This window comes from Sceloporus occidentalis, unplaced genomic scaffold, assembly GCF_023333645.1.
Source record: "Sceloporus occidentalis isolate IW3139 unplaced genomic scaffold, rSceOcc1.0.p SCAF_1, whole genome shotgun sequence".
In the NCBI taxonomy this organism is placed as follows: Eukaryota; Metazoa; Chordata; class Lepidosauria; order Squamata; family Phrynosomatidae; genus Sceloporus; species Sceloporus occidentalis.
This window is the reverse complement of record NW_028316981.1, coordinates 214,758,983-214,903,161: the sequence shown is the minus strand read 5'-3', so window position 1 is coordinate 214,903,161 and position 144,179 is coordinate 214,758,983. Positions and strand designations below refer to the sequence as shown.

At 40.8% G+C, this 144,179-nt stretch overlaps 4 protein-coding genes across 10 annotated transcripts; 2 read left to right on the top strand and 2 right to left on the bottom strand.

Annotated features, from left to right (window-relative positions):
- Window positions 1-77,902: 77,902 nt before the first annotated feature.
- Window positions 77,903-88,775, top strand: CLEC5A (C-type lectin domain containing 5A). Its single transcript, XM_089511045.1, has 5 exons — window positions 77,903-77,981; window positions 84,373-84,423; window positions 84,521-84,657; window positions 85,805-85,914; window positions 88,164-88,775. The coding sequence occupies exons 1-5, from the start codon at window positions 77,903-77,905 to the stop codon at window positions 88,273-88,275; spliced, it is 489 nt and encodes a 162-aa protein (XP_089367171.1). The 3' UTR covers window positions 88,276-88,775.
- Window positions 88,776-90,136: 1,361 nt separating this feature from the next.
- Window positions 90,137-102,172, bottom strand: LOC149323379 (C-type lectin domain family 5 member A-like). The gene is made up of 6 exons (XM_089488872.1): window positions 102,090-102,172; window positions 100,038-100,094; window positions 97,922-97,999; window positions 93,169-93,317; window positions 92,038-92,147; window positions 90,137-90,328 (listed from the first exon to the last, which is right to left on the bottom strand). Exons 1-6 carry the CDS (start codon window positions 102,166-102,168, stop codon window positions 90,217-90,219), a joined length of 585 nt encoding a protein of 194 aa, XP_089344998.1. The 5' UTR covers window positions 102,169-102,172; the 3' UTR covers window positions 90,137-90,216.
- A 6,139-nt stretch (window positions 102,173-108,311) lies between these two features.
- On the bottom strand, window positions 108,312-129,541 carry LOC149323378 (uncharacterized). Of its 5 annotated transcripts, XM_089488867.1 has the most exons (7): window positions 129,275-129,541; window positions 128,109-128,180; window positions 126,341-126,412; window positions 124,288-124,335; window positions 121,838-122,244; window positions 120,096-120,245; window positions 118,710-118,860 (listed from the first exon to the last, which is right to left on the bottom strand). In XM_089488867.1, the coding sequence occupies exons 1-5, from the start codon at window positions 129,509-129,511 to the stop codon at window positions 121,963-121,965; spliced, it is 711 nt and encodes a 236-aa protein (XP_089344993.1). In that variant the 5' UTR covers window positions 129,512-129,541; the 3' UTR covers window positions 118,710-118,860; window positions 120,096-120,245; window positions 121,838-121,962. The 5 variants fall into 5 exon arrangements, with proteins under 5 accessions (XP_089344995.1, XP_089344993.1, XP_089344992.1 ...); XM_089488869.1 differs by lacking the exons at window positions 118,710-118,860; window positions 120,096-120,245 and adding an exon at window positions 108,312-110,826; XM_089488866.1 differs by lacking the exon at window positions 120,096-120,245.
- A 783-nt stretch (window positions 129,542-130,324) lies between these two features.
- Window positions 130,325-141,045, top strand: LOC149323377 (uncharacterized). Of its 3 annotated transcripts, none has more exons than XM_089488865.1 (2): window positions 130,325-130,407; window positions 139,159-141,045. In XM_089488865.1, the coding sequence occupies exon 2, from the start codon at window positions 139,169-139,171 to the stop codon at window positions 140,864-140,866; it is 1,698 nt and encodes a 565-aa protein (XP_089344991.1). In that variant the 5' UTR covers window positions 130,325-130,407; window positions 139,159-139,168; the 3' UTR covers window positions 140,867-141,045. The 3 variants fall into 3 exon arrangements, with proteins under 3 accessions (XP_089344991.1, XP_089344990.1, XP_089344989.1); XM_089488864.1 differs by lacking the exon at window positions 130,325-130,407 and adding an exon at window positions 136,437-136,945; XM_089488863.1 differs by lacking the exon at window positions 130,325-130,407 and adding an exon at window positions 136,437-136,978.
- Window positions 141,046-144,179: the final 3,134 nt, after the last annotated feature.

Here is a 144,179-nt window from a genome sequence, read left to right as displayed (position 1 = left end):
ATTGTTTTTCTGAACCTTGATCTGAATCCTTGGTGTTAACATTATTTGAATCCTTCTAATGAACCTTCATCTGAATCCGTCTAATGAACCTTGATCTGAATCCTGGGTCTGCACCTTGATCTGAATCCTAGGTCTGAACCTTTATATGAATCCTTTGAATGAAACTTGATTTGAATCCTTGTTCTGAAACGTGATCTGAATCCTAGGTCTGCACGATTTCAATCCTAGGTCTGAACCTTTATATGAACCCTTTGTATGAAACTTGATCTGATTTCTAGGTCTGGATCTTGATCTGAATCTTTGGAATGAACCTTGATCTGAATCGTGCATATGGACGTTGATCTGAATCCTTATTCTGAAGCTTGAATTGTTTTTCTGAACCTTGATCTGAATCCTTGATTTGAACATTCTCTGAATCCTTGGAATGAACCTTGATTTGCATTGTTTTTCTGAACCTTGATCTGAATCCTTGGTGTTAACATTATCTGAATCCTTCCAATGAACCTTGATCTGAATCCATCTAATGAACCTTGATCTGAATCCTTGTGCTGAACCTGGATCTGAATCCTAGGTCTGAACCTTTATATGAATCCTTTTTATGAAACTTGATCTGAATGCTAGTTGTTAAATATGTTCTGAATCCTAGGTCTGCACGATATGAATCCTAGGTCTGAACCTTTATATGAATCCTTTCTATGAAACTTGATCTGAATCCTTGGCATGAACCTTGATCTGAATCCTGCGTCTGGACGTTGATCTGAATCCTTATTCTGAAGCTTGAATTGTTTTTCTGAACCTTGATCTGAATCCTTGATTTGAACATTTTCTGAATCCTTGGAATGAAACTTGATCTGAATTGTTTTTCTGAACCTTGATCTGAATCCTTGGTGTTAAGATTATCTGAATCCTTCTAATGAACCTTCATCTGCATCCGTCTAATGAACCTTGATCTGAATCCTGGGTTTGCACCTTGATCTGAATCCTAGGTCTGAACCTTTATATGAATCCTTTGTATGAATCTTGATTTGAATCCTTGTTCTGAAACATGACCTGAATCCTAGTTGTGCATGATATGAACCCGTGGTCTGAACCTTTATATGAATCCTTGGTATGAAACTTGTTCTGAATCCTTGTTATGAAACGTGTTCTGAATCCTAGGTCTGGACCTTGATCTGAATCCTAGGTCTGAACCTTTATATGAATCCTTTGTATGAATCTTGATTTGAATCCTTGTTCTGAAATGTGATCTGAATCCTAGTTCTGCACGATATGAACCCTTGGTCTGAACGTTTATATGAATCCTTTGTATGAAAATTGATCTGAATCCTTGTTGTGAAATGTGATCTGAATCCTAGGTCTGGACCTTAATCTGAATCCTGGGTATGGACGTTGATCTGTATTCTGAAGGTTGAATTGTTTATGTGAACCTTGATCTGAATCCTTGTTTTGAACATTATCTGAATTCTTGGAATGAAACTTGATCTGAATTGTTTTTCTGAACCTTGATCTGTATCCTTGATGTTAACATTATCTGAATCCTTCTAATGAACCTTGATCTGAATCCTTCTAATGAACCTTCATCTGAATCCTTGGTCTGCACCTTGATCTGAATGCTTGCTCTGAACCTTTATATGAATCCTTTGTATGAAACTTGATTTGAATCCTTGTTCTGAAACGTGATCTGAATCCTAGGTCTGCACGATTTCAATCCTAGGTCTGAACCTTTATATGAACCCTTTGTATGAAACTTGATCTGATTTCTAGGTCTGGATCTTGATCTGAATCTTTGGAATGAACCTTGATCTGAATCGTGCATATGGACGTTGATCTGAATCCTTATTCTGAAGCTTGAATTGTTTTTCTGAACCTTGATCTGAATCCTTGATTTGAACATTCTCTGAATCCTTGGAATGAACCTTGATTTGCATTGTTTTTCTGAACCTTGATCTGAATCCTTGGTGTTAACATTATCTGAATCCTTCCAATGAACCTTGATCTGAATCCATCTAATGAACCTTGATCTGAATCCTTGTGCTGAACCTGGATCTGAATCCTAGGTCTGAACCTTTATATGAATCCTTTTTATGAAACTTGATCTAAATGCTAGTTGTTAAATATGTTCTGAATCCTAGGTCTGCACGATATGAATCCTAGGTCTGAACCTTTATATGAATCCTTTCTATGAAACTTGATCTGAATCCTTGGCATGAACCTTGATCTGAATCCTGCGTCTGGACGTTGATCTGAATCCTTATTCTGAAGCTTGAATTGTTTTTCTGAACCTTGATCTGAATCCTTGCTGTAAACGTTATCTGAATCCTTCTAATGAACCTTGATTGAATCCGTCTAATGAACCTTGATCTGCAACCTGGGTCTGCACCTTGATCTGAATACGAGGTCTGAACCTTTATATGAATCCTTTGTATGAAACTTGATCTGAATGCTTGTTCTGAAACGTGATTTGAATCCTAGGTCTGCACGATATGAATCCTAGGTCTGAACCTTTATATGAATCCTTTCTATGAAATTTGATCTGAATCCTTGGAATGAACCTTGATCTGAATCCTGCATCTGGACATTGATCTGAATCCTTATTCTGAACCTTGAATTGTTTTTCTTAACCTTGATCTAAATCGTTGGTGTTAACATTATCTGAATCCATCTAATGAACCTTGATCTGAATCCCTCTATTGATACTTGATCTGAATCCTTGTGCTGAGCCTTGATCTGAATCATAGCTCTGAACCTTTATATGAATCCTTTGTATGAAACTTGATTTGAATCCTTGTTCTGAAACGTGATCTGAATCCTAGGTGTGCACGATATGAACCCTTGGTCTGAACCTTTCAATGAATGCTTTGTATGAAACTGGATCTGAATCCTTGTTGTGAAATGTGATCTGAATCCTTGGTCTGGCCCTTGATCGGAATGCTTGGTCTGCACCTTGATCTGAATCCTGGGTCTGGACGTTGATCTGAATCCTTGTGCTGAACCTTGATCTGAATCATAGCTCTGAACCTTTATATGAATCCTTTGTATGAAACTTGATTTGAATCCTTGTTCTGAAACGTGATCTGAATCCTAGGTGTGCACGATATGAACCCTTGGTCTGAACCTTTATATGAATCCTTTGTATGAAACTTGATTTGAATCCTTGTGCTGAACCTTGATCTGAATCATAGCTCTGAACCTTTATATGAATCCTTTGTATGAAACTTGATTTGAATCCTTGTTCTGAAACGTGATCTGAATCCTAGGTGTGCACGATATGAACCCTTGGTCTGAACCTTTATATGAATCCTTTGTATGAAACTTGATCTGAATCCTTGGAATGAACCTTGATCTGAATCCTTGGAATGAACCTTGATCTGAATCCTGCATCTGGACATTGATCTGAATCCTTATTCTGAACCTTGAATTGTTTTTCTGAACGTTCATCTGAATCCTTGGTGTTAACTTTATCTGAATCCATCTAATGAACCTTGATCTGAATCCCTCTAATGAAACTTGATCTGAATCCTTGTGCTGAACCTTGATCTGAATCATAGGTCTGAACATTTCTATGAATCCTTTGTATGAAACTTGATTTGAATCCTTGTTCTGAAACGTGATCTGAATCCTAGTTGTGCACGATATGAACCCTTGGTCTGAACCTTTCAATGAATCCTTTGTATGAAATTGGATCTGAATCCTTGTTGTGAAATGTGATCTGAATCCTTGGTCTGGCCCTTGATCGGAATGCTTGGTCTGCACCTTGATCTGAATCCTGGGTCAGGACGTTGTGCTGAACCTTGATCTGAATCATAGATCTGAACCTTTATATGAATCCTTTGTATGAAACTTGATTTGAATCCTTGTTCTGAAACGTGATCTGAATCCTAGGTGTGCACGATATGAACCCTTGGTCTGAACCTTTATATGAATCCTTTGTATGAAACTTGATCTAATTCCTTGGAATGAACCTTGATCTAAATCCTGCATCTGGACGTTGATCTGAATCCTTATTCTGAACCTTGAATTGTTTTTCTTAACGTTCATCTGAATCCTTGGTGTTAACTTTATCTGAATCCTTCTAATGAACCTTGATCTGAATCCCTCTAATGAAACTTGATCTGAATCCTTGTGCTGAACCTTGATCTGAATCCTAGGTCTGAACCGTTCTATGAATCCTTTGTATGAAACTTGATTTGAATCCTTGTTCTGAAACGTGATCTGAATCCTAGTTGTGCACGATATGAACCCGTGGTCTGAACCTTTATATGAATCCATGGTATGAAACTTGATCTGAATCCTTGTTATGAAACGTGTTCTGAATCCTAGGTCTGGACCTTGATCTGAATCCTTATTCTGAAGCTTGAATTGGTTTTCTGAACCTTGATCTGAATCCTTGCTGTAAAAGTTATCTGAATCCTTCTAATGAACCTTGATTGAATCCGTCTAATGAACCTTGATCTGCAACCTGGGTCTGCACCTTGATCTGAATCCTAGGTCTGAACCTTTATATGAATCCTTTGTATGAAACTTGTTCTGAATGCTTGTTCTGAAACGTGATTTGAATCCTAGGTCTGCACGATGTGAATCCTAGGTCTGAACCTTTATATGAATCCTTTCTATGAAATTTGATCTGAATCCTTGGAATGAACCTTGATCTGAATCCTGCATCTAGACGTTGATCTGAATCCTTATTCTGAATCTTGAATTGTTTTTCTGAACCCTGATCTAAATCGTTGGTGAATCCATCTAATGAACCTTGATCTGAATACCTCTAATGATACTTGATCTGATTCCTGTGTCTGGATGTTGATCTGAATCCTAGGTCTGAACCTTTATATGAATCCTTTGTATGAAACTTGATTTGAATCCTTGTTCTGAAACGTGATCTGAATCCTAGTTGTGCACGATATGAACCCGTGGTCTGAACCTTTATATGAATCCTTGGTATGAAACTTGATCTGAATCCTTGTTATGAAACGTGTTCTGAATCCTAGGTCTGGACCTTGATCTCAATCCTTATTCTGAAGCTTGAATTGTTTTTCTGAACCTTGATCTGAATCCTTGTGTAAACGTTATCTGAATCCTTCTAATGAACCTTGATCTGCAACCTGGGTCTGCACCTTGATCTGAATCCTAGGACTGAACCTTTATATGAATCCTTTGTATGAAACTTGATCTGAATGCTTGTTCTGAAACGTGATTTGAATCCTAGGTCTGCATGATATGAATCCTAGGTCTGAACCTTTATATGAATCCTTTCTATGAAATTTGATCTGAATCCTTGGAATGAACCTTGATCTGAATCCTGCATCTGGACGTTGATCTGAATCCTTATTCTGAACCTTGAATTGTTTTTCTTAACCTTGATCTAAATCGTTGGTGTTAACATTATCTGAATCCATCTAATGAACCTTGATCTGAATCCCTCTAATGAAACTTGATCTGAATCCTTGTGCTGAACCTTGATCTGAATCATAGGTCTGAACATTTCTATGAATCCTTTGTATGAAACTTGATTTGAATCCTTGTTCTGAAACGTGATCTGAATCCTAGTTGTGCACGATATGAACGCTTCGTCTGAACCTTTCAATGAATCCTTTGTATGAAACTGGATCTGAATCCTTGTTGTGAAATGTGATCTGAATCCTTGGTCTGGCCCTTGATCGGAATGCTTGGTCTGCACCTTGATCTGAATCCTGGTTCTGGACGTTGATCTGAATCCTTGTGCTGAACCTTGATCTGAATCATAGCTCTGAACCTTTATATGAATCCTTTTTATGAAACTTGATATGAACCCTTGGTCTGAACCTTTATATGAATCCTTTGTATGAAACTTGATCTGAATATTTGTTGTGAAATGTGATCTGAATCCTTGGTCTGCACCTTGATCTGAATCCTGGGTCTGGACGTTGATCTGAATCCTTATTCTGAAGCATGAATTTTTTTTCTGAACCTTCATCTGAATCCTTGTTTTGAACATTATCTGAATTCTTGGAATGAAACTTGATCTGAATTGTTTTTCTGAACCTTGATCTGAATCCTTGGTGTTAACATTATTTGAATCCTTCTAATGAACCTTCATCTGAATCCGTCTAATGAACCTTGATCTGAATCCTGGGTCTGCACCTTGATCTGAATCCTAGGTCTGAACCTTTATATGAATCCTTTGAATGAAACTTGATTTGAATCCTTGTTCTGAAACGTGATCTGAATCCTAGGTCTGCACGATTTCAATCCTAGGTCTGAACCTTTATATGAACCCTTTGTATGAAACTTGATCTGATTTCTAGGTCTGGATCTTGATCTGAATCTTTGGAATGAACCTTGATCTGAATCGTGCATATGGACGTTGATCTGAATCCTTATTCTGAAGCTTGAATTGTTTTTCTGAACCTTGATCTGAATCCTTGATTTGAACATTCTCTGAATCCTTGGAATGAACCTTGATTTGCATTGTTTTTCTGAACCTTGATCTGAATCCTTGGTGTTAACATTATCTGAATCCTTCCAATGAACCTTGATCTGAATCCATCTAATGAACCTTGATCTGAATCCTTGTGCTGAACCTGGATCTGAATCCTAGGTCTGAACCTTTATATGAATCCTTTTTATGAAACTTGATCTGAATGCTAGTTGTTAAATATGTTCTGAATCCTAGGTCTGCACGATATGAATCCTAGGTCTGAACCTTTATATGAATCCTTTCTATGAAACTTGATCTGAATCCTTGGCATGAACCTTGATCTGAATCCTGCGTCTGGACGTTGATCTGAATCCTTATTCTGAAGCTTGAATTGTTTTTCTGAACCTTGATCTGAATCCTTGATTTGAACATTTTCTGAATCCTTGGAATGAAACTTGATCTGAATTGTTTTTCTGAACCTTGATCTGAATCCTTGGTGTTAAGATTATCTGAATCCTTCTAATGAACCTTCATCTGCATCCGTCTAATGAACCTTGATCTGAATCCTGGGTTTGCACCTTGATCTGAATCCTAGGTCTGAACCTTTATATGAATCCTTTGTATGAATCTTGATTTGAATCCTTGTTCTGAAACATGACCTGAATCCTAGTTGTGCATGATATGAACCCGTGGTCTGAACCTTTATATGAATCCTTGGTATGAAACTTGTTCTGAATCCTTGTTATGAAACGTGTTCTGAATCCTAGGTCTGGACCTTGATCTGAATCCTAGGTCTGAACCTTTATATGAATCCTTTGTATGAATCTTGATTTGAATCCTTGTTCTGAAATGTGATCTGAATCCTAGTTCTGCACGATATGAACCCTTGGTCTGAACGTTTATATGAATCCTTTGTATGAAAATTGATCTGAATCCTTGTTGTGAAATGTGATCTGAATCCTAGGTCTGGACCTTAATCTTAATCCTGGGTATGGACGTTGATCTGTATTCTGAAGGTTGAATTGTTTATGTGAACCTTGATCTGAATCCTTGTTTTGAACATTATCTGAATTCTTGGAATGAAACTTGATCTGAATTGTTTTTCTGAACCTTGATCTGTATCCTTGATGTTAACATTATCTGAATCCTTCTAATGAACCTTGATCTGAATCCTTCTAATGAACCTTCATCTGAATCCTTGGTCTGCACCTTGATCTGAATCCTTGCTCTGAACCTTTATATGAATCCTTTGTATGAAACTTGATTTGAATCCTTGTTCTGAAACGTGATCTGAATCCTACTTGTGCACGATATGAACCCTTGGTCTGAACCTTTCAATGAATCCTTTGTATGAAACTGGATCTGAATCCTTGTTGTGAAATGTGATTTGAATCCTTGGTCTGGCCCTTGATCGGAATGCTTGGTCTGCACCTTGATCTGAATCCTGGTTCTGGACGTTGATCTGAATCCTTGTGCTGAGCCTTGATCTGAATCATAGCTCTGAACCTTTATATGAATCCTTTGTATGAAACTTGATTTGAATCCTTGTTCTGAAACGTGATCTGAATCCTAGGTGTGCACGATATGAACCCTTGGTCTGAACCTTTATATGAATCCTTTGTATGAAACTTGATCTGAATGCTAGTTGTTAAATATGTTCTGAATCCTAGGTCTGAACCTTGATCTGAATCCTTGCTGTAAACGTTATCTGAATCCTTCTAATGAACCTTGATCTGCAACCTGGGTCTGCACCTTGATCTGAATACGAGGTCTGAACCTTTATATGAATCCTTTGTATGAAACTTGATCTGAATGCTTGTTCTGAAACGTGATTTGAATCCTAGGTTGCACGATATGAATCCTAGGTCTGAACCTTTATATGAATCCTTTCTATGAAATTTGATCTGAATCCTTGGAATGAACCTTGATCTGAATCCTGCATCTGGACATTGATCTGAATCCTTATTCTGAACCTTGAATTGTTTTTCTGAACCTTGATCTAAATCGTTGGTGTTAACATTATCTGAATCCATCTAATGAACCTTGATCTGAATCCCTCTAATGAAACTTGATCTGAATCCTTGTGCTGAACCTTGATCTGAATCATAGGTCTGAACATTTCTATGAATCCTTTGTATGAAACTTGATTTGAATCCTTGTTCTGAAACGTGATCTGAATCCTAGTTGTGCATGATATGAACCCTTGGTCTGAACCTTTCAATGAATGCTTTGTATGAAACTGGATCTGAATCCTTGTTGTGAAATGTGATCTGAATCCTTGGTCTGGCCCTTGATCGGAATGCTTGGTCTGCACCTTGATCTGAATCCTGGGTCTGGACGTTGATCTGAATCCTTGTGCTGAACCTTGATCTGAATCATAGCTCTGAACCTTTATATGAATCCTTTGTATGAAACTTGATTTGAATCCTTGTTCTGAAACGTGATCTGAATCCTAGGTGTGCACGATATGAACCCTTGGTCTGAACCTTTATATGAATCCTTTGTATGAAACTTGATTTGAATCCTTGTTCTGAAACGTGATCTGAATCCTAGGTGTGCACGATATGAACCCTTGGTCTGAACCTTTATATGAATTCTTTGTATGAAATTTGATCTGAATCCTTGTTGTGAAATGTGATCTGAATACTAGGTCGGGACCTTGATCTCAATCCTTCGTCTGCACCTTCATCTGAATCCTGGGTCTGAAACTTATTCTGAATCCTTGTTCTGAACCTTGATCTGAATCTTTCGAATGAACTTTGATCTGAATACTGCGTCTGGACGTTGATCTGAATCTTTATTCTGAAGCTTGAATTGTTTTTCTGAACCTTGATCTGAATCCTTGCTGTAAACGTTATCTGAATCCTTCTAATGAACCTTGATTGAATCCGTCTAATGAAACTTGATCTGAATCCTTGTGCTGAACCTTGATCTGAATCATAGCTCTGAACCTTTATATGAATCCTTTGTATGAAACTTGATTTGAATCCTTGTTCTGAAACGTGATCTGTATCCTAGGTGTGCACGATATGAACCCTTGGTCTGAACCTTTATATGAATCCTTTGTATGAAACTTGATCTGAATCCTTGGAATGAACCTTGATCTGAATCCTTGGAATGAACCTTGATCTGAATCCTGCATCTGGACATTGATCTGAATCCTTATTCTGAACCTTGAATTGTTTTTCTGAACGTTCATCTGAATCCTTGGTGTTAACTTTATCTGAATCCATCTAATGAACCTTGATCTGAATCCCTCTAATGAAACTTGATCTGAATCCTTGTGCTGAACCTTGATCTGAATCATAGGTCTGAACATTTCTATGAATCCTTTGTATGAAACTTGATTTGAATCCTTGTTCTGAAACGTGATCTGAATCCTAGTTGTGCACGATATGAACCCTTGGTCTGAACCTTTCAATGAATCCTTTGTATGAAATTGGATCTGAATCCTTGTTGTGAAATGTGATCTGAATCCTTGGTCTGGCCCTTGATCGGAATGCTTGGTCTGCACCTTGATCTGAATCCTGGGTCAGGACGTTGTGCTGAACCTTGATCTGAATCATAGATCTGAACCTTTATATGAATCCTTTGTATGAAACTTGATTTGAATCCTTGTTCTGAAACGTGATCTGAATCCTAGGTGTGCACGATATGAACCCTTGGTCTGAACCTTTATATGAATCCTTTGTATGAAACTTGATCTAATTCCTTGGAATGAACCTTGATCTGAATCCTGCATCTGGACGTTGATCTGAATCCTTATTCTGAACCTTGAATTGTTTTTCTTAATGTTCATCTGAATCCTTGGTGTTAACTTTATCTGAATCCTTCTAATGAACCTTGATCTGAATCCCTCTAATGAAACTTGATCTGAATCCTTGTGCTGAACCTTGATCTGAATCCTAGGTCTGAACCTTTCTATGAATCCTTTGTATGAAACTTGATTTGAATCCTTGTTCTGAAACGTGATCTGAATCCTAGTTGTGCACGATATGAACCCGTGGTCTGAACCTTTATATGAATCCTTGGTATGAAACTTGATCTGAATCCTTGTTATGAAACGTGTTCTGAATCCTAGGTCTGGACCTTGATCTGAATCCTTATTCTGAAGCTTGAATTGGTTTTCTGAACCTTGATCTGAATCCTTGCTGTAAAAGTTATCTGAATCCTTCTAATGAACCTTGATTGAATCCGTCTAATGAACCTTGATCTGCAACCTGGGTCTGCACCTTGATCTGAATCCTAGGTCTGAACCTTTATATGAATCCATTGTATGAAACTTGTTCTGAATGCTTGTTCTGAAACGTGATTTGAATCCTAGGTCTGCACGATGTGAATCCTAGGTCTGAACCTTTATATGAATCCTTTCTATGAAATTTGATCTGAATCCTTGGAATGAACCTTGATCTGAATCCTGCATCTAGACGTTGATCTGAATCCTTATTCTGAATCTTGAATTGTTTTTCTGAACCCTGATCTAAATCGTTGGTGAATCCATCTAATGAACCTTGATCTGAATACCTCTAATGATACTTGATCTGATTCCTGTGTCTGGATGTTGATCTGAATCCTAGGTCTGAACCTTTATATGAATCCTTTGTATGAAACTTGATTTGAATCCTTGTTCTGAAACGTGATCTGAATCCTAGTTGTGCACGATATGAACCCGTGGTCTGAACCTTTATATGAATCCTTGGTATGAAACTTGATCTGAATCCTTGTTATGAAACGTGTTCTGAATCCTAGGTCTGGACCTTGATCTCAATCCTTATTCTGAAGCTTGAATTGTTTTTCTGAACCTTGATCTGAATCCTTGTGTAAACGTTATCTGAATCCTTCTAATGAACCTTGATCTGCAACCTGGGTCTGCACCTTGATCTGAATACGAGGTCTGAACCTTTATATGAATCCTTTGTATGAAACTTGATCTGAATGCTTGTTCTGAAACGTGATTTGAATCCTAGGTTGCACGATATGAATCCTAGGTCTGAACCTTTATATGAATCCTTTCTATGAAATTTGATCTGAATCCTTGGAATGAACCTTGATCTGAATCCTGCATCTGGACATTGATCTGAATCCTTATTCTGAACCTTGAATTGTTTTTCTGAACCTTGATCTAAATCGTTGGTGTTAACATTATCTGAATCCATCTAATGAACCTTGATCTGAATCCCTCTAATGAAACTTGATCTGAATCCTTGTGCTGAACCTTGATCTGAATCATAGGTCTGAACATTTCTATGAATCCTTTGTATGAAACTTGATTTGAATCCTTGTTCTGAAACGTGATCTGAATCCTAGTTGTGCACGATATGAACCCTTGGTCTGAACCTTTCAATGAATGCTTTGTATGAAACTGGATCTGAATCCTTGTTGTGAAATGTGATCTGAATCCTTGGTCTGGCCCTTGATCGGAATGCTTGGTCTGCACCTTGATCTGAATCCTGGGTCTGGACGTTGATCTGAATCCTTGTGCTGAACCTTGATCTGAATCATAGCTCTGAACCTTTATATGAATCCTTTGTATGAAACTTGATTTGAATCCTTGTTCTGAAACGTGATCTGAATCCTAGGTGTGCACGATATGAACCCTTGGTCTGAACCTTTATATGAATCCTTTGTATGAAACTTGATTTGAATCCTTGTTCTGAAACGTGATCTGAATCCTAGGTGTGCACGATATGAACCCTTGGTCTGAACCTTTATATGAATTCTTTGTATGAAATTTGATCTGAATCCTTGTTGTGAAATGTGATCTGAATACTAGGTCGGGACCTTGATCTCAATCCTTCCTCTGCACCTTCATCTGAATCCTGGGTCTGAAACTTATTCTGAATCCTTGTTCTGAACCTTGATCTGAATCTTTCGAATGAACTTTGATCTGAATACTGCGTCTGGACGTTGATCTGAATCTTTATTCTGAAGCTTGAATTGTTTTTCTGAACCTTGATCTGAATCCTTGCTGTAAACGTTATCTGAATCCTTCTAATGAACCTTGATTGAATCCGTCTAATGAAACTTGATCTGAATCCTTGTGCTGAACCTTGATCTGAATCATAGCTCTGAACCTTTATATGAATCCTTTGTATGAAACTTGATTTGAATCCTTGTTCTGAAACGTGATCTGAATCCTAGGTGTGCACGATATGAACCCTTGGTCTGAACCTTTATATGAATCCTTTGTATGAAACTTGATCTGAATCCTTGGAATGAACCTTGATCTGAATCCTTGGAATGAACCTTGATCTGAATCCTGCATCTGGACATTGATCTGAATTATTATTCTGAACCTTGAATTGTTTTTCTGAACGTTCATCTGAATCCTTGGTGTTAACTTTATCTGAATCCATCTAATGAACCTTGATCTGAATCCCTCTAATGAAACTTGATCTGAATCCTTATGCTGAACCTTGATCTGAATCATAGGTCTGAACATTTCTATGAATCCTTTGTATGAAACTTGATTTGAATCCTTGTTCTGAAACGTGATCTGAATCCTAGTTGTGCACGATATGAACCCTTGGTCTGAACCTTTCAATGAATCCTTTGTATGAAATTGGATCTGAATCCTTGTTGTGAAATGTGATCTGAATCCTTGGTCTGGCCCTTGATCGGAATGCTTGGTCTGCACCTTGATCTGAATCCTGGGTCAGGACGTTGTGCTGAACCTTGATCTGAATCATAGATCTGAACCTTTATATGAATCCTTTGTATGAAACTTGATTTGAATCCTTGTTCTGAAACGTGATCTGAATCCTAGGTGTGCACGATATGAACCCTTGGTCTGAACCTTTATATGAATCCTTTGTATGAAACTTGATCTAATTCCTTGGAATGAACCTTGATCTGAATCCTGCATCTGGACGTTGATCTGAATCCTTATTCTGAACCTTGAATTGTTTTTCTTAATGTTCATCTGAATCCTTGGTGTTAACTTTATCTGAATCCTTCTAATGAACCTTGATCTGAATCCCTCTAATGAAACTTGATCTGAATCCTTGTGCTGAACCTTGATCTGAATCCTAGGTCTGAACCTTTCTATGAATCCTTTGTATGAAACTTGATTTGAATCCTTGTTCTGAAACGTGATCTGAATCCTAGTTGTGCACGATATGAACCCGTGGTCTGAACCTTTATATGAATCCTTGGTATGAAACTTGATCTGAATCCTTGTTATGAAACGTGTTCTGAATCCTAGGTCTGGACCTTGATCTGAATCCTTATTCTGAAGCTTGAATTGGTTTTCTGAACCTTGATCTGAATCCTTGCTGTAAAAGTTATCTGAATCCTTCTAATGAACCTTGATTGAATCCGTCTAATGAACCTTGATCTGCAACCTGGGTCTGCACCTTGATCTGAATCCTAGGTCTGAACCTTTATATGAATCCTTTGTATGAAACTTGTTCTGAATGCTTGTTCTGAAACGTGATTTGAATCCTAGGTCTGCACGATGTGAATCCTAGGTCTGAACCTTTATATGAATCCTTTCTATGAAATTTGATCTGAATCCTTGGAATGAACCTTGATCTGAATCCTGCATCTAGACGTTGATCTGAATCCTTATTCTGAATCTTGAATTGTTTTTCTGAACCCTGATCTAAATCGTTGGTGAATCCATCTAATGAACCTTGATCTGAATACCTCTAATGATACTTGATCTGATTCCTGTGTCTGGATGTTGATCTGAATCCTAGGTCTGAACCTTTATATGAATCCTTTGTATGAAACTTGATTTGAATCCTTGTTCTGAAACGTGATCTGAATCCTAGTGGTGCACGATATGAACCCGTGGTCTGAACCTTTATATGAATCCTTGGTATGAAACTTGATCTGAATCCTTGTTATGAAACGTGTTCTGAATCCTAGGTCTGGACCTTGATCTCAATCCTTATTCTGAAGCTTGAATTGTTTTTCTGAACCTTGATCTGAATCCTTGTGTAAACGTTATCTGAATCCTTCTAATGAACCTTGATCTGCAACCTGGGTCTGCACCTTGATCTGAATCCTAGGTCTGAACCTTTATATGAATCCTTTGTATGAAACTTGATCTGAATGCTTGTTCTGAAACGTGATTTGAATCCTAGGTCTGCACGATATGAATCCTAGGTCTGAACCTTTATATGAATCCTTTCTATGAAATTTGATCTGAATCCTTGGAATGAACCTTGATCTGAATCCTGCATCTGGACGTTGATCTGAATCCTTATTCTGAACCTTGAATTGTTTTTCTTAACCTTGATCTAAATCGTTGGTGTTAACATTATCTGAATCCATCTAATGAACCTTGATCTGAATCCCTCTAATGAAACTTGATCTGAATCCTTGTGCTGAACCTTGATCTGAATCATAGGTCTGAACATTTCTATGAATCCTTTGTATGAAACTTGATTTGAATCCTTGTTCTGAAACGTGATCTGAATCCTAGTTGTGCACGATATGAACGCTTGGTCTGAACCTTTCAATGAATCCTTTGTATGAAACTGGATCTGAATCCTTGTTGTGAAATGTGATCTGAATCCTTGGTCTGGCCCTTGATCGGAATGCTTGGTCTGCACCTTGATCTGAATCCTGGTTCTGGACGTTGATCTGAATCCTTGTGCTGAACCTTGATCTGAATCATAGCTCTGAACCTTTATATGAATCCTTTTTATGAAACTTGATATGAACCCTTGGTCTGAACCTTTATATGAATCCTTTGTATGAAACTTGATCTGAATATTTGTTGTGAAATGTGATCTGAATCCTTGGTCTGCACCTTGATCTGAATCCTGGGTCTGGACGTTGATCTGAATCCTTATTCTGAAGCATGAATTTTTTTTCTGAACCTTGATCTGAATCCTTGTTTTGAACATTATCTGAATTCTTGGAATGAAACTTGATCTGAATTGTTTTTCTGAACCTTGATCTGAATCCTTGGTGTTAACATTATTTGAATCCTTCTAATGAACCTTCATCTGAATCCGTCTAATGAACCTTGATCTGAATCCTGGGTCTGCACCTTGATCTGAATCCTAGGTCTGAACCTTTATATGAATCCTTTGAATGAAACTTGATTTGAATCCTTGTTCTGAAACGTGATCTGAATCCTAGGTCTGCACGATTTCAATCCTAGGTCTGAACCTTTATATGAACCCTTTGTATGAAACTTGATCTGATTTCTAGGTCTGGATCTTGATCTGAATCTTTGGAATGAACCTTGATCTGAATCGTGCATATGGACGTTGATCTGAATCCTTATTCTGAAGCTTGAATTGTTTTTCTGAACCTTGATCTGAATCCTTGATTTGAACATTCTCTGAATCCTTGGAATGAACTTTGATTTGCATTGTTTTTCTGAACCTTGATCTGAATCCTTGGTGTTAACATTATCTGAATCCTTCCAATGAACCTTGATCTGAATCCATCTAATGAACCTTGATCTGAATACTTGTGCTGAACATGGATCTGAATCCTAGGTCTGAACCTTTATATGAATCCTTTTTATGAAACTTGATCTGAATGCTAGTTGTTAAATATGTTCTGAATCCTAGGTCTGCACGATATGAATCCTAGGTCTGAACCTTTATATGAATCCTTTCTATGAAACTTGATCTGAATCCTTGGCATGAACCTTGATCTGAATCCTGCGTCTGGAGGTTGATCTGAATCCTTATTCTGAAGCTTGAATTGTTTTTCTGAACCTTGATCTGAATCCTTGATTTGAACATTTTCTGAATCCTTGGAATGAAACTTGATCTGAATTGTTTTTCTGAACCTTGATCTGAATCCTTGGTGTTAAGATTATCTGAATCCTTCTAATGAACCTTCATCTGCATCCGTCTAATGAACCTTGATCTGAATCCTGGGTTTGCACCTTGATCTGAATCCTAGGTCTGAACCTTTATATGAATCCTTTGTATGAATCTTGATTTGAATCCTTGTTCTGAAACATGACCTGAATCCTAGTTGTGCATGATATGAACCCGTGGTCTGAACCTTTATATGAATCCTTGGTATGAAACTTGTTCTGAATCCTTGTTATGAAACGTGTTCTGAATCCTAGGTCTGGACCTTGATCTGAATCCTAGGTCTGAACCTTTATATGAATCCTTTGTATGAATCTTGATTTGAATCCTTGTTCTGAAATGTGATCTGAATCCTAGTTCTGCACGATATGAACCCTTGGTCTGAACGTTTATATGAATCCTTTGTATGAAAATTGATCTGAATCCTTGTTGTGAAATGTGATCTGAATCCTAGGTCTGGACCTTAATCTGAATCCTGGGTATGGACGTTGATCTGTATTCTGAAGGTTGAATTGTTTTTCTGAACCTTGATCTGAATCCTTGTTTTGAACATTATCTGAATTCTTGGAATGAACCTTGATCTGAATCCTTCTAATGAACCTTCATCTGAATCCTTGGTCTGCACCTTGATCTGAATCCTTGCTCTGAACCTTTATATGAATCCTTTGTATGAAACTTGATTTGAATCCTTGTTCTGAAACGTGATCTGAATCCTAGTTGTGCACGATATGAACCCTTGGTCTGAACCTTTCAATGAATCCTTTGTATGAAACTGGATCTGAATCCTTGTTGTGAAATGTGATTTGAATCCTTGGTCTGGCCCTTGATCGGAATGCTTGGTCTGCACCTTGATCTGAATCCTGGGTCTGGACGTTGATCTGAATCCTTCTGCTGAGCCTTGATCTGAATCATAGCTCTGAACCTTTATATGAATACTTTGTATGAAACTTGATTTGAATCCTTGTTCTGAAACGTGATCTGAATCCTAGGTGTGCACGATATGAACCCTTGGTCTTAACCTTTATATGAATCCTTTGTATGAAACTTGATCTGAAGCCTTGGAATGAACCTTGATCTGAATCCTGCATCTGGACATTGATCTGAATCCTTATTCTGAACCTTGAATTGTTTTTCTGAACGTTCATCTGAATCCTTGGTGTTAACTTTATCTGAATCCATCTAATGAACCTTGATCTGAATCCCTCTAATGAAACTTGATCTGAATCCTTGTGCTGAACCTTGATCTGAATCATAGGTCTGAACATTTCTATGAATCCTTTGTATGAAACTTGATTTGAATCTTTGTTCTGAAACGTGATCTGAATCCTAGTTGTGCACGTTATGAACCCTTGGTCTGAACCTTTCAATGAATCCTTTGTATGAAACTGGATCTGAATCCTTGTTGTGAAATGTGATCTGAATCCTTGGTCTGGCCCTTGATCAGAATGCTTGGTCTGCACCTTGATCTGAATCCTGGGTCTGGACGTTGATCTGAATCCTTGTGCTGAGCCTTGATCTGAATCATAGCTCTGAACCTTTATATGAATCCTTTGTATGAAACTTGATTTGAATCCTTGTTCTGAAACGTGATCTGAATCCTAGGTGTGCACGATATGAACCCTTGGTCTGAACCTTTATATGAATCCTTTGTATGAAACTTGATCTGAATGCTAGTTGTTAAATATGTTCTGAATCCTAGGTCTGAACCTTGATCTGAATCCTTGCTGTAAACGTTATCTGAATCCTTCTAATGAACCTTGATCTGCAACCTGGGTCTGCACCTTGATCTGAATACGAGGTCTGAACCTTTATATGAATCCTTTGTATGAAACTTGATCTGAATGCTTGTTCTGAAACGTGATTTGAATCCTAGGTTGCACGATATGAATCCTAGGTCTGAACCTTTATATGAATCCTTTCTATGAAATTTGATCTGAATCCTTGGAATGAACCTTGATCTGAATCCTGCATCTGGACATTGATCTGAATCCTTATTCTGAACCTTGAATTGTTTTTCTGAACCTTGATCTAAATCGTTGGTGTTAACATTATCTGAATCCATCTAATGAACCTTGATCTGAATCCCTCTATTGATACTTGATCTGAATCCTTGTGCTGAACCTTGATCTGAATCATAGGTCTGAACATTTCTATGAATCCTTTGTATGAAACTTGATTTGAATCCTTGTTCTGAAACGTGATCTGAATCCTAGTTGTGCACGATATGAACCCTTGGTCTGAACCTTTCAATGAATGCTTTGTATGAAACTGGATCTGAATCCTTGTTGTGAAATGTGATCTGAATCCTTGGTCTGGCCCTTGATCGGAATGCTTGGTCTGCACCTTGATCTGAATCCTGGGTCTGGACGTTGATCTGAATCCTTGTGCTGAACCTTGATCTGAATCATAGCTCTGAACCTTTACATGAATCCTTTGTATGAAACTTGATTTGAATCCTTGTTCTGAAACGTGATCTGAATCCTAGGTGTGCACGATATGAACCCTTGGTCTGAACCTTTATATGAATCCTTTGTATGAAACTTGATTTGAATCCTTGTTCTGAAACGTGATCTGAATCCTAGGTGTGCACGATATGAACCCTTGGTCTGAACCTTTATATGAATCCTTGGTATGAAACTTGATCTGAATCCTTGTTATGAAACGTGTTCTGAATCCTAGGTCTGGACCTTGATCTGAATCCTTATTCTGAAGCTTGAATTGTTTTTCTGAACCTTGATCTGAATCCTTGCTGTAAACGTTATCTGAATCCTTCTAATGAACCTTGATTGAATCCGTCTAATGAACCTTGATCTGCAACCTGGGTCTGCACTTTGATCTGAATCCTAGGTCTGAACCTTTATATGAATCCTTTGTATGAAACTTGATCTGAATGCTTGTTCTGAAACGTGATCTGAATCCTAGGTGTGCACGATATGAACCCTTGGTCTGAACCTTTATATGAATCCTTTGTATGAAACTTGATCTGAATCCTTGGAATGAACCTTGATCTGAATCCTGCATCTGGACGTTGATCTGAATCCCTATTCTGAACTTTGAATTGTTTTTCTGAACCTTGATCTGAATCCTTGGTGTTAACCTTATCTGAATCCTTCTAATGAACCTTGATCTGAATCCGTCTAATGAACCTTGATCTGAATCCTTGTTCTGTAACGTGATCTGAATCCTAGGTGTGCACGATATGAACCCTTGGTCTGAACCTTTATATGAATCCTTTGTATGAAACTTGATTTGAATCCTTGTTCTGAAACGTGATCTGAATCCTAGGTGTGCACGATATGAACCCTTGGTCTGAACCTTTATATGAATCCTTTGTATGAAACTTGATCTGAATCCTTGGAATGAACCTTGATCTGAATCCTGCATCTGGACGTTGATCTGAATCCTTATTCTGAACTTTGAATTGTTTTTCTGAACCTTGATCTGAATCCTTGGTGTTAACTTTATCTGAATCCTTCTAATGAACCTTGATCTGAATCCGTCTAATGAACCTTGATCTGAATCCTTGTTCTGTAACGTGATCTGAATCCTAGGTGTGCACGATATGAACCCTTGGTCTGAACCTTTATATGAATCCTTTGTATGAATCTTGATTTGAATCCTTGTTCTGAAACGTGATCTGAATCCTAGTTCTGCACGATATGAACCCTTGGTCTGAACGTTTATATGAATCCTTTGTATGAAACTTGATCTGAATGCTAGTTGTTAAATATGTTCTGAATCCTAGGTCTGCACCTTGATCTGAATCCTGGGTCTGGACGTTGATCTGAATCCTTATTCTGAAGCTTGAATTGTTTTTCTGAACCTTGATCTGAATCCTTGGTGTTAACATTATCTGAATCCTTCTAATGAACCTTCATCTGTATCCGTCTAATGAACCTTGATCTGAATCCTGGGTCTGCACCTTGATCTGAATCCTAGGTCTGAACCTTTATATGAATCCTTTGAATGAAACTTGATCTGAATGCTTGTTCTGAAATGTGATTTGAATCCTAGGTCTGCACGATATGAATCCTAGGTCTGAACCTTTATATGAACCCTTTGTATGAAACTTGATCTGAATTCTAGGTCTGGATCTTGATCTGAATCTTTGGAATGAACCTTGATCTGAATCGTGCATATGGACGTTGATCTGAATCCTTATTCTGAAGCTTGAATTGTTTTTCTGAACCTTGATCTGAATCCTTGTTTTGAACATTATCTGAATTCTTGGAATGAACCTTGATTTGCATTGTTTTTCTGAACCTTGATCTGCATCCTTGGTGTTAACATGATCTGAATCCTTGTAATGAACCTTCATCTGAATCCGTCTAATGAACCTTGATCTGATTCGTGTGTCTGGATGTTGATCTGAATCCTAGGTCTGAACCTTTATATGAATCCTTTGTATGAAACTTGATTTGAATCCTTGTTCTGAAACGTGATCTGAATCCTAGTTGTGCACGATATGAACCCGTGGTCTGAACCTTTATATGAATCCTTGGTATGAAAATTGATCTGAATCCTTATTCTGAAGCTTGAATTGGTTTTCTGAACCTTGATCTGACTCCTTGCTGTAAGCGTTATCTGAATCCTTCTAATGAACCTTGATTGAATCCGTCTAATGAACCTTGATCTGCAACCTGGGTCTGCACCTTGATCTGAATCCTAGGTCTGAACCTTTATATGAATCCTTTGTATGAAACTTGATCTGAATGCTTGTTCTGAAACGTGATTTGAATACTAGGTCTGCACGATATGAATCCTAGGTCTGAACCTTTATATGAATCCTTTCTATGAAATTTGATCTGAATCCTTGGAATGAACCTTGATCTGAATCCTGCATCTGGACGTTGATCTGAATCCTTATTCTGAACATTGAATTGTTTTTCTGAACCTTGATCTAAATCGTTGGTGTTAACATTATCTGAATCCATCTAATGAACCTTGATCTGAATCCCTCTAATGATACTTGATCTGAATCCTTGTGCTGAACCTTGATCTGAATCATAGGTCTGAACATTTCTATGAATCCTTTGTATGAAACTTGATTTGAATCCTTGTTCTGAAACGTGATCTGAATCCTAGTTGTGCACGATATGAACCCTTGGTCTGAACCTTTCAATGAATGCTTTGTATGAAACTGGATCTGAATCCTTGTTGTGAAATGTGATCTGAATCCTTGGTCTGGCCCTTGATCGGAATGCTTGGTCTGCACCTTGATCTGAATCCTGGGTCTGGACGTTGATCTGAATCCTTGTGCTGAACCTTGATCTGAATCATAGCTCTGAACCTTTATATGAATCCTTTGTATGAAACTTGATTTGAATCCTTGTTCTGAAACGTGATCTGAATCCTAGGTGTGCACGATATGAACCCTTGGTCTGAACCTTTATATGAATCCTTGGTATGAAACTTGATCTGAATCCTTGTTATGAAACGTGTTCTGAATCCTAGGTCTGGACCTTGATCTGAATCCTTATTCTGAAGCTTGAATTGTTTTTCTGAACCTTGATCTGAATCCTTGCTGTAAACGTTATCTGAATCCTTCTAATGAACCTTGATTGAATCCGTCTAATGAACCTTGATCTGCAACCTGGGTCTGCACTTTGATCTGAATCCTAGGTCTGAACCTTTATATGAATCCTTTGTATGAAACTTGATCTGAATGCTTGTTCTGAAACGTGATCTGAATCCAAGTGTGCACGATATGAACCCTTGGTCTGAACCTTTATATGAATCCTTTGTATGAAACTTAATCTGAATCCTTGGAATGAACCTTGATCTGAATCCTGCATCTGGACGTTGATCTGAATCCCTATTCTGAACTTTGAATTGTTTTTCTGAACCTTGATCTGAATCCTTGGTGTTAACCTTATCTGAATCCTTCTAATGAACCTTGATCTGAATCCGTCTAATGAACCTTGATCTGAATCCTTGTTCTGTAACGTGATCTGAATCCTAGGTGTGCACGATATGAACCCTTGGTCTGAACCTTTATATGAATCCTTTGTATGAAACTTGATTTGAATCCTTGTTCTGAAACGTGATCTGAATCCTAGGTGTGCACGATATGAACCCTTGGTCTGAACCTTTATATGAATCCTTTGTATGAAACTTGATCTGAATCCTTGGAATGAACCTTGATCTGAATCCTGCATCTGGACGTTGATCTGAATCCTTATTCTGAACTTTGAATTGTTTTTCTGAACCTTGATCTGAATCCTTGGTGTTAACTTTATCTGAATCCTTCTAATGAACCTTGATCTGAATCCGTCTAATGAACCTTGATCTGAATCCTTGTTCTGTAACGTGATCTGAATCCTAGGTGTGCACGATATGAACCCTTGGTCTGAACCTTTATATGAATCCTTTGTATGAATCTTGATTTGAATCCTTGTTCTGAAACGTGATCTGAATCCTAGTTCTGCACGATATGAACCCTTGGTCTGAACGTTTATATGAATCCTTTGTATGAAACTTGATCTGAATGCTAGTTGTTAAATATGTTCTGAATCCTAGGTCTGCACCTTGATCTGAATCCTGGGTCTGGACGTTGATCTGAATCCTTATTCTGAAGCTTGAATTGTTTTTCTGAACCTTGATCTGAATCCTTGGTGTTAACATTATCTGAATCCTTCTAATGAACCTTCATCTGTATCCGTCTAATGAACCTTGATCTGAATCCTGGGTCTGCACCTTGATCTGAATCCTAGGTCTGAACCTTTATATGAATCCTTTGAATGAAACTTGATCTGAATGCTTGTTCTGAAATGTGATTTGAATCCTAGGTCTGCACGATATGAATCCTAGGTCTGAACCTTTATATGAACCCTTTGTATGAAACTTGATCTGAATTCTAGGTCTGGATCTTGATCTGAATCTTTGGAATGAACCTTGATCTGAATCGTGCATATGGACGTTGATCTGAATCCTTATTCTGAAGCTTGAATTGTTTTTCTGAACCTTGATCTGAATCCTTGTTTTGAACATTATCTGAATTCTTGGAATGAACCTTGATTTGCATTGTTTTTCTGAACCTTGATCTGCATCCTTGGTGTTAACATGATCTGAATCCTTGTAATGAACCTTCATCTGAATCCGTCTAATGAACCTTGATCTGATTCGTGTGTCTGGATGTTGATCTGAATCCTAGGTCTGAACCTTTATATGAATCCTTTGTATGAAACTTGATTTGAATCCTTGTTCTGAAACGTGATCTGAATCCTAGTTGTGCACGATATGAACCCGTGGTCTGAACCTTTATATGAATCCTTGGTATGAAAATTGATCTGAATCCTTATTCTGAAGCTTGAATTGGTTTTCTGAACCTTGATCTGACTCCTTGCTGTAAGCGTTATCTGAATCCTTCTAATGAACCTTGATTGAATCCGTCTAATGAACCTTGATCTGCAACCTGGGTCTGCACCTTGATCTGAATCCTAGGTCTGAACCTTTATATGAATCCTTTGTATGAAACTTGATCTGAATGCTTGTTCTGAAACGTGATTTGAATACTAGGTCTGCACGATATGAATCCTAGGTCTGAACCTTTATATGAATCCTTTCTATGAAATTTGATCTGAATCCTTGGAATGAACCTTGATCTGAATCCTGCATCTGGACGTTGATCTGAATCCTTATTCTGAACATTGAATTGTTTTTCTGAACCTTGATCTAAATCGTTGGTGTTAACATTATCTGAATCCATCTAATGAACCTTGATCTGAATCCCTCTAATGATACTTGATCTGAATCCTTGTGCTGAACCTTGATCTGAATCATAGGTCTGAACATTTCTATGAATCCTTTGTATGAAACTTGATTTGAATCCTTGTTCTGAAACGTGATCTGAATCCTAGTTGTGCACGATATGAACCCTTGGTCTGAACCTTTCAATGAATGCTTTGTATGAAACTGGATCTGAATCCTTGTTGTGAAATGTGATCTGAATCCTTGGTCTGGCCCTTGATCGGAATGCTTGGTCTGCACCTTGATCTGAATCCTGGGTCTGGACGTTGATCTGAATCCTTGTGCTGAACCTTGATCTGAATCATAGCTCTGAACCTTTATATGAATCCTTTGTATGAAACTTGATTTGAATCCTTGTTCTGAAACGTGATCTGAATCCTAGGTGTGCACGATATGAACCCTTGGTCTGAACCTTTATATGAATCCTTTGTATGAAACTTGATTTGAATCCTTGTTCTGAAACGTGATCTGAATCCTAGGTGTGCACGATATGAACCCTTGGTCTGAACCTTTATATGAATCCTTGGTATGAAACTTGATCTGAATCCTTGTTATGAAACGTGTTCTGAATCCTAGGTCTGGACCTTGATCTGAATCCTTATTCTGAAGCTTGAATTGTTTTTCTGAACCTTGATCTGAATCCTTGCTGTAAACGTTATCTGAATCCTTCTAATGAACCTTGATTGAATCCGTCTAATGAACCTTGATCTGCAACCTGGGTCTGCACTTTGATCTGAATCCTAGGTCTGAACCTTTATATGAATCCTTTGTATGAAACTTGATCTGAATGCTTGTTCTGAAACGTGATCTGAATCCTAGGTGTGCACGATATGAACCCTTGGTCTGAACCTTTATATGAATCCTTTGTATGAAACTTAATCTGAATCCTTGGAATGAACCTTGATCTGAATCCTGCATCTGGACGTTGATCTGAATCCCTATTCTGAACTTTGAATTGTTTTTCTGAACCTTGATCTGAATCCTTGGTGTTAACCTTATCTGAATCCTTCTAATGAACCTTGATCTGAATCCGTCTAATGAACCTTGATCTGAATCCTTGTTCTGTAACGTGATCTGAATCCTAGGTGTGCACGATATGAACCCTTGGTCTGAACCTTTATATGAATCCTTTGTATGAAACTTGATTTGAATCCTTGTTCTGAAACGTGATCTGAATCCTAGGTGTGCACGATATGAACCCTTGGTCTGAACCTTTATATGAATCCTTTGTATGAAACTTGATCTGAATCCTTGGAATGAACCTTGATCTGAATCCTGCATCTGGACGTTGATCTGAATCCTTATTCTGAACTTTGAATTGTTTTTCTGAACCTTGATCTGAATCCTTGGTGTTAACTTTATCTGAATCCTTCTAATGAACCTTGATCTGAATCCGTCTAATGAACCTTGATCTGAATCCTTGTTCTGTAACGTGATCTGAATCCTAGGTGTGCACGATATGAACCCTTGGTCTGAACCTTTATATGAATCCTTTGTATGAATCTTGATTTGAATCCTTGTTCTGAAACGTGATCTGAATCCTAGTTCTGCACGATATGAACCCTTGGTCTGAACGTTTATATGAATCCTTTGTATGAAACTTGATCTGAATGCTAGTTGTTAAATATGTTCTGAATCCTAGGTCTGCACCTTGATCTGAATCCTGGGTCTGGACGTTGATCTGAATCCTTATTCTGAAGCTTGAATTGTTTTTCTGAACCTTGATCTGAATCCTTGGTGTTAACATTATATGAATCCTTCTAATGAACCTTCATCTGTATCCGTCTAATGAACCTTGATCTGAATCCTGGGTCTGCACCTTGATCTGAATCCTAGGTCTGAACCTTTATATGAATCCTTTGAATGAAACTTGATCTGAATGCTTCTTCTGAAATGTGATTTGAATCCTAGGTCTGCACGATATGAATCCTAGGTCTGAAACTTTATATGAACCCTTTGTATGAAACTTGATCTGAATTCTAGGTCTGGATCTTGATCTGAATCTTAGGAATGAACCTTGATCTGAATCGTGCATATGGACGTTGATCTGAATCCTTATTCTGAAGCTTGAATTGTTTTTCTGAACCTTGATCTGAATCCTTGTTTTGAACATTATCTGAATTCTTGGAATGAACCTTGATTTGCATTGTTTTTCTGAACCTTGATCTGCATCCTTGGTGTTAACATGATCTGAATCCTTGTAATGAACCTTCATCTGAATCCGTCTAATGAACCTTGATCTGATTCGTGTGTCTGGATGTTGATCTGAATCCTAGGTCTGAACCTTTATATGAATCCTTTGTATGAAACTTGATTTGAATCCTTGTTCTGAAACGTGATCTGAATCCTAGTTGTGCACGATATGAACCCGTGGTCTGAACCTTTATATGAATCCTTGGTATGAAAATTGATCTGAATCCTTATTCTGAAGCTTGAATTGGTTTTCTGAACCTTGATCTGACTCCTTGCTGTAAGCGTTATCTGAATCCTTCTAATGAACCTTGATTGAATCCGTCTAATGAACCTTGATCTGCAACCTGGGTCTGCACCTTCATCTGAATCCTAGGTCTGAACCTTTATATGAATCCTTTGTATGAAACTTGATCTGAATGCTTGTTCTGAAACGTGATTTGAATACTAGGTCTGCACGATATGAATCCTAGGTCTGAACCTTTATATGAATCCTTTCTATGAAATTTGATCTGAATCCTTGGAATGAACCTTGATCTGAATCCTGCATCTGGACGTTGATCTGAATCCTTATTCTGAACATTGAATTGTTTTTCTGAACCTTGATCTAAATCGTTGGTGTTAACATTATCTGAATCCATCTAATGAACCTTGATCTGAATCCCTCTAATGATACTTGATCTGAATCCTTGTGCTGAACCTTGATCTGAATCATAGGTCTGAACATTTCTATGAATCCTTTGTATGAAACTTGATTTGAATCCTTGTTCTGAAACGTGATCTGAATCCTAGTTGTGCACGATATGAACCCTTGGTCTGAACCTTTCAATGAATGCTTTGTATGAAACTGGATCTGAATCCTTGTTGTGAAATGTGATCTGAATCCTTGGTCTGGCCCTTGATCGGAATGCTTGGTCTGCACCTTGATCTGAATCCTGGGTCTGGACGTTGATCTGAATCCTTGTGCTGAACCTTGATCTGAATCATAGCTCTGAACCTTTATATGAATCCTTTGTATGAAACTTGATTTGAATCCTTGTTCTGAAACGTGATCTGAATCCTAGGTGTGCACGATATGAACCCTTGGTCTGAACCTTTATATGAATTCTTTGTATGAAATTTGATCTGAATCCTTGTTGTGAAATGTGATCTGAATACTAGGTCGGGACCTTGATCTCAATCCTTCGTCTGCACCTTCGTCTGAATCCTGGGTCTGAAACTTATTCTGAATCCTTGTTCTGAACCTTGATCTGAATCTTTGGAATGAACTTTGATCTGAATACTGCGTCTGGACGTTGATCTGAATCTTTATTCTGAAGCTTGAATTGTTTTTCTGAACCTTGATCTGAATCCTTGCTGTAAACCTTATCTGAATCCTTCTAATGAACCTTGATTGAATCCGTCTAATGAACCTTGATCTGCAACCTGGGTCTGCACCTTGATTTGAATACTAGGTCTGAACCTTTATATGAATCCTTTGTATGAAACTTTATCTGAATGCTTGTTCTGGAACGTGATTTGAATCCTAGGTCTGCACGATATGAATCCTAGGTCTGAACCTTTATATGAATCCTTTCTATGAAATTTGATCTGAATCCTTGGAATGAACCTTGATCTGAATCCTGCATCTGGACATTGATCTGAATCCTTATTCTGAACCTTGAATTGTTTTTCTGAACCTTGATCTAAATCGTTGGTGTTAACATTATCTGAATCCATCTAATGAACCTTGATCTGAATCCCTCTAATGAAACTTGATCTGAATCCTTGTGCTGAACCTTGATCTGAATCATAGGTCTGAACATTTCTATGAATCCTTTGTATGAAACTTGATTTGAATCCTTGTTCTGAAATGTGATCTGAATCCTAGTTGTGCACGATATGAACCCTTGGTCTGAACATTTCAATGAATCCTTTGTATGAAACTGGATCTGAATCCTTGTTGTGAAATGTGATCTGAATCCTTGGTCTGGCCCTTGATCGGAATGCTTGGTCTGCACCTTGATCTGAATCCTGGGTCTGGACGTTGATCTGAATCCTTGTGCTGAACCTTGATCTGAATCATAGCTCTGAACCTTTATATGAATCCTTTGTATGAAACTTGATTTGAATCCTTGTTCTGAAACGTGATCTGAATCCTAGGTGTGCACAATATGAACCCTTGGTCTGAACCTTTATATGAATCCTTTGTATGAAACTTGATCTGAATCCTTGGAATGAACCTTGATCTGAATCCTTGGAATGAACCTTGATCTGAATCCTGCATCTGGACATTGATCTGAATCCTTATTCTGAACCTTGAATTGTTTTTCTGAACGTTCATCTGAATCCTTGGTGTTAACTTTATCTGAATCCATCTAATGAACCTTGATCTGAATCCCTCTAATTAAACTTGATCTGAATCCTTGTGCTGAACCTTGATCTGAATCATAGGTCTGAACATTTCTAGGAATCCTTTGTATGAAACTTGATTTGAATCCTTGTTCTGAAACGTGATCTGAATCCTAGTTGTGCACGATATGAACCCTTGGTCTGAACCTTTCAATGAATCCTTTGTATGAAACTGGATCTGAATCCTTGTTGTGAAATGTGATCTGAATCCTTGGTCTGGCCCTTGATCGGAATGCTTGGTCTGCACCTTGATCTGAATCCTGGGTCAGGACGTTGATCTGAATCCTTGTGCTGAACCTTGATCTGAATCATAGATCTGAACCTTTATATGAATCCTTTGTATGAAACTTGATTTGAATCCTTGTTCTGAAACGTGATCTGAATCCTAGGTGTGCACGATATGAACCCTTGGTCTGAACCTTTATATGAATCCTTTGTATGAAATGTGATCTAAATCCTTGGAATGAACCTTGATCTGAATCCTGCATCTGGACGTTGATCTGAATCCTTATTCTGAACCTTGAATTGTTTTTCTGAACGTTCATCTGAATCCTTGGTGTTAACTTTATCTGAATCCTTCTAATGAACCTTGATCTGAATCCCTCTAATGAAACTTGATCTGAATCCTTGTGCTGAACCTTGATCTGAATCATAGGTCTGAACATTTCTATGAATCCTTTGTATGAAACTTGATTTGAATCCTTGTTCTGAAATGTGATCTGAATCCTAGTTGTGCACGATATGAACCCTTGGTCTGAACCTTTCAATGAATCCTTTGTATGAAACTGGATCTGAATCCTTGTTGTGAAATGTGATCTGAATCCTTGGTCTGGCCCTTGATCGGAATGCTTGGTCTGCACCTTGATCTGAATCCTGGTTCTGGACGTTGATCTGAATCCTTGTGCTGAACCTTGATCTGAATCATAGCTCTGAACCTTTATATGAATCCTTTGTATGAAACTTGATTTGAATCCTTGTTCTGAAACGTGATCTGAATCCTAGGTGTGCACGATATGAACCCTTGGTCTGAACGTTTATATGAATCCTTTGTATGAAAATTGATCTGAATCCTTGTTGTGAAATGTGATCTGAATCCTAGGTCTGGACCTTAATCTGAATCCTGGGTATGGACGTTGATCTGTATTCTGAAGGTTGAATTGTTTATGTGAACCTTGATCTGAATCCTTGTTTTGAACATTATCTGAATTCTTGGAATGAAACTTGATCTGAATTGTTTTTCTGAACCTTGATCTGTATCCTTGATGTTAACATTATCTGAATCCTTCTAATGAACCTTGATCTGAATCCTTCTAATGAACCTTCATCTGAATCCTTGGTCTGCACCTTGATCTGAATCCTTGCTCTGAACCTTTATATGAATCCTTTGTATGAAACTTGATTTGAATCCTTGTTCTGAAACGTGATCTGAATCCTAGTTGTGCACGATATGAACCCTTGGTCTGAACCTTTCAATGAATCCTTTGTATGAAACTGGATCTGAATCCTTGTTGTGAAATGTGATTTGAATCCTTGGTCTGGCCCTTGATCGGAATGCTTGGTCTGCACCTTGATCTGAATCCTGGGTCTGGACGTTGATCTGAATCCTTGTGCTGAGCCTTGATCTGAATCATAGCTCTGAACCTTTATATGAATCCTTTGTATGAAACTTGATTTGAATCCTTGTTCTGAAACGTGATCTGAATCCTAGGTGTGCACGATATGAACCCTTGGTCTGAACCTTTATATGAATCCTTTGTATGAAACTTGATCTGAATGCTAGTTGTTAAATATGTTCTGAATCCTAGGTCTGAACCTTGATCTGAATCCTTGCTGTAAACGTTATCTGAATCCTTCGAATGAACCTTGATCTGCAACCTGGGTCTGCACCTTGATCTGAATACGAGGTCTGAACCTTTATATGAATCCTTTGTATGAAACTTGATCTGAATGCTTGTTCTGAAACGTGATTTGAATCCTAGGTTGCACGATATGAATCCTAGGTCTGAACCTTTATATGAATCCTTTCTATGAAATTTGATCTGAATCCTTGGAATGAACCTTGATCTGAATCCTGCATCTGGACATTGATCTGAATCCTTATTCTGAACCTTGAATTGTTTTTCTGAACCTTGATCTAAATCATTGGTGTTAACATTATCTGAATCCATCTAATGAACCTTGATCTGAATCCCTCTATTGATACTTGATCTGAATCCTTGTGCTGAACCTTGATCTGAATCATAGGTCTGAACATTTCTATGAATCCTTTGTATGAAACTTGATTTGAATCCTTGTTCTGAAACGTGATCTGAATCCTAGTTGTGCACGATATGAACCCTTGGTCTGAACCTTTCAATGAATGCTTTGTATGAAACTGGATCTGAATCCTTGTTGTGAAATGTGATCTGAATCCTTGGTCTGGCCCTTGATCGGAATGCTTGGTCTGCACCTTGATCTGAATCCTGGGTCTGGACGTTGATCTGAATCCTTGTGCTGAACCTTGATCTGAATCATAGCTCTGAACCTTTATATGAATCCTTTGTATGAAACTTGATTTGAATCCTTGTTCTGAAACGTGATCTGAATCCTAGGTGTGCACGATATGAACCCTTGGTCTGAACCTTTATATGAATCCTTTGTATGAAACTTGATTTGAATCCTTGTTCTGAAACGTGATCTGAATCCTAGGTGTGCACGATATGAACCCTTGGTCTGAACCTTTATATGAATCCTTGGTATGAAACTTGATCTGAATCCTTGTTATGAAACGTGTTCTGAATCCTAGGTCTTGACCTTGATCTGAATCCTTATTCTGAAGCTTGAATTGTTTTTCTGAACCTTGATCTGAATCCTTGCTGTAAACGTTATCTGAATCCTTCTAATGAACCTTGATTGAATCCGTCTAATGAACCTTGATCTGCAACCTGGGTCTGCACTTTGATCTGAATCCTAGGTCTGAACCTTTATATGAATCCTTTGTATGAAACTTGATCTGAATGCTTGTTCTGAAACGTGATCTGAATCCTAGGTGTGCACGATATGAACCCTTGGTCTGAACCTTTATATGAATCCTTTGTATGAAACTTGATCTGAATCCTTGGAATGAACCTTGATCTGAATCCTGCATCTGGACGTTGATCTGAATCCCTATTCTGAACTTTGAATTGTTTTTCTGAACCTTGATCTGAATCCTTGGTGTTAACCTTATCTGCATCCTTCTAATGAACCTTGATCTGAATCCGTCTAATGAACCTTGATCTGAATCCTTGTTCTGTAACGTGATCTGAATCCTAGGTGTGCACGATATGAACCCTTGGTCTGAACCTTTATATGAATCCTTTGTATGAAACTTGATTTGAATCCTTGTTCTGAAACGTGATCTGAATCCTAGGTGTGCACGATATGAACCCTTGGTCTGAACCTTTATATGAATCCTTTGTATGAAACTTGATCTGAATCCTTGGAATGAACCTTGATCTGAATCCTGCATCTGGACGTTGATCTGAATCCTTATTCTGAACTTTGAATTGTTTTTCTGAACCTTGATCTGAATCCTTGGTGTTAACTTTATCTGAATCCTTCTAATGAACCTTGATGTGAATCCGTCTAATGAACCTTGATCTGAATCCTTGTTCTGTAACGTGATCTGAATCCTAGGTGTGCACGATATGAACCCTTGGTCTGAACCTTTATATGAATCCTTTGTATGAATCTTGATTTGAATCCTTGTTCTGAAACGTGATCTGAATCCTAGTTCTGCACGATATGAACCCTTGGTCTGAACGTTTATATGAATCCTTTGTATGAAACTTGATCTGAATGCTAGTTGTTAAATATGTTCTGAATCCTAGGTCTGCACCTTGATCTGAATCCTGGGTCTGGACGTTGATCTGAATCCTTATTCTGAAGCTTGAATTGTTTTTCTGAACCTTGATCTGAATCCTTGGTGTTAACATTATCTGAATCCTTCTAATGAACCTTCATCTGTATCCGTCTAATGAACCTTGATCTGAATCCTGGGTCTGCACCTTGATCTGAATCCTAGGTCTGAACCTTTATATGAATCCTTTGAATGAAACTTGATCTGAATGCTTGTTCTGAAATGTGATTTGAATCCTAGGTCTGCACGATATGAATCCTAGGTCTGAACCTTTATATGAACCCTTTGTATGAAACTTGATCTGAATTCTAGGTCTGGATCTTGATCTGAATCTTTGGAATGAACCTTGATCTGAATCGTGCATATGGACGTTGATCTGAATCCTTATTCTGAAGCTTGAATTGTTTTTCTGAACCTTGATCTGAATCCTTGTTTTGAACATTATCTGAATTCTTGGAATGAACCTTGATTTGCATTGTTTTTCTGAACCTTGATCTGCATCCTTGGTGTTAACATGATCTGAATCCTTGTAATGAACCTTCATCTGAATCCGTCTAATGAACCTTGATCTGATTCGTGTGTCTGGATGTTGATCTGAATCCTAGGTCTGAACCTTTATATGAATCCTTTGTATGAAACTTGATTTGAATCCTTGTTCTGAAACGTGATCTGAATCCTAGTTGTGCACGATATGAACCCGTGGTCTGAACCTTTATATGAATCCTTGGTATGAAAATTGATCTGAATCCTTATTCTGAAGCTTGAATTGGTTTTCTGAACCTTGATCTGACTCCTTGCTGTAAGCGTTATCTGAATCCTTCTAATGAACCTTGATTGAATCCGTCTAATGAACCTTGATCTGCAACCTGGGTCTGCACCTTGATCTGAATCCTAGGTCTGAACCTTTATATGAATCCTTTGTATGAAACTTGATCTGAATGCTTGTTCTGAAACGTGATTTGAATACTAGGTCTGCACGATATGAATCCTAGGTCTGAACCTTTATATGAATCCTTTCTATGAAATTTGATCTGAATCCTTGGAATGAACCTTGATCTGAATCCTGCATCTGGACGTTGATCTGAATCCTTATTCTGAACATTGAATTGTTTTTCTGAACCTTGATCTAAATCGTTGGTGTTAACATTATCTGAATCCATCTAATGAACCTTGATCTGAATCCCTCTAATGATACTTGATCTGAATCCTTGTGCTGAACCTTGATCTGAATCATAGGTCTGAACATTTCTATGAATCCTTTGTATGAAACTTGATTTGAATCCTTGTTCTGAAACGTGATCTGAATCCTAGTTGTGCACGATATGAACCCTTGGTCTGAACCTTTCAATGAATGCTTTGTATGAAACTGGATCTGAATCCTTGTTGTGAAATGTGATCTGAATCCTTGGTCTGGCCCTTGATCGGAATGCTTGGTCTGCACCTTGATCTGAATCCTGGGTCTGGACGTTGATCTGAATCCTTGTGCTGAACCTTGATCTGAATCATAGCTCTGAACCTTTATATGAATCCTTTGTATGAAACTTGATTTGAATCCTTGTTCTGAAACGTGATCTGAATCCTAGGTGTGCACGATATGAACCCTTGGTCTGAAACTTTATATGAATTCTTTGTATGAAATTTGATCTGAATCCTTGTTGTGAAATGTGATCTGAATACTAGGTCGGGACCTTGATCTCAATCCTTCGTCTGCACCTTCATCTGAATCCTGGGTCTGAAACTTATTCTGAATCCTTGTTCTGAACCTTGATCTGAATCTTTGGAAAGAACTTTGATCTGAATACTGCGTCTGGACGTTGATCTGAATCTTTATTCTGAAGCTTGAATTGTTTTTCTGAACCTTGATCTGAATCCTTGCTGTAAACCTTATCTGAATCCTTCTAATGAACCTTGATTGAATCCGTCTAATGAACCTTGATCTGCAACCTGGGTCTGCACCTTGATTTGAATACTAGGTCTGAACCTTTATATGAATCCTTTGTATGAAACTTTATCTGAATGCTTGTTCTGGAACGTGATTTGAATCCTAGGTCTGCACGATATGAATCCTAGGTCTGAACCTTTATATGAATCCTTTCTATGAAATTTGATCTGAATCCTTGGAATGAACCTTGATCTGAATCCTGCATCTGGACATTGATCTGAATCCTTATTCTGAACCTTGAATTGTTTTTCTGAACCTTGATCTAAATCGTTGGTGTTAACATTATCTGAATCCATCTAATGAACCTTGATCTGAATCCCTCTAATGAAACTTGATCTGAATCCTTGTGCTGAACCTTGATCTGAATCATAGGTCTGAACATTTCTATGAATCCTTTGTATGAAACTTGATTTGAATCCTTGTTCTGAAATGTGATCTGAATCCTAGTTGTGCACGATATGAACCCTTGGTCTGAACATTTCAATGAATGCTTTGTATGAAACTGGATCTGAATCCTTGTTGTGAAATGTGATCTGAATCCTTGGTCTGGCCCTTGATCGGAATGCTTGGTCTGCACCTTGATCTGAATCCTGGGTCTGGACGTTGATCTGAATCCTTGTGCTGAACCTTGATCTGAATCATAGCTCTGAACCTTTATATGAATCCTTTGTATGAAACTTGATTTGAATCCTTGTTCTGAAACGTGATCTGAATCCTAGGTGTGCACAATATGAACCCTTGGTCTGAACCTTTATATGAATCCTTTGTATGAAACTTGATCTGAATCCTTGGAATGAACCTTGATCTGAATCCTTGGAATGAACCTTGATCTGAATCCTGCATCTGGACATTGATCTGAATCCTTATTCTGAACCTTGAATTGTTTTTCTGAACGTTCATCTGAATCCTTGGTGTTAACTTTATCTGAATCCATCTAATGAACCTTGATCTGAATCCCTCTAATGAAACTTGATCTGAATCCTTGTGCTGAACCTTGATCTGAATCATAGGTCTGAACATTTCTATGAATCCTTTGTATGAAACTTGATTTGAATCCTTGTTCTGAAACGTGATCTGAATCCTAGTTGTGCACGATATGAACCCTTGGTCTGAACCTTTCAATGAATCCTTTGTATGAAACTGGATCTGAATCCTTGTTGTGAAATGTGATCTGAATCCTTGGTCTGGCCCTTGATCGGAATGCTTGGTCTGCACCTTGATCTGAATCCTGGGTCAGGACGTTGATCTGAATCCTTGTGCTGAACCTTGATCTGAATCATAGATCTGAACCTTTATATGAATCCTTTGTATGAAACTTGATTTGAATCCTTGTTCTGAAACGTGATCTGAATCCTAGGTGTGCACGATATGAACCCTTGGTCTGAACCTTTATATGAATCCTTTGTATGAAATGTGATCTAAATCCTTGGAATGAACCTTGATCTGAATCCTGCATCTGGACATTGATCTGAATCCTTATTCTGAACCTTGAATTGTTTTTCTGAACGTTCATCTGAATCCTTGGTGTTAACTTTATCTGAATCCTTCTAATGAACCTTGATCTGAATCCCTCTAATGAAACTTGATCTGAATCCTTGTGCTGAACCTTGATCTGAATCATAGGTCTGAACATTTCTATGAATCCTTTGTATGAAACTTGATTTGAATCCTTGTTCTGAAATGTGATCTGAATCCTAGTTGTGCACGATATGAACCCTTGGTCTGAACCTTTCAATGAATCCTTTGTATGAAACTGGATCTGAATCCTTGTTGTGAAATGTGATCTGAATCCTTGGTCTGGCCCTTGATCGGAATGCTTGGTCTGCACCTTGATCTGAATCCTGGGTCTGGACGTTGATCTGAATCCTTGTGCTGAGCCTTGATCTGAATCATAGCTCTGAACCTTTATATGAATCCTTTGTATGAAACTTGATTTGAATCCTTGTTCTGAAACGTGATCTCAATCCTAGGTGTGCACGATATGAACCCTTGGTCTGAACCTTTATATGAATCCTTTGTATGAAACTTGATCTGAATCCTTGGAATGAACCTTGATCTGAATCCTGCATCTGGACGTTGATCTGAATCCTTATTCTGAACCTTGAATTGTTTTTCTGAACGTTCATCTGAATCCTTGGTATTAGCATTATCTGAATCCTTCTAATGAACCTTGATCTGAATCCGTCTAATGAACCTTGATCTGAATCCTTGTTCTGTAACGTGATCTGAATCCTAGGTGTGCACGATATGAACCCTTGGTCTGAACCTTTATATGAATCCTTTGTATGAATCTTGATTTGAATCCTTGTTCTGAAACGTGATCTGAATCCTAGTTCTGCACGATATGAACCCTTAGTCTGAACGTTTATATGAATCCTTTGTATGAAACTTGATCTGAATGCTAGTTGTTAAATATGTTCTGAATCCTAAGTCTGCACCTTGATCTGAATCCTGGGTCTGGACGTTGATCTGAATCCTTATTCTGAAGCTTGAATTGTTTTTCTGAACCTTGATCTGAATCCTTGTTTTGAACATTATCTGAATTCTTGGAATGAACCTTGATTTGCATTGTTTTTCTGAACCTTGATCTGCATCCTTGGTGTTAACATGATCTGAATCCTTGTAATGAACCTGCATCTGAATCCGTGTAATGAACCTTGATCTGATTCGTGTGTCTGGATGTTGATCTGAATCCTAGGTCTGAACCTTTATATGAATCCTTTGTATGAAACTTGATTTGAATCCTTGTTCTGAAACGTGATCTGAATCCTAGTTGTGCACGATATGAACCCGTGGTCTGAACCTTTATATGAATCCTTGGTATGAAAATTGATCTGAATCCTTATTCTGAAGCTTGAATTGGTTTTCTGAACCTTGATCTGACTCCTTGCTGTAAGCGTTATCTGAATCCTTCTAATGAACCTTGATTGAATCCGTCTAATGAACCTTGATCTGCAACCTGGGTCTGCACCTTGATCTGAATCCTAGGTCTGAACCTTTATATGAATCCTTTGTATGAAACTTGATCTGAATGCTTGTTCTGAAACGTGATTTGAATACTAGGTCTGCACGATATGAATCCTAGGTCTGAACCTTTATATGAATCCTTTCTATGAAATTTGATCTGAATCCTTGGTATGACCCTTGATCTGAATCCTGCATCTGGACGTTGATCTGAATCCTTATTCTGAACATTGAATTGTTTTTCTGAACCTTGATCTAAATCGTTGGTGTTAACATTATCTGAATCCATCTAATGAACCTTGATCTGAATCCCTCTAATGATACTTGATCTGAATCCTTGTGCTGAACCTTGATCTGAATCATAGGTCTGAACATTTCTATGAATCCTTTGTATGAAACTTGATTTGAATCCTTGTTCTGAAATGTGATCTGAATCCTAGTTGTGCACGATATGAACCCTTGGTCTGAACCTTTCAATGAATCCTTTGTATGAAACTGGATCTGAATCCTTGTTGTGAAATGTGATCTGAATCCTTGGTCTGGCCCTTGATCGGAATGCTTGGTCTGCACCTTGATCTGAATCCTGGGTCTGGACGTTGATCTGAATCTTTGTGCTGAGCCTTGATCTGAATCATAGCTCTGAACCTTTATATGAATCCTTTGTATGAAACTTGATTTGAATCCTTGTTCTGAAACGTGATCTCAATCCTAGGTGTGCACGATATGAACCCTTGGTCTGAACCTTTATATGAATCCTTTGTATGAAACTTGATCTGAATCCTTGGAATGAACCTTGATCTGAATCCTGCATCTGGACGTTGATCTGAATCCTTATTCTGAACCTTGAATTGTTTTTCTGAACGTTCATCTGAATCCTTGGTGTTAGCATTATCCGAATCCTTCTAATGAACCTTGATCTGAATCCGTCTAATGAACCTTGATCTGAATCCTTGTTCTGTAACGTGATCTGAATCCTAGTTCTGCACGATATGAACCCTTGGTCTGAACGTTTATATGAATCCTTTGTATGAAACTTGATCTGAATGCTAGTTGTTAAATATGTTCTGAATCCTAGGTCTGCACCTTGATCTGAATCCTGGGTCTGGACGTTGATCTGAATCCTTATTCTGAAGCTTGAATTGTTTTTCTGAACCTTGATCTGAATCCTTGGTGTTAACATTATCTGAATCCTTCTAATGAACCTTCATCTGAATCCGTCTAATGAACCTTGATCTGAATCCTGGGTCTGCACCTTGATCTGAATCCTAGGTCTGAACCTTTATATGAATCCTTTGAATGAAACTTGATCTGAATGCTTGTTCTGAAACGTGATTTGAATCCTAGGTCTGCACGATATGAATCCTAGGTCTGAACCTTTATATGAACCCTTTGTATGAAACTTGATCTGAATTCTAGGTCTGGATCTTGATCTGAATCTTTGGAATGAACCTTGATCTGAATCGTGCATATGGACGTTGATCTGAATCCTTATTCTGAAGCTTGAATTGTTTTTCTGAACCTTGATCTGAATCCTTGTTTTGAACATTATCTGAATTCTTGGAATGAACCTTGATTTGCATTGTTTTTCTGAACCTTGATCTGCATCCTTGGTGTTAACATTATCTGAATCGTTCTAATGAACCTTCATCTGAATCCGTCTAATGAACCTTGATCTGATTCCTGCATCTGTATGTTGATCTCAATCCTAGGTCTGAACCTTTATATGAATCCTTTGTATGAAACTTGATTTGAATCCTTGTTCTGAAACGTGATCTGAATACTAGTTGTGCACGATATGAACCTGTGGTCTGAACCTTTATATGAATCCTTGGTATGAAACTTGATCTGAATCCTTGTTATGAAACGTGTTCGGAATCCTAGGTCTGGACCTTGATCTGAATCCTTATTCTGAAGCTTGAATTGGTTTTCTGAACCTTGATCTGAATCCTTGCTGTAAACGTTATCTGAATCCTTCTAATGAACCTTGATTGAATCCGTCTAATGAACCTTGATCTGCAACCTGGGTCTGCACCTTGATCTGAATCCTAGGTCTGAACCTTTATATGAATCCTTTGTATGAAACTTGATCTGAATGCTTGTTCTGAAACGTGATTTGAATCCTAGGTCTGCACGATATGAATCCTAGGTCTGGACCTTTATATGAATCCTTTCTATGAAATTTGATCTGAATCCTTGGAATGAACCTTGATCTGAATCCTGCATCTGGACGTTGATCTGAATCCTTATTCTGAACCTTGAATTGTTTTTCTGAACCTTGATCTAAATCGTTGGTGTTAACATTATCTGAATCCATCTAATGAACCTTGATCTGAATCCCTCTAATGATACTTGATCTGAATCCTTGTGCTGAACCTTGATCTGAATCATAGGTCTGAACATTTCTATGAATCCTTTGTATGAAACTTGATTTGAATCCTTTTTCTGAAACGTGATCTGAATCCTAGTTGTGCACGATATGAACCCTTGGTCTGAACCTTTCAATGAATGCTTTGTATGAAACTGGATCTGAATCCTTGTTGTGAAATGTGATCTGAATCCTTGGTCTGGCCCTTGATCGGAATGCTTGGTCTGCACCTTGATCTGAATCCTGAGTCTGGATGTTGATCTGAATCCTTGTGCTGAACCTTGATATGAATCATAGCTCTGAACCTTTATATGAATCCTTTGTATGAAACTTGATTTGAATCCTTGTTCTGAAATGTGATCTGAATCCTAGGTGTGCACGATATGAACCCTTGGTCTGAACCTTTATATGAATCCTTTGTATGAAACTTGATTTGAATCCTTGTTCTGAAACGTGATCTGAATCCTAGGTGTGCACGATATGAACCCTTGGTCTGAACCTTTATATGAATTCTTTGTATGAAATTTGATCTGAATCCTTGTTGTGAAATGTGATCTGAATACTAGGTCGGGACCTTGATCTCAATCCTTCGTCTGCACCTTCATCTGAATCCTGGGTCTAAAACTTATTCTGAATCCTTGTTCTGAACCTTGATCTGAATCTTTCGAATGAACTTTGATCTGAATACTGCGTCTGGACGTTGATCTGAATCTTTATTCTGAAGCTTGAATTGTTTTTCTGAACCTTGATCTGAATCCTTGCTGTAAACGTTATCTGAATCCTTCTAATGAACCTTGATTGAATCCGTCTAATGAACCTTGATCTGCAACCTGGGTCTGCACCTTGATCTGAATACGAGGTCTGAAGCTTTATATGAATCCTTTGTGTGAAACTTGATCTGAATGCTTCTTCTGAAACCTGATTTGAATCCTAGGTCTGCACGATAGGAATCCTAGGTCTGAACCTTTATATGAATCCTTTCTATGAAACTTGATCTGAATCCTTGGAATGAATCTTGATCTGAATCGTGCATATGGACGTTGATCTGAATCCTTATTCTGAAGCTTGAATTGTTTTTCTGAACCTTGATCTGAATCCTTGTTTTGAACATTATCTGAATTCTTGGAATGAACCTTGATTTGCATTGTTTTTCTGAACCTTGATCTGCATCCTTGGTGTTAACATTATCTGAATCCTTCTAATGAACCTTCAGCTGAATCCGTCTAATGAACCTTGATCTGATTCCTGCGTCTGGATGTTGATCTGAATCCTAGGTCTGAACCTTTATATGAATCCTTTGTATGAAACTTGATTTGAATCCTTGTTCTGAAACGTGATCTGAATCCTAGTTGTGCACGATATGAACCCGTGGTCTGAACCTTTATATGAATCCTTGGTATGAGACTTGATCTGAATCCTTGTTATGAAACGTGTTCTGAATCCTAGGTCTGGACCTTGATCTGAATCCTTATTCTGAAGCTTGAATTGTTTTTCTGAACCTTGATCTGAATCCTTGCTGTAAACGTTATCTGAATCCTTCTAATGAACCTTGATTGAATCCGTCTAATGAACCTTAATCTGCAACCTGGGTCTGCACCTTGATCTGAATCCTAGGTCTGAACCTTTATATGAATCCTTTGTATGAAACTTGATCTGAATGCTTGTTCTGAAACGTGATCTGAATCCTAGGTGTGCACGATATGAACCCTTGGTCTGAACCTTTATATGAATCCTTTGTATGAAACTTGATCTGAATCCTTGGAATGAACCTTGATCTGAATCCTGCATCTGGACGTTGATCTGAATCCCTATTCTGAACTTTGAATTGTTTTTCTGAACCTTGATCTGAATCCTTGGTGTTAACTTTATCTGAATCCTTCTAATGAACCTTGATCTGAATCCGTCTAATGAACCTTGATCTGAATCCTTGTTCTGTAACGTGATCTGAATCCTAGGTGTGCACGATATGAACCCTTGGTCTGAACCTTTATATGAATCCTTTGTATGAATCTTGATTTGAATCCTTGTTCTGAAACGTGATCTGAATACTAGTTCTGCACGATATGAACCCTTGGTCTGAATGTTTATATGAATCCTTTGTATGAAACTTGATCTGAATGCTAGTTGTTAAATATGTTCTGGATCCTAGGTCTGCACCTTGATCTGAATCCTGGGTCTGGACGTTGATCTGAATCCTTATTCTGAAGCTTGAATTGTTTTTCTGAACCTTGATCTGAATCCTTGGTGTTAACATTATCTGAATCCTTCTAATGAACCTTCATCTGAATCCGTCTAATGAACCTTGATCTGAATCCTGGGTCTGCACCTTGATCTGAATCCTAGGTCTGAACCTTTATATGAATCCTTTGAATGAAACTTGATCTGAATGCTTGTTCTGAAACGTGATTTGAATCCTAGGTCTGCACGATATGAATCCTAGGTCTGAACCTTTATATGAACCCTTTGTATGAAACTTGATCTGAATTCCAGGTCTGGATCTTGATCTGAATCTTTGGAATGAACCTTGATCTGAATCGTGCATATGGACGTTGATCTGAATCCTTATTCTGAAGCTTGAATTGTTTTTCTGAACCTTGATCTGAATCCTTGTTTTGAACATTATCTGAATTCTTGGAATGAACCTTGATTTGCATTGTTTTTCTGAACCTTGATCTGCATCCTTGGTGTTAACATTATCTGAATCCTTCTAATGAACCTTCATCTGAATCCGTCTAATGAACCTTGATCTGATTCCTGCGTCTGGATGTTGATCTGAATCCTAGGTCTGAACCTTTATATGAATCCTTTGTATGAAACTTGATTTGAATCCTTGTTCTGAAACGTGATCTGAATCCTAGTTGTGCACGATATGAACCCGTGGTCTGAACCTTTATATGAATCCTTGGTATGAAACTTGATCTGAATCCTTGTTATGAAACGTGTTCTGAATCCTAGGTCTGGACCTTGATCTGAATCCTTATTCTGAAGCTTGAATTGGTTTTCTGAACCTTGATCTGAATCCTTGCTGTAAACGTTATCTGAATCCTTCTAATGAACCTTGATTGAATCCGTCTAATGAACCTTGATCTGCAACCTGGGTCTGCACCTTGATCTGAATCCTAGGTCTGAACTTTTATATGAATCCTTTGTATGAAACTTGTTCTGAATGCTTGTTCTGAAACGTGATTTGAATCCTAGGTCTGCACGATATGAATCCTAGGTCTGAACCTTTATATGAATCCTTTCTATGAAATTTGATCTGAATCCTTGGAATGAACCTTGATCTGAATCCTGCATCTGGACGTTGATCTGAATCCTTATTCTGAACCTTGAATTGTTTTTCTGAACCTTGATCTAAATCTTTGGTGTTAACATTATCTGAATCCATCTAATGAACCTTGATCTGAATCCCTCTAATGAAACTTGATCTGAATCCTTGTGCTGAACCTTGATCTGAATCATAGGTCTGAACATTTCTATGAATCCTTTGTATGAAACTTGATTTGAATCCTAGTTCTGAAACATGATCTGAATCCTAGTTGTGCACGATATGAACCCTTGGTCTGAACCTTTCAATGAATCCTTTATATGAAACTGGATCTGAATCCTTGTTGTGAAATGTGATCTGAATCCTTGGTCTGGCCCTTGATCGGAATGCTTGGTCTGCACCTTGATCTGAATCCTGGGTCTGGACGTTGATCTGAATCCTTGTGCTGAACCTTGATCTGAATCATAGCTCTGAACCTTTATATGAATCCTTTGTATGAAACTTGATTTGAATCCTTGTTCTGAAACGTGATCTGAATCCTAGGTGTACACGATATGAACCCTTGGTCTGAACCTTTATATGAATCCTTTGTATGAAACTTGATTTGAATCCTTGTTGTGAAATGTGATCTGAATCCTAGCTCGGGACCTTGATCTCAATCCTTGGTCTGCACCTTGATCTGAATCCTGGGTCTGAAACTTGTTCTGAATCCTTGTTCTGAACCTTGATCTGAATCTTTGGAATGAACTTTGATCTGAATACTGCGTCTGGACGTTGATCTGAATCTTTATTCTGAAGCTTGAATTGTTTTTCTGAACCTTGATCTGAATCCTTGCTGTAAACGTTATCTGAATCCTTCTAATGAACCTTGATTGAATCCGTCTAATGAACCTTGATCTGCAACCTGGGTCTGCACCTTGATCTGAGTACTAGGTCTGAAGCTTTATATGAATCCTTTGTATGAGACTTGATCTGAATGCTTGTTCTGAAACGTGATTTGAATCCTAGGTCTGCACGATATGAATCCTAGGTCTGAAACTTTATATGAATCCTTTCTATGAAACTTGATCTGAATCCTTGGAATGAACCTTGATCTTAATCCTGCATCTGGATGTTGATCTGAATCCTAATTCTGAACCTTGAATTGTTTTTCTAACCGTTGATCTGAATCCTTGGTGTTAACATTATCTGAATCCTTCTAATGAACCTTGATCTGAATCCGTCTAATGAACCTTGATCTAAATCCTTGCGCTGAACCTTGATCTGAATCCTAGGTCTGAACCTTTATATGAATCCATTGAATGAAACTTGATCTGAATCCTTGTTCTGAAACGTGATCTGAATCCTAGTTCTGCACGATATGAACCCTTGGTCTGAATCTTTATATGAATCCTTTGTATGAAACTTGATCTGAATACTTTTTCTGAAACTTGATCTGAATCCTAGTTCTGCACGATATGAACCCTTGGTCTGAACGTTTATATGAATCGTTTGTATGAAACATGATCTGAATGCTAGTTGTTAAACATGTTCTGAATCCTAGGTCTGCACCTTGATCTGAATCCTGGGTCTGGACGTTGATCTGAAGCCTTATTCTGAAGCTTGAATTGTTTTTCTGAACCTTGATCTGAATCCTTGTTTTGAACATTATCTGAATTCTTGGAATGAAACTTGATCTGAATTGTTTTTCTGAACCTTGATCTGAATCCTTCGTGTTAACATTATCTGAATCCTTCTAATGAACCTTCATCTGAATCCGTCTAATGAACCTTGATCTGAATCCTGGGTCTGCACCTTGATCTGAATCCTAGGTCTGAACCTTTATATGAATCCTTTGAATGAAACTTGATCTGAATGCTTGTTCTGAAACGTGATTTGACTCCTAGGTCTGCACGATATGAATCCTAGGTCTGAACCTTTATATGATTCCTTTCTTTGAAACTTGATCTGAATTCTCGGTCTGGATCTTGATCTGAATCTTTGGAATGAACCTTGATCTGAATCCTGCATCTGGACGTTGATCTGAATCCTTATTCTGAAGCTTGAATTGTTTTTCTGAACCTTGATCTGAATCCTTGATTTGAACATTTTCTGAATCCTTGGAATGAACCTTGATTTGCATTGTTTTTCTGAACCTTGATCTGAATCCTTGGTGTTAACATTATCTGAATCCTTCTAATGAACCTTGATCTGAATCCATCTAATGAACCTTGATCTGAATCCTTGTGCTGAACCTTGATCTGAATCCTAGGTCTGAACCTTTATATGAATTCTTTTTATGAAACTTGATCTGAATGCTTGTTCTGAAACGTGATTTGAATCCAAGGTCTGCACGATATGAATCCTAGGTCTGAACCTTTATATGAATCCTTTCTATGAAACTTGATCTGAATCCTTGGCATGAACCTTGATCTGAATCCTGCGTCTGGACGTTGATCTGAATCCTTATTCTGAAGCTTGAATTGTTTTTCTGAACCTTGATCTGAATCCTTGATTTGAACATTTTCTGAATCCTTGGAATGAAACTTGATCTGAATTGTTTTTCTGAACCTTGATCTGAATCCTTGGTGTTAAGATTATCTGAATCCTTCTAATGAACCTTCATCTGAATCCGTCTAATGAACCTTGATCTGAATCCTGGGTTTGCACCTTGATCTGAATCCTAGGTCTGAACCTTTATATGAATCCTTTGTATGAATCTTGATTTGAATCCTTGTTCTGAAACATGATCTGAATCCTAGTTGTGCATGATATGAACCCGTGGTCTGAACCTTTATATGAATCCTTGGTATGAAACTTGTTCTGAATCCTTGTTATGAAACGTGTTCTGAATCCTAGGTCTGGACCTTGATCTGAATCCTAGGTCTGAACCTTTATATGAATCCTTTGTATGAATCTTGATTTGAATCCTTGTTCTGAAACGTGATCTGAATCCTAGTTCTGCACGATATGAACCCTTGGTCTGAACGTTTATATGAATCCTTTGTATGAAAATTGATCTGAATCCTTGTTGTGAAATGTGATCTGAATCCTAGGTCTGGACCTTAATCTGAATCCTGGGTATGGACGTTGATCTGAATCCTTATTCTGAAGGTTGAATTGTTTATGTGAACCTTGATCTGAATCCTTGTTTTGAACATTATCTGAATTCTTGGAATGAAACTTGATCTGAATTGTTTTTCTGAACCTTGATCTGTATCCTTGATGTTAACATTATCTGAATCCTTCTAATGAACCTTGATCTGAATCCTTCTAATGAACCTTCATCTGAATCCTTGGTCTGCACCTTGATCTGAATCCTTGCTCTGAACCTTTATATGAATCCTTTGTATGAACCTTGATCTGAATCCTGCGTCTGGACGTTGATCTGAATGCTTGTGCTGAACCTTGATCTGAATCATAGCTCTGAACCTTTATATGAATCCTTTGTATGAAACTTGATTTGAATCCTTCTTCTGAAACGTCATCTGAATCCTAGGTGTGCACGATATGAACCCTTGGTCTGAACCTTTATATGAATCCTTTGTATGAAACTTGATCTGAATCCTTGGAATGAACCTTGATCTGAATCCTGCATCTGGACATTGATCTGAATCCTTATTCTGAACCTTGAATTGTTTTTCTGAACGTTGATCTGAATCCTTGGTGTTAACTTTATCTGAATCCTTCTAATGAACCTTGATCTGAATCCGTCTAATGAACCTTGATCTGAATCCTAGGTCTGAACCTTTATATGAATACTTTGTATGAATCTTGGTTTGAATCCTTGTTCTGAAACGTGATCTCAATCCTAGTTCTGCACGATATGAACCCTTGGTCTGAACGTTTATATGAATCCTTTGTATGAAACTTGATCTGAATCCTTGTTGTGAAATGTGATCTGAATCCTAGGTCTGGACCTTGATCTGAATCCTTGGTCTGCACCTTGATCTGAATCCTGGGTCTGGACGTTGATCTGAATCCTTATTCTGAAGCTTGAATTGTTTTTCTGAACCTTGATCTGAATCCTTGTTTTGAACATTATCTGAATTCTTGGAATGAAACTTGATCTGAATTGTTTTTCTGAACCTTGATCTGAATCCTTGGTGTTAAGATTATCTGAATCCTTCTAATGAACCTTCATCTGAATCCATCTAATCAACCTTGATCTGAATCCTGGGTCTGCACCTTGATCTGAATCCTAGGTCTGAACCTTTATATGAATCCTTTGTATGAATCTTGATTTGAATCCTTGTTCTGAAACGTGATCTGAATCCTTGTTGTGCACGATATGAACCCTTGGTCTGAACCTTTATATGAATCCTTTCTATGAAACTTGATCTGAATCCTTGTTATGAAACGTGTTCCAATCCTAGGTCTGGACCTTGATTTGAATCCTAGGTCTGAACCTTTATATGAATCCTTTGTATGAATCTTGATTTGAATCCTTGTTCTGAAACGTGATCTGAATTCTAGTTCTGCACGATATGAACCCTTGGTCTGAACGTTTGTATGAATCCTTTGTATGAAACTTGATCTGAATCCTTGTTGTGAAATGTGATCTGAATCCTAGGTCCGGACCTTAATCTGAATCCTTGGTCTGCACCTTGATCTGAATCCTGGGTATGGACGTTGATCTGAATCCTTATTCTGAAGCTTGAATTGTTTTTCTGAACCTTGATCTGAATCCTTGTTTTGAACAATATCTTATTCCTTGGAATGAACCTTGATCTGAATTGTTTTTCTGAACCTTGATCTGAATCCTTGGTGTTAACATTATCTGATTCCTTCTAATGAACCTTGATCTGAATCCTTCTAATGAAACTTCATCTGAATACTTGGTCTGCACCTTGATCTGAATCCTTGGTCTGCACCTTGATCTGAATCCTAGGTCTGAACCTTTTTATGAATTCTTTCTATGAAACTTGATATGATTCCTTGGAATGAACCTTGATCTGAATTCTGCGTCTGGACGTTGATCTGAATCCTTATTCTGAACCTTGAATTGTTTTTCTGAACCTTGATCTGAATCTTTGAACATTATCTGAATCCTTTGGATGAACCTTGATCTGAATTGTTTTTTTGAACTTGATCTGATTCCTTGGTGTTAACATTATCTGAATCCTTCTAATGAACCTTGATCTGAATCTGTCTAATGAACCTTGATGTGCATCCTTGTGCTGAACCTTGATCTGAATCCTAGGTCTGAACCTTTATATGAATCCTTTCTATGAAACTTGATCTGAATCCTAGGTCTGGACCTTGATCTGAATCTTTGGAATGAACCTTGATCTGAATTGACCAAGGATTCACATCACCGTTGAGATGAAGGATTCATATCAATATTCACACACAGATTTCAGATCAAAATTCAGACCAAGGATTCAGTTCAAGGTTTCTAGCAAGGAATCAGATCCAGTTTCAGACCAAGGATTCAGATCTATGTACAGACCAAGGATTCTGAAAAAGATTCAGACCAAGGATTCAGATTAAGGATTCAGACAAAGATTCAGTCCAAAGCTGCAGATCAAGTTTCAGACGAGGGATTCAGATCAAGGTCAAGACCAAGGTTTCAGATCAAGATTCACACCAAGGATTCATTCAAAGATTCAGACCAAGGATTCATATTAAGGTTCAGATCAAGGATCATATAAGTGTAAGATTTCCTATAAGTGTAAGATTCAGACCACACATTCAGATCAAGGTTCATACCAATATCAAGTGTCCTACCAAGGATTCAGATCAAGGTTCAGACCAAGGATTCACATAACGGTTCAGACAAAGGATTCATATCAAGATTCAGACAAGGGATTCAGATCAAGTTTGAGACCAAGGATTCAGATCATGGTTTGTACCTAGGAATCAGATCAAGTTTCAGACCAAGGATTCAGATCAAGGTACAGACCAAGGATTCAGACACAGATTCAGACCAAAGATTCAGATCACGGTTCAGAACGAGGATTCACACAAAGATGAATTCAGTTGAAGTATTCAGATCAAGGATCAGACCAAGGATTCATACAAATGATGAGAACAAGCATTCTGACAAAGGTTCAGACAATTCAGATCAAGTTTCCAACCAAGGATTCAGATCAAGGTTCAGACCAAGGATCATATAAGTGTAAGATTTCCTATAAGTGTGAGATTGAGACGAAGCATTCAGATCAAGGTTCATAGCAAGATCAAGTTTCCTACCAAGAATTCAGATCAGGGTTGAGACCAAGGATTTGCATCACGGTTCAGACGAAGGATTCATATCAAGATTCAGACACATGTTTCAGATCAAGGTTCAGGCGAAGGATTCATATCAAGGTTTGTACCAAGGAATCAGATCAAGTTTTAGACAAGGGATTCAGATCAAGTTTCAGGCCAAGGATTCAGATCAAGGTACATACCAAGGATTTATATCAAGGTTCAGAGCAAGGATTCAGATCACGGTCAAGACCAAGGATTCAGATCAAGGTTTGTACCAAGGAATCAGGTCAAGTTTCAGACCAAGGATTCAGATCAAGGTTCAGACCAAGGATCATATAAGTGTAAGATTTCCTATAAGTGTAAGATTCAGACCAAGGATTCAGATCAAGGTTCATACCAAGATCAAGGTTCAGACCAAGGATTCAGATTGCGGTTCATACCAAGGATACAGATCAAGGTTTAGACCAAGGATCATATAAGTGTAAGATTTCCTATAAGTGTAAGATTCAGACGAAGCATTCAGATCAAGGTTCATACCAAGATCAAGTTTCCTACCAAGGATTCAGATCAAGGTTCAGACCAAGGATTCATATCAAGGTTTGTACCAAGGAATCAGATCAAGTTTTAGACAAGGGATTCAGATCAAGTTTCAGACCAAGGATTCAGATCAAGGTACAGATCAAGGATTCAGACAAAGATTCAGACCAAGGGTTCAGATCAAGGTTCAGACCCAGTTTCATATAAGTGTAAGATTTCCTATAAGTGTAAGATTCAGTCCAAGCATTCAGATCAAGGTTCATACCAAGATCAAGGTTCAGACCAAGGATTCAGATCAACACTTGTACCAAGCAAGCCTTCAAATCAAGGCACAGACCAAAGATTCTGATCACGGTTCAGAACGAGGATTCACACAAATGATGAGAACAAGCATTCTGACAAAGGTTCAGACAATTCAGATCAAGTTTCCGACCAAGGATTCACATCACGGTTGAGACGAAGGATACATATCAAGATTCAGACACAGGTTTCAGATCAAAGTTCAGACCAAGGATTCAGATCAAGATTTGTACCAAGGAATCAGATCAAAAGATTCAGACCAAGGAGTCAGATCAAGGTTCAGACCCATGATTCAGATCAAGGTTCAGACCAAGGGCATGGAAGCGGGTCCTACGACGGCTAGAGCATCTCTGGCGGAAACACCTACGCTTAGCCGACAAGACTCTCCTAGACCGCCTCTTGGAGGACTACAGAGAGGCGATACGGGCAGCTAAGAATTCGTTCTATGGTGCTCGTATCACGTCCGCGGAGTCGCGTCCAGCAGAGTTGTTCAGGGTAGTCAGGGAGCTAACCCAGCTCCCTCCTGCCCCGAACCAGATCCTTGAACCTTCTAAGGCCTGCTGTGACCAATTTAACAACTTCTTCGCGGATAAAACCTCTCGGATAAGCGAAGGTCTTGAAGCCAGCATTAGAGCAGAACCTAGAGCAGAGGTATCCAGAGCTTCCGTGGACTCAGTTATACTGGATCAGTTCGAGCCTGTTAGTACCGAGGATGTGGACAGGATCCTTCGGAGTGTTAGGAAGACAACATGCTCTCTCGATCCCTGTCCCTCATGGCTAGCGGCACAGGGGGGGGCGGTTGTGACGTCATTGTTACACCGGATTATTAATACATCTTTGAGGGATGGGCAATTTCCATCTAATTTGAAATTGGCCATAGTAAAACCTTTGTTAAAAAAGCCCTCCCTTGACCCCCTGTTGCATAACAATTATCGGCCAGTCTCGCTATTGCCATTTTTGGGGAAGGTGATCGAGAGGGCGGTTGCTCTCCAGCTTCAATCGATCTTGGATGAAACGGATTATCTAGACCCATTTCAAACCGGCTTTCGGGCGGGTTACGGGGTTGAGACTGCCATGGTCGCCTTGGTCGATGATCTCCGTCTGGGCATTGACAGGGGTAGCGTGTCCCTGTTGGTGCTCTTGGACATCTCAGCGGCTTTCGATACCATAGACCATGGTATCCTTCTGGAGCGCCTGGCGGAGGTGGGAATCGGGGGCACTGCGCTCCAGTGGTTCCGGTCCTACCTCTCTGGGAGGTTCCAGATGGTGCAGCTGGGAGACGTGTGCTCCGACAGGAGACCCCTAACATCTGGGGTCCCTCAAGGAGCCATTCTGTCTCCCATGCTTTTTAACATTTACATGAAACCGCTGGGAGAGATCATCTGGAGACATGGGGCGCGGGATTATCAGTATGCTGATGACACCCAAATAGTCTTCTCTATGCCTCCGACTGATGCAGTGACCGGGGATGGCATCTCTCCTCTCGTGGCCTGTCTGGAGTCGGTAATGGGCTGGATGAGGGAAAACAGACTCAGCTTGAATCCAGAGAAAACAGAAGTACTGGTGATAGGTTCTCCTGGTCCAGGGATGGGGGTAATTCCACCTGTCCTGAACGGGGTCACGCTCCCCGTGAAGGACTCTGTACGCAGCCTGGGGGTGCTCCTTGACTCGTCGCTCCACCTTACATCTCAAGTGGATGCGACAGTCAGGAGCTCCTGTTATCAGCTTCGGTGGATACGCCAGCTGCATCCCTACCTGGGCCGGAGGGACCTTGAAACTGTTGTACATGCTCTGGTAACCTCTCGCTTGGACTTCTGCAATGCGCTCTACATGGGGCAACCCTTGTACCATACCCGGAAGCTGCAATTAGTGCAGAATATGGCAGCCCGACTGGTCACTAATACATCTAGGGCCAGTCACATAACACCAGTGCTTAAAGAGCTGCACTGGCTGCCTATTCGCTTCCGGGCGCAACACAAGGTGTTGGTTGTTACCTATAAAGCCCTAAATGGCTTGGGCCCAGGATATCTAATGGACCGCCTCTCCCCATATAATCTGCCCCGCACTCTCAGATCATCTGGGCAGCAACTTTTAAGAGTTCCGGAGGCCAGGTTAGTTTCTACTTCCAGGAGGGCCTTTACGATCTCGGCCCCCAGCCTCTGGAACTCGCTGCCCACAGAGCTCCGCGCTGCCACCTCCCTATCCCAATTTAAGAAGGGGTTGAAAACCTATTTATTCGAGCAGGTCTACCCCTGAATACTTCCCCCCAGAACGTTTACTCACCCCCCCTCCCTCTGCCAGCATTGTAGGCTGGCATGAGGTTGTAATGTTTTTAATATGTCTAGGTTTTTACTGTGATAATGTCCTTTATATATTATCCTTTTTTTTGCTGTATATTGTATTGTATAATCTTGCTGTGCACCACCCTGATTTGAAGAAGGGTGGTATAAAAATAAAACTTTTATTATTATTTATTATTATTATTAAGATTCAGACCAAGGATTCAGGTCAAGGTTTAGACCAAGGATTCACATCACGGTTGAGATGAAGGATTCATATCAATATTCAGACACAGATTTCAGATCAAAGTTCAGACCAAGGATTCAGATCAAGGTCAAGACCAAGGATTCAGACAAAGATTCAGTCCAAAGCTGCAGATCAAGTTTCAGACAAGGGATTCAGATCAAGGTCAAGACCAAGGATTCAGATCCAGGTTCAGAAAAAGGATTCAGAAAAAGGTTCAGACCAAGGTTTCAGATTAAGATTCACACCAAGGATTCATTCAAAGATTCAGACCAAGGATTCAGATCAAGGTTCAGATCAAGGATCATATAAGTGTAAGATTTCCTATAAGTGTAAGATTCAGACCAAGTATTCAGATCAAGGTTCAGACCAAGGATTCATGTCACGGTTCAGACGAAGGATACATATCAAGATTCAGACACAGGTTTCAGATCAAGGTTCAGACCAAGGATTCAGATCAAGGTTTGTACCAAGAAATCAGATCAAGTTTCAGACCTAGGATTCAGATCAAGGTTTAGACCAAGGATTCACATCACGGTTCAGATGAAGGATTCATATCAGTATTCAGACCCAAGTTTCAGATAAGGTTCAGATCCAGGATTCACATCAAGGTTCAGACCAAGGATGCACATCACGGTTCACACGAAGGATACATATCAAGATTCAGACACAGGTTTCAGATCACGGTTCAGTCCAAACATTCAGATCAAGATTTGTAGCAAGGAATCAGATCAAGTTTCAGACCTAGGATTCACATCAAGGTTTAGACCAAGGATTCACATCATGGTTCAGACCAAGGATACATATCAAGATTCAGACATAGGTTTCAGATCAAAGTTCAGACCAAGGATTCAGATCAAGATTTGTACCAAGGAATCAGATCAAGTTTCAGACCAAGGAATCACATCAATGTAGAGACCAAGGATTCAGACAAAGATTCAGACCAAGGATTCAGATCAAGGTTCAGACCCAGGATTCAGATCAAGGTTCAGACCAAGGATTCAGATTAAGGTTCAGACCAAGGATTCAGATTAAGGTTCAGACCAAGGATTCACATCACGGTTCAGATGAAGGATTCATATCAATATTCAGACACAGGTTTCACATCAAAATTCAGACCAAGGATTCAGATCAAGGTTTGTAGCAAGGAATCAGATCAAGTTTCAGACCAAGGATTCAGATCAATGTACAGACCAAGGATTCAGACAAAGATTCAGACCAAGCATTCAGATCAAGGTTCATACCAAGATCAAGGTTCAGACCAAGGATTCAGATCAAACTTCTACCAAGCAAGCCTTGAGATCAAGGCACGGACCAAAGATTCAGATCACTGTTCAGAACGAGGATTCACACAAAGGTTCAGATCAAGTATTCAGTTCAAGGATCAGACCAAGGATTCACACAAATGATGAGAACAAGCATTCTGACAAAGGTTCAGACAATTCAGATCAATTTCCAACCAAGGATTCAGATCAAGGTTCAGACAAAGGATTCACATCACGGTTAAGACGAAGGATACATATCAGATTCAGACACCGGTTTCACATCCAAGTTCAGACGAAGGATTCAGATCAAGATTTGTACCAAGGAATCAGATCAAGGTTCAGAGCCAGGATTCAGATCAAGGTTCAGACCAAGGATTCAGATTAAGGTTCAGACCAAGGATTCAGATCAAGGTTCAGACCAAGGATGCACATCATGGTTCACACGAAGGATACATATCAAGATTCAGACACAGGTTTCAGAACACGGTTCAGTCCAAGGATTCAGATCAAGATTTGTAGTAAGGAATCAGATCAAGTTTCAGACCAAGGATTCAGATCAATGTACAGACCAAGGATTCAGACAAAGATTCAGACCAAGGATTCAGATCATGGTCAAGACCAAGGATTCAGACAAAGATTCAGTCCAAAGCTGCAGATCAAGTTTCATACAAGGGATTCAGATCAAGGTCAAGACCAAGGATCCAGAGAAAGGTTCATACTAAGGTTTCAGATCAAGATTCACACCAAGGATTCAGTCCAAGATTCAGATCAAGGATTCTGATCAAGGTTCAGACCAAAGAGCTTAAAAGTTCAAGATTTCGTATAAGTGTAAGATTCAGACCAAGCATTCAGATCAAGGTTCCTACCAAGGATCATATAAGATTTCCAATAAGTGTAAGATTCAGACCAAGCATTCAGATCAAGGTTCATACCAAGGATTTATTTTCCAGTTTTATATAAGGGGAACCATTTCTATGCTACTGTATTTAATGGGACGAGCATTAATGGTTTCCAGCGTCTACTGGGGAACCAAAACCCAGCAGATACCAAGCGTATGCTGTACCCAGTGAAGCAGAATTTGGATTCTTGTTTTTATCTTACATTTATTTTAGTAGTAATCTTGCACAAGTCTGCAAATTAGGGAATTTCTGCATTGTTTCTTGTCTTTGCCGTGAACTGATATTTTGACCTTCAGGGTCAGCTTCAGGTTGAACCCTTCTCAGGTTGTCCCCTTGGCATCTCTCCTTTTGGGAACTTCCAGGTGGTGGGGTAACGATTCAGTGCCTACTGTTGCAGCTGCTGACTTTATTTCTTCCAAGAAGACAATGCATTAAAAATTCCACTCCCAGGAAATTCATGCTGAATGTTGACAGTTGCTTAATTGTGATAGTCAGAATTCACTGGTACATATATATATATATATATATAAAAAGTGGAGTATTGATACCTGTTTTCATCTATATATGAACCAGGGTTCAAATTCCTGCTCAGCAATGGAAACCCACTGGGTGACCTTGGGACATTCTCTCAGCCTCAGAGGAAGGCAAAGCCAAACCCCTTTGAACAAATCATGCCAAGAAAACCCCATGAGAGGGTCACCTTATAGCCATCAAATGTCAGAAACAACTTTGAAGGACACAACAACAACAATGTGTGTATGTCCCTATTGAGTCTGACTGCAAATTCATCTATTTTAGTACAGTATTCCCTTCTCTAGTGACCAACAGGAGGTCTTCAGGCTGTCTGAGTTTGCTGGGGAAGGAACCTGGGAACTTCTTACATGTATGCAATATCTGTTGTTGTTGTTGTTGTTGTTGTTGTTGTATATTTTGTCTGTCTGTAGTTTGAGCCCAGGATCACACCCGAGAATGAAGCCCTAGTGCATCACATCCACCATGGTAGGGAACCACTTCCAGCCCATGATCAAACTACAGCACTGAATTCTTCTCTCGAATGGAGGGGAGCTTTCAATTTGTCAGGATCCAAGATTTTATTTCCTAGTGAATTTTGTGGAGTGAGGAAGGAATTTAGTTATCTGGGAGCAAAGCAAAAAGGCTTGGTGCTCTTAAAAATCAGGCCATTTTCCATGTGGACCTTTTTAGTCATCAAGGGCACAGTTCATCACTGGAATTTCTACCAAAATGGTAAGATTGCTAGTCTGCAAGAGGACTAGTCACATTCAGAATATCCCCAGCTAACACCAGTGTAGTCTGTATGTCTACTTAGAGATACACTGAACTGTGTGCTCAGTGGGACTTACTCACTGGAAAGTGGATAGAGGATTCCAATTTCAATGTTATAATCAGCCTCTCTAAAGCCTAAGGAACAGGTAAAACAACTGTTGAGCTATTTTTAAACTGCAAACTTTCTTCTCTCCTTCTGCCTCCCAATCCCACAACCAGTCCTACATGCTCCCAGATGAAACAGGAATCTCCATCGGCACACCGTTAGATCCCCAGTGGATCCGGTTAGAAATTCAATACAGCAATTTTAATTTAATTCCTGGGGAGTACAATTTACATGAACTAGAGGAAGATGGGGAGAGGATCTGATGTGAGGCATATGGAATGGTAGAGAAGAAGGAGATGCATTTTACTAGAGTCTAAGGGAGCCTGAAATGATTTTTTTTATGCTGAATGGGACAAAAAGAGTTTCAATTGCAGAAAATGCTTGAGAATGATGTATTTTTCTGTGTTAATCTATTTATTATATGGGATGGATAAAAAGACAGTCAGACTAAACAAAGAGGCAAGTTTGCCTAGGAACTTCTAAGATGTGTAGTGTGTAAGATGCATGCCTCTCCAGAACTACAACTTCCACAGTTCTTGGTTTCTGTTGGTATTTCCTATGAAGTGCCAATGAAATCTAGCACCCTTAGACTTATCATGAACAGATTCTCTGGGTTAGTGAAAAGAGGAATCCACACAATGTGGGTTAAGGAATTTCCCTGGGCCTTACTTCTAAGTAAACATGCATAGGATTGCAATGTAGAGAACCGTTTAGTTCTGCTTTGTTACACTGGAAGCTTGCAAGCAAGACTTAAAGGTGTTGGCCTGCCATCTGTTGTTCATCCTCAGGATCTGATACTCAGAGATATGTTGAATTTATTGATTAGTTTATGGTGTTAATTATGTGAAGCCTCTTTGTTTTCCACACAAACAGTAAAGTAGCTTTTGGCTATCTCATGACTTTATCACACGACTGCTGTTCCTGCCACCAGTTTAAGGAAGGAAAATGCATACATAACCAGATTGGGAGCACTCCCCCAGTAGAAGGCACATCTCTCCAGTAGAGCAACTGTGCTGTTGCTGGTCCCATGCATTCTATTCCACCCTCATCCTTAACCTCACCTACCTGTTCTATGCTCTATCCAGTGTGCCTTTTGTTTTTGTATCTGTATGTTTAGCATTTTAATACGATACCAGAGTTGCACTAATGCAGTTTAACAAACAAAATAAAAATGAAAAAATATATTAAAAGAACATAAAACAAAACTACCGGCTGTTCTGGAATAGCAAAGAGGAGAGGGGTGAGACACTGACACTACCTGACCACATGATCTGTGATAATTTACCACACCTGTGGACTAGTGCTATACCAGCACAATTGGGAGCTTATTGGTGGGTTTTCCCCATCAATGGCAACCACAATTGGAGAACAAGACAGCGACAAGAGGGGACAGTGTCATGTGATGCATATTGCCAAAGGTGCTATTATCAAACTTAGTAGTTTAAAAGCTACGTATGATAAAGACCTTAGTCTGCTTACATTTTTCTTTTCTAAGATTTAATTGACAACTCAGGGATAAGGTTCTACTATACCCCAGAACTGCGTCCATATGACATGGGAGTGCTACAGACAGGTTTCTTCGTCTTTCCTATCCATTTCATCCCCCCTGGAGCAGAATCTTTCAAGTCCTATGGGATCTGCAATACCAGTCAGTTTGAAGAGGTAGGTCCTCAAGAATTACAATGCCTTTCTCTGCCCATCACCATAAATGAGAATAATAACTAGTACTTTGTACTTCAGAATATCTAGACTGCTACTTCACATAACAAATCTTAATTGTGATCTTTATAAAAATCTTTTGCTAGGTAGGTCAGTATGAGTTTGCATGTTCCACACGAGGGGCATGAATAGTTTTCCAAAGGAAAACAGAAACCAAGTGAAGTTTTTGTTGTTGTTGTTGTTTGGAGAGTTATACAGTGATAAAAATTTTAACTACTAAAGTTCTGCATGAAAAAAATTAATAGAGCAGAGAAAGAAAAATGATAATGTAGATGTATGTGATCAGGTGGACATTAATTGATCTCTTTTAGCCACCTTGAATCTGACTGTTATGAAAAGGTCAGGATAAGTAAACTTAATTGTTGTTGTGACTGTGGAGTGTTTGTGGTCATGGTTTCCTTCCATAAGTCAATGTGCAGGATGCCTTGTTTCCTTCTTACAGTGTGCAAACAGCAGCCAAACTACCAGAGTGGTAAAGGTGTTAAAGTTGGGCAGCCAGACGGCTCTGCAAACATCTAATGGTATATTTAATTATTTGCCAGGTCAAGTGTTCAGTCAGACTGAAGTAGAAATGGTGCTACAAGTTCCCTTTGCATACTAATTTTTCTGACTGTTATATCATAGAAATAACACTGCTATGTCATAGAAATTGTGAAGTTACTGTTCCACTTGCAAGAAGGCTGTAGAAACCTGTTTGCTCAGAGTTGGAAGCACTAGGATTACCAGATCTCAGGGCACCAGCTGAACTCACTCAGGAATAGCAATGCATACCAAGATAGGGAGAACAATCTTGGGGCAAGTGGCAAACATTGCGTTTTGTTATGTGGATTGAAAGTGTGGGCACAAGAGATACAAACTGTCAATTATTTCATTCTTGCATGCAAGGCTGAATAATTTCAACAGTTTTCTCCCTGTAGGACCAACTGTAGTCTAAAAAAAATGATGCATTGTGATACTTTGAGTAAAGACACATTTTTAAATCAAAGCTGAACAAATTTGCAAATCTCTTTCTATTTCTACTTAACAACCACTCCCAGATTGTGCCAAAATTTGTTGGTTCAGTGGAAAGGTGTTCGTATGTGTGTTGTGCTTATGCAACGTCAGTGCATCAAAAAGCCAAAAGCAAGGGGAAAGAATCATCATATTATATGGTGCCATCACTATACATGGCGCTTTACAAGTACAAGAACAACAAAACAGCTCCCTTCCCTCAGGCTTACAAGGAAAGGGGGATGGCAGTGGGGGGCAATTCTGACCCCTTTTATTTGCATTGCCCTCATACCCCTTTCCATTGTCTGTTGACACAGAATAGTTTCTGTCCACCTGCTAATCCTTGCCAACCCTGGACTCAAGTTTTGGATCTGAGATCTCAGGGAATACAAAACTGCTGAGCTGATAATCCTGGAAAGTCAAATCCTCCACCTCAAAACTTGTCCTTTTCCTCCCCTTTGACTTGTAGATGATTGGGGCTCCAGTGCCCAATATGCATGTGTTTGGATACCTGCTGCATACACATTTGGCCGGAAGGGGAGTGAGAGGTGTCCTGTACCAGTAAGAAGAATCATTTTACATGTATGACAAACTAGAAAAACAATTACAAAATATTCTCAATTACACAGAAAATGGAGTGGGGACTAATTTTAAAAGTAAAACACGAGGAGTAGAGATCCTTCCTTCCCTCTCTGGTTGCAATTTTTCTTGCTGCCTGGATCACTTCCAGTACTGAGGGCTCATGTGAGGGGGGAAATTGCTCAAGGAGGAGATCATTCTTGGGCACAAGAATTCTGAACTTCCCACCTGTGTGTTTGTATGGGGGATGGCAGAGGGCAAAAGGTAACTTATTTTAAACCATTTTACGTATGTTATACTCTGGTTCTGATGTGGAATGGGCCAGATGTTGTCCAGACTGGTTGCACCAGAATCAGAGTTTGGGCCATGTGTTGTCAGAACAGGAGAACACCAGAATAGGAGTTGGAGGAATTAGCCTTTTGGCCTGTGCAGACAAGGCCACAGTTGTACTCATGCACCCCTCCATCATTTCACAGATGAAAACTAGGACACATATGGCCAAGCAACACCAGAGTGTGGTTAAGATAGCAAAAGATATGAAATAAGGAAGAATTGATAAAAGTTTGAGCTCAAGTACAATTGCTGTTACAACAGAAGTTTTCCTGTTTCCTTGCTGTGAGTTTTAGCATTACTGTAAACAGCTGAATCATCTGCTTTGTGGCTGAGAAGTGAGACGCTCTATATACGATGGCCCAGAAATCCGTGAACAGTGTGAGACTTGGGATTGCTCTGACCAAAAATCCACAACAAACTAGTGTAAAACAAGAAGTTTATTGTAAAAGATAATGTAGAAGCACCCTGGATCACGTCTTTGCTGAATCTGGAGAACTCCAGATAGAGCCAGCACGTTAAAATCCCCCAGACCCCCCCTTTTGATTGCTTCTCCTTCTAGTCAGCCTTTGATGTAGAATTCCTCCCTTTGTTCTGAAGGGGGGGAAGAAGGGGGGTTTGCCATTTGGTTCCTAGTTCCGTTAACTAGGGGAGATCTAAGGCTGTATGCATCTTGGTATCTGTTACCTATCCAACCCTCATAAAACTGCCTGTCTGCGATATGTGACCATCCGGCCCGTTCCCCATGGTGGCAGTCCTCCTTCCCAAAATGCCTATCTATCTATACCTCTACTCCCTCTCTATATATGCTTATCTATCTCTATCCCTATTTGTGTGTGAGAGCCTAGTCCCTGACCCCCCATTCTGCAGTTTATCTATCTATCTGTCTATTTATCCATCAATCTATCTATCTCTACAAGATCTATCTATCTATCTATCTATCTATCTATCTATCTATCTATCTATCTATCTATCTATCTCTACAAACCTCATGGCAGAATACACCCTGAATGACTGACTGAAGGTGGATTCTGACAGTCTGCCTCCCCAAACTTTATCTCCCCCTTTTTGGCTTGTCAGGATAAGCCAAATGAAACTCCTTAACCAACTTATCAGCATTTACATCTTTCCCATTCACCCATTCAGCCATGTCGACAGGGAAATGTTTCCACTGCACCAAATACTCTAATTGCCCCTGCATCATCCTAGAGTCCAAGATTTTTATAATTTCAAAATGCTCTTCTCCTCCAATCAGCAGTGGCAATGGTTCCATCTTCTCCCTGTCTTCATCACTCCTCGAAGTCGCTGGTTTCAATAAAACTGAAATGTGTAAATGTCTGTACATTTTTGGGAGGTTCAGTTCGGCTGTCACTTCCGTGATCAGCCTCTTGACCTCAAAAGACCCCACAAATTTAGGTCCCAATTTTTTACAAGGTAGTCGGCACTTCAAGTTTTTTGTAGATAGGAACACTTTGTCCCCCACTTTAATGTCCCAACTTGGTTTTTGGTGTTGGTCTGGGAACCTTTTGTAATCCAACTTAGCTTGCTTTAGAGCCTCCTCAATCTTTCCCCAGTTATCTCTTAGGATCTGGCTCCATTTGCCCACTGATACTGGATCCTCTGGGGCTGGGGTTAGCTGAGGGATGACCCTTGGCTCATAGCCGTACACAGCCTGAAATGGCGACACTCCCGTACTCGAATGTACCGCCATGTTAAACGCTACCTCTGCGTGAGGCAACAGGTCCATCCAATTGTCCTGGAAGTGGTTTACATAGCATCTTAAATATCGTTCCACGCATTGGTTAGTACGTTCCACCTGACCATCTGTGGCTGGGTGCTCAGCACTAATTGCACCCCCAATTTGTCCTGCAAACACCTCCAGAATTGAGAAATGAATGTTCCCCCACGATCGGAGACTATCTTATCAGGCAAACAATGTAAGCGGTACACGTTTTCTATGAACAAGTCCACCAACTGTGGAGCACTGGGTACTCCCTTACACCCCACGTAATGCACTTGCTTAGAGAACAAGTCTGCGATCACCCAAATGGTGTCTCTGCCCTTGCTGTCGGGTAAGTCTGTGATGAAATCCATACCTATGTGTTGCCAGGGTCGGTTGGGAGTTTCCAAAGGCCTCAAAAGCCCACTAGGCTTCCCTGTGTTAGGCTTAGCGCTGGCGCAAACCACACAGCTTTGTACATAGTTCTCCACTTCCTTTCGCACCCCCGGCCACCAATATTTGCTTCATAGGGTGTGCCAGGTTTTCACAAACCCCCAATGTCCCGCCGCTTTGACATCATGACAGGCTGCCATTATCTTAGCCCTTAAGCCCTCTGGCACATATATTTTATTGTCCTTGCCCCACAATTCATGTTCCGTCTGATGCAATTCACTCCTCAAGTTATTAAATCCTTGATCCCCTTCGTAGGCGTGAATGATGTCTTGTAACAGGGAGTCTAAGCCTTGAGATGGTAGCTCTTGTTCCCTTTTTGTTTGGCTTCGTGTGGTCACCCCTAACCCCAGTTGTTGTGTTGTGAACAATGCCTGTTTCTCCAACTCCTCCTTTTCCCCAGGCCCATGCATCCGGGAAAGGCCATCGGCCAAAACATTCTCCCTCCCTGGGATGAATTTTATAACAAAATTGAATTTAAAAAATTATTTAGCCCATCGACCCTGTTTTGGGCTCAACTGCCTGGGAGTCTGCAATGCCTCTAGGTTCCGGTAATCCGTCCACACTTCGAATGGGTGGGAGGCCCCCTCCAGAAATTGCCTCCAAGTTTCTAAAGCCCACTTAATGGCATAGGATTCTTTTTCCCAGCATGGCCAATTAATTTGCGTGGGATCAAATTTCTTGGATGAGTAGGCACAAGGTCTGAGGTGGCCCCCCGTGTCCCTCTGCAACAACACTGCCCCCACTGCGGCATCAGATGCATCCACCTGAACTATGAAAGGCTGCTCGGGGTCGGGGTGCTTTAGGATTGGCTCTGAACTAAACAACTGCTTCAAAGCCTCAAACGCCTTTGTGCACTCCTGGGTCCAATGAATCTTTGTGGAGGGCTTGGGTTTTTCAGTTCCAGGGAGACTCTGCCCTCACCTCTTTCTGCCTTCCCTGGTAGAGGTTCTCAACAGATTAGTAATAGGCAGAGCCACTTGAGCAAAATCAGGGATAAATTGTCTATAAAAATTCGCAAATCCCAGAAACCTCTGCACCTGCTTGTGCGTTTTAGGCTTAGGCCAATTCAGCACATCTTGGACCTTGTGTGGGTCCATGTGCAGCCCCTGGGTCGACACCCTATATCCCAGGAAGTCAAGTTTATCTGTGTGAAAGTGGCATTTGGACAGTTTCACGTAGTTTGTGGTCCAGCAGCCGCTTCAACACTTTTCTGACAAGTTGCACATGGCTATTCAGATCCTGAGAATATATCAAAATGTCATCTAGGTACACCAACACTCCTTCAAAGAGCAGATCATGCAGAACTTCATGTATCAACTTCATAAAGCAAGAAGGACCTCCCGAAAGGCCAGATGGAAGCACCAAATATTCAAATGCCCCCAAAGGACAATGGAATGCCATTTTGTACTCGTCCCCTTCCTTGATTCTTACTCGAAAGTAAGCATCCCGCAAATCCAATTTAGTGAAAATTTTCCCTGTGGACAGCCAGCTCAGCATGTCCTTCATCAGAGGCAGTGGGTACTTGCTGCAGGTGCTTATGGCATTCAAGTTCTTATAGTCTGTTACCAGTCTCAGGGACCCATCCTTCTTTTCCTTGAAGAACACTGGAGCCCCAAAAGGTGAGCTGGAGGGGCGAATAAACCCCCTGGCAAGGTTTTTCCCAATAAATTCCTTGAGCGTGCTCATTTCCCGGGGTGTCATGGGGTAATTTTTTTTTGGGTGGAGCAACCCCTGGGTTCAGTTCTATAGTGCAGTCTGTGTCCCGGTGGGGGGGCAGCGCATCACATTCCTTTTCTTCAAAAACCTCCCCCAAGTCTTGGTATACCTCCGGGAACCTTAATGGAGATTGGAGCCCTATCCCTGCGCTCATGGTGTAGGGCCCCCTCAGTGTCACTGTCAGGGCTCGGTTAATCTCTGCGGACGAGTGTCCCTTCAGACTCAGGTGCTGCTTGCATCCTGGGTCGTTGAAAGTCAGCAGCTTATTCTACCAATTAATATCAGGATTTGAAGCACCAGCCAATCTATGCCTAGCACCAAGTCCCAACCCTGGGTCACTCCGATTACAAACTGTATGTGTTCCTGGTGTCCAGCAATTTTCAAAGTTAATAGTTCTGTCTGTGTCCTGCTGGGCACCCCTCCCATCATGGAGCCATCCAGGTAGAGGCTCTTGGCTGATTCCCCAAGCCTGCACTATTTTTGGGCTCATTAAGCACCTAGTGCAGCCCGAATCCAGGGCTGCCAGCAAAGTTCCCATAGTTCCTTTGTGCTTGTGCCCCAGTTTTGCCTCCAAGAAATAAATGGGCACTCCCCCACTCACCACATCTGGGATGCTCCTGTCCTGGTCTGCATCCTTCGGGTGCGCCTCAAAGCATTGAGTTCCAGTCCCCAGGTGGGTGGCTTGCCCCGCAGCTTCTCTCCTTGCTCCTCCTCCAGAGCTCAGCGGCGCCTTGAGGGTTGCCTTGTCGCCGGTCTTTTCTGGGCACTTTGTAATGAGATGCCCCTTCATCCCGCAAGCCAAGCAGAGCCCCAGCCTCATCCTGCGCTGTCTCTCCATCTCCCTCATAGATTTCGGACGGACCTGGGCGCCCCCTCCAGAGGGTTTTACCAGGGTCTTTCCCTGTTGGAGAGCGGCCCGCTGTTTGGCTAGTCGCACCTGCTCCTTGGTAGTTTCAGCCTCCCCGGCCCACCGCATCCACTCCTGCAGCCCCTCTGGGTTGCCTCGCATCAGCACCCACTCTAGTAGGTCGGAGTTGAGCCCATCCTGGAACTGTCGAGCCTTCATGGCTTCTGGGTAATCTGGGATCTGTGCTGCCACACTCCTAAACTCCAACACATACTTGGCCACTGACCGCTTGCCTTGCTGGAGGGTCATGAATTTAGTTTTGGCGCGACCCACTCGGAAGGGGTCTTCAAATCGGGCCCTCAACGCCGTCATAAAGGCCGCCAGGTTCTGAAGCTCTGGTGCCCTGCAGTCGTACAGCTGCACCAGCCACTGTGCTGCCTGGCCTTCCAGCCTGCCAGCCACACAACGCACCTTCTCGGCTTTGTCCGGGAAGTAGTCTCCTCGGATCCTCATATGCCCCGTCACCTGGGCCAGGAAGAATGGGAGCTGCTCAGGATCCCCATTAAATTTGGCTTCCAGTTTACCCGCCAGGAGCTCCTTCAATGCCTCGGCTTCCCCTCTCCCCCTTCTGGGGGCCGCGTCCAGTCTGCCTTGACGCGAGGGTGGTCGCGAGGTCGCCTCTGCCTCCTCATCGTCCTCCTCCTCCAGACCCTTGCCCAACGACTCCGTCGCTGGTTTGGGAGTGGAGTAAGCCATCTCCAGCCGCGCCTCATTCGGTCTCCTTGTCTCCAGCTCTCTGGTCGTCAGGTGAGACATCATGGATTTCAGTTCCCTCAGATCCTCCTTAAGGCTGGCCACCTCATCTGCCAGGTTCTCCTCACTTGGTGCCCTCAGCATGGCCTCTCCCACGGCTTGGTCCCAAGCCTACTATGCCTGCTCTGTGGCGTTTCTTCTCGTCCTCTGGAGGTGGGAACCACAGGTCCTCCAGCAGACCTGCTCCATCGCCCCTTTGTTTGGGCTTGCCTCTCCACTGCTCACCGGCCTCTAGGGTTTTCTCCCCCTCTGAGATTTCTTCTGAGCCAACTGGCCTCTCTTCCAGTGGCAGGGATTCCTTGGACGTCATGAAGATGGAGATTCAGCAAACTGTGAGACTTGGGATTGCTCTGACCAAAAATCCACAACAAACTAATGTAAAACAAGAAGTTTATTGTAAAAGATAATGTAGAAGCACCCTGGATCACGTCTTTACTAAATCTGGAGAACTCCAGATAGAGCCAGCACTTTAAAATCCCCCAGACCCCCCCCTTTTGATTGCTTTTCCTTCTAGTCAGCCTTTGATGTAGAATTCCTCCCTTTGTTCTGAAGGGGGGGAAGAAGGGGGGTTTGCCATTTGGTTCCTAGTTCCGTTAACTAGGGGAGATCTAAGGCTGTATGCATCTTGGTATCTGTTACCTATCCAACCCTCATAAAACTGCCTGTCTGCGATACGTGACCATCCGGCCCGTTCCCCATGGTGGCAGTCCTCCTTCCCAAAATGCCTATCTATCTATACCTCTACTCCCTCTCTATATATGCTTATCTATCTCTATCCCTATTTGTGTGTGAGAGCCTAGTCCCTGACCCCCCATTCTGCAGTTTACCTATCTATCTGTCTATTTATCCATCAATCTATCTATCTCTACAAGATCTATCTATCTATCTATCTATCTATCTATCTATCTCTACAAACCTCATGGCAGAATACACCCTGAATGACTGACTGAAGGTGGATTCTGACAAACAGCAAGCTTGCACCTAATAAAGTGGTTATATTTGAGAAGTGGTGCTGTCTTTTCTGTCACAGGGCTTTAGACCTTTTGGAAGAACTTAGCCTTAAATCTGGGAACTTGGAATACATTGATCTCTCAAACCGAAGTGATATGGTTGATTCAAGACTATCTCCTGCAGATTACAAGTGCTAGAACAGTACCTTGTATCTTTATTGGACAGACCTGGTTTTACAGAACTTGATGCTCTGAAAAGAAGTGGAGAACTTGAATCCCTGTTAAAGAAAATCTTTGTGAAGATCAGAGATGCCAGTAGTCTGAGACTACCTTATGCTGCAACACAAGACTTTGGAAATGCAATAACAGTTTCCCACCTCCTGTTTTCTTCATTGTCTCCATTCCTTAATGCACGTTTCAAAACAGAGTGGTGTTGGTGGTGGGTGCTAGCTTGCTAAAGATATCATTATAAAAATTTTATGCATGTCAATATCCCTGCTAATAAACAAAAGTGACCTAGTAGAATAAAATGCTTATTCTAACAAAAAGAAAGAAAGAAAGAAAGAAAGAAAGAAAGAAAGAAAGAAGAATATACATGAGCTAGGGAGAAGCTGCAGTAGTTTGCAGTTTCTGGCGCTTCTTGTCCTCTCACCTCCCTGCTGTGTTAATGGGATGCAAACCTACTCTTGCACTTTAAACTCAGTTTGCAGCAATTGAGGTAAACTGAGTACAAAGGGGGAAGGGGAGAGAGAAACCGGGACATTTTAAAATAAGCTGAATGAGTGGGATAGAAGAGGATAAATCAGAACTGTCCCTGACAAATTAAGACATTTGGGGTGTGTGCTTATGGAGGCCTCCTACAATCATTCAATGTATGTGGAGTCAAATTCCCACTTGGCCATGGAAGCCCACTGCGTGCTCTTGGGCATGTCACACTCTCAGCCTCAGAGGAAAGCAAAGGCCAATCCCTCTGAATAAATCTTGCCAGGGATACCACAATGCTAGGGTTGCCATTAGTCAGAAATGATTTGAAGGCAGATAACAACAGTATTTTCTATTAGAGAGCAATGACAATGAAAATTTGTAAATAACATATACAACTGGGTGAAAAACTTGGTTTTGTCTGTCTCTGGATTTCCTGCCAATCTGTTTCTTTCAGTAAACTTGAGTTACTGTAAAAAAGGAAGGGAGAAAATGTTCTATACAAATAATCATTTGTGAAGGAATTATATATGTCATTTTGTCCATGGGCATCACAAAACAAGTTAGAGAACAGAAATGGTGAACTGATGATACAAGAGCAGCTCCAACGTTCAGTTCACTGAGGATATAAACAAACTGGAATGGAACTAACTGTTGTTTTGGTGTTTGTTTGCTTGTTTTTGCCATCATGAGTTTAGCTTTGGCCTCTCAGAAATATTCTATCACAGAGCCATTATATGGGATGTTGGTTGGTAGCTCTTATTAGGTGCATCTTATCAGCATTACATGTTGCCTGTCTCCTGTCTTTTCAATTTGTTTATCTTCACTCTCAGGAATGGGGAGCAGGTGACAGTCCTATGTGAAGACAACAAATATGATTTCAATCTCCAGGAGACTAGAGCCTTGAAGGAGGCTGTCATTTTCAAGCCGGTATGTTTTTCCAGGTGTCCCTTTAAGCCATGGTTAGGTGGTAAGCCACCCATTGCTAAGATACTCTGTCCCTGTAGCTTTGAACTGTGGCCTCTTTTGTTTTACAGGGAGATGAGTTCCTGGTGGAATGTCGCTATCAGACTCTAGATCGAACAGAGGTCACCTTTGTAAGTCCTTGACTGATAGCCATCTGAGAATTAAGAAATTTTGATGGGTGGATAGCATTCGAAAAATCAAATTTGGCTCCCTATAATGCTATACAAAAATCTGAGTAATTATTTGCAGAATCAGGATACTTGTCACCATTACATTCAGTGATACTATGGGAATTACAATGTATGAGTAACATCAGTACAATAAACATTACTAAATATTCAGTGCAGTATTGTACTGTACAATACAATACAATATGATATTATATGAGGAGGGAGCAAGCTTGTTTTCTGCTGTTCCAGAGAACAGGACCCAGAACAATGGATGCAAGCTACAGGAAAAGAGATTCCATCTCAACATTAGGAGGAACTTCTTGACAGTAAGGGCTGTTCGACAGCGGAACACACTCCCTCGGAGTGTAGTGGAATCTCCTTCCTTAGAGGTCTTTAAACAAAGGCTGGTTAGCCATCTATTGGGGATGCTTTGATTGTGATTTCCTGCATGGTGGGGGGGTTGGACTGGATGGCCCTTGTGGTCTCTTCCAACTCTATGATTCTATGATATGATATGATAGAAGGTTAGTTGCAAGGGTGACACCATGAGTTACTACACCAGATGAAATAAACCCTAGTGACAGCAATGGATCCCAGCACTCTCAATCATACTGTGAGACTCGTCTTTGGACAGTTAAACTTGTATCGGCAATACTAATTTATGGTGTAGGCCTGAACTAACATTCCTGCGTAGCATTGCTAGCAGTCTGGTGCATTTTCCTAATAACTTGCCTGCTTTCATGGTTATGGGATGAGAGAGTAACTGTGCAATGCATTCTCCTCCCTTGCATCTTAGATGAATGTAGGGTTGTTTTCTCTCTTCCTTCTAGGGAGGACTAAGCACCTTGAATGAAATGTGCCTGGCATTCATTTTCTACTATCCTCGCAACAACATCTCCAGCTGCATGGGATACCCAGATATTCAACATGTTGCTAAAGAACTTGGGCAGGAGGCCTCTGAGTGAGTTCTTCCTGGGCCGGGCAAAGACCAAAGTATTTGAAGGGCATAGAAGGGAGAAAGGGGGTTGGCCTGCTGTGGTTGCTAAGTGAGAGGATGAAGACAAGCACGCCTTATACATGGTGATAGAAGGAAGGAACCTAAATACACAAATCTGTGCATTCTAAAGTAGAGAACTTGGATAATCTCTACCACATTTTACAGCAGTCTTTTCTGAACATGGATCTCCAGATGTTGCTGGATTGCAACCTCTACATCAGGGGTTCCCAAACTTTTTGAATCGTGGAGCCCTTATTTCTATGGCAGAGCCCCTAAGAGGCCTACCCTATGTCTTACATGTTAATGGGGTTTAAGAGTATATATAAGAATATAGTGTTATTCTTTAATTTCATTCAATGTTATTTCTTTCATTTTTCTGGAGCGGCCATGGAGCACCTGGGAAGTGCACATGTAGCCCTAAGGGTTCCTTGGAGCACAGGTTGGGAACCCCTGCTCTACATCATCCCTTATCAATTGACATGGGAGCAGAAGATGGTGGGAGTTGCACTTTTAACAATATCTGGGTGCCTATATTGGGGCAGATAGCAGATGATGGACTTTTCTTCATTTGTACAGTATCTGTCTAACATCACTCACCAAAGGCTTCCCTTGATATTAACAGCCTCTCATCATGACACCTCTCATGCATCTCTTTGCTTTGTCCTGTCTTTCTGTCCTTAGTCATCTTTTTCTTCCTTGGTGTCTCCCCTGCAGTTCAATGGAAGGAATGATAGCCATTGACTTGGTGGAATGGAACAATGAAACTATCAAGAAAGCAGAGAAAGCATGCAAGGAGGCTGATCAGACTGTCGTAATTAAAACAATTGATGTAAGCAGGCTTTGCATATTTTTGATGTAAACAATCTTTTCATCTGAAATATCAGAAATGGAGGAAACAAGCATATCCAGGCCACAAGTAAAATAATGAGACCAGAATTTATATTTTCCAACAAGTCAAGCAATCTTTATCTCATAGAAGGCATGTAATGATGAAGACAGAAAATATATCATGAAGAAAAGAAATATCACTTCCAAATCCATCTGCCATTTAAGAGACAATGGCAGCATCTACACTTGCAGATATAATCCAGGTTGCCATTTGTCCTGTAAAACTTGGAAAATCCCAAACTGAAGAGACTAAAAAATATTCTGGCCAGCTGAGCCAGCTGAAGCTGTAAATCCTGGGTTTCTCCACTGGCACAAATTAGATGCTGGGATATGAGGGACTAGAATATGGAAACCTAAATCCAGGTTGACACCGCTTTAGCTGCCATGGCTCAGTGCTATGGAATGCTGGGCCCTGTAGTTTTGTGAGACATTTAGCCTTCTGTCAGTGAGCTCTGGTGCCATAACAAACTACAAACCCCAGAATTCCATATCACTGAGCCATGGCACAGCTAAAGCGGTGTCAATCTGGATTATTTCGGCAGTGTGGATGTAGCTAAGGAGGCAAAGACAGTCTATTACCAGTAAAAGCAGAGTCCATGGGTGGTTAAAATAACTGAGAAAGTGTAATCTAAGATTTTTCTAGCAGTTGGAGAATATCATGTTACCTTCTCTAGCATATCATTGCTAAAAGGTTCCTTGTTAGTTTATCATGTTTTCCTGTGGTTTCCCCCTTCACCTATCACTGAGGAGGGGGGGTCACACACAGAATGTGTCTGGCGTCTTTCTATTCCTACACACAGGTCTCTTCATGGGTTAAAATACTGATCCTACAGTGGAATAGACTAAGCTGTGCTTTAATGTAGTCTGGTGAAATGTTTTCCCTACTCCTGCCCCCAGAGGTTGTTGGACTACAACTCCCATAAAGACATGGACATTGTTCATGATGATTACGGATAATGGGGACTATACTCCAACAACTTTTCACTGGGAGAATGTGGGTTAGTTGGGCACCTTTGGTTGGGAAGCTTTGCTCTTCCTATGAACCATGTTGGGAACCTTTGTTCTAGTGTACTCCAGATATCCTCTTAGGTTTCCCCTCATTTTGTTTCAAGAGATGGCATGAACCCTGTACTCCATAGATTTCTTTCAGATGGAGATGACTATCAGGGAAGTAATGCAAATCAGTATGATACCCATATCAGAAACCAATTTTGTACAGGTCCAATACAGTCTTGTCCAGATGTGCTAGCAACTTCCCAGTTTTACCCAAAAGAAAAACACTGGTGGGAGGATTTTAATTTTTTGAGCAGTTTTTACTGGGTTTGTTTCTTTAGGAGTTCATTTTAGGTCTACCTGTGTTCCTCTTTCTCTGGTTTTATTAAGAAAAAGGAGCATGTGGCTTTGTCCTGGTGGGACCAGAGAGCTCAAACTGAAACAGACAAGTGTACCTTTAATTCCCCTCATTTTCTTTACCTCCAGGAGCTGGTGAGAAATGAAACAGGCTTCATTCGAGAGATTGCTGATACTGTCCCAGTACCCTGCAAGGACATTTCCAGAACCAGGCCTGTATCTCAGGCCAAAAGACATCTTGAGCACCAGGCAGCTCCACCAATGACTTCCAAAGCTCTTGAGACAAAGCGCATCTTTCCACATCCTACCCTGCTCTTCCTAACTTTGGGGTTTACATGGCTATTTACTTCCTCAGTGTAGCATATGCCAGGTTTTGGCTACAGAATATCATTAACATGCTAAATATCTTGCGACTTAATTTTCTTAAATCTCTGTGGCATGATGGATGGAAATTTGTTTGGAACAACACTCACAACTGGGTGGATGAAATGCAAATCTGAAGCCTGGACGTCCAAATAGGTCCTCTTGCATTTAAAGAGGTTGCTGCTGAATGTAGCTCTGAAAGGAACACCAGATACTTCCACCTCAGCAGCTCCAATTTCCCAGATAAACATAGATGCATAGGAGAAGGTACCTGAGATTCATACCACCATCCACATGATTTAGGGCCCCTCTCTGGTGCTTGTAATTGTTTTGCAGGAAGGCATGCTGAAGGAGGAAGCATCAAAGAAGAAGTGTTGGAATTGAGGCTGGGGGGGGGGTAAAGCATCCAGTAGTAATCTTCATAGTCAAAACAATTTGTTGTATGTTGTATGCTCAATCAGCCTTTACTGCAGCCTGTGCAGATACAGAATAGCAATGTCTATGTGGCATCCTCAAGATAGGCTACACTTCCCATCATCACAACCTTTGGCTATCTTTGCTCAGGATGATAGGAATTGTAATCCAGAGAATGCCAAATTAAAAAAGCATTTTAGGAATGGGATTGCTGGCCCAACTCACCTTTTCTTCCTTTAGCCTAACCACCAGTATTTTCCCTCCTTCTTCCTGTATATATGTGAGGATTCCCTGCGTCCCCTTCCCTTCTCCTACCTGAGCTGGATGGGACCCCTTGAGAACACCTTTTATCTAAAGAACTTGCTGCTGCCTTCCCTCTCTTTGGCAATGCACCAGGATGTTGCCAGGGACTCCCTGGCCCTTCCTTGCAGAGACTTCCCTCTCTCTTTCTCTTCCCACTTCTGGGGAAATGCTAGCTCTTGCCAAGCTAAGGCATGTGAAAGAGGCAGTGTGAGAGTGACAGGGTACTTTCAAATAAAAGCTATATATATGTAAAGAAATTCTCAGGATATCTCTTACATGAAGAACCATCTCATCCTTCTGGCACAGACAGAATGTGTAAGTTAGAGAGCAAATAATTTCAGCCACATCAAGAAAAGAATCAAAATATCCGAATAGTATATTTTAATCCCATAGTATTGAGGCATGGCTGTTAAAGCAGTGTCAAACTGGATTATTTCTGCAGTGTAAATATAAGCTAATACAGGGTTCCAGACACTATATTTATTTTCAAATAATCATTAGAATCACAATTAGCTTCCAGTAAATTTGTTTAATATTTTAAAAAAATCAACAGCATCACATAGTTAAAAAATAGTGCCTTCCTCAGTGGAGTAAAATTCAATCAATACACCTGTAATTTGCTTTAAAATTATGTCAATATCATTGCTAATGTATTCTTAATCAATTCTGTCTATTCACTAACTAGTAAGTGTGTACCTATTCTGTAATCTAATGATCCAACACAGGAAGACGGACATATTTCACTATGAAAGGAGTCTTTTCTTAATAACATGAAATAATTACAGAATATCAAAATCTGAATCAGATTAAAGGTAATGTAAAAATGAAAAAAAAAATAAAGATACAGATTTCAAAAATAAGAAAAGCTATACTTGCAGAGGTCATCTCAGTGCTGGTGCTAATGTTGTGTGCTCTTAAATTTTCAGCTCTTAGTTCCACATAGAAAATCAACTACATACTTTCATTTCTTTTTAACATCCTTCTACCTTCACAATATTTCCACATTTTTCATATGAAAATGTGAAAGAAGTTTCACAGCTTCTGGCCCCAGCTGATCTCTTCTGAAGACACCACTTTTTAACACAGGCAGTGGCTTTCATACTCACCAGCACTCAAGGACAGATCCTGCAGAGTAAGGGCTGTATAGACTGGCCATGCCCTGACTCCACCCAAACTCCACCCCCAGGCCGGTGTGACACTGAACGCTGCACCACATGGTGCGTAGTGTCACGGCGCTCCTCTGGCACTCCATCTACATGACACAGTGCCAAAGGAGTACAGAAAAGCCATGGCACCAGCAGCTATGACACCCTTTCCGCCTTTGCACCGTGGAAAGGCGAGATTGGGGCCATGGCATCTAGTTGCCGCAGCCCTGATCCTGCGCTAAAAGGGGCAGCTGCTGGCCACCCCTTAAGGGCAAGTTGTCAAGCCCTTAAAACAGAGTAAGTACACCATGTGGCTGCATCAATCATAATCCAGACTTTACATATGAGCCCCATTTCTTCTATATTCTCATTTCTTTATATTCATAAAACATTTAGATATAACCCTCCTTATTCTATTGAAGAGGCTTTGGTAATGTCCCACTGCTCTGACACTTAGGGGCTGTACAGACCACCCCTTTTAGAGCCAGATCAGGGCTGCAGCAACTGTGGCACAAAAAGGGCTCCATTTTGCACCCTGGAAAGGATGCTGTAGCTGCCAACACCACAGCTTTTTGGTGCTCCTTTGGCGCTGGGTGCAGCGTCATGCAGGCCTGGGGGCACGCCCTGACTCTGCCCCCAGGCCGGCCAAAGATGCTAGTCTGTACAGCCTGTCAGTCAACTACTTAATGTAATCTCTATGTTTCTATAGACAAAATGTTGTTTGTATAGTCAGCATCACACTCATAAAATATAAAGGCATTTAAGTGGATCCAATGGGAAGCAACCATGGATACTAGAAAATTGCTGAGGATGGCCATTGGGGATGGCCATGGTCCATTTTGCTTTCTCCAGTTGGGCACTATTTGCCTTTTCCACCAAGTAATACAATCCCAGAGTTGGATGTTATTGTATTTTGCTATATGGCCAACATGGCTACCCATGAATATGTTTCCTGGATGCCACAATAGTTGCTACAGGGAATCATAAAGAGAGCCAATGGACTGGAACTTTACTATTTGGACTTTCACTTTAAAAAAAAAACTTGTTTTAATTGGGACTACTTAAATTGGCATGTTTTACCAAAATAGCACCTAAAATTTTCCTAATAAAAAAGCATGGAGGTTTCTTTTGAGTGGCCCAGTGTTCTCTGCCTAGCAAAGTGGGCTGTGACCTCACAGAGGATGGAGACAACTTGGATATCAGAAGAAGTACCTTTCTGTATTGTTAATGGAATTCAAAAGCTATATCCTGGACTTTGGAATGTTTTGTTACCACTCCCAGTGTTACATAGCCAGAATGAGGGGAGACTTGCTTGCATAGATACCCCTCCACAGAAAAATACAACACCTTGGTTTCTTGCTGCTGTTGAAAGCTAAGTGGTCTTCCAACACTGAACAGTGCAGCTCTCTAGCACCCAGCTGGTCATCCCCCTCCCCTGTTTGCTCACCACGATCATTTCATGTAAGCTATAGGAGCCACCTTTCATTCTGTTTTCCAGCAGATATGTTGACGTCCCTTCAAGTTCCTTAAAATAGTTGGCTAAGTGTCTAGATACACCTCCCCTTCTGCTTTATATTCATTTACTTTATGAGCATGTGGCATGTAATCTTTTCTTCTTTTTCTGGCCTCATCCTTCCCAAGCAGACACTTCGTTGCGTAGTCAGTCGGTCAGCCTACTTTGTGAAATATCACAGGACTGTTGAGTAACAGACCTAAGCAGAGCAAGGGCAACAACAAAAACCCTGGCTATTTTAAATGGATATTTTATATATTTGTATTCGGTTTCAAAACACACTAATACAACAGTAATAATACAGATATTATAAAATTTGCCATTATAAATCTTCCCTCATCACTGTATCTTAATATTATATTTTTTCTATCAACTAAGTTTGTTTATGTTATATACATTTTTGTTTGTGTTTTCTTCACATTGGCACCTCTGTCTTTTCATATCCCTTACAATTTCCTTGTTTATTCCCCCCCATACATCCTTTCTTTAATTCACACTTTCCTTCTACATTACTTTCTTAATTTTTCTTTAACCTTCTTACCTATATTCCTCTCCCCATCTTTCCTTTCTTTACTTTGTTCATTCGTTTTTTCCCTCCTACTTCTTATTTCTCCCACTAACTTTGTCCATTCTTTTCTTATGTCTTTTCTATCCTTCTCATAACCTTCGTTCACATACTTTTACCCTCAACAACTTGCTTAAACCTCCCAAATGATGAGGACTGGTTCCCTCTTCCCGAAAAATTTAACTAATCTTAAATGGGTGTATTCCATACTTCTAATTTACTATTCTGTTCTAATCTATGGTTATGATTCAGTTTGTATATAATCCATTCTATTATTATTTTATATAGTAATTTTTAAATTAATGTTAAAAATTTTAATTTTTCAATACGTAATAAACTTAATAAAAATAATGAAGTCCCAAAGATTTCATAAGGACCTAAGGATAGACTCAATGCAATCCAGGGTTAGTTCAGAGTAGGAATGGAGAATAATTTTCTTGGGTTACATGGCTGTTTTAAAAGGCAGAAGAAAATATTAAATCTTGTTACACTGAAAACACAGCCCTATGTATGTTTATTCTGAAATAATATCTGTACCAGTGAACTGTGACTAGAACTGCAAATTAAATGATTAAAATCCCGTACAGGCATTTACACATGAACTCCTAAATCCCAAAACAATTATTATTAGTGTATAAACTCAACTAAATAGTGGGCAAATTTATTGACTATCAATACGATTCTCAGCATTAATAGATGTACATTTTTAAAGGAGAGAAAAAAAACTTCATTTAAAATAATATAATAATTAAACTTTATTCTTATACCCCGCCTTTCTGATGCAGCTATCAAGGCGGCTTACGTGACTAGAATATATTGGAATAATACATACTCTCAATAAATAGATTGACACACACACACCAGGATTAAAACAGGATTAAATACAATACAGTTTAAAAATTCAACCTGTTAAAATGACAGCAATTTTCTAGTAGAGGCGATATTGGCGATATTTGGGGCAGATTTTACAAAACAAAAGGAAATAGCATTACAGTACATACATATGCAAACAGGAAACTGGTTTATAAAAGGGGAAGTTTGGAATAAAGGAAGAGTGCTCAGAGCAAGTCTACCACAGAGTTACCACAGATTCAGGACCAAGTGAATAATTCGGCACAAGATGAAAAGAGGAAAGCAACATTTCAATGAAAGTCAAGCAGAGGGAAATATAGAAACTAAGCCCAATTAAGTGTTGCCAGATTTCCAAAAACTACAAAAGAATAAGTGAAAAACAAAACCTATCTTCACCCAGGTAAACATCTTTTGTCTCTGCTCTTATACTTAATGCTATATCTAATATAACACATATAAGCAAATATTATCACTGGTTACCTTAACTCCCAAAGATTTCATAGGGACCTGGGTCTAGACTTGATCCATTTGTTCAGACTGGGAATGGAGAAGAATTGCGGGGGGGGGGGGGGGGGGGGTTAAACTAAGAATTGACCCACATTCACAAAATTGTTATATAAAATCAAAGAAGAAATTTTTAAAGTTCAAATGCATGAGAAAAAGCTGACAGATCCATCCATCCAGTCAGTTGGAAATTGAGTGATTAGAATGTGAGTGATGGATTGCAATCTTTTTTTGTGTCCAACTTTGTTTGTGGTTGTCACCTCATTTTATCTGGTAGGCTACGAAGTCCTGTCCCTTGTGGGAATAGTTGCAGTTCTTGCATTTTGCTGGTTGAGCTGGGAGAAAATTTTATTCAGCGTTTGCTTGCCTTTAGAATACGAATTTATGAAATGTCTTCATACACCATAAAGTTGTGAGGGATTTCTTAAAATGAATGTTGAAATAGCTGCTGCATTGTAATCCTGGAAGTGTTTTTGTTGTTGTGTGCCTTCAAGTCATTTCCAACTTATGGTGATACTATCACTTTTCTTGGCAAGATTTTTTCAAAGTGATTTTTGCCAATGCCTTCCTCTGACTGGCTGAGAGAGTGTGACTTGCCCAATTTCACCCAGTGGGTTTCCACAGCCAAGTGGGGATTTGAACCCTGGTCCAACATTCAGACCATTACACTATGCTGACTCTGGGAGATGTTTTACTAAACCCTTTTAACAGTATTTAAGTATATGGAAGTGAAGAAAAACAAAGCTTGTAATATGCAACAGAAGCAGAACCAAAAAGAAATTCCTAAGATTGAAACCAGGGACATCCAACATAAAGGGATCTTGTAGCAGCTTTGAGACTAATTGTGGAAAGCAAGTTGTAGCATAAACTTTCACAGCCTTGGTCTGCTTCCTTAGGTGCATGGATATGGAAATAAATGCTAATATTTACCTTACAGATACAACCTGGAAATAGAGTTAATCAGATTTCAGATATTCAGAAGACTATACTGCATGCATAGAGGTTTGCTACTAACCTAAAAGATGAATATGAATTGGAAACTTATGAGTCAACTTGTGACAACTGTGTTTATTAAACTAATAGGCACTTCACTGTTTCTTTTCTATTGTGAGTATTACAATGAATTTGAAAATTTTCAATGCAATTTTCTGACTTTAAGAACAGTCGCTTAATAACATACCTACACATCCATTTTTGACATTTCGTCCATGACCGATTCTGTGGTGATGCAGATTGAAAGAATTTGTTTGCCCTTTTATGATTACAGAAGTAAAAAAAAATAATCATTTTAAAAATAATTTTAAAATAAAAGCAATCAAGCAGGTATTAAAGAGAAAGAACAAGGGGGAGTTTCAGTTTGAAGGCAACATAACAATTCTATTCTATTCTATTCTATTTTAGAGATTTATATCCCACCTTTCTCCCAAAATGGGATTCAAGGGGACTATCATAATCAGATTCAGAATCAAAATGTGGCACATTAAAGCTACACATTACCCAAGAACAAGAGATTGCAAACAGCATAGAGAACTATGCATTCTCTTTCTCCTCAGAGAAACACATAATTTATTGTTATAAGTGACAGTTAAACTTGGTATTTTTTTTTTTTTAGGAAATCTCCATCAGTCATTGGTAGCACACATATTTTATAAATCCTGTGCTTAGATCCTGATATCACATATTAAAGAGATCTCATGAAGCAGGACTGAGAACATTCTCTGCCTGAAAAGATGGAGACCCATTTCCAAGTAAAGTCAACACAATCTTGGATTTAAAATGCAGCTTCACAATACAGCCCAGAAGTGAACTTTAATTTGAAAAACTAGGTTTAATTAGCTGGCATCATGTCATCTTAGAGAGTAAAATCCAAAATACACAGGAAATAAAATTGCCAATTCAGGATTGTCCCAGACCCTGAGGTTTCTGGGCTGAAACCTTAGACCTAGGGACAGTGGCATCACTAGGTGGTCCGGGGAGTGAGGGTTGCAACAGGTGACACCCTAAGAGAGGATGACACCACTGCTCCTCAAACACCTATCTTTTGGCAGAAGAAGGCTGTGGCATTCATCTGCTTCCATTTAAAATACTTTCAGAGATGGTGGGAGTGGGGTGAAGCTCCATGGGAGGAGAAAGAAGAGTCCCCAGAATTTTTAAAAATTAAAATTTCAAATGTCAAAATTTGATTTAAAAAAACAATTAATAATAATAATAATAATAATAATAATAATTTATTTATTTATTTATATCCCGCCCCTTGAGGTCAATCGGGGCAGCTAACAGCAATAAAATACAATACATTGTACATCAAAATTCCCTCCCCCCCTTAAAAATTATTAAATCAGTTATAATTAAAACCAACAAATTAAACAACATTAACACATACACATTATTACAAGACAAAAACAAAACAGAACAAAACAAAACAAAACAAATAAAACAGTAAACTACGGTAGCAATTGATTTTTTGAATTATATATATTCTTTTAAATTTTTCTTTAAAAACATCACATTTTAACCAAATCTTCACTGTGTATATGTAAATACAGTTAGGTTGCGTGCATGATATTGCAATTTGAAGGTGTAATTTTAATTTTGTTGTTTATGTTACAACTATTAGCATTATATTCAGTGGCATATGGGAAGTATGCTTTATGAGTATACTGGTTAGTGAATTTTAATTATATGTACGGTGATTTTTTTAGAATGTAACCCCGCTTCGATCCAATTGGGAGAGGCGGGAAAACACAAATAAATATTTTATTATTTATTATTAGTAGTAATAACATTAGTGCATAGAAACATTACTGTATGGTGTAAAATAGGGGTGTGTGACACTCTGAGTTACCACACCGGATGACACCAACCCTAGGGATGCCACTTCCTAGGGATAGTCTTTGCTAATGTCTTTGAATGTTATGCATTAATAGTTGCTCACAGTTTGTGTTTCAAACACACATACACAAAGAGAATATATTTTCCTATTTAGAAATTAAGCCATAAAACCTAGCTAAAGGGGCTATTTCCTTTTAAATGTGGGGATTATTAAAGAGATTAAATAAGGAATATTTAATCTACGTGCTTCCAGCAAAAAGGCAGATTTTGGGCAGAGTGGAGGGTGAAAACTGGGAGGGAAACAATAAGTTACTGTATATACTCATGTATAAGTCTAGACACTTTAGTCAAAAGAATTGACCCCAAAAAACTCAGTCGACTTATCTACAAGTCAATGTAAGTACTGTTCATTAACTCTTATTTAAAAAGGAATCATACCCTGGTGAAAGGCAAGAGTGTAATTTATCCTGAAAGCACTGACCTTCCTCTACTACAGTGGTTCTCAACCTTCCTAATGCTGTGACCTTTTAATACAGTTCCTCATGTTGTGATGACTCCCCGGATAGAAGAGTGGCGTCTCAGTTCCTAAGACCGTTGGAAATATGTGTTTTCCAATTATCTTAGGAGACCCCTGTGAAAGGGTCATTCAACCCACAGAGGGATCCCGACACACAAGCTGAGAATCGCTGCTCTACTATCTCATCTATTCAGTCTTTAGGGTGAGAACAAACAATCATGCTGCTGGAATTTTGTGAGTACTTTGGCATTGTTTTCCTTTGCTCCACCCTAGACTTATCCATGGGTCATATCAAAATCCATAATTTTGGCTCCAAAACCTGCCCTCGACTTATACATGAGGTCGATTTATAGTCAAGTATATACAGTAACTAAATAAATGCATAGTCTCTCTCTCTCTCTCTCTCTCATACACACATGAGTCTCTGCCAGTTGCAGTAACAGATCAGTTAAGCCTTACTAGCTGAGCTGAAAAACAGCCCTTTCCTCTTGTCTGTGTTGTCACCAGGTGCAGCCCGCACCACTGCACCCCTCTAGTAACACCACTGGGGAGACACAATCAATCTTTTCTCCCCTTCCTCCTGAAGGTAGTGTTTGGCAGTGTGGAAAACAGATTGTGTGACTATGGATTGCCAAACCACTTTCATGGGGGGAAAGTGTGATATGAAATTATACCAAACTGGTATGCTTCCATTTTTAAACTAATGCAATTGTGACAGGACAGCAGGCTGATGTAATAATATCTTCTATCTAAATGAAGAGAAACCAGGAAGGGCATAATACGTCCTTTGTTTCCACTTCTTTTGCTGCTCTGCAAAGGATCACTTCTTTATTTTTCAAAGAGAGAAGAGCAAGAGGGCACACATGATTAAAAACAATTGCATCAGGATTTCTACATGGAGGGGGGAATAACAATCACTTATCTTATTCCCAAATTGCTCAATACAATTATGACTTCCTTCCTTTAAAAAGTGACACTTTCAATGGCATGCTAAATAACAATACCAATTAAAAAGTCGTTCCAAACCGACAGACATGTGGCAATCCAGTGGTGTCTTGCGGTGTGATTAGATGGCGACAAGCTTCTGACCATGACTGTGTCAGGGAGGAAGATCATCTGATTCCCTTCTTAAAATATATCTCTGTAATTTATTTATTAATTCCCTATTCCAGTTAATATAAATTGCTCCCAGGACATGCTTAAAATCACCTTTTTTTTTAAAAAAAATGCAAACTAGGGGTCTCGGGGGGAGTTACTTTCTCCAAATTTTTCAGGGAGGGATCATAGAGATGGCCAAAAATACAAGCAAACAAAAAACTCTGAAAGTAGCTGGACTTTTTTCTCTGTTGTGTTAAATTTTAAATGAGGAGAGGAGCCTATTTGAAACATGAATTCCCACTGCTAAAAATTTCAAGGAGAAGAAACGACAGTGGGCCCTTCCCATTCACTGGGATTCACAGGATCCCTATGAAAATGGAAAAACTGCAAATTAAAAAACACTATTTTTTTAAAATCTGAGATAACACCTCTCTAGAAATCTCTAGGTCCCCCAGCATAACTCTATGGTCGACATCTATCAGAAGCTGACTATACGATTGTGCTGGAGAATCTACAAATGTCTAGAGAAGGGTTCTCTCTAGGAATCTTTAGTCTTAAAGCACGACTTCTGCTGATAGTTGACTGTAGAGGAGATTATAACATGTCCCATTCTTCCCGCCCAATCATGGGAAGGACTTTCACACATGACCTGTAATTGATACTCTTATGTAAATTGATATCATGTACCTATTCACTCTGAAAAGCACTTTCAGCCATCAGTGAAGTGTAATTGTTCTGTCATTTGCCATCATTTTGTTTTAATGGAAGAATCCATTAATACAATTACACTTCACTGACGACTGCATGACAGGTTCAGTGCATTTCCATGTGGAAGTGTTTAGCACAATCACTTTTACCCAGGTCATGGACTGAATAAGGACGGGGGAGCGATCCCATCCTTATCCCATCCCAGTCTCTAGAGACATACTGGAGGACCTAGAGATTCCTAGGAAGAACATATTAATCAAATCTTTGAAGAGTCAAAGCCACAAAAGTCAAAGCCGCAAAGGTAGAGGGTAAACTGTACTACTTTTTAAGGCTTAAAAAGGAGGAGGGGGTTCCAGGGTGTCTAGAGCAGTCAGGGACTGCAAAAATAATCTTGAGGGGGGCATGTGGTCCCAGGGTTGCACTTTGCCCCCCCCCCCTCTAAACTGTAGAACAACAAAAGAAACAGGGAATAAAGCAACAGCAATAAGACTACAAAGCAGTTGCAATGGGGTGGGCTGAAACAATACAACTGATATTTTGAAAAGCTTTGAGAAGTTCAACGTTTCATCACCTAGTGCCAAAGAGACTTGAGATGAGGCACCAAGCAAGTCTCCCAGGTAGAACTTTCCACAAACATGGTGCCACAAAGATCTTCACCAGAGTTATTATCCAATTAACCTCAGAAGGTGGGGACACCCAGAGACAGGGTGACCAGATGCCCTCCTTTTCCAGGACATGTTCTCCTTTTCAACCTTCTGTCCAGGAGGAATTCCCAAATGTCCTCCATTTTGAGCACGGCTAAGAAACATGCATGTACATTTCTATGAGTGTTTTTAGCTTTTCTTTGGCAGTGTTTTCCATTTTCTCCAGTGTCCTAAATTTTGTGGTGTCTTGTCCTCCTTTGTGGTTAGGACATCTCATCACCTTGAAGAAGATCTTGAAACTAGGGGCAGATACATGGTGAAGGAAACGGGGAGGGAATGATGCTCAGACACCCCACCCCCAGACGAGGCAGAGCTTTAAATATAACCCAAAGGGAAAAAAATAGACATATCACAGGATGTTAAAAATATGGTCACTGAAAAATGGCAAAGAATTTTGGCTTGTGACTGTTCTTAAGACCCTCTCCAAGGGGCTACATAAGGGCTGCGTTTACACTCCAGATTTTTTTTTTTCATTTTGAAACCGCTTTAATGTCCTAGCTCAGTGCTATGGGTTTCTGAGATTTGTAGTTTTGTGAGATATTTAGCCTTCTCTATCAGTGAGATAGAGGCCATAACAAGCAACAAATCCAAGGATTCCACAACCATGAGAGTTAAAGCAGTGTCAAACTGCATTAATTCTGATGTGTGGCAGCAGCCAAGGATGACAGCACTATCACCATTTCTGAGCCAGGAGATCTGACACTGCTTACTAACAGAATGAAAGCATGTTTTTGAAGGCCATTTTTAAAAAATTATTACGGTTATGATTATGATTTGCTTTTGGATTGCCTGGCTCAGAAATTTCTGCGGCTTTGGGTGTGTACTTTTGTCATTCTTTATCTAGGCTCTTAAAAAAGCATTTGGGGTGGAAATGCATGGGGCATATTAGCAGATATGCCATCTTTTTAGAATCCTGAAATATGCCTCTTTTAGTGTTTGTGTGAGTGAATGCTTTCTAGGTTTTGCTCTTTTTATTTTATTTAGTCTTTAAATCTCATCAGTATTTTGCATTATGATACTTTCTTTACAGACTGTCCCATAAGAGCAATCTTGCCATTTTATACCAAATGGACTGACATTGGTGAGAAATAACGACACAGTGGAACGTGTGCATTCAACCTGCCCAGGGTGGCCAGATGTCCTCCTTTTCCAGAACATGTCCTACATTTCAGCCTTCTGTCAAGGAAGATTTCCAGAATATCTTCCATTTTAAGCATGACTAAGAAGCATGGATTTAGATTTAGATATTTAGCTTTTATTCTGTAATGGCCTACATTTTGCACTGCCTTGCCCTCCTTTGCACATCTAGTCACCCCAAACCCATTCCACCATGGGATGGCACTGAGCAAAGGGATGCTTAGAAACAGAAGCCTGGTGTTTCCTATCTCACAGGTTTGGTGGTACATGGTTACATATGTGGCTAGTACTGCTGCCTTTGTGTGAACATGTTTCCCTTTTAAATAATTTGTCCATCAGTACCAAGCTTCTCATACACTCCCATTTCAATATTGGGGTTGTAACCAATGCAATGGTTAGAACCGTAATATAGAAAGTGAACACACACACACAGAAAGAGAGAGGGGGGCTATTTATTATGCGGGGTTGTTCTTGTACTATGTTAAAGAAATTTCCTCTTCAGTTTCACAGATCTTTCAGAAAGTCCCCAAAGCCACCCCACGAGGAGAAGAAGGTGAGTTTACAATCGCAAAAACACCATGAAAATGGAAATTCAACTTCCTCTCTGTGTAATAAATTTAGTTGCCGCCTGTTTCTCTTGTTTTCCACAGGCTGTTCCATAAGATGGGTACCTTTTCGGGGCAAATGCTACTATTTTTCTGCTGTGGAAAAAACATGGGATGAGAGCCAGGAGGACTGTGCCCTGTACAATTCTCATCTTGCTGTTGTCAACAGCTATGAAGAATTGGTGAGAAGGAAAAAGTGGTTGGCTATATTGGGACTCCAAAGCACTTGGTTGTGTGCCTTCAAGTTGTTTCCAGCTTATGGTGATCCTAAGGTGACCCTATCAGAAGACTTTCTTGGCTGGATTTGTTCAGAGGAGGTTTGCCATTGCCCTCCCCATAACTCAGTGGGGATCACTAACAGACAATATGTTTCTAATCCTTTTTAACAACCATCTATGTTGTAGGTTGAGCCAACGTAGTGTAGTGGTTTGAGCTACTGGACAATGACTCTGGAGACCAGGTTTCAAATCCCAGCTCAGCCATATAGATCCATTGGGTGAACCTGGGCAAGTCACAGCCTCTCAGCTGAAGGCCGTGTCAAACCTCCTCTGAACAAATCATGCCAAGAAAATCTTTAGGGTCGTCCTAAGTCTGAAACAACTTGCACACAACAACAACAATAAATGTTGTAGGCTACTTCTTTATTTTACAATATTTATTATGTATTCAAAGATTTTAACCAACATTTTTATTCTTTCACAGAATGGGAGGGTTGTAGGGTTAATCTTGTGGCTCTCTTTAAATGAGAGAATTGAAATATTAGGGGCTTTCCAGAACTGCTTGTTTTTTCCTCCATTTTCTAACAGTTGGCTCTAACACTGGAGACTAACAAGGTTTGCTGAGGTATAAGGTTTGGCAGTAGTTGAAGCACATTTTTCAGTTGACAAATGGAAGCAAACACCTGCAAAGATGCACAAAAGCATAGATACAAGGAAAACATTTACAGAAAAAACAAAAACAAAAACAAACAGCCTCATTTATATACCGCTTCATACTGAACTAACAGTGTCTAAGCAGTTTACAACTGTAAGCTAATTGCCCCAAACAATCTGGGTACTCCTTTTAGCGACCTCATCGGAAAGACGCAAGCCTGTATCAAGCTTAAGCCCTTTCTCTGGTTCTGAGCTCGCAACGTTATGGTTTTGAGTGAGTGGCTGCAGTACAGGCATTTAACCACTGCACCACCAGGGCTCCTAGGGGGTCATTTCCCCATTCCCAAAAGTTGCTAGAGGCAAGGCCCCTCTGCTTTTGTATTTCATAGCCACAGCAGAATGTTTGGATTTCATCATTTTTTGTAACTGATATATCCTCAAAATGCATCCTCTCCAGGTGTTCCTGCTGAACAGAACAAAAAATGCAAACTACTTCATTGGTCTGACCCACAGAGGTTCCAGTGGACCATGGACATGGACTGGCAAAACAAACTTTGGCACTAGCATGTATGTTTATTAATCATTATGATGGTGGGGGCGGTGGGGGGGGGTGTCATAAGACTTTCTTACCAGATGTTTGCAGGTGGTGATGCACTTTATGTGGATGGGTGTGTTGTTTGTTGTGTGCCTTTTAAGTAATTTCTGATTTATAGTGTCCCTAAGGCCAAAATATCCTGGGGTTTTCTTGGCACAATTTGTTCAGACGTGGTTTGCCATTGCCTCCTCCAGAGGCTAAGAGAGTGTGATGTGCCCAAGGTCACCCAGTGGGCTTTTTGTGGATACCCGTGAAAATTTTGACTGTGGTCTCACATGTTTTAAGCAGCCAGCTTCATATCTGCCAAAATAATTCTATTGCAGCATATCAAGCTGAATCCTGGCAAGGTGGGTGTGGGTGTTACTAAGATCTTTGGAGTTGATATTAATTAACAGGATTATTAACAGGCCATTAACCATATTATTAACAGGAGTAGAAGCAACAATATGCTTCCACAGGCCTTTGGAATACATTTTGCCAATGGTACCATACCTGCTGAGTGTTTTGTTGCAATAGGCTACTGCTCATTCTCACTTCCATAGTAGCTAGGCACTTTTGTACTAATACAGGTTGAAATGTTAGAGTCACCAACATTAGACTTCAAAACCTGGGGTGGTTGATAGCCTCTCCCCAACCATTAGTCTGGATACGAGACGACACAGGGAGTCACACACTCCAATGTGTAATGATTGCCAGCCCCATTATTGTGTTGCTTTGCCATCCCTTGCCTTCTCTGGCCTCCTCCACTAAATAGGGACTCCACTAAACAGGGACCGTGGCATCACTAGGGAGTGCAGGGGTGCACATCGCAACACTCTAAGAGGAGAATAACACCACTGCTCCCCAAACAGCCTTTTAAAATGCTGAAGAGATGGTGTGAGTAGGGTGAGGCTCAGTGACAGGAAAAAGGAGAGGTCCCAGGTTTCTTTTTTAAAAAATTAGAAGCTAGCCCCCTCTTACCAGTGGCCATTGGTTGTGGGTGGGCTCTTTTTTCTAACCTGGCCAATAGTTCTACCAGAGCCAGAAGGAGCTGCTGGCAAGCCAAAACACTCCACCTTTACCAGTGGCTGCAGCCTCAGAGACAGCTTGGCTGATGGAGGGGGTCGGCCACAGGGGTCTTGGAATGGATGGGAGTGACCACCTTTGAAATGTTACCCAATGCAATCTGCACCCCCTCTGAAATGTCACCCAGTGTGGTCTGCACCTCACTCTGTGCTTTCTGCACCCCATTTGAAATATCACCCAGAGCAATCTGCACCCCTAGCACCTGTCTCAGAACTTCTCACTTTTAACAATTCAGTGAGGTCGCTAAAAGGAGTACCCAGATTGTTTGGGGCAATTAGCTTACAGTTGTAAACTGCTTAGACACTGTTAGTTCAGTATGAAGCGGTATATAAATGAGGCTGTTTGTTTTTTGTTTTTGTTTGTATAACAAAATATTATTACCCCCTCCTAATTTGCAGTGGTTCAAATGGTTAAGATACTGACTCTGTTGATTGCAAGATCGGCATGTTGACAATTCAAGGCCCGAATGCACTCCCATCACTATTTCCAGTTTCTGCCAACCTTAGCAGTTTGAAAGCATGTAAACGCAAGTAGATAAATAGGTACCACTCCAATGGAAGGGTAACAGCATTCTGTGCAGTCATGTTGGCCACATGATCACAAAGTGGTCTCTGACAGCTCTGACTCTTGGCTTAGTAATGGAGATGAACATCGCCTCCATTGGTCAAACACGACTTGACAACCTTGTCAATGGATAATAACTTTACCTTTACCTTTAATTTTCCTACCCCTCTCACATATTTTCACTTTAGGCATCTTCAGGTTTCCCGTGATACTGGCCTTGATAAGATTCATACCAGGTTCCTCCCACAAAGTATCTGTACATTCTCCAGCCAAGCAATTATTTCTCCCCAAAACAAACACTACAACGCCCATCAATTGAACTATCAAGCTTCTATTATATCCCAGCACCACATGTCACTATTTTAAGCATATTTAAATGATGTTTCATATCATTTCATATTTGTGGAAATATTTGCTTCAGCCCTGTTAGATAATGTCTGCCTAAAAATTAGGTTTCCTCTTTGTACTGTTCCCCCAGAAAACATAGTAAATCTTTACAATAAATACAGTAAATATTTATTATTTTAGATATCAGTTGAGTGTAATGTAAATGTCCTGAGCCTTCTAATGTGTACTTCTCTTCCCTTCATAGATTTCATATACCATATTTGAAAGGTTTTGACTGTGCCTTGATTGGATTCCACACCTTTGGTTCACAGTCTTGTTCTGTATCAAGCCGCTGGATTTGTGAGGAGAACAAATAGGAATTCTCCTATGAATTGAAATTGTCAGCAGACAAAAACTGGAATTCCTTTTTCAGCTAAGCAACTTTGCTCCGACCGAACTCTTCTGGCATATACCATGGACCCTGGATTGGCATACATACTGTTATTCATATCAAAAGTTGCATCCAGACAGTGACTAGGCGAGCACTGATGTGTGTATGCAGATGTACTTCTATATGCACAGCAGCATCCACCTCAATGTGTGTTGGTCTGCTTGTGTGCACAGATCCTTCTTGGTGTAGACTCTTATCTCAGTTGTCACCACAAGCAGCCATTCCTCCAGACTGTCACAGAAGGAGCTGACATTGGAAGCAAATCTGTTCCATGATCCCTGGTGGAGTTCTCCCAACACTCTCATTCCAACCACAGTTTTTCCTTTTGTGTTGTGCTTTTTTGGATTGTGGAGCTGCAGAAAGGAACTTAATGAATTTTATTGTCTGTATGTAATCCATTCCAATATCTTTTTTGGATGGATAAAATGACTTAAATTACACACACACACACACACACACACACACACACACACACAGACAGACAGACAGACAGACACACACATCTTAAAGCGTTTCATGACTGATGTGGGAATAACTCTTGTCTTGAGTTAATATATATATATTTCCCAGTTTTTAGAGAGCCATCCTCACAAAATGGCTTACAAACAAACAAAAAGCATGTATCTTGAGTGTCAGCTGAATTGCATTTCTGTCATCCCCAACAACACTTAATCAATCAACCAGCTCAGGATAAACAACTTGCAACAATTCTCTAGGGGAGAATTTTTGGGAGAAAGGTGGCAGAGAAATAAAATAAAATAAAATAAAATAAAATAAAATAAAATAAAATAAAATAAATGGTCTCCTAAGCCATAATGTTTCCCAACCACCTCTGCCTACCACCAGAAATGTTGTCAAGTTCATTCCGTGACAGCTGTGAATGGGTACATCATGAGATGGAGCTATGAGGTCTCCTCTCTCCACTACTGAAGGTTTGCACTTTGAATTCAGTTTGTAGCAACTGAAGTAAGTTGAGGGTAATGGGGGAAAGTGGGAGGAGGAGAGGAAAAACTGGGGCATTTTAAAAGCAGTTCGAAAAGTGGGAGGACAGAAGATTTCCCACCCCGGAAATCCCAACCCCCAGAACTGGGTAACAGCCGGTGCTGGAACGCCTTTTAGTTTGGGCACTCGGTCCCTAAAAGGTTTGCCATCACTACACTATATCATGTTGGCTTCCCATTTTATCCTCACAACAAGCATGTGATATAGGTCAGGTTGACAATGGGTGACAGCAAGTCAAATATGATAATAGATAGTTGTTATTGTCCATTTATATGACTTATCTCAATCTGAAAGATTCAATTATTCAACCTATTTTAAAATCTCATTTTGCCTACACATACTTTCACATTGTAAATTCACATATGGAATTTGTTACTTAATACGCTTCCATTTATCTAAAGATATATTCTATCTAAACCAATACATCTATACTTTCAGTCCTCTATAACCATCCTAGTTTAATTAATATCCCTCTTATTCTCTAAGATAAGTCATATAAATGGACAACAATAGCAACAAAAATAATGTTGGGAAGAAAATCATTTGTTATTTGCTATGTTACATTATATTATGTAGATGTAGATTTTGTTATGCAAGCATGTGGTATCTGCCCTCTTATTTGTTGAGTGTAGATATGCTTTATGTAACCTTTATTGTTGCTGTTGTCAATGCTATTACATGTTTTTGTTTTTTAATTAGAGAAGATATTAATAAAATAAATACTAAAAAAACCCCAAATATAATAGATAGTTGACAAGAGTAACACCATGATAAGATATGCTCTTTTTAATAATCAAGAATTCACGTCCATAGTTGGTCGCTTCCTTAATGTTATTGCATTGGATTATTTGGATCCAACTGAATATCAGTTCTTCTCACAGATCCAGCGGCTTTTTTGATAGCATGATGTTGGACGCACTTCTCCTGCCCTGACCGTCGCACACTCATTTTCCATTCCATTTGGATTAAGCGTAAAGCTATGAAACAACCAAGCGGGAAACAAAGCAATGAAGAAAAGCAACTACAGCAAATTATGTTGAGCAATCTTAAATTAAGGACATGATCGGCAACTGGTTTGGTAGAAAGTCAAATCCCCATGTCTCACTGCCCAAAATAGTCAGTTGCAAAGCACATTTCCTGTTAACCCATGCCCATTTGGTCTTCCTTGACTTTAAAATGGACTATCACTTAAATGGTGTAAGATGTGTGTTTGTCAAAACATGACTGTCTTCCATTACTATCTTTCTGAGCAGGGAAGAGCAAAACCAGCTTCTTTCTAATAAAACATGGGCTGGCATCCTGTTAGTGACTGACAGTTGCATAAGTTGGAGGAGCCTGGGGGTCCTGGTGGACAATATAGCAGTACAGTGGACCCTTGTTATACGCTGGGGTTTGGTTCCAAGATCCCCTGTGGGTAACAAAATCTGTGTATGCTCAAGTCCCATTAAATATAATGACATAGCAAAATGGTGTCTCTTATAAAAAATGGAAAATCAAGGTTTGATATTTGAAATTTATACTTTTTTTTAATATTTTCAAACCGTGGATGCTTCAATCCATGTATAAAAAATCTGTGTATAAGAAGGGCCAACTGTATAGCAATATAGAAAGTACGTTTCTATACCATTTATCAGTGAACTAAGCACTCCCTAAGCAGTTTACAATGTGTAAGCCAATTGCCCCCAACAAGCTGGGTACTCATTTTAGTAACCTATGGAAAGATGCAAGGCTGAGTGGACCTTGGAGCCCCGCCTGGGATTACATTCACAACCTTGTGGCTGCAGTACAGGCATTTAACCACTGCATCACCAGGGCTCCCTGTGGCCATGCCAGTGTTCTGTATCTGGATACAGAAATATAGCAAGATTATTTTCTGAGACCCCCACACTAGCCATTAAATGCCCATGGAATGGGGGTCCAACAGGTAAAAGTTGAGATCTGGAGGAAGAGGTATCACAGTTATCCCTGTGCAGAACGTTACAATACATTTCCTGACACAGGATCTTGTCCATGGAGGGAAATGCACCCACATGAACCCTAATGTATCGTGCCATGTGCAAATTGGCACATCCCACCCAGTTGGGGAATGGCCACAACTTCAGTGGTACAGCACATGCTTTGTATGCAGAGGCACCACATTCAACTGCTGGCATCTTCCAATGTTGCTGTTTTTTAAAGACCAGGTAGCAGGTGCTGGTGTGCCAGCATGACATGGTCAGTTGAGTGTTGGACTAGGACTCTGGAGATCAGGATTCAAATCCTGCCGTGGCCATGTAAACCCACTAGTTGACCTTGGGCAGGTCACAGTCTCTCAGCTTCAAGAGAAGGCAATGGTAAACCCCCTCTGAAGAAACTTTGAAGAAAACCTCATGATAGATTCACTTTAGGGTTACCATAAGTTGGAAATCACATAAAGGCACACAACAACAGTGTCAGGTGCTGAGCCCAACTGAGACCTTAGACAGTTGTTGTCAGTCAGAGGAGGTTATATTGAACTGGATGGAGAGATGGTGTGATTCTAACCTGGAAAAAACAACTTCCTAAACTGAAGTCAGTTTGGAAAACACATTTTTTTTCAACTGCAGCTCACAAAATCTCCCAACCAGCCAGAAAGCTGCCCAGGGGATTCTGGGATTGAGGCTTACCCATGCTTACAAAGACCAGTGAAATAGAAAATGAAACTTACAGAGTCCTCTTGTATTCAGTGTCATCAAACCACAGCCATGTATCTCCATCTCCTGTATATACCAGTCCAATGAAATAATCCATTGTTGTTGTTTTATTATAAATAAATTCCTGGCAAGGACAGAAAAATAATGGGACTGAGCAGCAGTAATACATAGTGCTCTCTTCTCTCTATAATGTGTAATTCATTATAGTTGGTCAGGTCAGGGGGTGCATCACTTTACATGCCCAAACATGTAGACTGTCTTTTGTCTAAAGAGATTGCCACACATGGCACAAGTTGTGGAACTGTAGTGGATTTGCAACAAATGATTCCTCCCCTTTTCACATAACTTCATCACTTATCCATTTACGATCGATTGTTATGCCATTATTATTGTGCAATTTTGCATTAACATTAGATAACCATGAAAAAGCAACAATGCCTCTTCATTCACGCGATCACACAGGTGCAGATTGCTTTACCACAACAGTATTGTTACTGTGTGGTTGTGCAAGTGGGCATGTCAATAACCATTTTCCCTGCTTCTGTTACACCATGGACCTCCTGGGTCAGTGAAGAAGAAGGCTGGTATTGTTGATTTCTGGAATGTGTTTGCTTATTTCTGTGCAAGCTTCAAATTGCCTCTTGTAAGTACTTGGGCAACATTTAGTTGGTTTGTTAAAAGTAAAAAAAATGGCTATCTACAAAACATTTTTTTATAAAAAGCACAATTCATGAATGGGCAGAAATGAGTTGGGCAAAGAATCTCATGAGCAGCTTCCTAGTCTCATACTGGCAAGAAAAAAAAACAAAACACAAAACCGACATGCATGTGCATAACAGGAAGAAAAGGGAATGGAGACTGGGGTTTGTATGCGCAGTGTGGAATCCAGAATCCAGAAACATTTGTTTTAAACCAAAGGCTGTAGTGCTATGGAAAGGTAATACAGAAATAAGAGGCTTAATAGCATTATTGGTTCGACTGTGTTACAGAAATTGTGCAATTACAGTGAAAAAGCATCCTCATGCAGTAATCTCCAATGTCTGCAGATGCATTCATTCAAGTCCTTCTCTCAGGGAAAACGTATTTCAGTGTGTATGCACTCCAGTGTGTGTGATCTGTTCGCATAAAAGTGGCCACAGCCTCACCAGTTCTTTTCTGTCAGTGATGATCACTAGGTCTGAATTATGTTTCTGGCATTTCATTCGGCTGTTGAGCCACACATCCATGTCTTCCGAAAACCAGTAATAACTCCCTCTGTATCTTTCCCATTTTGGAGGCTTCAGAGGAATCTGGGCTGCAGGAGGTTGCAAAGAGATAAAAGAATACCTAAGAACCAGAGTATTGATAAGTAGAATTCCAGCTTTGAGGAGAATGAAGGGGGGATCTGTGTCAAACAAATATAGTTATTTTTTGCTTCATTCAAACCTCATCTTTGGAGACTTGATACTACTTCCTCAATGCCAAGCCCTGCACCATAGCCAAGCATTTTTTGTCTCATGAGCTGCAGAGTATGCACAAAATTTTGCTTATGGCAGGAGGGACATTTTAGTAGTCAGCAAAATATTTCCACCAGGGGCTAAATAGATTTATCCAGTGCATTCAGCTGTGTATTTTTAAAAGTATTAGGGCTCTTCCAGACAATAAAAATGTGACGGGTATTTATTGACGTTTTTCAAAAATATCCAAAGGTATCTGGCAATTTCCACCCCCAGCTGCAATATTTTATTCCCACCCTAGAGTGAGTTTATTTTTACTTCTGAGACATAATGGAACTAAAAAGTCTCCTTTTATCGTCCTTTCTTTCATTTTAGATTTTTTTAAAATGCAGGTTATACCACTATAATACATCAGTGCATCAATGAAATGATACTTTTGCATTATTAAAATATTTATATTCCAAGATCTCAGGGCGGTGTAAAAATAAAATTAGGAAATGTGTTAAATGAACAGCTGAAAGATAGTGAATGGGGAATTTGGGACATAATTTTGTCAATGTGGATTTTAATATGTTGTGAGCCGCTTTGATTGTCTTGTAACAGAAAAGTGGGATATAAATAAAAGTTTTATTATTTATTTTATTATTATTTATTATCCTTTGGACAAAGCCATGTCAAGGCGGCCTACTCCAATCTCTGTCTGTTCAGTGTTGGTGTGTAATGGATTTGACCTGCATCCAGTTCTATCCATGTTGGCTCTTCCACTTATTGGGGAACCTTGATTGCCCCTGGTTATCATACACCAATTATATCCCAGTCATTATACACTGACTGTATCACAAATACATATTAGACATGGGGAAAGAAGGAGTGAAGATTGGAGGAAGGAATATCACTCATCTAAGATATGTAGATGACACCGTACTACGGGCAGAAAATAGCAAAGACTTGGAACCATTACTAATTACTTCGCACGGTTGAGGAAGAAAGTGCTAAGGCAAGCATAGTGTTGAACATAAAGCAAACAAAAGTAATGACCATGGAGGTAACTGAAATAGTTAAATATTTACTATATCTTGGATCAGTGATTCCCAACCTTTGGTCCTCCTTTTTTTTGGACTTCAGATCCCAGAAGTCCCAGCCAACTTTGCCAGGAATTTGTCAGGAATTCTGGGAGCTGAAGTCCAAAACATCTAAAGGATCAGTCACTTAACAGAATGGAGACTGCAGTGAAGAAATCAGAAGGCTAGGACTGGGAAGGACAATTATGAAAGAACTAGACAAGATCCTGAAGCGCAAAAATATACTCCTAAAGCTAATTCTTTCATACCATTGTAGTTCCCAGCACTTTGTATGTATGTGAGAACTGGGCAGCAAAGAAAGAAAATAAACTCATTTGAGATGTATTGGAGAAGAATTCTGCAGATACAGTGCACCCGCGTCAGATGTGGCTTTCAGCTTATGCTGAAGCTGGATGCCAGAATAAGCACAGGCTCTATTGTTTTCAATGGGGCTTGAACATTTCCCTTATGCGGGGGTGGTGGATCCAGAATGGATCCCCATACGAGGGAAGGGATGACTGTACTATCGATGGCTAAAAAGACAAACAAATGGGTCCTAGAACAGTTCAAGCCTGAACTCTCCCTCGAAGCCAAGATCAATAACTGAGTTCATCGTACTTTGACCATATAATGAAAATCACAAATCAGTAGAAAAGACAATAATGCTTGGAATTGTAGAAGGAAGTAGGAAGAGAAGGAAGCCCACATAACCAAATTGATAGACTTAATCAAGGAAGACTCAGTCCTGAGTCTGCAAGACCTGAGCAGAGCAGTTGAGGATAGGGTAACCTGGAAGTCTCTCATTCATAAGGTTGCCATGGGTTGAAGTAAACTTCAAGGCAATTAATGACAAAATCAAGTGAAAGAGCATGTTTGCATAAAGCTCAACACCCTTTTTTTGCACTAATACTGAATACTGGGAGATGAGGAATAAGCAGGTGTACTGGTATCAAGGTGTGAACACTGGCGATGGATTCTTAACCTATGTCTTGCATTCACTTAACTGTTCAATGAATGCTAGAATTGTGGAGAGAAACCATGCCCAAGTCTGAATGCACAGGAGGTTGAGTATGAGCAAACAGCCTATGGGTTCACCAGAGTAATAAATATAGATGTGGTTTAACATGAGGTGACAGGACTACTATTCCTAAGGAGATCTTGTAGAACCTTTGAGACTAACTGAAAGAAAGAAGTTAGCAACATGAGGTTTCATAGTCTTCAGTGCTGGCCTGTGGGCGAAGCCACAGTGCAGCGTCCGCACACTGGACACCATGACCCCACTGCCAGGGTGCCATTTTGGCATGTGCTGGTCCACACAACATGGCTGGTGCTGTGTCCAAATGGTGCAGCGCCAAAGGGGCCTCATCATGCTGCACACTGGAAGCTATGGCGCCCCTTCGAGGGCACAAAAAGGAGCCGTTTTTTCCAATCCGGACAGTAAAAGGGCAGCCTGTATAGTTCATTCAGTCTACTTTCTCAGATGCATTTGGTCAATGCATCTAAGGAGCAGACTGAAGTCTATCAAAGCTCATGCTGCCAACCTCTTTCTTCCAGTTAGTCTAAAGGTGCTATAAGATATCTTTGCATACTGTTTTTACAGACTCACATGGCTATGTCTTTGAATTCTTTTACTAAGGAGTGCATCTTGTTTATCTTCATTGGGGCCGTTTCCACTGGGGTATAACGTGGGTTACGAAGCGAATTCAGAAAGTAGCATGCCCATTTGAACCCGATTTAAACCTAGAACGGTTCTAGATCACCCCGCATGCGTCCCCATTTGAAATCGATTCATATCTTGGTTCTTTTTATAAACCGCGTTAAAGGCGTATAACCCGCGTTAAAAAAATAAAAGGGTTGAACCTTCTATTTTTTCCTTGATTCGGGATAGGAATCTAGTTATTTAAATGGGAACGATCAGCCTCTGAAATCGGGTTAGCTGGATGGGAGGAGCGGAGCTTGGGGGAGTTGCCCTTTCTGTCCCCATCCGTCGTGGCCATCGCCATCTTTGCTTCCCTCACCCCTTTTTTCTGCTGTGGTCTTTCAATAAGAGATAAGGATTTTTTTAATTTTTATTTTATTTTAATGGTTTACAGGCGCTTAATCTCTTCAGCATCCGTGCCACTCAAGGAGAGGGTTGCTGCACAGCAATCTCGGGGGAGATAAGGAAACCCTGTGTGTGTGTGTGTGTGTGTGTGTGTGTGTGTATCAATGAACACCATTTGTAATGGAGAGGAAGAGTGCTCCCTCCCTGGGCTGTCTATAGAGCCATGAAGCGGGGATCCGTCCTGCAAAACCCATCATAGTTCCTCTGGAAGGAGCTTTCCCTAAGCAAGCAGCCTCCGCCAGCCTCTCTGGGGTCTTTTTTCAAAGGCAGCAGCCAAGCAGAAGTGCTTTGGAGAGGCAGTTTCTCTCTCCCCTCAACCATCCTTCCCCACGGATAATTGCAGTACTCCCCTACCTTCGAAGGGAGAGACCAGAGAGGAAGGAAAAAGGAAGGAAAAAAATCTGTCTTCAGAATTCACCCTGCAAGCGCAGGCTCCCAGCTGTGGGCAAAGCTACCCCTCCTTTCCCTCCTAAACACACACAGCCTCGCAGAGCAGAGGAGTAACCCGAAACCTTCTGTCCCAGGAGACAGAAGGGGAAAAAAATGCAAGCCTGCTCTTTGTTTGAGAAGGAAGGCTATTCTCCCTTTCCTCACATCTAATCCTCCTTCCCTTTCCCGCCGCACTTTAAGTGTCTCCTCATTGGCTCTTTTATTAAAAAACCGCGAAATTTAAAAGTGACGTTTTGATGACGTTGCTTTGATTGACAGCCCCAAAATGGTGAGTGGGAACGAAATAAGGCTAAAACCGGTTTATATATACACTGTTTTATTTGAATAGGAACGCAAGCGGATCACTTAAAGTGAATTAGTTGGTAAATGAGAACGAAGAAAAAAAAAGCGGGATAAGACCAGGGTTATTTTGAATCGGTTTTATTTAAAACGGTGTATTTTAAATCGTTGTAAATCACAAGTGGAAACGGCCCCATTGTTTGTCAAGCCTACTAACATAGGTAGATCATCTTGAATCAGAAGAGCTGTCTGTCATAGGAAGCTGCTAACTACAGATGCTACAAACAGAAAAAAATATGGGGTGCTACAGTGATTTAGCTTGGATGCTAACGTCTCACTGTGCATCTATCTATCTATCTATCTATCTATCTATCTATCTATCTATCTATCTATCTAATCTCTGAGCATGATTTCTATCTGTGCAACCTGCACATTATAAATTAACTGGGTATTATGAAAAGCATCATAGGAATTCTTTCTTTACAAAGAAACAGACTCTAAACCATTCATTTTTACAATAATATCATTGGCTTTCTGTTTTCTACTTTTCTATATGAAAGAGCATTACCTTTCACGGTGCTTGCAGATGTGGCTCTTGCAGGAAAAGTAGTCATCCCTTCATGAAGGCCTTCTGTAGTGTGCAACACTGTAAAGTAATATATCTTTGGCATCTGTTCTCTACCTTGAAAAGTTTCACTGTGGCACTGCAACAGACTTTAATAACTACATCAGCACAGTATGGTTTTCATTGTGACTATGTTGCATATTCTTCAGTTTACATATGTAGGTAGAAAATAGCAGTTTGGGTCAAGATTTACTAAAACACATTAGGTTGAATTCAGAAATAGAAAATTAGTGCACAGCTAAAAAAACACAACTTAGCACTGCTGGTTTCAGTTAGAATTCGGGATGCATTTTGACACCAAAACCGCCTGCCGGGTGCAGCCCAGGTGAATTCCTGACAGAATCCAAGCTGCACTTGGCCAGTGACAGCAGCTGCAAAATGCATGCGATAAAATCCAGATGGATCCCGAATTCAAATTGAAATCGGCAGTGTTAAGTCACGTTTTTTAGCTGTGCACTAATCTCCTAAGTGAGTTGCACTTACCTCCCAGTGAAATGAATGAAACCTGTTATGACTAATTTTTAATACTGGTTTAAATGGATCTACCAGACAACTAACCTGGCCTATTGCCACACTGCAGAAATAAAAGCAGTTTGACACTACTTTAACTGTCATGGCTCTGTCATGCAGAACCCTAGGATTTGTATTTTGGTGAGGTATTCAGCCTGATCTGTCAAAGAGCTCTGGTGCTCTCTGTCAAACTGCTTTATATCTGCAGTGTGTATACACCCTTAGTCTAGAACCAACCATTTCACTGTATAAGTATTCATTATTCATTCTATTTTAATTGGTCATCCTTTATATCTGTTGCAGTGACATTTTTCCTATTGCCTAGTGCTTCATTCTAGTTCAACCACTGGTAGTTGATGTGGTGAAAAGTAGAATGTCTCACAACACTACATAAGCAGGAGTAGATATCATGCTGTCCTTCAGATGTTACACTGTAACACCAAACATTCTGTGCATAAGGCACCTGTAAGTTGCACCAGCAACATCCAGAGGTTGCATGAATCTCACACCTGACATAGCCATATGACATTGGAGTACACTGTGATGTAGCTATAGATAACAAAAGATAATGCTTCTGCATTAAGTGACATGAATGTTCCCAGCTAATTAGAGAAAATATATTCTTAATCATAGATAAAAATCAATGAAAAGTGGCAGCAAATTAGGGCAATTTAAACGTACAGACAAACGTAAAGTCAAAGGCTTTCATGGCCGGCATCCGTAGTTTTTTGTGGGTTTTTTGGGCTATGTGGCCATGTTCTAGAAAAGTTTCTTCCTGATGTTTCGCCAGCATCTATACCCAAGTCCTTCCCAGGCAAACATTCTCTGAAGATGCCAGCCACAGATAATGGCGAAACGTCAGGAAGAAACTTTTCTGGAACATGGCCACATAGCCAGAAAAAAATCACAAAAAAGTACAAACATTTTTCTAAGACTGCATCGACACTGCAGAAATAATGCTATGGAATCCTGGGAATTGTAGTTTGTTGTGGCACCAGAGCTCTACTCAGTTCCACAACATGGAGCCATGGCAGTTAAAGTGATGTCAAACTGGACTATTTCTACAGTGCGGATGTGGCCTAAGGAGATTATCACGTGGCTTTAAAAAAAAACTATTTACTGCTGCCGAATTCAATTCAAATTTGGGATACATCCAGATTTTATTGAATGGATTTTTTCTGCCGACGCTGCCAGGGAACTTCCTGGCTTTGCAAATCGACCAGCTGGACTCAGATTCTAGACAGATGTTACCTGGGATGCATTTGTTTGGTGGCAGCGGCATTGGATGTATACCGAATTTGAATTGGATTCGGCAGCAATAAATCAGTTTTTTAAACTGTGTACTAATCTCCCTAGATACATGTTTTGTTGCTGAGAAGGGAGGTGTTTTTCAACATTCAAGAATCTGGACACCCCAAATGTGAGGAAATTTCAGTACAGTGCAGTAACATGGCTTCCTCTCAGCAAAAAGAAAGAAAGAAAGAAAGAAAGAAAGAAAGAAAGAAAGAAAGAAAGAAAGGGCATTCAATAATTCACCAAGCTCAGTTACCTGTCCAGTTCTCCTCATAAATGAAACTGATATTCCCTCTGGGGAAGGTGTGTGGAACTGAAAACAAGAACATTTTCAATGGTTTTTTTATATGGATTTCTTCATGCTGCTGCTAAAATACAGTACAGTACAGTACAGATTTCTGTAAATTTATTTTATAATACACAAACCATATATAAAAATGCAATCCAAATAAAAAAGATTACATGTAACTACATGTTGCCAAGTTGACTGTATGCTGGTCACTCAGATCTTCTCCTCTTGAAACTGATGCCCAAGAAGACATGTATCCTGCTGGTTTTATAGTTTTATCTAAGGGACACTATTTTACTGTGTCACTGTATATAATAGGACTTGAGCATCCATAGATTTTGGTATCCACGGGAAGTCCTGGAACCGAACCCCAGTAGATACCAAGGGTTCACTGTCTGTATCAACATTTATCAAAATCTGATTGATTCAATGGGTCTGCTCTAACTTGGGCTAACAAATAGATTTAGGCAGTTTACATCTCTGAACACTAAGGGATCATCTTCACCAGCCAGAATACTCCAGACTGTTTCTAGAATATTATGCCCCCCAAACTGCTCCGGATTTCCCCACTACCTCCACACTACAGTCTGAAGTGGGAAATAAGGTGCCCATTGTCAATCATATTGGATGGGCACCTCATTGTAACCTCAGATGGAATGACTTGTGCCAGCAGCAACAGTGCCAGGTGACACAGTGGGGCACGTGTGTAAACAGCCACCTGACATTGCTATGGAGTGCTCTGGATTTTGCTATAAAATCTGAAGCAAAAGATGAGAGGTTTTTAAAAATCTGTTTAAGATAAGGATAGGGTGGATTTAGTATGGAACTGGCCTTTTGTCATGAAGACAGCCTGTATTCAAATCATGGGTTTGGCCCTGCATCATGTGGACAGGTTGCCATGAAGACAGGGGGGAATCCTACATATGGCCTGTCTATACAAGCCCTAAGTAGCCTTAAGCAAACCTCTGTCTCTCTGTCTCTGCCTCATTTCCAATATTGCTATAATAATAATAATCTATGTTAAAAGGATGTATAAAACCTTTAAATGCATTCAGGAAACACAGTATATAATCACCAGTCATATTATTTTTGGTGTTTATAGCCTCGTGATTAAGAGCCTTATTGCATTACAAATAAACCCAGCAGGCAAATGGAGAAAAATGCATTTTATCTTTCTCTCTCTGCATGACATCATAACACTTTTGTTCTCTTCCAGGTGAACAACTGGGAGACAGTTGTGAAAGTGTTCCTTATGCAAGATGAAAAATCCGTTTGGCAAAAGGGACACTTTTACCACCCTCTCCCATGCTTTTACAACTGGGAGAGAACAAAAATGCTTCGGCGTCATGCGTAGAATGTGCTTCTCTCTGTTTGCCTGACAGGTTCGTTTGTAATGAGATAAGACTCTTAACACATGGAAAACAGAACTGAATCTAATTGTTTAGTTCTGTTTTCCATGTCTTAGAGCCTTATCACATTACAAATAAACCCAGCAGGCAAATAGAGAGAAGCGTACAGTTCTCTTAACAATTGAAGTGTTAATTTACCAGGTTTCTATTGATCCACTCGGTTTACTCTATTTGAAATAGACAATTGGATTTAGGCCATAGAAGCTGAACAGGTTTACAAGCCCATGGGACCTGAAACCTTCAGTATTTCTTCATGTTCGCTTTTGTGTGTGTGTCAGATGTACAGATGAAAAATTCTTATTATAAAACTAAAGAATCTCTACTAAGGCCTGGTACAACATACAACAGTGTGCCAATGGCACACTCATCGCATCCATTGTGTGCACCAAGAAGAACCTGCTTTTAACGGATTCTTTTTGGTGCAGAGGGAATTCACACGGTTTGGCTGCTGTGGGCTCCCTTAGGAGCAAAAACGGGCGCATCCAGCTCACCCTTTTGGGGCGGTCTGTCGAGCCCCTATATGGCACATTTACACAATGAAAAGGGAACAGATATTAAATGAGATCAATTTCAAGACAGACACTCAAACCAAAAATTCCCCAATACTCACTGAAAACAAAAAACAGGGCTGTCCCTGTAAGTTTAACCAACAGGACGATTATTCCAGGAGCTGCACGCCGCCAGTCCATGTCTGTTTATCTGAAAGGATTCAATGGTGTTTCATTGGTCTTCAATGGGCATAGTCAGTGGTCCTCTGTAGTCATGTTCAATAGCAGCAAATTATAGAAGGTTGCACATAAAGACTCCAATCAAATGTCAAGATAGTGTGGTCAAACTGTGTTGTTTTGAAACAGGTGGGTCAAGTCTGGTGTTTTTCCAGAGATTTCAGAGGAGGAGGTTAAATATATACAGCTTTAGCCAGAGGATGACAATAAAGGATTCCACACCAGCCCCCTTTCAACTAATCAGTACTTTAGCCATAAGATGTGAAGGAGGAGAGCTTGGAAAAGTAACTTGTATGAAACTTTCCCAGAGTTTGACTAGGAGGCGGAGGATAGGAACTACCTAGCGACTGGAGTCCTTTTGGTACACACATCTCAACATGCTGTATACCTCTACTACAATGGTATAGTATTATAGCTTTAAAATAAAGCAATTATAATAGAATTTCAAAATATATAATTTTCTCCTAATTTCATCTTATTACTATATACTTGATAGAATAAATTATGTAAATTTGTAAATAAATTGTAAATAAATTATTGTAAAAACACATTTAAGAATACCGCACATCTGTGTTCCAATTGGGTTCTCAGAACATTCTAAATGTGTTCTACATGTGTTCCAGGAGGGTACGGATTGAATGTGTTCCCAGTGAGCTGTAACATGATGAGAACGTTCCAACAGAGGTCTGTGCGGGTATTCTTATCCGTTCTCAAATCTGTTCTCTCATTCCTCCGTCTCCTGATTGGCTGAAAGAATGACAGGCAGGGAGGCAGGGAGGCAGGCAGGCGAGCGACTGCAGTGAGGGAAGGGGTGTGTGTGGAGGGGGGAAAGAAGGAGGGAGGGAAGGGAGGAAAGTTAGGACAAGGGAGAGAAGAGGAAAGGAGCGAAAGAGAGAGAAAGAGGGGGCCAGGGAAGAGAGCAAGAGGGAGAGGGTCTGGCTGCTTCTGCGGGGGGGGGGGGGGGCTCTGGTGTCATGTCCAGCGGGGCTCTTGTGCTGGCAGCCTGCAGGAGGCAGGGATGGCAGGGATGCCCAGGACCTTCTCCTCCTTCCCTCCAGGAAGGAACCCACAAAAGCTCCTCTGTTTGGAGCACCACAGAAAAGCAAGCAAACAACTCCCAGAATTCCATAGCAAAAGAGCCAGACAAGAATTAAAGCGGGGAGGGAAGCTCACAGGCCCCACCTGGAATATTGTGTCCAGTTCTGGGCACCACAATTCAAAAAGGACATTGAGAAACTGGAGCGTGTCCAAAGGAGAGTGACTAAAATGGTGAAAGGTCTGGAAACCATGCCCTACGAGGAACGACTTAGGGAGCTGGGGATGTTTAGCCTGGAAAAGAGAAGATTAAGAGGTGATATGATAGCCCTGTTTAAATATTTGAAGGGATGTCATATTGAGGAGGGAGCAAGCTTGTTTTCTGCTGCTCCAGAGACTAGGACCCAGAGCAATGGATGCAAGCTCCAGGAAAAGAGATTCCAGCTCAACATTAGGAGGAACTTCCTGACAGTAAGGGCTGTTTGACAGTGGAGCAAACTCTCCCGGAATGTAGTGGAGTTTCCTTCCTTGGAGGTCTTCAAACGGAGGCTGGATGGCCATCTGTCGGGGATGATTTGATTGTGATTTCCTGCATGGCAGGGGGTTGGACTGGATAGCCCTTGTGGTCTCTTCCAACTCTATGATTCTATGATTCTATGAAGGCACACATTACATGCGCACACACACAGGAGGCAAAAGGGTGACAAGCTGCCAAAAAGGGGAATTGGGATGACAGCAGAGGACTCTTCTTTTCTAACCGGTTTAAAGAGCTGCTATGGCTGCCCGGGCTCTGCCCTTGGCCCAGGCCCCTCCCTGGCAACTTGCTTTCCTTCAGCTTGAAGAGACCTGCATGGAACTCCTTCCCTCCCTTCCCTCCCTCCTTCTTTCCCCCCTCTCTCTCATACACACCTTTCCCTCACTGCAGTCGCTCGCCCGCCTGCCTCCCTGCCTGTCATTCTTTCAGCCAATCAGGAGATGGAGGAATGAGAGAATGGATTTCTCTCGGCCTTGGTGGAATATGTTCTGGGAATGGTTTCAAGAAAAAGGAAGTGCTGTGCAGTAAAATGCGTTCTCATCACGTTCTAGTTTGCTAATGTGGTAATATCCGTTCCAGGAACGTTCTCATCACGTTACGACACGGAACGTTCTCAGAACGCAGTGCGGTAATCTCCATAGTGTCACCCCCCCTTCCACTGACCTCCTCCCATTTCACACCATACAGAATCCTTAGTAATGTTTGTTTGCACTAAGGTTACTCGTAAATCATAACTTCCATATACCACTGGATGAAATACCAATTGTTGTGACATAAAACCATTAGCAAAATTAAAATGACACCTTCAAATTACAATACCATATGCACAACCTAAAGGTGTGTGTGTGTGTGTGTGTGTGTGTGTGTGTGTGTAGTGAAGATTTGGTTAAAGTATGATGTTTTTAAAGAAAAAAATTATATAATTTAAAAATTTCCAAAAAGGTCAATTTTTTTCAAAAAATAAAATTTTGAAATTTGAAATTTTAATTTTCAAAAATTCTGGGGCCTCTCCTGTCTCCTTCCACTGAGCTTCACCCCACCCCTGCCATCTCTTAAAGCATTTTAAAGATATACAGATGAATGCCACAGCCCATTTCTACCAAAAGGTAGGTATTTGAGGAGAAGTGATGTCACCTCCCCCTTAGGGTGTCATCTGGTACCGTCCTCTCTCTCTCTCTCTCTCTCTCTCTCACACACACACACACACACACACACACACACACACCACACTCCCCCCAGTGATGGTGCCACATAAAATCTGTCCTTTTGTCATCCCATGCCTCAGCAGGTAAGCAAGCGGTAACTCAACAGATTTATTAGTGCCGCTGCTGCTGCAAAGGGCTTGTTAGTTTTCACCGAGCAATAAATATGACCAAAATTTTTAGCCTGCAACAATGCGTCCTAATGATTACAGAAAAACTGTTGAGCAACACAATTCCAGCATATGGGGAAAAGGGAAGGTGTGAGGAGACTGCAGCTGACCATGTGGTAGTTTTGTTTATGTGTGTGTGTTTTCTGATGGAGGTGTGAAAAGGAAAGGAGGATCTGGGTTGTTGAAACATCAGTGGCGCTAAGGAGAGGGGGACAAAAGTGTGCAATTTGGGTTGAGAAGAAGTAGGAAAGATGAGAGAGCAAATGGGAAAACTACAAATAAAAGTAATAATTTAAAGGCAGATTCAGTCAAGGGTTTGTTGCTCATAAAATACAGTTTTAAGGATTTGTTTTGCTCAGAGTTTTGTAAGTATATTGCAAGCCAACAAGGCATTTTAACAAAGATAAATTCATCAGAAGACTATGGTTGAGTACATAACAAAATACAGTACACTTGTCCCTCCATATTCCCTAGGGTTAGGGGCACAAGACCCCTGTGAATATGGAAAAACCACAAATAACAAAAAACACCACTCTGGTAATCTCTAAGTCCTCCAGTGCGACTCTGTGTTCAACTGCACTGGAGGAGCTACAAATGCCTAGTAGAGTATTCTCTCTAGGAATCTCTAGGTCATTCAGTGCAACTTTTGGTTAAAATTGACCATAGAGTTGCACTGGAGGACCTAGATATTCCTAGAGAGAACATATTAATCAAATCCATGAATAATCAAAGCCACAAAATATCAAAGCCGCAAATATGGAGGGATGAGTGTACATGTGAGATAGCTGTAAATAAACCATGTGAAATGAATTTATATTTCTATTAGAATCTTAAGCTTTTATTTTGTAATGTCCTACTTTTTTCTTGAATCTCCTACGTTTTGTGGTGTCTTGTTCTCCTTTGTGACTATGACATTTGCTCACCCTGAGCGCGCGTGCGCGCGCGCACACACACACACACACACAAAACAGCCCAAAATATGACTGGGAGTGACACAGAGTTGGTTCTGGTTGCCCACAATGATAAGTGCAATAACAGAGGAGATTATCAGATGGAGACAAAACATGCTTCTCCTGTCCTATTCCCATTCTTATAGCACAATAGCAAGAAGATTTTCATATGCTGTCACACTTATCCCATCATCATCCCATCCAAAAAGCACGATTGACCACGATCACACGAAAGACTTTCAAACAAGGTTGTGCAGATCCAGTCATTGTCCCATAATTGAAGCAGTATCGTCTGGCATTTTGCATTAATGGGAGTTTGCATTAATGCAATGTTGCTTCAGTGATGGGACACTAGCACTGCGATCTGAAAGCCTTTTGCAGGATCACTGTCAAAGACAGGATAAGGACAGGGGAGCAATCCTGTCCTTATCCCGTCTGTGTGTGATAATCTCAACAGTGTGGCCCTCTGTAGTAAAAATAAATAAATCAGGTGGTATGTCTCTTGTGGTCCCAGAAAGTTCCTACTTCTAAAGCCAATGGTCAACTGCAAGTTCCAAAGTTGAAGATGCTTAATCTCCCGCAGAACCAGAACCAACCCTCCCCTTAGACAGGGTGAGTCAAAGCTCCATTAAAACTACTCTATGGAGCATTGCTGGTTGAAGCATCCATGCAGGACTCCCAGAGCTGACCAGATCCCAAATGAAAAGTCTTCCTCTGAACAAGGTGCTGTGGACAAAGTGCCTGGGAGATGGTCTCTCATGCTGGGATGAACCCCTAGGAACCAGACTATCAGCAAGACTGCTCTCTCGTGAGACCACTCATCCTCAGATTGAGACCTATGGTGATGAGCAATGCAATACAAGAGGATGACGTGTCGGGGAGACAGTGGCAATGTTACCCATGCTGCTCCATATATATTTTGGTATAAATGATAACCCTTAATGACCCCTAGATGAACTCTAACAGCCTGTCCACCATTGCCAGCAAGGCATGAGGACATGTACATACACCCCTGAGGGGCACCCACATCATCATATCTAGAGAGTCGCATAAGAGGATTATCATATGACCAGGAAGAGCAAATGTTTGCCTTGCCTGAGGCTCTTGCCCCCTCCTCAGGTCTGTTGTCCGAGCAGCTTAAGACCACTAAGACAATCAGACAGGGACATCCAGGTGAAAAGCAAGTAATTAAACACCTTTGTTCTCACCATCAAGCACCTTTGCCAGAAGCAAGATTTTGCCTATAAATACTCTCAGATTTGCCTGTTCACTGGGCCAGTCTGGACTTCAGGGGGAAGCTCTGTCCCCTTGAACCCTGTCCTGGCTCCTGACTAGTCATTCCATGGCTGAGCCTCATGCCATCCTCATCATATTCCATTTGGATTCCTGGAGGGAGTCTACATTCTGGTACGTATCACCCCAGTGATGCCTAAAATCCTATTCCATGCTAACCTATGCTTTTCCTGAGCCTTGTATGTGTGTGTGTGTATGCTAGTGAATTGCATGTGTTTTTCCCCTTATAAATAAATTGGTTATTAATTCTAGAAATCTGTCTCAGCTTCAGTTATTGGGAGGCCCTGGTCTACTCCGTATACATATCGGGAGACGATCTTGGTGGGCTCTTGTAGCCAGCCCCCTCTTGCAATATTTGAGCTAATAACAATAATAATAAAATTCCCCTAAACGGACCCTTGGCTACAGCAACAGCAAGGTTGCCTCTGACCAAGTCAACAACACTGCAGGCTCTGCAGCATCTGGAATAACCCACATACACACACATAACCATTATCTATAGAGCACATTTCAACCTCTCCTCTGCTTTTCACACTGTGTGGAAGCAGGATTTTGTGAAAGGAGAGGGAAGGCAGGGTTTGGAATGGAAGAACTGTGAGCCCCATTCATTTCTTATACTTCACATACAATTCCTGGGCTCAAAATTCTTCCATTCCAAACATATGCCTTTTTCATCAGGCTCCAATTGGTGGATCCCTGGATTCTAGTTTTAAAAAAGAAAAGATGATACAACATTTTGACAGCAGACCTGAAAGATTCCCACCAAGCTTGTCCTAGTAGACGACCACATACAAAATACAGGCAAAGTTTTTCCTCCCAGGCAGCACTTCGTGTGGTGGAGACTGGACCTTTTTAAAATCAAGTTTCTGAGTCCTAAATCAAATTAAGCTTATCAGAAGCATTCTCATGTTAATTTTCCCAGTCAAGATTTTATTTGAAAATCAAATGAACAGCAAACATTACTTATCAGGAAGACTCCGTACAGATGAGGAAACTCTTCAGTTTGATAACTCAGCAGCGTTGGATCATTTTTCCTTGGCGTGTTAAAATCCTGTGGTTCCCCTTTAGCTCTCTTCGTCTCCCTCTTACTAGGCAACTGCTTTTCTTTGGCAGGCAATGCAACTTCTTCTTCTCCTTTGGTGTCAAAAGGTTGGCTTTAAATGTTCCACAGTCTCAGTTATGAAATTTGTCCTCTTTTTCAAGACTTCCCCCCCCCGCCGCCCTTTCCATAGTATTCTGAAATATTTTTTTTCTATCCCAAAGGGTGATGTTTTTTTCTTTAAAATGCATTCAGTTATCCAGTGTGGCATAGAGGTCTAAGTGTTGGACTACAACTTTGACATGACATGACATTATTTATTACGGCATACAGCCAGTACAAAGCTAGAACACAATAATGACCAAATATCCATATAGACATGATACAGTCAGGACTACAACTTTGTAGACCAGTGTTCAGTAACCCACTGGGAGACCTTGGGAAAGTGACAATCTCTCAGCCTCAGGGGAAGACAATGGCAAAACTTCTTTGAACAAATCTTGCCAAGAAAATCTCAGGATAGGGTCGCCATAAGTTGGAAATGACTTGAAGGCACACAGTAACAACAAATCACACAAACTGTGACAATCGATGTAGGTCTGTCCAGTTCCTTATTCATTCCGGTTTTCAGGATGTCTCCTCTCTTTCCTTCCCCCTTGCCATTTGTTGAGTTTAAAATAAAAAAAAGAAAGCTTTATCTCCATTTGTTGAAATTTTTTTAAAGCTTTATCTAGAGCATTTGAGATAAAACATTATAATCCTGTGATGGAAAAGGTCAACCCCACTCCTGCCACAGACAAACTAGTCAACTTGGATTGAAATCAGAAGACTGAGAAAGTGTGTAGGATGCAGGATGCAACTATCCTCTATTTAAATTCATGGGTCAACTAATGGGGAGAAAGGGTTAATATTTCTGAGCACAGGAGTAAAGAGGAGGTTTATAAAAAAATCTTCTGAGGTTCATGAACGAAGTCTGATGGTAGAATGAACTCAGCAGCAGTTTATTTATCAAGAGAGCAGCGGATGGCATCTGCTTGGTAGGCCAAAGTTCCACACTGAATAAGCAATTAATTCAACTTTATATAAAAACAGTGCCAGCAATTGAACAATAAAAAGATTATGGCATACAAACAAACTCCCTCATAAGAAGCAAGCACTATTTCTAAACTTTTGGGATGTAGCCACACTGAAGAATTAAAACTGTTGGACACCAGTTTAATTGCCATTACTTTATCCTACAGAATCCTGGGATTTGTAGTTTGGTGAGGTATTCAGCCTGGTCTGTCAGAGACTTCTGGTACCACTCCAAACTACAAATCCCAGGATTCTGTAGGATAGAGTCATGGCAGTTAAAGCGGTATCAAACCACTTTAATTCTGCAGTGTGACTACACCTTTTATCTTATTATCGTTTTCTCTTATCTTTTTGTTTTATTTTATCTTACTCTGGCTGTTATTTTATCAGTGCAAAATGGAACATTTTGGAACATGGCTTGGAATATTTTGTACATGTTTAACTTGAAATCATTGGGGACTTACAACGTTTTTTAATATCTCAGCAAACAGGGTTATTGTTGTTTTCAACTTGGATCTACCTTTATTTAGGCCTTATGGTCACTTGCTGACTTTTTACTTTCAGCAGCACAATGTTTTATTGCTACTGCTCTAATAATAACAACAAGAACAACAAATAATTTAATCACTGAATACTGTTTTTATGAAAGACTGGTGTTTTTAATCTTAATTTATATTGCTAAAATGGTAAATAGTAATAATATTATTCCATCCATTCCCCCAAGCAAGTTCACATCCCTTGAGTCTGCTTGCAAGGTGATTTTGCACTGAGAAACAAACATAGCAATATCACTGTTACAATTATCCATTTTGTACTATACCGCAGAGAGGAAAAACTGAGAAGTAACTGGGATTAAAAAGAGAAGAAGACCATGTGAGGATTGCAACAATCTGAAAACATATGTGGGGATCTGAAAGAGTCAGAAGCACTCACGTCTAATGTCACAACCAAGATGCCCACAAAATGAACTAAAACATGCTGTCTTTCTATGGAAGGTTTTGGGTTTTTTTTTAAATGTGCTGAAAAACAATAAAAAAGGGAAGAAGTAGCATTAAATGGTGTCACATAAATTGGCAGTCATCTCCAATTTGGATGAACTGTTTTGAGGTCTACATAAGTGATCTCAATTTGTTCATGACTATAGTGTGCAGTTCCAAACTAAATCAGTCATTTTCCTGAGTAATAAAACTGTTCATTGATTCATCCAGGGAATCCACTTTATTTATCCAGAACCATTTAACATTGCTGATTGTACTGCTCTTGTAATCTTCAGTTTTTTTATCTGCTTTCTGGCTAGTTTCAGAGCTTCCATCAAAGATGACACCTGCAGTAATAGCAAAAATGACAAAGAATTGCCAAAATAAATGTTGGAAATGTAAAGATGAAACTGGAACTATGATTCACTGCTGGTGGAATTGTAAAAAAGTGGGCCAGTTCTGGCCCAAGATACACCAAAAGATACAGTTGATCCTTAAGACAAAGATTACTGAAGACCCAAAAATGTATTTACTAAATATGATTGAAGACAATGATTTGGAAAAGAAACATGGGAAGCTGATATTCTACATGATCTGTGCAGCCAGAATCCTTTTGGTCTCATTGTGGAAAACTGATCAGGTACTAGATCTGGACAGATGGAAATCGAAAGTATATGAGTACATGGAGGTAGACAAATTAACTTGCTGGATCAATTAAAGATCAACAAATAAATTCAAAAAAGATTGGGAACCATGGTTAGATTTCCTGAAAGACGAAGAAGGACCGTACTCTACTATTATATACAATTAAAATAGTTTGATAAGAGAGCAAGAAAACATCATTCCACTTGTTAACAGTGTTTTAAAATGTATAATATAATAAGTTAAAGATGGTTAAAAATAACGTAGCCAAGAAGGAAAAGGAGATGTGAATTTAGAGAATTATACGTATAAAGAACAATGAGAACTGGAAAGTAGAAGGATATATAGAAAGTGACCATGTATTATATGCTAAAACCCCAAGCTTGATAGAGAGTAGAGGAAGTTAAATATTTAACACTTGTAATTATACCATGTATCAGATGTATTTTACATCTGTAAACATGTATTTTAATATGTGAAACCTAATAAAAATATTTTTTAAAAAAGATGTAGCGTTGTGCAGTAGTTTTGTTAATGTACTCCTCCTCAAGCCAATGACAAAGTGACCTGAATTCTCAAGAAATGGATTTTTATTCTTTTCTGTGCAGAAAAGGAGCACCGGGGCACCTACTAACAAATGGGTGACTCCTCAAAATAAACGAAATCAGGGACCTATCTACCCTCTCCAGCAACGGATTTACAGAAACAAAATGCAAGTTGATTATTGGCTCTGTATAATGAATTTTCTGTATTAAACAATTCACTATTCTATCCTTATCAGCCTAGATTAACTTTAAGATGCAACTAGGAAGCCAAAGAAAGCACCTCCTACCTACCTAGTTTCTAAAGTTACAATGAGCAAAACTCATTATCTTTTGTTTTCAAGCCTTGAAGCAACCAACACCTGCACATTCCTGAACCTTCAGCCTGGCTAACTGAAGACTATTTAAACCTTTAGTTGATTTCAAAGGGCCCATCTTTTTTCAAGATGACCTGAATAGGCTAGAAAGTTGGGCCACAGCTAACAAAATGAACTTCAACAGGGAGAAATGTAAGGTACTGCACTTAAGACAGAAAAATGAAATGCACAGATATAGGATGGGGGACACCTGGCTGAACGAGACTACATGTGAAAGGGATCTAGGAGTCCAAGTAGACCACAAGTTGAACCTGAGTCCAGTGTGATGTGGTAGCTAAAAAGGCCAATGCAATTTTAGGCTGCATCAGTAAAAGTATAGTGTCTAGATCAAGAGAACTAATAGCGCCACTATATTCTGCTCTGGTCAGGCCCCACCTGGAATATTGTGTCCAATTCTGGGCACCACAATTTAAAAAGGATATGGAGAAACTGGAGCATGTCCAAAGGAGGGCGACTAAAATGGTGAAGGGTCTGTAAACCATGCCCTATGAGGAAAGACTTAGGGAGCTGGGGATGTTTAACCTGCAAGAGAGAAGGTTAAGAGGTGATATGATAGCCCTGTTTAAATGTTTGAAGGGATGTCATATTGAGGAGGGAGCAAGCTTGTTTTCTGCTACTCCAGAGAACAGGACACAGAGCAAAGGATGCAAACTTCAGGAAAAGAGATTCCACCTCAACATTAGGAGGAACTTATTGACAGTGGAACACACTCCCTCGGAGGCTAGTGAAGTCTCCTTCCTTGGAGGTCTTTAAGCAAAGGCTGGATGGGGATGCTTTGAATGAGAGTTCCTGCATGGCAGGGGGTTGGACTGGACGGCCCTTGTGGTGTCTTCCAGCTCTACGATTCTCTTCAGAGAGATGCCAGCCACAGATGTTGGCAAAACGTCAGAAAGAAACTCTGCTAGAACATGGCCACATAGCCCGAAAAACCCACAAAAAACTATGGGAACACGTCTTTGTCTGCACAGGGGAAAATCCAGGCACCATCTAGGTAGGAAGAGAGGTTTCATTCTTTCACTGTCTGTGAAAAGTCACTCCCAAGGTCCAGATTAATCTAATACTCAAAATACAGCAATGGAAAACTGCAGTCTGTGTCAAAGAGCTGCCTGGGGAGAGATTTTCTAACCTTTTCCCCTCTAAGCTGTTTCTTGCTCTGTAGGGGAAAGATGAAAAGCAATTTAACAAAAGAGGAAAGGTTAAGAAACTCCTTTCCATACAACACATGGGTTTTTCCTATTATTTTGTTTATTTTATTTTTAAAATGTAATTTATACCCTGCCTTTGTCCTGACATGTTCAGGGCAGTTCATGAGATGTAATAAAGCCAACGGGCTGCAGTGATTTGAGCATTGGATTATGGAGATTATCACACGAAGCTTCCCTCCCAATGCTGTTGGGACACCTGAAATGGCAGCAATTCTTTTCACATTACCATGCAATTGCAAATTGGTAACAGTTTGCCTATGCATTTTATTACACTACCATGCAATTTACCCATCAGCTATCCAAAATTAAGTAAATAAGGCAGATTTGCCTTGATTGGGAATGAGTTGTGTGTAGCGAAACCCCTTTAAATGCCATTTATCCTGCCCTAGATGAAATGGTTGCCTCGTCAGCACTAAGAAATCTTGTTTTCAATAGGAATGGTGTGTGTGTGTGTGTGTGTGTGTTGGTGAAAACCCTTTAAATTCCCTTTCTTCTGCCCAAGATAGATTGCCTCCTCAGCAGGCAGAAGTAAGAAGTCTTGCCTTCATTGGAAATTGGTGTGTGTGTGTGTGTGTGTGTGTGTGTGTGTGTGTGTGCAATGAAACCTGCTTAAATTCCCTTCTCTCTGAATTATCCTGGAATGCACATACTTCAGTAAGAGTTAACTGTGGGATTGACAGTTATTCATGGGATTTTCCCGTTCATGAAAAGCAGCAGCAGAAGCACAGATTGACTACAGGATAGCTACTGTCTAGATACGATGTGGTGCAATAAGATGACACGTTACAGTTTCAATCCTGTTTCCATCCCACTATTTAAAAACCATGTGATAATCTCCAACAACTTTGGAAACAAGGTTTGAATCCCCCACTCTGCCATGGAAACCCATTGGGTGACCCTGGGAAGTCACACTTTCTCAGCCTCTGGTAAAGGCAAAAAACCCTCTAAACATATCTTGCCAGGAAAGCCCAGTGACAGGGTCGCCTTAGGGTTGCCATAAATGAGAAACAACTTTAAAGCATGCAACAACAACAACAAAAATTTAAAGCAATGAAATAAATCTATCCTGTGTAGTTTAGGTCTGAGGGCTTGTCTACACTATTAAAAAAATCTCACTCATTTCAAATTGGCAGTGATCTGGACACAATTTTCAGATTCACCAAAAAGATGTATGCAAGGCTTGATATATTCTGTGATTTGTCACAAGTGCCAAAGTTTCCTGAGGGCACTAATCTATGGGGGAAAATCATCTTGATTTTCTCCAGAATGTCCTGGAAAATATAGGTAAGCAAATATTTGGCCAGCAGATTTACATTGGTGTGGTGCATGGCACTGGACAGAATGTAAGGGACCAGCAGCCACATGATTAGTCCCACCAGGATGTGACAATTCTTAAGAGACTCCAAGAAATTTTAGCAATAACAAGTAGTAATAGCAAGGACATTTCTATACTGTTTATCAGTGCACTTAAGCACTCCCTAAGCAGTTTATAAAGTGTAAGCTAATTGTCCCCAACAATCTGGGTACTCATTTTAGCAACCTCCTCGGAAGGATGCAGCCTGTGTCAAGCCTGAGCCCCTGGGCTGGTATTGAACTCACAACTTTATGGTTTGTGCGTGAGTAACTGCAGTACAGGCAAGGTGATTGAGAGGACAGTTGCCTTCCAACTCCAAGCTGTCTTGGATGTAACTGATTATCTGGACCCATTTCAAACTGGCTTTAGGGCAGGGTTCGGAGTTGAGACTGCCATGGTTGCCTTAGTCGATGATCTCCGTCTGAGTATCAACGGGGGAAGTGTGGCCCTGTTGGTGCTCTTGGACATCTCAGCAGCCTTCGATACCATCGACCATGGTATCCTTCTGGAATGCCTGAGAGAGTTAGGCATCGGCGGCACTGCGCTCCAGTGGCTCCGGTCCTACCTCTCGGGAAGATTCCAGATGGTGAGGCTAGGGGACTGTTGCTCTCGTAAAGGAGAGCTAACATCTGGAGTCCCTCAGGGTACCATGCTGTCCCCTATGCTATTTAACATTTACATGAAGCCGCTGGGAGACATCATCTGAAGACATGGAGCATGGTGTTATCAGTACGCTGATGACACCCAGATTTATCTCTCCATGTCTCCGACTGACACAGTGACTAAGGATGGCATCTCTCCTCTGGATGCCTGTTTGGAGTCAGTAATGGGCTGGATGAGGGAAAACAAACTCAAGTTGAATCCAGAGAAAACAGAGGTACTCGTGATAGGCGCCCCTAGTCCAGGCAGGGAAATTTGCCACCCAGTCCTGGATGGGGTCACACTTCCCTTAAAGGACAAAGTTCGCAGTTTGGGAGTACTCCTGGACTCATCCCTACAGTTATCATCTCAAGTAGATGCGATGGCCAGGAGTGCTTGGTACCAGTTTCGGCTGATACGCCAGCTGCGTCCCTGTCTGGACTGAAAGGACCTTGAAACAGTAGTACATGCACTGGTAACCTCTCGCTTGGATTTCTGTAATGCGCTCTACATGGGGCTACCTTTGTAACAGGTTCGGAAGCTTCAATTAGTTCAAAATGCTGCAGCCAGATTAGTCACTGGGACCCCAAGAGCAGATCATATAACCCGAGTATTAAAATCTCTTCACTGGCTGCCCATTAGCTTCCGGGCTCAATACAAAGTGTTGGTTATCACCTATAAAGCCCTACATGGCTTGGGCCCGAGTTACTTGAGGGAGCGCCTCTCCCTACATAATCCGCCCTGCACACTCAGAACAACAGGCAAATATCTATTGGAATATCCTAGGGTGAGATTGTCTGCAACTCACCAACGAGCATGTTGGAATGGACTCCCTGAGGAGATTCATCTCAGTTCTTCCTTGGAAACCTTTAAGAAAGCGCTGAAGACTCACCTATTCCGCTTGGCATATCCCCCTGATCCTTCACAGAGATAATTATCCTCCTACCCTACCATCCTCCAAAGTTATGAGTATCTGTGATGTTAATTTGTAATTATGAGATTGTAAAATGTGAGATTGTGAGTTTTTAATATATTTTTATATGATGTTTTTATTGTATATTATGCTGTAATACGATGTGTTTACATCTGTATTCGCCTGTGAACCACTTTGATCTCCAAGGAAAAGCCGTATAAAAATAAAGATTTATTATTATTATTATTTTATTAACCACTGCACTACCAGGGCTCTCTAAGAAATTTTAGTGTCTTGATCGCCTTTTTTTTTTTTTTTTAAAAAGGGTGCTACATTTGTGTGAACAACTGGTACTTGTGCACAGGCTGCTATATCACAAGGTTCCTACCTATACTACCCTTTTGAGATCTGGCAGGCTTGGCTTTATTGGAGGATGAGAGGGATTTTCTTAGATTGTTAATTTTAACTTTGTATGTTTTAAATTTTATATTTGTAATTTTTGTATTTTTACGATTTTTTTTTGTATTTGTATTTTAATTGTACAATTTTAACTGTTGTGTTTTATGTATGTTAGCCACCTTGGGTCCCACTTTGGAAGAAAGGCGGGATAAAAATAAAATAAAATAAAATAAAATAATAATAATAATAATAATAATAATAAATAGCCTGATTAGATTAGAAAGCTGGGCCAAAACTAACAAAATGATTTTCAACAGGAAGAAATGTAAGGTACTACACTTAGGCAGAAAAAAATGAAATGCACACATATAGGATGGAGGACACCTGGCTTGACAAAATTACATGTGAAAGGGATCTAGAAATCCTAGTACACCACAAATTGAACATGGGTCAGCAGTGTGATATGGCAGCTTAAAAAGCCAATATGATTATAGGCTGCTTCAATAGAAATACAGGAGATTATCACACTGCCATTTTTCATCCTTTCCTCCTGACGTAGGCACAGGCTGAAATCTTTTAAGGATGAATTTTATCGCACGCCTCTGTGCCCAGGTCAGAGGCATCCTGTACCCAATTCAGATTTCTGAAGTACTTTTTGAAAGAATAGGACTTTCCCGTTCTTTACAAAGTACAGGAGAAGTCCGGATCGGGTATGGGATGCCATGATTGGGTATGGGATGCTTCTGACCTGGGCATAGAGGTGCAAGATAAAATCCATATTTAAAAGGTTTCAACCCATGCCTAGGTTGGGAGGGAAGGATGAAAAAAGGACAGTGCGATAATCTCCAGTGTCTAGATCAAGGGAAGTAATAGTGTCATTCTATTCTGCTTTGGTCAGGCCTCACAGAATATCATTTTGGGCATCTCAATTCAAAAAGGATATTGACAAAGTGGAATGTGTCCAGAGGAAGGCAATTCAAATGGTGAAGGTTCTGGAAACCATGCCCTATGCGGAGTGTCTTAGGGAGCTGGGCATGTTTAGCCTAAAGAAGAGACAGTTAAGAGGTGATATGATAGCCCCTTTTAAGTACTGTATTTGAAAGGGTGTCATATTGAGGATGGCACAAACTTGTTTTCTGTTACTCCAAAGAACAGAAGACAGAGCAATGGATGCAAATTACAGGAAAAAAGATTCCACCTAAATGTTAGGAAGAACTTCCTGAGAGCAAGAGCTGTTCAACAGTGGAACACAGTCCCTTGGAGACTGGTGGAGTCTCCTTCTTTGGAGGTTTTTAAACAGAGGCTGGATGGCCATCTGCCAGGGGTGCTTTGATTGTGTCTTCCTGCATGGCAGAAGGGGGTTGGACTGGAAAGCCCTTGGGTTCTCCTCCAACTCTATGGAGATTATCACACGGGGGACAGGACATCATTGTCCTATCCCTGTCCCCCAATTGCGGGAAGGACTTTCAGAAGACATCACGCTTAACTGGACATTATCCTGTCCAGAAAGCATCAGGGAAAGTGATGACGTGAAAGCCTTTCAAATGATGTCAGGCTGATCCTGTCATTATCCAGGCATTGTGCTATCATTGAAGTGGTATTGCCTGGCATTTTGCATTAACAGGAATTCGCGTTAATGAAATGCTGCTTCAATGACAGGATAGTGACAGGATCAGCATTACTTTATGAAAGGCTTTCATGCGATTACTATCATGGATGGGATAAGGATAGGGGAGTAATCCCATCCCTATCCCGTCTGTGTATGATAATCTCCTATGAGACTGTGTTGGCAAGAGTCTTGCCTGCACCAGGCCAGCCAATGGGAGTATGGAAATGGGTAAGTTTGCATGCTTGATAGACCGGGGGGGGGGGGGGAGGGGAGGGCAGGACAGACACAGGCGTGTGGCCAAAAATGATTCAGGAAAACTGGCTTGTGGGACACTATTTTACAATGAAGTGAAAATGTGACTGCTTAAGCCAAATATGTCATGATTTGCCTCGCTGTCCATAGTAATAATGTAGACAAGCCACTGTCACTATGAATCTGGAAAACACAGGGACCATCCAGGTTTTACAGGAAGTGTAGACAAACCCTGAGATGGAATGCACAAATCAAATTAGTCCACTCAACCCAATAAATGTTTACACAAACTTGTGAATCAGTTGTAAAATACATTTTTAATACAAATTTGGAAAAATCTTGGCTTTGAAAGGAAAACCAGTCAAAATGTGAGATTAGCACTTCTTCTGACCAGTTGCCTATGGTGGTGTCATCCTCCTCTTCTTTTTCTCAGGATTTTCATTCATATTCTGGAAGGGGAAAAATAAACTATCTGCTGTGAGAGAGGTTGGGTGTGCCACCTGGTGTTATAATATAAAACTAGCAACGTCCTAGAAAATTTGTGGTTCTGTGCCTACAAGTCATTTCCAATTTATGGCAACCCTAAAATGAACCTGCTCTGGGCCAAATTAGGTAAGAAACAGAAGCAAGTCGCTCAACCTTTTACAAACTAAAATGCATCCACATAGGGTTCTGAATTTAAACAATGATAGGTAAGGACTATGACTCTGGAGACCAGGGTTTGAATTCCATCTCAGCCTTGTAAATCTACTGGGTAACTTTGGGCAAGTCACACTTTCTCAGAACTCAGAGGATGGCAACAGCAAACCCCCTCTGAAAAAATCTTGCAAAGAAAACCCATGCTAGGTTTTAGCCTTAGGGTTGCCATAAGTCGGACTTGAAGGCATACAACAACAAGAACAAAGGGCAAGAAACAGAAAGTGATTATCTCTTTCCATTTGATGAATGTGTGTGTTGTCATGTGTATGACAATCCGTACAATCCGCCCTGCACTCTCAGGTCAGGTGAGAAACATCTTTTGTCTATTCCAAGTGCTCATTATAGTGCAACACAGAGGGCATTTTCAATCTCAGCCCCCAGATTATGGAATACCCTGCCCAACGAGCTCTGCACAGCCTCATCCCTTGATGGATTTAAGAGGATGCTAAAAACTTTCCTTTTCTGTCAAGCTTTCCTCCCTATGAGTTGATGTTTTATTATCTGTTTTTAGATTGTTATTTGATGTTTTAACACTGTTTTTTGCTGTTTTTATACTGTCTTTTAACGTGTACACCGCTATGATCTTGAAAAAGGAATAGCGGTATATAAGAATAAAGTATTATTATTATTATTATTATTATTATTATTATTATTATGTTTTCACAATACAAGTTACATTTCTCCTTACAATGGGAAAAAAGATGAGTTTCTTTAATCTTTTTCCCTTTGGGAAAAAAGCAACTTGGGGAGGACATTTCTGGGTGGAAAACTAAACTGCACTAGCTGTACCCATAAAAACCACACAAATGTAGACTGTATTTTAATTTCCCTATTTTACTACTCCCCGTTATGATTGTTTGAGGCTAACAGAGGTATGGGAAATGCACATCATGAATCAGGTCATGGTACAGAGTGAGGGGGTTAGGTACACAGCTGCCAGTTTTAGCAGTGGCAATGTGGAAAATACAAATTTCATATTGCTCACCCTGCATGTGTTTGGGGCCAGTAGGGTGCTCACATCCATGAAACAATCTGCCTGGATCTACTTCCCTGCCAGTAGATTTACAGCACAATGTAAATGCCTCTTAATGTTCTTGCCTTTTATACGCAACATCATCATCATCACCACCAGTGTCTCCATTTTGCAAGAAACAAAAAAAAGGGGGGGGGGTGTTTGGGGGAAGTTAAACTACAAGGAAATCAACAAACAGAATAGCCACAATCAGCTTATCCCATTCATATCGTTAAATGGATCAGTTATTCCTTAATTGTTAAAGTGAGGGAGAAAGGCAGGTGAAGAAGACTCAGAGCAAAGGCAGTCCCTTGCATTTCCAAGTGCCCACCAACAAGCCTACAAGAACACATCCACTGTTAAGGAAGTGCAGTGTTTGCTCCCACCCACCAGTTGCCCCTCATATCCAATCATCTAATATGCATATTATTAATTTGGTTTCGGATTATGCAAATTCAACACATTAATCATTGCACTTTTTCTATCATTATGTTTCAACCTCAGTATCGGTATCAAGCTAAGGGCTTTTTTTTTGGTATCTTTTTCCCCACCCCTAGCAGGTGTAAAGAGGGAGGCTTCCCTGCTTCATCACCACTGCCATCTTTTAACCTACCCAGCGGCCTGCAACAAAAGAGAAATCTGGGATTTACAGCTTCAACTGGCCTTGCTGGCCAGGACGTTTTTTAGTCCCTTCAGATCCAGGATTTTCCAGGTTTTCTAGGACAAATGGAAACCCTACTCTCCGCCCAAATTCTGCATAATAGATTAGGGAGTTTATTGCATGAACTTTAAAAATGGCTCTAGCCTCCCAGGCTGAAGCCAGGACGTGGGATGGAGGTGGGGATTATCACATGCTAAATCACTGCCTAATCACCACCCGCCATCAGCAAGGGTCCAAGTCATGCTCCGCCAGCACTTTTTATAAGTCGGAAAACTTCCAGCTTCGAAAAAGTGTTGGTGGAGTGTGGCTGAGACCTGGCTTGGACCCAGGGGGCTGGTGGGCGGTGATTAGGCAATGATTTATCATGCAATAATCCCCACCTCCATCCCGCATCCCGGCTCCAGCCTGGGAGTTCATGCAATAAGCTCCTAGGATGGCACCAAGGAGCTGTATGGAAAAGAAACACAGAAATAAAACAAAGTGATCCGTAGAAGAGTCATGGGGAGGGGAGAGCATTTCTTTCCTTTGCATTCTTTTACATTTCACACATGTGCTGATAATTGATTGGATTTTGTGCCAGCAGTACTGAAGCTGAAGATCCTCACAGATTCCATTCCTAAAGAAAAGGAAAGGGTGTTGGAACTGGCAATGACGACTAGTCACATACTAGGTGCTGGTGGCAGGCAGTGCAAGCTCTTTGTTCCTGTCTCCCATCATACTGGAAATTGGAAAAGAAACACTATATTTTCCACTTGAAAATGCTTAATGGTGTTCATAAATTTGGACAGCTACTGAGTCTCCCTGCCTAGCTCCCTGCAGAGTCTCCCTGTCCAGTCAGTCTAGCCTGACAGTGCTGAGTCTCCCTGTCCAGTCAGTCTAGCCTTGCATTGGATTCCCTCCCTTAGGACCAGAGGAAATCCATTATCCAGCAGAATCTGTGATGGATTCAATGCCCTCCCTACTGGCTCCATCTTTAGTATAATGCCCAGTTTGATCCAAGTCTTCAATCTGCACAGCTTCATGAAGAGCTCAGGCAGCCCATCATACTACTTACCATAAGGAGAGGCATCAGAGTTTAAGATCACTGCTCTTCTGAGGAGTCACTCTCTCCTCGCCGCAGGCCATGAAAAAGCACAGGTTTCACACACCTCATCCCACAGTGGGCAATTTTGCAGCACTTCAGATTCCCTGAGCACTCTCTGTCAGCACTGCATGCTGGAGTCTCACAAATTCTCCAGCGATCCTGGGGTTTATGGTGATGATCCCAGTTTTCCTCTGATTCCCAGGAGCCAGACTCCTTCGAAGAGTCTGGCTCCTTCTTGGATTTCTTATCTTTATGATGTGGTGGACCATGATGATGGTGGTGATGATAGTGCTTGTGGTGCTTATGGTGAGGTGGTTTATGAGGTGGCAAACCTGGTGGAGGACAAAACCCAGGCTTGACGGACAAAGTGGTAGAACCTGAAATAAACAAATATGTAGGGCACATGGTGTTACAACTGGCAAGTTGTCCCTTTTCTTAAACAGATGACTTATCCGAATGGCATAGGATGGACGCTTGATTTGTACTCTTTGCAGACATATTCTCACCTTTCTCACAAGGACAAGGCTGTAGATTTTTTATGTCTTACTTTTATTACACTTATTGAGAGAAGATATCCTTCAGAGCTAACAGCTGACCAACACAGGTGCAGAAGGCTGAGGCAGATGGCTCAGTGTGTTAATTAATTGTTGTTCTCTCCTATTGTGAGCTACAAATGGAACTGCAATCAACTTTTCACACTAGTAGGAGTCAATAATATGGTACATTTTCTATGTAAATATCCATACCATTGCCCTATTTTGTATATACAGTGGGCCCTCCACCTTTGCTGGGGTTAGGGGCACCGAACCCCTGTGAAAGTGGGGGAAATGCAAATATAAAAACATTATTTTTTTTTGATGTGAGAGAACATCTCTCTAGGAATGTCCAGGTCTACTGGAAGTTGATCACAGAATCATGCTGGAGGACCAACAAATGCCTAGAGGAGTTTGTTCTCTACGTATCTCTAGATCCTCCAGCATGACTCTATCGTCAATGTCCAGCAGAGTCATGCTGGAGGACCTAGAGATGACTAGATCCCCAATCAAATCCACAAATAATCAAATTGCAAATGTCAAAGCCACAAGTGTGGAGGGACAACTATACCAGTACATCACAGTACATTCTATCCATATGAGGGCTTTCTTCCACCTTTAAGAAATAAGGCAGTGAAATAGAGCTCTTTCACACAACACAGTTATAGCACTGTGGTTCCCCCTGAACTGTCATGTTTCCATCTTATGGAATTCTGGGATTTGTTTTTAGGGGCACTTAGGAACACTTAGGACCCTCTGCCAAAGAGCTCTACTACTTCACCAAACTACAAACCCCAGGATACCATAGGATACAACAATCACCATAAAGCGGTATCAAAGTGGTATAATTCTGTAGTGTAAAAGATCCCCTGGATAGTGACTTGATGAGCAACTCATACTATTATAGCTGTTATCACACACTCACCCTTTGCAGTCAGTGACATTTTAGGTCACCTTTTTAAATAATAATAATAATAATAATAATAATAATAATAATAATAATTTTAAGTAGCACTAAAATACGTACTGTTTTGGCTGTATGCTTTTGCTGATATAAAAATATTTTTTCTGGCTATATTAAAAAAAGGTTAAAATAGAATGTCCCAATCTGCTTTAAATGCTATAGTGGGGTGTATAAATAAGGAGGGAGGAGTCTTTTCCTTGTCACTATCCTTTTAGCAAGAGTTAATGGAGGTGACTGGAAAGTGCTCTCACTCTCCGGCACTACTGGGCTTTACTGCTGTATCGCTGAAATGGGGAATCACTTTTTTAAAACTGCTTTTCTGATTTCCACCCTATGGCTGCATTGGCACAGCAGAAATAATCCAGTTTGACAGACAAACTGGATTATTCCTGCAGTGCAGATGTAGCCCAAGACAGTTTACAGGTCAGAAGTAAGAAAAAATATACATCTGTGATAAAAAATAAAATACCTGTTGATTTGTATGCTGTGAACAAAGAATAGTATTGATAAAGAAGAAGGTAATTGCTGTTTGCATTGAAAACTGTTGGACTGAAGAAGAACAACGAAAATGGTTGAATAATTCCAGATTTGCCATTTTTGTATCTGTACGATCTCTGGACCAGAAAAAATTCTTTCCACACATCTCATGTCAACTGCACATGTGAAGGACTCTTTGCAACAGCAACTGGTTATATTGTACTGTAACATTATATAATATTAAAAAAATTGGATTGTTGAAGCATATATCTAAGTTTATAATATAATTTTGTAAGTTTACATGGAGTTTTGTCAGTAATATCTTATTGCTTTTTTATTTGGGATACTGTAACTGAGGTGGGCTTATTTTCAAAATAGATTTAGGAAGTTTCATCTATATTTAAATAGGGATATCAAGCAGACAAAAGGGGAAATTTTTAGAATACCTGTTGGCGCAAACGTTCTGTCTGTTGCTGCTTCAGTAGCACCAACCACTTAAAGAAAACAACAGGATGAAAATAATAGCTCAGAAAATAATTTTTTCCAATTTTTTTAATCATTTCTAATATCAGATTATTATTAATATATATACAGCTATATTTTGTGAAAACTCGACCCCCCCCCAAAAAAAATAACATTAAAAATGTGATTTTCCTAATTGCATTTTGTCCAGACTCTGGCCTTCCTTACTGCTGCTTATTTCTTCCAGACAATGGGGGTAAACAAAACACACAAAAGCCTCAATCCAACATCTCCTTGTGTGTGTGTGTGCTGTATGCCTTCAAATAATTTCTAACTTGTGTTGACCCTAAGGGGGTTTTCTTGGCAAGATTTGTTTGCCATGGCCTTCCCCTAAGGCTGATGGAGTGTGACTCATGGCCAAGCTGGGAATCAAATTCTGGTCTCCAGACTCACAGTCCAACAAGCAAATACCAACCCCCACAACACCTACAAAAGGACATACACACACACACAAGAGACACTTATTGAGATCAGAATGGCCTCCTCCTTGGTCTCATTCCCACTAGGTTTTAAACCGGTTTGTAAACTGGTTTGAAGTGGTTTAAATGACCCTGGTTCGCACTTGAACCAAATCACTGAAGCGATTCAGAGGGGGCCATGTGCTAGATCCATTTGCCCACGTCTTTTTGACGCTGACTTTTTCCCACGTCTTTTGGGATAAATCGATTCCGCACAAGTGTGAACCAGATATGGATTGGAATCGATTTCAAGAACTGATTTGAAGAATCGAATTCACGAATTGATTCAGTGTCGGTGTGAATGAGATGCGGATCGGAATCAATTTACTATGACGTGATAAGGGGTCACCGGGTGGGGAAGCGGAAATTAACAGCCTGTGTCTGCCCACCCTTCGACCCTCATACGGCAGTAAGTAAAGGCAATTGCAGTGATGGATGGGGGGGGGGGGGGGGGGAAATCCCGCTGAAAATGCTTCAAATTGAACCGATTCATTTTCCAATGTGAACTACAAGTAGGTTATTTTGAGAGACTCTCACGGGAAATGGTTTAAAGTGAATCGATTCATTTGTCAATGTGAACCATAAGTGGGCTATTTTATTTTATTTTATTTTATTTTATTTTACAGCAAAAAATGCAATCAGGGCAAATCTAGTGTGAACCATGCTCCACTGCCAAACTGATCCATCGATTCAGATCACAAAGCGATTTATTTGTTAATGGGAATGAGGCCCTTGTTGTCCTTCCCTCGGCATGCTAAGATTTTTTAATTCAGACAGTCTTTAAAAGAGAAAGTTTTTAAGGAATAGTCCTGGGGATATTGTACTGTTCTAAAGTGTATCCATATCATTATTGTTTTGTTGTTTTGTTATTAATCACTGTTAGGCAATCACTGCAGTTTTTATATGTTGACATTTTATACAATTCCTGAATTGTAATAAAATAAAATTGGGGGGGGGGGGGAACAAATATTAAAAGGAGCTGACTGGACAGTAAAAATAAATAAATAAAAGGGAAAAAAAGTATATGGCTTTTAAGTGCTTTTATCTTTTTTTAAAAAAATTGTATTCTATTCTATTTTATTTTTTAAAACATTTGATCAGTTTTAATATTCTATTAGATTAATTCTATTTTAATGGTCACCTTTGTAGGGTTTTAATTGTACTGTGCTTTTAAATTGTAAGCCACTTTGAGTCATAATTTTTGGGCAGGGGCAAATGGATATAAATGACAGACAGACAGACAGACAGACAGACAGATAGATAAATGGAAGAAGATGAAGATGAAGATGAGTAAGAAGAAGAAGAAGACCCTAACAAATTCCAGCCAAAGTCCACGTTACTGTTGGCGGCTGTGTTTGTTTGTTACCTTCGGTGGCAATACCCAGCAATGAAGTTCGATTTCCACCCAAGGAGTGGGACTTTTAAAAAAATTCAGGATACACAGAATTAAAAAAAAACTTCCAGGGACTATATAGTTCTATACGTCATTATATTTGATGTAGGTCAAATGCGGACTCACTGGTTGTCGCGACAGTTGTTTCAGTGGGGACAGTGGCCTGTACTGTAGTTTCAGTTGGGAGATTTTCTGCAACTGCAAAAGCAAAGTCATGACATTGTCAGGGACAGCCAAAAATGTTTTGTAGCCTGAGACACAGGGCAATTCCAAGTGTGATGCTCAAATACCTACTCAATTCCCTTTTGATTGACCACAGATCAGAATGACAAAATAAAGAAAACATACAGATATTAGTAACACTTTAGTCTTATATTTTGTACAGATTTTTTAGAAGAAGGAAGAAAAAGAAGAATTGGGGGGGGGGGGGTTAAAGAAGGCAGATTGCATTTTTCATTTTTTTCCTACATTAATGCTTACAATTATATATCTTGGCAAGATTTGGGTGAAGGCAAAGGCAAACCTCCTTTAAACAAATCTTGCCAAGAAAACCCCCCAAAATGAGGTGGCTATAGTTTTAGATATGATGTAAGGCCAAGGATTCATATTACATTAATTCTTAGATATATAATTGTAAACATTAATGTAGGGAAAAAAATGCACCTTGAAAAATGCAATCTGCCTTCTTTAACCCCCCCCCCATTCTTCTAATGTGTTCCCCGACTTACTACCTAACATAATACTTAGGAAAATTGTTCTAGAGTTGTGTAACAAGTAGTAGGACAATGGAATTGAGAAACAGTTAATAGCTGGATTCAGTGGCATCACTAAGAGGGTGCAGGGGGTGCAGAAGGCACAAGGTGACACCCTAAAAGGGGGATGACACCACTGCTCCTCAAAAGCTGAGATTGGGCAGAAATGGGCTGTGGCATTTGCCTGTACATCTTTAAAATCCTGAAGAGATGGTGTGAGTGGGGTGATGCTCCGGGGGAGGAGAAAGGAGAGGCCCCAGGTTTTATTTTTTTTAAAAAATAATTAAAAAATAATATATATATATATATATATATATATATAATTTTTTTAAAAACTTCAGATTTTACCAGATTTTCACTTTAATTATCTTAACCTATGTATATGTAAATACATTCATTCTGTGCATATGATATTTTAATTTAAAGGCATAGTTTTAACTTTGCTAGTTGTTTATGTCTCAATTATTACCCTTCCACTCAGTGATATATATAAGAATTACGATTTATGAGTAACATTAGTACAAAAAACATTACTATAGTGTGGTATGGAAGGAGGTCAATGAGTTACCCTATTGGGTGATGCCAACATTAGTGGATTATGACACATTTACATTGGTCTTCTATTAAGTTAACTGTCAGGGCTTCTTCCCAAAAAAAGAGAAATTCCAAATATAATCTCTCCTATTTTGTGCCACAGTTCACAAATAAAACTTCTTTTTAATGCCAGGACCATATACTTCAGCATATGAAGTTGTCATGTAAATGGTGTCTTTGAACACGTGCAAAGTACTGGCCAGTTTATTTTGGCACAAGTCACAAACTCGTATCCTGGCAGTAAAAATGTAACACTCACATGTAAAATAACTAATAATTTCCTGCTCATTCAGGATACAAAATGACCTGCCATCGGCAGCCACTTACTCTGTTTAAAGGTACCATGAACCTAACCACTAAAGAATTAACACCCTGATCCTATCCACTTAAAGGAAGGGAGGTCACAGGCCTGAATCTGCAGGACCTGAGCAGAGCAGTGGATGAGAGCGAGTCTTGGAGATGGTTCATCCACAGGGTTGCCATGCATCAGGGTCAATATGAAGGCAGTTAACAACAAATACTTAATGTAAGGTAAAATGTGGACTCACCAGTTGTTGCTGCAGTTGCTTCAGTGTTGACAGTGGGCTGTGTTGGGGTTTCAGTTTGGAGACCAATGGCAACTGGCAAAACCAAAAGCATTACGTAATTGGGAACAGCTTAAAACATTTTGCCTCACTCTGAAGAATGGTCCAGCCCTGGAGATTATATTCTTCAAAAATAATTACAGTTAGCCTTCTGTATCCACAGGATCAAGCATCCACAATTTAAAAATATTTAAAATAATGTATACACAAATTCCAAAAAGCAAACCTAGATTTTGCCATTATATATAAGATATACTTCTCAACCCTAATATGCCCCTTCCTAACCCTAGCACGCCCCTTCGGCGCATCTGTAACATGCCTGAGTTTTAAATGTTAATGTCTACCTTCCCTCTATAGAACTGTATGAAATAATAGATTAAAATGTTATTAAGCATCATAATTCTGTTTGGTTTCTTTCATTATGTGTTCAGTCAAAAGGCAGTTTAGCACAGAGTAAAAATACCGAATGGGCATCAAATCCTGAGTGATCTTGGAAGCTAAACAGGATTAGCCCAGGGCCAGCCCTGGAAATGATATTCTTTAAAAAAATAATTACAGTCAGCCCTTCGTATCCACAGATTTTTTTTATACATCTACTCAAGCATCCACAGTTTGAAAATATTTAACATATATGAATTCCAACAGACAAAGTTTTATTTTGCCATTTTATATAAGAGACACGATCTTACTGTGCCATTGTCTATAACAATGGTCCCCAAACTGTGCTCTTTAAGGGATTTTTGACTTCAATTCCCAGAATCCCAGACTATTGGCCAATATGGCTGAGGCTTCTGACAGGTGAAGTCCAAAATCTCCTAAAGGGCACAGTTTGGGGACCACTGGTCTATAATGAGACTTGAGCATCCAAATACTTTAGTATCCATGAGAGGTCCTAGAATCAAGCCCAAGTGGATACCAAGGGTCCACTATAGATAAATGTGCAATACAGTCGAACCTCCCCATACGCGGATTTGCCATACGCGGATTTGAGCATCCGCGGATGGCAAATGGGGAAATTGTCCCCAATGGCGGCGCGCGTGCACGCGCGCCGCCATTAGGGACAATTTCCTTCTCCTCCCTCCCCTCCTCCCTTCCCTCCCTGCCCCCCTCCCTTCCCTTCCCTTACTTACCTTAAGTTGCTCGGAGCGGCTTGGCCTCCGCCGCCGCCGCTGCAGGGAAGCCGGGTGGTGGCGGCGGCGGCGGCGGAGGCCAAGCCTCGGCTTCCTCGCCGCCGCCGTGCAAGGGCGCGATGGCGGTGCTGGAGGCCTCTTGGCCCCCAACAGCACCGCCACCGGGCCTTTGCCACAGCGGCGGCAAGGGAGGAGGGCTGCCGCGCCGGAGGCCTTTAAGGCCTCCCGCGCCGGCATCCGGCCTCCTCCAGGCCGCCGCCGCTGCGGAAGGGGCGAGTGTCGGTGCTGGAGGCCAAGAGGCCCCAGCACCGATACCTGGCCCTTCCGTGACCGCGGAGGCCTGGAGGAGGCCGGGTGTCGGTGCTGGAGGCCTCGCAGGCCTCTGCTGCTGCTGCCCTCTGCGCCTCCTCTTCCTCACCTCCGCGCCCAGAAAAAGGCGCGGAGGTGGGGAAAAGGAGGCGTGGAGGGCAGCAGCGCCGGAGGCCTGCGAGGCCTCCAGCGCCAGCATCCGGCCTCCTCCAGGCCTCCGCGGAAGGGGTGGGTGTCGGTGCTGGGGCCTCTTGGCCTCCAGCACCGACACCTGCCCCTTCCGCGGAGCTGAGGAGGCCGGGTGTCGGTGCCGGAGGCCTTGAAGGCCTCTGGCGCTGCTGCCCTCCGCGCCTCCTCTTCCCCATCGCCACACCCAAAAAAAGGCGCGGAGGTGGAGAAGAGGAGGCATGGAGGGCAGCAGCGCCGGAGGCCTTGAAGGCCTCCAGCGCCAGCATCCGGATTCCGCCGCCGCGGAAGGGCCGGATACCGGTGCTGGAGGCCAAGAGGCCCCAGCACCGACACCCGCCCCTTCCGCGGAGGCCTGGAGGAGGCCGGGTGTGGGTGCTGGAGGCCTCGCAGGCCTCCGGCACTGCTGCCCTCCATGCCTCCTTTTCCCCACCTCCGCGCCTTTTTTGGGCGCGGAGGTGAGGAAGAGGAGGCGCGGAGGGCAGCAGCAGCAGAGGCCTGTGAGGCCTCCAGCACCGACACCCGGACTCCTCCAGGCCTCCGCGGCCACAGAAGGGCCAGGTATCGGTGCTGGGGCCTCTTGGCCTCCAGCACCGACACCCGCCCCTTACTCAGCGGCGGCGGCCTGGAGGAGGCAGGTAAGTAAGGGGAAGGGAAGGGAGGGAAGCGAGGGAGGGAAGCGAGGGAGGGAAGCAAGGGAGGGGTGGGTGAAGGGACTTTTGTCCCAATGGCAGCGCGCGTGCACGTGCGCCGCCATTGGGACAAATATGCTTTGAGCATACGCGGATTTTGTTATACGCGGGGGGGGTCCGGAACGGATCCCCCGCGTATAACAAGGATCCACTGTAATCTATTCACAGATGTTTGTGTTATGCACCTTCATGTCACCTAACCCTAATGCTAAAGTGCAAAGATATAACACTGTACTATAAAGTTAGAATCATCCATTCCATGATATTTTCCATCACCATGTATGGATGTGAGAGCTGGACAGTGAAGATATCTGACAGAAAGAAAATAAAATCATTAGAGATTATAGGGCAGGAGAAGAGTGCTAAGGATACCATGGACAGCTAAAAAGAAATCAAATACATCCTAGAAATGATCAATCCTGAAATCTCTTTGGAAGCCAAGATGGTGAAACTGGGGCTGGCATACTTTGACCATATCATAATAATAATAAATAATAATAAAATCTTTATTTATATCCCGCCCTTCCAAAAAGATCAGGGCGGCTTACAAATGCAACAGTGCAACAAATACAGGTTAAAACACAGCAACATCAATACCAATACAAAAAACAATAAAAGCCCCATTAGCCCATCCTCATGGCCACGGAAGAGGAGGGAGGCCCGCAGGATGTTCAATCGGGGAATGCCTGCTTAAATAGGAAGGTCTTGAGATCATGAGAAGGCATAGCTCATTAGAAAAGATAATAATGGCAGGGAAGGTAAAAGTAGGAGAAAAAGACTGCACACCAGATGGCTAGACTCTATCAGGAAGATCACAGTCCTGAATCTGTAGGACCTGAGCAGAGCAATAGAGGGCAGGACGTCTTGGAGATAGCTCATCCACAGGTTTGCCATGCATCTAGGTCAATTCAAAGGCAGTTAACAACAAATATTTAATGTAAGGTAAAATGTGCACTCACCAATTGTTGCTGCAGTTGTTTCAGTGTTGACAGTGGGCTGTGTTGGAGATTCAGTTTGGAGAGCATCAGAAGCTGGGAAAAGCAAAAGCATGCCATGATTGGGGACAGCTCAAAACATTTTGCCTTACTCTGTCTAATGAAAGAGATATTCTTCAAAAATAATCAGATTAATCTGCAATAATCTATTCACTGATGTGTGCGTTATGTGCCTTCAGGTCGCCTACCCCTAATCCTAAACCTAAAGTGCAAATTTACAATACTGAATGCTAAAAGTAAACCAGAGTTCAATTCCTAGCTGGGCCATGAAACTCAGTGGGTGGCCTTGGGCAAGTGACATTTTCTCAATCCCTGGGAAGGCAATGGCAAACCTCCTTTGAACAAATCTTGCCAAGAAAACCCCATGATAGGGTCACCATAAGTTAGAAACGATATGAAGGCACACAACAACTCAAGTTACAGTCATCCAGTCCATTACATCCCCAATCACCATGTAGAAATGTGAAAGTTGGGTAGTGAAGAAAGCCAACAGAAAGAAGATAAATTAATTGAAGATGTGGTGCAGGAGTAGAGTGCTGAGGAAACCGTGGACAGCCAAAAAGGCAATCAAATAGATCCTTAAAAAGATCTAGCCTGAGCTTTCCCTGGGAGCCAAGATGATGAAACTCAGGCCGTTGTATTTTAGCCACATCATGAGAGGGAGTCATCAGGCAGACCCAGCAACATCAGGGACTGCCTGAAGGAAGAGGCCCCTCCCTCCTAAACTGTCATCTTGGCCTCAGAGGGAGCGATCAGGCAGACCCATCAACATCAGGGACTGCCTGAAGGAAGAGGCCCCTCCCTCCTAAACTGTCATCTTGGCCTCAGAGGGAGCGATCAGGCAGACCCAGCAACATCAGGGACTGCCTGAAGGAAGAGGCCCCTCCCTCCTAAACTGTCATCTTGGCCTCAGAGGGAGTCATCAGGCAGACCCAGCAACATCAGGGACTGCCTGAAGGAAGAGGCCCCTCCCTCCTAAACTGTCATCTTGGCCTCAGAGGGAGCGATCAGGCAGACCCAGCAACATCAGGGACTGCCTGAAGGAAGAGGCCCCTCCCTCCTAAACTGTCATCTTGGCCTCAGAGGGAGTCATCAGGCAGACCCAGCAACATCAGGGACTGCCTGAAGGAAGAGGCCCCTCCCTCCTAAACTGTCATCTTGGCCTCAGAGGGAGCGATCAGGCAGACCCAGCAACATTAGGGACTGCCTGAAGGACGAGACTTCTCCCTCCTTTGTCACCTTGTATTTTGTATTGCATTATGATTTTTACTGTACACCGCTATGATCATTGCGGAATAGCGGTCTATAAATAAAACATATTATTATTATTATTATTATTATTATTAAGACATGGATCACTAAAAAAGATAATAATGGTAGGGCAGGTAGAAGGTAGCAGAAAAGGACCACATGTCAGGTGGCTAGACTCCATCAGAGAGGTCACACAGTCCTGAATCTACAGGAGTTGAGCAGAGCAGTAGAGGACAGGGGTCTTGGAGATGCGTTATCCACAGGGCTGCCATGAGTTAGAGTTGACTTCAAGGCAGTTGACAACAGATTCTTAATGTAAGGTAAAACGTGGACTCACCAGTTGTCACTGCAGTTGCTTCAGTGTTGACACTGGGCAGTGTTGGAGTTTCAGTTTGGAGAGCATCAGCAGCTGGCAAAAGCAAAGGCATGACACAATTGGGACAGCTCAAAATAGTTTACCTCACTCTGTCTAACTAAAGGGCCAGCCCTGGAAATGATATTCTTCAAAAAATAATCAGATAAATCTTCCAAAATCCTTTCACAGATGTGTGTGTTATGTGCCTTCATGTCTCCTGTCTATTTATTATGACTCCATGGATTTCATAGTGTTTTGTTAGGCAAGGAATACTCAGAGGTGATTTTTGCCAGTTCTTTCTTTTTCAAAAATACAGCCTACAGCACCTTGGTGGTCTTCATTCCAAGTATTAACCTGGGCTAATCCTGTTTAGCTTCCAAGATCACTCAGGATTTGATGCCTGTTCGGTATTTTTACTCTGTGCTAAACTGCCTTTTGACTGAACACATAATGAAAGAAACCAAAGAGAATTATGATGCTTAATAACATTTTAATCTATTATTTCATACAGTTCTATAGAGGGAAGGTAGACATTAAAATTTAAAACTCAGGCGTGTTACAGATGCACCGAAGGGGCATGCTAGGGTTAGGAAGGGGCGTATTAAGGTTGAGAAGGGGCGTCCCTTCCGGATGCCCCTCAGCCCTAGTACAGACCGAGTCTGTACAAAATGGTGGCGCCCGTCCACACGGGGGCTGCCATTTTGATGTCGCGGACGCATAGTGTCCGGACATCGCGCAGCGGAAGTGACGCCATGAGTGCACGACTAGCACCTTGCGACGTTACTTCTGGGGCGCAGAAAGAAGCGACATTTTGGCGTTTATTTTTTGCTGCACCTGGGAACCACGTGGTTTGGCCACTGCAGTTCCCGGACGCAGCAACTGGCGGTGGTGGCAGACCGCCGCTTTTAGGCGGTCTGTAACGGGCCTCAGAAAGTTAATTTCATGTTTCATCTTTTCTTCAGAATTAAAATTGCACCTAAATTTCGGTCCTATTCTTTAAAATGGGTATAATGGAGATTGTGAAACTTAGGCCTATTATAAACGGGCACCCTAGGACAAACTCAGTCCGTGCTAGGGTTGAGTCCGTAACAAATGGCGGCGGCCATTCCACACGGCCACCATCTTGACGTAACGGACGCTCTGCGCCAGCACGTCGCGCCCTGGAAATGACACTGCGAGTGCGCGACTAGCGCCTCGCGGCGTCTCTTCTGGGGAGCAAGAAGAGCACGATTTTCGCGCTCCTTCTTGGCAGCGTCCGGGAACTGCACCGTTTGGCTGCTGTGGTTCCCGGACGCTGCAACCGGCAGCAGCGCGAGACGGCCCCTTCTGGGCCGTCTGTAAAGCGCCATAAAGAACAGCAGTTAAGAAGAAATGTTTCATGATCTGACAGGCAACCAGGTTAGAAAGAGGCAACTCCATTACAATGAATTAAGCAGATATTCATGGAGTACAAACAATCTCCTTTACATGCGAGTTACCTGGCCATATGTGAGCCCTTGAAGAATTTAATATATTCTTTGCAACAAGCTAGCCACCATTCTGGAAAACACAAATGGGAAGTCCACCACTAGTCCCTCAGGTCAAGGTGGACTTTCTTACAAGGACCTTTCCCCAGTTGTTCAGTAATGCTTAAACACCTCCAGTGGGGGTGATATAACTGGGGTCTAAGTATATAAGAAGGAGAAAAATCAAGCATTGTTGAACAGTGGCCTTGGGCAAGTCACACACTCTCAGCCTCAGAGGATGGCAATACAAACCCCTCTGAAGAAACCTACCAATAAACCCCTGTGATAGGGTCACCTTAGAGTTGCCATAAGTCAGAAATAACTTGAAGGCACACAACACGCACACACACAGAGTAGGTAATAATGTACCATGTGGATTTACAAATGGTTAACTGTATTCTTGGTTCTGTAGTCAACTGGATGGCAGTGGGATTCAGATGGTCTAGTTCTAGCTAGTTAGAGTTATAACAGGCCACTATCCTCAGTATTCCCATGAAAGAAGGTAATTGCTAGCAAAGTAAAGTTTAATTGGTAGTGTGAACACACCCCTGTTGAGTAATTTCAGGTTAAAATAGGTACATCCCATCCTTTAAAAGGTATTGATAAATTTTAATGAACAGAATATATCTAAAGCACAATTTACAGGGGATATAGAAATATTCCAAAAAATGTGAAGGCAAATTTAGTTACTCCAGTTGCACACTTCTGTATATTTGCACCATTGATCCCTGACATTTTTATAAAACAGAATTTGAACTACCGTAGACAAAGAAGAGAGGCAGACAAGAAGTTAACTTACCTGTTGGTGTGACCGTCTCTTCTGCAATTACTAGGGAGAGCAAGTATATCAAATGTAAATAATTATTTTAAGGAAGAATAAAATACATCTTAGTGTATATTTTGCACTTTTTAAAAATAAAAAGAATTCACATTCCATACTAAAAATCCATGACTTCTGCAACTTGAATTATTTAAATACAGCAGATTTGCAGAATTCTTGTTTTGCATAAGTATGTCCTTTTGCTCTGTTTTGCATTATTTATTCAGGTTGTGTTTATCACGGGGAGAGACATGGACCTGTTCAGAAGACTGAGGTTACAACCTGACCACAGGAGCAAACAGACAAGAGGAAAGAAGGCCTTAACAGACAAGAAATATTTTTGGCAGGGCTTAAATTATTAAAAGGAAAAATCTCAAGCAAAGAGGAAGAAAATGCCATTCCAAATTTAAAGAAGGACCATTGTAAAAACAGAAATGGCAGAAGGAACAAGCAGAGACAATAAAAAGCTGAACAGAAGAGAGGAAAAAAGTAGATAGAGTCTGGGGTCAATGGTTTTAGACTGTAAATGTAGGGCACAGAACTGTCAAATGAATAATATGCAAGTAATTCTGAGAGCTTTTTGGCTTAACAGGTAGGGAATAAATTCTCTAAAAATAAAAAATGGTAAGTTAATACAAGTAGGAAGGACAGTTTTGTATTTATATGTCATAAAAGATAGCAAAATCAGAGCTTTGGATCAGCTATGAAGCTGTTTAATTGTAAGTCTTATTGAAGGATGTTACCACACACACACACACACACACACACACACAAAAATCACAAAAAAACTTTTGTTCTTCCAAATCCTAAAATTCATTGTGCATCTAATATGCACCTCATCCACTTTGTAAATATAATTAAAGCTAAGATAGTCAATAGCATTGAAATGGAATCTCACACTCCTCTTCAATTCTCTCTCAAGGCTCAAATACTGGAGAAACTTGCGACTAACATAGGCTTCTAAACAATGTAGTCTCTTTAAACTTTAAGGAATTAAAATTTATTTAAACTGTTCTTCCACTATGGCATCACTTTAATGTTTAAAACAATGCAATCATGAACTTTATTTCAATCAGGCTTGCACTACTGCATCACTTTAATACTTAAAGCAATGTAGTCATGCAAGATTCACTGAAAGTAATGACATGTTTTTCTTCCCATTGAGTAGAACCGACTACTCTTTTTTAACCCGTAGAACCTGTGTAGTTGTTAACAGCTGCAAGCTGTCATAAATTAACAGGTAAAAGATTTTCACAAGATTACCACTTAATTTCATCCCCTTACAATAGTCATTAAATATCTATAACCTCTCTTCATTTAAAACAAACAAAAGGTTACTCCATCCCAAATGTCTTCCTAGCCATGTGTATATACTCATGTATAAGTCTAGATATTTAGGCCAAAAAATTGACCCAAAAACCCTGAGTCGACATCCACAGGTCAATGTAAGTACTTAACTCTTATTTAAAAGAAGGAACCATCCCTGGTGAAAGGCAAGAGTATAATCTATCCTGGAAGCACCAAACTCCACTACTCTCTCATCCATCCAGCCTTAAGAGTAAGCACAAAGAATTATGTCTGCTGGAATTTTGTAAGTTCTTTGACATTGTTTTGCTTTGCTTCATCCTTTAGATCATTTGCTATATGCCTCTAAATTTTATCCTCAATTTTTCCTTGGGTCATATCAAAATCCATAATTTCAGCCCCAAAACTTGCCCTCAACTTAGACATTAGGTCAATTTATAGTCGCATATATACGTTAGGTGTCAGGATATTGCTATTTGGCATCTCAATTCCAGAACTAGGCTGCATCTAGTTGTTATAAAAGAAACTTCTATGAATGAATCTAGGAGTCCATCCACACTGCAGAAATAATCTGATTCGGCACTGCTTTGACTGCCATGGCTCAATGCTATGTAGTTTCTTGTGGCGCCAGAGTTCTACAACAAATTACAACTCCCAGACTTCCATAGCACTGAGCCATGGCAGTCAAAGCAGTGCCAAATTAGATTATTCTGCAGTGTGGATGGACTCCTAGATTCATTCATAGAAGTTTCTTTTATAATAGTGGGCTGAGATTAAGTGTTTGGGAGGAGACCAACATATACCTGGGAGGGAGCGGCCAATGGGAAGGATACAGGCAAAGCCCCAGGTGTGATAAAAGGAAGCGGCACCAGGTTTGGTTGCTGCTAGTCTGTCTGGATGCTGTTGTGTAAGAGGAGGGGTAGGTAAAGTAAATAGGTGGGTAGTTGCTTTTGTTTTAAGGGGGGTTGTTGGCTGTGTTTGTGAGTGGGTATGGAGAGTATATTTTATTGTAGAGCACTGCCTATGTTCTGTTGTTGTGCACCTTCAAGTCATTTCTGACTTCTGGCGACCCTAAGGCAGCCCTGTCATGGAGTTTTCTTGGCAAGATTTGTTCAAAAGAGGTTTGCCATTGCCTCCCCATGAGGCTGAGAGCATGTGGCTTACCCCTGCTCATGGACGATGAGAATATAACTCTCATTCTGAGTTATTTCTATCATAGCGTATTCTCGGTAAGTTTCTTCAGAAAGGGTTTGCCATGGTTATCCTCTCAGGCTGAGAGAGAGTGACTTGTCTAAGATGACCCAATTGGTTTCCATGGCTGAGCCAGGATTTGAACCCTTGTCTCCCAGTATCCTAGTCCAATGCTCAGACCATTACACCATGCTAGCCCTCATGTTATGCTGTGCTAAAGAGAGTCAAGAGGATTGTTAGGCTAGCATGCTCTAAGGAGAGAATGACTTTAGAGCATGTGAGATTAGAAAGAATAATGAGAGGCAATCTATGGCTATGATTTTGGGCTGAATTAAAGTTAACCAGGGATGGAGCAGGGGGAAGTTCACTTGCTAAAGGTTGTCCTCTGGCAAAGTCCCTGCTGGCACACCTGCATAATAAGCATATGTCACTACCATGGCATACCTACAAGGCTGATGCTACTGTTGCTCTGTCTGAAAACAGGAAGGCTCAACTGCTACATTGCCCAGACAAGCTGGGGAAATATTTCTCATCACTATGAGCATGGAAAGTCTATATCTACAGCTGTTAAAAAGCACAACACTTGCATATCTTTTTTTAAAAAATACAGCCTTGTATGAGGAAGAAAGCAGTGCTTGTTTCTGGAGTCTGTACTAGTAACTGGAAATTTGCTAATGAGCTTTTTCCCTGACTTGGAAACCCATGGGGAACAGCTTCACCTGTTTCAATTTCTGCTTTAGGCTGCTTTCGAAAGCACAAGATATGGCAGCAGTGAAAGGAGCCCCTGTAAGTGAGAAAGGGACTGGGAAGACAAGTGTGTTTGTTTGTTGTGGTTGTTGTGTGACTTCAAGTTGTTTCCAATTTATGGCAACCTAAGGTGAATCTATCATAGGGTTTACTTGGCACGTTTCTTCAGAGGGGGTTTGGCATTGCCATCCTCCATGGCACAAAGTTGGACTGGCTAGCCCTTATGGTCTCTTCCAACTCTGATTCTATGATCCACTAAGGCTGACAGAGTGTGATTTGCCCAAGGTCACCCAGCTGGTGTGTTAATAGCAAAATTGAAAAGGATATCATGCAAACCTACTACTGCCAAGGTGACTCTAACAGGGGAAAGCAGAGCTAGGGGATATTTTTTTGGAAGGAGATTAGACACAGATGGTTCTTTCAGCCACAAGCAGGCCTACTAAATGGTTTGCTACAGGAAACATAAACTTGACTTTGTCTTCACTGGATACTCTGTCTGACATCTATTCTGTCTGTGTCCTCCTGCAGAGCCAATTCCATGGCGAATCCACCAAGAACACCTGCTAAGACCCCACGCCGCCGTGCTTCCTTGACCCCAGGAGATGAGACCTTGGCCCAGTTTTCTCGTAGCCGCCACCTCCCGGATGTCTGCTCTACACGGGTCTCCCAGATTCGCAAACAGATCTCTGCCTCATCGCTCCCTGTTGAGGGGCAACCTCGGGTCACCCCAATCGCTACACCCCGGTGCTGTCACTCAAAATCTCTTTCTGAGCCAGACCCCTTCGCCATTGCTCTCGTCCAGGCCCTGGCTCAGGCAGGCCTCCCACTTTCTGAGGCCGAGCTCTTTGAAGGCCTTCTTCACCTCCGGGGTGTTAGACGGCCAACACTCTCTTTTGCTCAGGTCCACCGCAACATTCTCCCTGCCTTGGGACGGCATCATGAATCAACTCTTCGGCATGCTCTTCAGCATCGTGATGCTTTTGTTTTCCTCCACGAGGCAACAACTGGTGATGGACGTGCTGCCCTGGGCATCTCTCTTTTGCCTCTTGACAGGAGTGGAAAGCCTCCATTCCTGCTTGGGGTGGAATTCTTGGAACAGTTGAGCCATTCTTTGGTGGCCCGAGCAGTTGCCCGGGTGCTTAGTGAGGGCCATGTCTTATTCCACCGGGTGCTGGCTGTGGTGACATCTGGAAGTACCCCCATGATACAGGCCTTTGCTGCTGATGGGATTTTGGGGGCAGTCTTATCGGCTGCCCTTCATGTCCCCTGTTTGTTACATCAGCTGGAGCTGGTGATGGAGTTGTGGCCAGAGAGGCTGGAAAGACTCACCATGTTGCTGCACCTTCTGGGGGATACGTTTGGGCGGCGTCCTGCCCTCCGTCACCGCTATGAGCTCTTCCTGAAAGAGCGTGACTTGGGCCTCTCCTTGCCTATGCCCAGCATGGAGACAGGTCCAGAGGCTTGGCTGAAGAAAGCCACCAGCATTGCAGAACATCTCCCTCTTCTAGCAGAGTTTGTAGCCGCTGATGAAGAAGAGGGTGCTCTGATGAGGAAACTACAGACCTTTTTAGGAGAGGGTAATGAAGACCTAGTGGCAGAAACAACTTTTGTAGCAGAACATGCATCCAGTCTGTTGAAGATGGCCCAGTTCCTCCGCCGGACAGGTGAGCCCTTGGCTCACCAGGTCTATGGAGAACTGGACACCTTACGCATTTCTTTCTCTTTCCACTTGGACACAAGGTTGGGGCCTAACACAGAAAGACAATTAGCACTGTGCCAGCCCTCACTGACAGATCAATTCCATGGAATCCTGGCTCGTAGTCTGGCCCGGCTAGAGCACGTGTTTGCTTCTCATCCTGCTATGCCCACCCTGAGAGCAGTCCGGGTGCTAGACCCCAAGCAGTTAGGGGCTGTGGGCCGGGATGGGCTAGATTGCGGGATCCCTGGGCTGGCAGAGGTGCCAGAGATAGAATGGTTCCGGTACCAACACTTGGCAGAAGCGGCTCCTGCTGACGTTTCCCTGCCCCAGTGGTGGGAGGCGCATGCAGAGCATCTTCCCACACTGTGCCCACTGGCCCAGCGATACCTTTGGCTGCCACTCTGTTCTCCCAAGTCCCCCTTCCACCCAGGAGAAGTACTTAAGCTAAGGGGTGCTGAAGAGAGTTTAACAGGGGAGGCTGCCCGCCTCCTATGCATGCTCAGGTATAACCACAACCGACCACTGTCCAATGCTTGAGCCCTTGTTACACGCATAGAAGTCTTGAGTGTTGTGAAGCCAGTGCCAGCTGGCTTCACGTCATTTCCAGAACCTCAGCCTCTCACGTTTGTCTTTTTCTTTTGTCTCTGGGGTGCTTGGCTTGTTATCCAGATAGGAAATTGCAATCTATTAAGGTAGTGGGTTAATAAAATCCTATGATCTGCACCAAATGTTTCTTGTTCCTTCCTTTGATAGAGATCCAAAGAATGAGATGCTGGGTTGTGAAGCAATGTAGTGGTGGTGGGGGATTCTGACCATTATCATCATAGTATAAACCTGAGAATCTTTTCCCCAGCTCTTGCAGGAATGTTTTTTGTGGGTTTTCCAGGCTACGTAGCCATGTTCTGGAAGAGTTTATTCCTGACATTTTGCCATCATCTGTAGCTGGCATCTTCAGAGAAATCTTCACATCTTGCAGGAATGTTACGCCCTTCTTGGCAATATCTAGAGGCCCCTTAAATTTTCAGTGCATCGAAGAGGTGCAACTAATTGCTAGGCAGTCTAATCCTGGATTTGCTTATATAGGGTCACAGCATTTAATCTTAGGAGCCATATAAGCAAGAGCACTGTCATTCCAAGAAGTGGAGAGGAGGACCAGACCTGCCTATGTCTTTAAAATTCAGGTAGATGTTTAGCAAATCAAGCCTACCATGCAACCAAGGCTTGGGAAATCTCTTGGACTATAATTACCAGAATCCCCTAGCCAGTATGCCCATTGACCATGTAAACCTGGCAATTCTGACAACCCCAACTATCAAATATTTTTATGTGTGATAGCTCTTTTATACAAACAGGTTTATCACTTGCCACGAAGTTAGTAACAGAATGTGGGAACTGGCCTTAAATGCCTGATAATCAAACCACAAATACATCTGTGAACTAATTCTGTGGACTTACCTGCAGAGAGGAACAGTATAGCTGCTAAGAAAATCATTCTGGACATCTTGAAATGGAGTTTCTCTGGGTGGATGGATTCTTCTCTCCCCTTATATACTCATCTGATAAGAAACACTAGTCGCCTCTTGCATTCTGCATCGGTTTAGTTGCGTCATTTCAGGAAGTTTGTCCTTCTGCATCACTGCATTTCATTCCTATTTCCCTCTAAGCCCTTAATGTCTGCTGGAATGATGGACAACAGCTTATGGGCTACAGTTGATACAAGCCCATGATGAAAATCAGATTCTGCTTCATGTGTTGGCTCTGTGCCATAAAACTGCTGCTTGGATTCTTTCTCAACAAATCTCCAGGCCAAGATGATCAGAACTCAGTGATTTACTTGTGATCAGTGCCCTTAGGTTATGCCTGAGCTTGGGCATGGGTTCAAATCCTACTTCTCTTCCCATGAAGTAATAGTGTATACTGTTATAAACTATTAGTTTCAGACACAGTATAATTCAGTGCTAGAGTGTACTTGTGTGATACTGCTTTCATCTCCAGTTAAAAGGTCTATAAATGAAGCTTCCCTACAGCCCATTACTATGGACCTAAACCCAATATTGTCTGCTCTGACTGGCAGCAACACTTGGAAGGCTCAGGGATCTCTTCTAGCCATGTTACTTGCAATCCTTTCATGATTCAAGGGCTGAAGTTCATGTTTGCAAATCATATGCTCTGTCATACTGAAATACAGCCTCTTTTAATAATAATAATAATAATAATAATAATAATAATAATAGGTTTGGCAGATGATCAGAGGGAATGTGTGTGTGCACTGCCTTGGAAGAGACTATCTTGACTCTTAAAAGAATAAGCAAGTCTGAGCTCCAAGGCCACAACCTAAGGTCCCTTTCATGGTACACTGTTACAGCACGCTGATACTACTTTAAATCCCATGGCTGAATCTTATGGAATCTTGGGTTTTTTCATTTCATGGGATATTTTGAATTCTGAGCCAGCAAGCTCTATTGCCTCACCAAGCTGCAAAACCCAGAATCCCATAGGATGCAGCCATGACAGCTAAAGCATTATCAAACTATAGCAGTGCAAGAGGAAAGGGGCACAATAGGTAGGAATGGGAATTGTGGAGCCTTCTAGGATATTATTGGACTGTTCATCCTATCAGCTCTAGCCAACAGTGAAGAATGTTGTGCACTGCAACCCAAAATTTGGAGGGTCACCCCTGCTGCGCGGCAACTTTGTATGTTCTATAATATCAAGAGAATACACTGGAGTTGTTATGTCGTGTCATCCTGTGTGCACGTTAAGAACTTGAACCAGGCTTTGGAAATGTTAGGGGTTTGGGACTATAACTCCCAGAATCCTTCATTATGTGAAATACATCATGCGCCAAGCTGGCTGATTCTGGGACATGTGGTCCAGAAGGCTAGCTTTTTAAAGCTCTGACTTGAACTGATGCCAGAGAAATAAACTGTGTGGGTTGTGTGGAAAACAACAAATATGTCTTGTGGCATTTGCTATTCTTACGTTATGTAGTGGGGAAAGTCTGGTCCAGTATGTCTTCCTCCCCACTAAATTTTCTCTCCTTTGAAGTGGAGGGGAGAATCTGGTGTGCACTGAATTACATCTCACACTGCATCCACACTGCAAAAGTAATCCAGTTTGATGACACTTTACCTGCCATAGCTCAATGCTATGGAATGGTGGAAAATGTAGTTTTGTGAGACATTTAGCCTTCCCTGTCAGAGAGCTCTGGTGCCACAACAAACAACAATTCCCAGGATTCCATAGCATTGAGCCATAGCAGTTGTGGTGTCAAACTGGATTGTTTCTGCAGTGCAGATGCAGCCTCAGTGTGTCCCACCAAACTACGCCAATTTGTATTCGCTGTATGCAGTTCTCCACTAATTCATGCCTTCTCATGATGTGTCCAAACCTGAGTTTTGTCATCTTGGCTTCTAGGGAGATTTCTGGCTTGATCTACTCCAGGGTCATTTAGGCGGGTTACAGACCGCCATTTCGAACGTCGTCAGGACGTCCCAGTTTGAAAAAGGGGCATCTCTTCTAGACGCCCCTACTCCTATTACGGACAGAGTCCATAACAAATGGCGGCGGCTGTTCCACACGGCTGCCGCCATTTTGACGTAGCGGACACTGTGTGTCCGCACGTCGCGCAGCGGAAGTGACGTCATGAGTGCGCGACTAGCGCCTCACGGCGTCTCTTCTGGGCCGCAAGAAGGAGCGTGATTTTTGCGCTCCTTCTTGGCAGCACCCAGAAACCACGCCGTTTGGCTGCTGCGGTTCCCGGACGCTACAACTGGCAACGGCGGCAGACTACCACTTCTCGGCGGTCTGTAACGCATCCAAGTTTGTCTTTTTGTTTGTCCCTGGAATC

Bases quoted from the DNA above. Each gene is read 5' to 3' on its own strand.
- LOC149323379 (XM_089488872.1), bottom strand. From the start codon at position 102,168: ATGGACTGGCGGCGTGCAGCTCCTGGAATAATCGTCCTGTTGGTTAAA. The intron at 100,095-102,089 runs GTGAGTATTGGG...TCTTGTTTTCAG, and splicing joins AGCCCTGTTTTTTGTTTTCA to TTCCACACACCTTCCCCAGA. The intron at 90,329-92,037 runs GTAAGTTTCATT...GTTGTTTCATAG, and splicing joins ACTGAATACAAGAGGACTCT to CTTTACGCTTAATCCAAATG.
- LOC149323378 (XM_089488869.1), bottom strand. From the start codon at position 129,511: ATGCCGGCGCGGGAGGCCTTAAAGGCCTCCGGCGCGGCAGCCCTCCTC. The intron at 126,413-128,108 runs GTGAGTCCACAT...TTGCTTTTGCAG, and splicing joins AGCAACTGCAGCAACAACTG to TTGCAGAAAATCTCCCAACT. The intron at 124,336-126,340 runs GTGAGTCCGCAT...GTTTTCTTTAAG, and splicing joins AACAACTGTCGCGACAACCA to TGGTTGGTGCTACTGAAGCA.
- CLEC5A (XM_089511045.1), top strand. From the start codon at position 77,903: ATGAATTGGAAACTTATGAGTCAACTTGTGACAACTGTGTTTATTAAA. The intron at 77,982-84,372 runs GTGAGTATTACA...TTTCCTCTTCAG, and splicing joins TTCACTGTTTCTTTTCTATT to TTTCACAGATCTTTCAGAAA. The intron at 84,658-85,804 runs GTGAGAAGGAAA...CATCCTCTCCAG, and splicing joins TCAACAGCTATGAAGAATTG to GTGTTCCTGCTGAACAGAAC.